The sequence below is a fragment of the Augochlora pura genome, chromosome 2 (genome assembly GCF_028453695.1).
Source record: "Augochlora pura isolate Apur16 chromosome 2, APUR_v2.2.1, whole genome shotgun sequence".
NCBI classification, from domain to species: Eukaryota; Metazoa; Arthropoda; class Insecta; order Hymenoptera; family Halictidae; genus Augochlora; species Augochlora pura.
In genome coordinates, this window is record NC_135773.1 from 18,908,782 (window position 1) to 19,052,960 (window position 144,179).

At 41.8% G+C, this 144,179-nt stretch overlaps 4 protein-coding genes and 1 long non-coding RNA gene across 11 annotated transcripts in view; 4 read left to right on the forward strand and 1 right to left on the reverse strand.

Annotated features, from left to right (window-relative positions):
- Positions 1-22,574: 22,574 nt before the first annotated feature.
- On the forward strand, positions 22,575-57,006 carry LOC144478321 (zwei Ig domain protein zig-8). Of its 2 annotated transcripts, XM_078196101.1 has the most exons (6): positions 22,575-24,674; positions 41,749-41,915; positions 48,935-49,145; positions 51,627-51,754; positions 53,993-54,161; positions 56,554-57,006. In XM_078196101.1, exons 1-6 carry the CDS (start codon positions 24,629-24,631, stop codon positions 56,658-56,660), a joined length of 828 nt encoding a protein of 275 aa, XP_078052227.1. In that variant the 5' UTR covers positions 22,575-24,628; the 3' UTR covers positions 56,661-57,006. The 2 variants fall into 2 exon arrangements, with proteins under 2 accessions (XP_078052227.1, XP_078052228.1); XM_078196102.1 differs by lacking the exons at positions 22,575-24,674; positions 41,749-41,915 and adding an exon at positions 43,356-43,468.
- A 1,367-nt stretch (positions 57,007-58,373) lies between these two features.
- On the reverse strand, positions 58,374-64,851 carry LOC144478324 (tubulin glycylase 3A). The gene is made up of 9 exons (XM_078196105.1): positions 64,456-64,851; positions 64,234-64,345; positions 63,816-64,027; positions 62,165-62,575; positions 61,339-61,546; positions 61,175-61,265; positions 60,123-60,320; positions 59,348-59,607; positions 58,374-58,696 (listed from the first exon to the last, which is right to left on the reverse strand). Exons 1-9 carry the CDS (start codon positions 64,849-64,851, stop codon positions 58,374-58,376), a joined length of 2,211 nt encoding a protein of 736 aa, XP_078052231.1.
- A 13,878-nt stretch (positions 64,852-78,729) lies between these two features.
- On the forward strand, positions 78,730-142,038 carry LOC144477002 (putative glucosylceramidase 3). Of its 6 annotated transcripts, none has more exons than XM_078194403.1 (8): positions 78,730-79,042; positions 139,735-139,805; positions 139,917-140,259; positions 140,412-140,674; positions 140,743-141,174; positions 141,251-141,327; positions 141,441-141,715; positions 141,802-142,037. In XM_078194403.1, exons 2-8 carry the CDS (start codon positions 139,760-139,762, stop codon positions 141,902-141,904), a joined length of 1,539 nt encoding a protein of 512 aa, XP_078050529.1. In that variant the 5' UTR covers positions 78,730-79,042; positions 139,735-139,759; the 3' UTR covers positions 141,905-142,037. The 6 variants fall into 6 exon arrangements, with proteins under 6 accessions (XP_078050529.1, XP_078050512.1, XP_078050556.1 ...); XM_078194386.1 differs by lacking the exons at positions 139,735-139,805; positions 139,917-140,259; positions 140,412-140,674; ... (2 more) ...; positions 141,441-141,715; positions 141,802-142,037 and adding exons at positions 127,458-127,528; positions 127,640-127,982; positions 128,135-128,397; ... (2 more) ...; positions 129,174-129,448; positions 129,535-129,686 and having other exon boundaries at positions 78,790-79,042; XM_078194430.1 differs by lacking the exon at positions 78,730-79,042 and adding an exon at positions 82,016-82,172 and having other exon boundaries at positions 141,802-142,038.
- LOC144476337 (uncharacterized) lies at positions 121,302-122,691 on the forward strand. The gene is made up of 3 exons (XR_013495002.1): positions 121,302-121,438; positions 122,171-122,251; positions 122,370-122,691. It is a non-coding gene; the product is annotated as an uncharacterized LOC144476337 (long non-coding RNA).
- Positions 142,039-143,651: 1,613 nt separating the features above from the next.
- The window catches only part of Pink (WD40 repeat domain-containing protein pink), a 4,367-nt gene continuing 3,839 nt past the window's right edge, over positions 143,652-144,179 (forward strand). The window contains exons 1-2 of the mRNA XM_078194967.1: positions 143,652-143,772; positions 143,855-144,109. Of these exons, the coding sequence (XP_078051093.1) occupies positions 144,023-144,109 (87 nt within the window). The 5' untranslated portion in view covers positions 143,652-143,772; positions 143,855-144,022. The remainder of the gene's footprint in view (positions 143,773-143,854; positions 144,110-144,179) is intronic.

Consider the following 144,179-nt stretch of genomic DNA (forward strand, 5'->3'; position numbering starts at 1 on the left):
ATTACCTACATTAAATACCGTTCGCAAAATGGCAAAAACACCATGGAAAAAATACCTTAAATGAAGCAATCGAAAACGCGAAAAAAATCCAAGATGAACAAAAAGAATTTCCGTTCCGATTATGCGAGATATTGGATCTGAATCGCTGCAAAATCACGCATTTTGTATTCTCTCGCCGAAGGTTAAAGTTTATTAAAAACAAAAAAATTGGGGGAAGTGATTGTTCCATTTATTATTTTATATAGAAACACTGTATTGGTATTTGACCTCTTGCATTCAATAGAAAATTGTTTTATTTCAGTTAAGATGAAAGTACAGGTTGCCCAGAAATTATGGTACTTCAAGAAAATGAGGGATTCTCGAGCTTGTTTCAAGTACTTTTCTCTGAGCGAAAATTCAGTCTGCGATTTCGTTTATGAGTTATCAAGGAAAAACAGTGTCCAATGAGAAGTGAGATCAGCTGGCGCGAGGCGACTGAGCCATAATGACCATAACTGGGCTACGTCCGTCTATTAGCTTCCGCCGTCTTGCACCAGCGAAGCTCGTCTCTCATTGGTGAGCATTTTTCGTTAATAATTCGTAAACGAAACAGCATATTGCATTTATGCTGAAGGAAAAGTTACTTCAAATAACCTTGTCATCTCCTCATTTCCCGGAACCGTAATTTTGGTACATTCTATGATTATTGCTGTACAAATTCAGCTACCTATTTATGAACACATTTCTACTCTATCGTCAGAAATAAATCTATCAGGATTTCGCAAGAACTGGCTCGGGTATGCAGACCGATTAATCGACGATACATATTTCATTTGGAAGTGGAAAAATTGAACGATACAGACTAAACAATAACTCGCAAAAGCTAGAGAATTTGCGATCGGGTACGGATTAATAGGTGTTTCCGTTTGTTCGAAATACTGTTGAAATGGTTACGGCGTCGTCGTAAAACGGAGGTGTTTGTTTCGCGTTGGTTTATTTTATCTGCAAATTGTATTAGTTTGACGCGCAGGCGTCCGTATAGCTCGTTGAATGGATCGAACGGAAGTTATTGTGTAATCGGTTTCAATCTTACCGTCAACTTTCCGGCCGGTACAATAATTTCACCGGTATTATAGTCTGTGCCGTACAATATCGTTAAAACGTCCGCTGGGATTCGATAATCAATAGCATCACCTAAATTTCCCTCTAAAGCCAGATCTGGATCCTTTTTCTATTACGAGAAGGTGTAAAATGCTGCTGAAAATCAAACTAACTTTGGCAAAACGGGTACTGTTATCCTTTGACCGGATCATTGTGGCCGCGGTGGCTCCACGCAATCTTAACCCTTAACTGTGAGTGTTAATTGCCGGTCCGTGAGATTGCTGTTAATTGTTTATTCATCTGTGATAGTAATGTAATTGTGAGAGGAATTGTATTCCATCGAATTCTCCAAATTGAATCCGTTCTTTATTGATTAAACGAATAATAAACATTATTCAACATTTTTTGTCAATCATAACGTAGTAAACATTAGCGGTCTATGAGAATGCTAATAGTGGCTATGAAAGTTTTAACCCCCGCATGGTGGACCATTTCCACAACCATGCTATTGACGATGTTTATAGCAATTCTGAGGTTTATTCGGCAATTCTTTTTTAATCATATTTTTTAAGGTGTTCCTTGCAGACTTATTCATCCCTTTGTTGTAAAAATTGAGTAATTAAGTAAACGATTTCCGGATTAAAATTCTCTTGGTCAAAATTGTCTCAGCGACCGCGATGCAAGAGTAAATCGAGGCTTCAGGGGTCGAAATAATCACAGGTCAAACAAGTCATTATTAATATACGTTAATGTAATCAATGCAAAATTCATGTAATCTATTAATTTATCAAGTTTACAATGTTTCAATGTAAATTATTAACTTACACTCACTATTTTGGAAACACTGATACAATAAGTAACAGTAATTAGCGGCACGGTTAAGGGTTAAAATGACAAAAATTATAAGCTTCGCATTCAAGTTTTCGGGGTCGATGAAAGGCGATGCGCGTGCAACTCTGTCCGTATACTTGGCGAATTCCCGGCGAATCCAGTGCCCGTCGAGGGCGGAGAGCGGTTTGAACCGCGATAAGGGGCGCTATTATGGTCCGATGTATTTACGAAGGCGAAGGCGGGAAGGTAAGTTTTATTTGCAGCCGCGTCAGCACTCGGTTGGGTTTCCGCAGGGTCCGTTTTCACGTAGCCGGTCGCGCACCCTTGGCTGCCGGATCCCCGGCAAAATTGGCCCGAGAAAAAACTCGAAAAAAGATATTCCTCGCCGCGGCGGTCCGCGTCCGTTGACTTTGTAATTTAGCCGACGCGGAGCCTCTCGCTTCCCCTGTCTCCACGTTCATTCTGACCCTGTCTCGCATAGGGTTTGTTGATGGCGTCGTCGCGGAGCGAACTACGCGTTGGATACCGGCTAGCGCCGGTGTTTTTTATGCTTGTCACGTCGCCCACACCCGAAATTTCATTGCGCCCGCTTTATCGTTCCACGGATTTCTGTCGTTTCATTCGCGTACGACCGTCAACGTTCCGGTGCGCCGTTCTGGGTCACCCTCGACCCGAGCAGAATTTTTCCTACAATTAGATACTAGGTACCTGTTACGAAACATTGCCTCAACCGTGACCTGCTTTTTGAGGCAGTAATAGAAATAACACAATAAAGGGTAGACACAGCACATCAAAGTCGACGTAACACAATGCTATTCGTATTTTCAACATTGTTCTTTATCAATTATATATAATTATACTGCTATAATATTATAATAATTATTATATAATTATATTACACCTGTAAAAAGAAATTATTATTATCATTTACGCATTCAGGAAATGATTTTTAATATTACATGTTTCGTGAACAGCGAGGTCATTAGCGACCTATATAAATTCATTAGATTTGTAGATTTAACGAAGAGGGGGGCGTTCTCTACGTTATAATCGTTTAAGTTCGACTTGAGGTCCCTCTTACTAAAGAATATGGTTTCTTAAACCTGTTTATTTGAATACGGGTGTTATTGAACAAGATCATATCCATACTTTAATACGTTCATTGTCCCAATTTATGTTACGTGGGGACATAGTACTAAAACAAAATTCCATACTATCGTATGGTACAAGAAACATCAACATATCGAACGGTAGTATAAATATTCAACAATGACGTTTTACAGTTGCAATAAAAGCGACGATGATCTTACACCCCCTCGAAGCATTCCAGAATAGGTACTCTTACCTTATTGCAATCCCGTAGACATACTATACCAGAACACAAACGGCTAAACGAGTAAACTGATTTCGTCGAATTAGATAAGCTCTGGGCGAAAGTTAATCCTCGTTCGTAATACTTCCCGTATTAGCCTTCGTTCTCAGATTTCGAGGAGAAAATAAAATTGAAGATGAATCCTCTTTACCGAGACTGTAGCAATCTACAGAACCGGGGCTTCCACGGAAACTCGAACAGCCCTCGAATTACAGTAACCTCGACCACGCTGAATCCAAGGAACTCGATGGACTGTTCGATCGTGCTAACAAGTTCCTTAACTGGATCTCAAGACGATAAGTATTCGATGGAACGGTTAAGGCGGGAACGGCGGTCGTGTGTCGCAAATGGCTGTTTGATAAATGCTCGCTGTCCTAATGCGCGTTCCCGAGGCCAGCGAAACATTATTCATACTCGTGTTTCCTATCGACCCGAGTCCCCCTTTTTCTTCGTCTCGCGGCTTCCGCGACAGTCGCTCGGCTTTATCGCGGGTAAGTTTTCGGTTCCATCGGCAGTCGATTCGAGAGACGCGACCCGTCGTCATCGTTCCGGCGCTAGCTCTAATCGTGTTTCGTTAACTCCGAGGGGAAGCGCCGACGACGGCAATATCCGCCTTTAAGGCTGCCACGAGAATTCCTTGGCGTCCTTCGAAATTCCATCGCCACGGTGACTTAACCCTGTGGCAATTGGTTCGACTGGCTTCATTTCGACGTTTCGAATCATCTGTACACCGAACCGAGCATCGTTTGTTGCGATTGCTTACCGATTATTGCGTTGCCGAGAGACAACGTAGCAACGCCAACTGAGAGCAGAGGTTCTAGTTCTCTTTGTAGCAATTGTAGCGACTATGCCCTACGCGTGCTAGCAAGTCGTCAATTAGTCGTCGTCTTTCCGAAATTATCTGATCCGTGTCATCGATCCATCTATTATTGGGTTCTGTTATAGAGGCCATATGGTTATTGTATACGTGGAAGTTCGATAATTTTGGGATACTATGTATAAGTACATTTTCTTTGTCCTGTGGTAAGTATTGCTACCCTCGCGAACGATTACTATAATTGATCTTATGGTGTCGCTATCGTTATATGATCAAATCAAATAAGATATCTATTATAACCACCGTACAATAAACTTCTATCATCTACGTTAATGAATTTTTACATTTATAAATAACTAAATACAGGTATAAAGCCATAATTCTGTATCAAAAATAAATATTCTTGCTTGCAGTATTTTCATTTTGTACAACTAAAGTGCATTTTATATATATCAAATTAAATTTTGTGAACAATTTCACTGTTAACAGTTTAAAAATATAAACAACTTTTATAATGTCTAAATCATTTTGAGACATTACATAGCAATTTATAGAGGTGAGTCGGTGGCTGAATAAACCCGAGTGGGGAACGCAGAACTAGAAATGTTAAAAATGTGCTTAGATAAGCCGGAGGAAGCAGCGACACCCTTGACACTTCGTTGAATAGCGAATAGTTTGGTAGATAATTGCGTGAAAAGAAGAAGACGGGTGTTTGAGGTTGGTTGTCCGCAGGTGTCGCGGGGCCTCGGATGAATGGTTAAAAGGTAGCCAGTCCGGGGCAAAAGTCAGTGTACAGGGGCTAATACGAAGTTCTCCGGACTCTATTCCGCTCCGCTCTGGTCCGTTCTGGTCCGCGGAGGAAAACGAAGCATCTTATCCCGCGGAAAATGGGCGGCACGGTTAAGTTCGAGGCTTCAAGTTCGCCTATTACCGTATATAATAAAGAGCCGTTATTCCGTGGTGCTCTTATCTCTAAGGTAGCCGTGAAATAAAGAGACGTAGTCTACGCCACGGGGGTGGCGGGGACTGCAAGACAAGGATTCTCCGCTCGGGCAGCCTCCACCATCTCCACCCTCTTCGGCCAACCCGAGTCGACTCGACTCGCTTCGACTCTACTCGACTCGACCCGGTCCTACCCGACCCACCCGACCCGACCCGACGCGATGAGTCTGAGCGCCGCTGCGGGACGACCGAAAGCCCACAGGCTTTTGCAAACATTACACGGAGAGACAGGGGCGGACAGAGCGAAGAGAGAGAGAGCAGAGGAGAGAGAGAGAGAGAGCCCGGTGTTCGCTGATGAGACGCGCTTTCGAGATACGTTTGTCACCGGCCTGATAGGAAAAGTCTCTCTCGCTTTTTATTTCATCGAGACAATGCCTCGTGGTACGTATTATACGCGGCGACGGACGAATTGGCTTGTCCTTTGTTATCGGATTTCGTCGGGATCGGATAAGGACCCTGCGAGAAATATTGATGTAAAGTTAACGGAGAGACATCGACGGTGCCTCGAGCTTTCTTCGCGTTCCCATTACGCCGAGCCGTTTCCCATCCCCGGTTTACATCAGCCGAGATCCCTGACTACAAATTTTCTGCAAATCAGAATTCGACGGCTCGACATCCGGTGGAAATAACTCTTTTACTTCTGTAATGGATTCCAGATACCGTTGAAAACTAAATAGAATTCCATCTCGATCTAACCGATTCGTGACCAATTCTGCAACCAATAAGCAGTGACATTTTCAAGGGAAATAGGAAAATTTTGTCTATTATAGTTTCAATATTTATAATATACTAAAAATATATAATAAAATATATATAATAAATATATAATAATATAATAAAAATATTTCTTCTACAATTTATATCAAAATGCTTATGGTAACATACTCAATCAATTTCGCACGCCTTAGGATAATTTTAGAACAATTGTCAAAAAGATTATACATAGTATGATCGATAACACGCGTAAATATATCGACGCAGCTAAGTGTTTAATAACGAAAGGGCAGAATTTTATTTCGACTTAAAGAAACGGAATAACATTCATACTTATCAGATCATTATTGGAAATCACCATCACGAGTCAGATTCGTTGAAGTACGGCAAGGGGTTAAGTATACAGACTGTATCAAAATTATTGTAACTTCGTGAAATGAGGGGTTTTTGGGGTCATTTGGAGTAACTTTTTCCTTAGCGAAAATGTAATCCGCTATTTATTAACGAAAAACAGTAGTTAATGAGTCGCGAGCGCGCGAATTTTCAAAGCGAGCTCCTGTTTCCTCCACCAGCAGCGCCACTATCGTCCACAGAAACTGCGCCATGCTGCCGTTAGATCGAACGCAACTCGACAGTCAGTGGTCAATTATTTGTTTTCTAAAGTTATTAATTCAAATGTTGCAATTCTACGCTAACTAAATATCAAAGATAACGTGATTGGAAGCGTGATGGTTCAATCTGTGATGAAACTCCGACGCTATCATAAGATACAGGTAAGTTTAAAGTGTTGCTTCGTTACCATTCGGTGGAATTCATATATCGCGTTCTTTTGCGCTGAAACATTTACAGATTGCATCGTATAATTAATATTTCGGAATTAATAGATCATTTTAACGTTACAATAAGTTGCTTCGGATATTGTATTCTATTTTGCCTGAGAGGAATTAGATGTGAGAAATTTTTTAAGCCGGTAACGTGGTGTACCAGTCTTTTCTAAAGGCTTGAAGCACTACCCTCTGAAGTTGCGACAAATCACAGGCCGCCATTTTCTTGCCTCTCATAGTTCTCGCGTTAAATCACAGGAGTAAGATTGCGGGCTTTTTAGGATTTACAAATGTTTAGTTGATTTTTAAAGATTTGTCATTGTTAGACGCAAGGGAATCATAATGTATTATTATGATATAATCATAATATATTATATAACACGAGTTTCCTAATAATTTGAAAGAAAAGTAAGTTTAAAATTTTGCTCATTTCCACGTTAACATTTCTCAATTATTTCGCCCTTTTTGCGCAGTAGAAGCATTTACAAAGCATTATTAACATAAATGACAAGAATAAGCTATCGTTTTTTGCAGTTAATACATTGTGCACGCGTTACTTCTGACAATTTCAGGGAAATAGTTATACAAAGTCATTCGAGTTTCGATATGCTTAATCTCTTAGGCACGACGAGCCACTATAGTGGCTTTCGTGAATGTTTCGTGCTATAGTCAATTATTTCATTAATTATTAAAGTAAACGATTGAAGTGAAAGTGTGTATGTACAATACACTAGGAAAAGAATATATGTATGCAATTAATACTATAATAGCTATACGAAAAAAATATATATTAAAAAAAATGGCAATTTAGTTATGAAAAACTTTATTTGCGCAAAATCCAGTCGTACCTAAGAGATTAATAAACTTTTTCTTCCTTTTCCTTCAAAACTCGTTGATTCATCGTGTACTGATTTATGTAAACGGTCGTGCGTTCTTCAAACGATAATATACGAAGAACGCGCTAATACGTGTTGCGTACACAGCGTCTTAACCCATAATTAGGCGCATTAAGAAAATCACCCAATTAGGCGCATGGGGTCTTAAATAACCCCAAAAAAACATTGGGAAAGGAGTATCAAAAAGGAATAAATCTCAATGGATTTCTATAGTAATTAATAAATTTCTTTAATATACTTAACTTTAAGAAACAAATACTTACTGTGACCCTGTGGCCCTGACCCCATGCGCCTAATTAAGGGTTAAAATCGGCTTCTAATATGTATAGAAAAAAGTGTGAGATTAGCTGGCCTCTTCTACTCATAACTCTTACATGAACAATAGGTTTCAATTTGTCTCAAGGGAAGATTGTTTTTGTCTCGTTACCCTAATTATGCCGGCGCGGTTATAATACGTCACGAGGAAATCGAAACGTAATACTTTCTCCTGGAGAAGAAAGTGTTGACGAGCAGTCGTATCGAAGTAACGGGATTATAGTGATCGCGGACCGCGTCGCAGATAACTTCGCGTACGCGTTATAGACATTTACGTTTTTCTTTTTCCTTTTATTTTATCGTGGAGGAAAATCTGCAAGTTAGACACCCCGCGCCGACAGGGGGGCGTCTGACGCGGGGTAGTGTGGGTTTTGACCAACTAAAAACCTCCACGGCGACCTTGGACGCTCTACCATCTTCGGCGATTCTAAAGGGGTAGCCACGGGAACTCAAACGAACACTACCGCGGCTTCCCCCCGCCTTGGCCGGCCTTCGGTTTACTAGATGGCTGGCCGTATCCCGGGGGGAGTTTACGCCCTCCTCCCCAACCAATTGAAATAGTGGTACGGAGGGCCGCACCCTGCACCGCTCAAATCTCGGCGGCTGCATTTATAATGCCCAGGGAACCCGCCCTGGACATCGCGGCCGCCCAGGGGGTGACCAGTGCCCCCACCCCCCTCCGCCCCCAGCTCCCGATAGAAGGTGACACACCTCGTTGGCGGACGGCGGGAACATTTACGTTACAAGATTTCGGGAATTTAATCATGGGTCATCCTGTGGAAGGAGTAGGGACAAAAGGATCGCGGACCGCGTCGTAACTACTTTCACGTACCGCGGGCCAGAGACCTTTGCGTATCTCGTCGTAGATATTTACGTTTCACAATTTCGGGAAATGTATACCTGGTTCATCCTGTGGAAGGAATAGGGACAAAGGAACCTTGGATCGCGATTGCCATTGCAATACAATTTCCCTCATTTATTCGACACTCTCGAGTCGCGAAAGGTGTGTCGGCATATCTTTCGGTCGGTCGTTCTAATCTGTTGGTGATCGGACAATTTTATTCTTCGAGTGTGTGATCGCTAAGGACATATGATCGGCTAAGGGTAGCTTTATTCGAAGATTCGTCGCATATATCACGTCGCATCTATTAGTGTAATGCGTAGACCGTATTCGAGAGTGATTTTCGTTGGCCATTGCACGCAGACAGTGACGTAAATAAAGATCGCTACGTGATGCAACGTAATTCTTTCATTTTTCATCTTAATTTATTTTGATATTGTCTTGCGATTGAATTTAATCGAATCTCGTGTTATTGGTACTTTGAAAATGATATGCGGAACGGAGATCCATAAGTATTGCGATCGAATGAATGCCAATGTAATCTTTATTAGCCCACAAAGCACCTATATGTATAATACATAACTCGTAATCTGCTTTGACATTTAATAGCGATTGAATTTAATCGAATTCCTTGCTATTGTTACGCAGCGCGGTCGGGCTTCGTCATGGAGCAAGAGATGTAAGTGTAACCAACAATATGCAAATTATGTGCAGTAATTCGCAAAAATTAATAACTTCATGAACAATGTTGAACAAATTTTAATGTCTCTGTTCTTTTTTTTGTTCCAAGACTCTAACCTAGCTCCCTCCTCCCAACAAGTAGCGAGTCAATATTTCAAGATTTTTCTATTACGTAGAAATTGCAAAACTTGTGGTGATTGGATTCTTAAATATTATGTAGACTATAAATGGGCAAAATATTTAAATTTGAAGACTGTTATTACACTCCGGGAGGCAACATGCACATAATGATTTCTTCAATTAATAAAAAATTCAGAAAATTCACTCCTTGCGAATCCTTCGCGCCCCAGAGCGAAGCATAGTTCAACTCGCTGGCCGGACTTCATTGCAGCACGTTGAAAATTGGCACGCCCGCCTCATTGGTTACCGTTTTTCGTTAATAACTCGTGAACAAAGCTGCAGATCGCATTTTCCCTAAGAAAACACTTACTCCAAATAACTTCAGGAACCTCTCATTTCCCAGGTTTACAATAATTTGATAAACCCTGTATGGCCGCTACTGTAATTAGTATATACGATGAAGCACACGTAATTATTTCAGTGCAAATCAATGTCGGAGATGCCTGGGAAGATCGGAAGAACCGACAGGAAAGTTGGCTCTCTGATTTTCGCGATAGAACAAACGTGCATCGCGTCGCGTCGCATGAAAGGCAGCCGCTGTTATGAGCAGTCTCTGTGCTTGAATCGGAATACGTAACGGTAACGGCAATGGAACGTCGCGCCCCGCCTCCATAGAAACTCGAAACGAAGATCGTTTATTACCGCGGCGAAATTTCGTTCCGCCTTTGCGGGGCCGAGCAGTTTTAATTTCAAAGCGAACCTTTGTCTATAAACTGCCAGCCGAACTAGGCCACCGGAACCCTATTATATCTCTGACCAAAATTGGATTCCGAGACAGTAATATGGTTGCGAAGGAGCCCGGCTACCCGCGATGCTCGAAGAAAGATCGTGTACTCTTGGTTACGCGATCGTATCTTATTCTCCCGAAAACGGTGACGCTCGTGCTTCTCGTTCGCCGCGGCGAGTGATACGATACCAGCGAGTTTATTACTTGGTAACAACAACCGCGGACCAATTTTTCATTTTCAATTTAATTAACAGTCACTACGATAGGAATGAAAAAGTCAGAATCGATCAGAGTTTGCGTTGCTTCATTATCGTTAGAAAAGTTCTTTGTTATCGGAGCAGGTATTGAATGTTATTTATTAACACACAGTGCCTTTTTAAAATATTTAACTCTTTTAAATTTCGTTAATGAATATCCTAAAAATTCTCACCCAACTCGAGCATCTAAAATGTTTCGCTTAATTTTAGACATAGGAAACAGCGACTGAGAAAAATATTAGTTAATTTCTTCAATGTTATATTTTCTGATATTTTAAGGTCATTCAAGTTTTTTAAAAAGAAATGACGTATTTCTATTAGCATATTTCTGTTGTCTGAGTCAAACGAATCTAACTATCTGTAAGATTATGGCCTCCACGTGACGTTGAGTATAAACATGCGTCGTTTTATTTAAAAAGAAACCTTGACTTTTCAAGAAATATAATCTTAAACAAATCTTTTTACCTCAACGAGATATTATAGATGTTCGAGTTAGGTGGCACACCCTGCATACTTGTTATCAAAATCTTATTTTTAATTTCTTTAATGTCAAATGTTTTTTCAGTTTTAAATAATTACATTTTTTAAAGAGGTATTAATTACTTTTACCTCTCAGACACATAGTGCGCTAATAGATATGCTTATGTTAAGTAACATTCCAAGATTGTTTTATCACGTTCCAAGAAGTTCTTCAACTATACCTCGTGTTCCTGTCACGATACTATACTGTATATACAATGGACATTCTAAAATATGTCTACCTTCTTCCAGTAAACTTATTCATCATTTTTCATGTACCTCTCGTTAGACCTTTCTCAACAAACGTTCTAAGATAATTGCAACTGGTTCCAAGTTGTTTTTCGATTATTTCTCTTGTTCCCGCTAATTTAGTTTCTAAAAAACATTCTAAGATAGTTCCATCTTGCCCTAAGGTGTCTTTCGATCGTCTCTGGAAACTGGTTCAAGATGAATTTAAATCGCCGGGCTGATTTTGAACGAGTCTAATTCGCAAAGCGGTGAGCTCCATTTGGAGTAAGTCGAACATGATTAACCCCTTGCCGTACTTGAACGATTCAAACTCACGGTAGGAGATTTCTAATAATAAGCTCTCAGGTGTGAATGTTGATGCCCGAATTAGATTCTATTCCCTTGTCCTCAATTTTTAAACGTTAAAGTGGACAAACGTACCCAATAAATATAAAGTTTTTCTTCTTCTAAGAAATTCTTGCAATTGAAAAAGTTTTAACCATTACAATTATAAAGAAAATGGATTGGACTGATGCTTTACCAGTCCCCTAAACACTTTTAAACGTCAATTGTAAAACATTTCTACTAGAACAATCATATAATATTTATAAAAAGGCCAATAAATAATAATAACAACATTGTACACGGCGATGGAAATATCTCGTTAGCTAGATTTTCCTCCAAACAAATTACACGATTTCCGCGGGAGGATTGTATGAACAATTATAAGCAGCGAGGCTTGCAGAAATGGAAATTTAATCCGCCACCGTACCCGCGATTCGAATTTTCCATGGCTCAACGCGATGTTACACATCCATCGAGGTTCGACCGGTTCTCGCGGATGCATCGAGACAAAAGTATTTCCGGCGTTACGCGCTAGCGCGGTCCAAACTCCTTTGAAACACGTCGGTTACGGAGGTCGAATTTATTTTCCGCGTCTAATTTGGAAGCGTGTCGGGGCTCAGTCGCTGATCCTTATCTCGCAATTTCGATTGAATGCCGCGCAAGCGCCTATGTACAAGGACAAAGGCAGTCACGGGCGAGGAACTGCCAGCATACGTATGATCCTGGCAGGATTCAAAGCAGGATTTACGTGGATTACGTTTCCCGTCGAACCGCGGAATCAGTTGCAAAGACGGTGTACGCTCAATCCAGCCACCTGTCACAAGCCAAAGGTATTTCTGTCGACGCGGCTCGCTGGTCCTCGATCGAGTAAATCGCGCTGCGATTCATATTTTATTGCTCTCAAGGCTCAAGAACGCGGAAACCTTCCAAGTATCAGGAATAACGGACGCGTTGTTCGCTCGTTGTACCAACTAACAATAAACGGAGAGGGTTCTCCGGCGACCCATCTGGCTCCGATCGACAGCCAATGAAAAAACCTGGCCTCGAATCGCTTACAAATAAATCTTTCGGCTGTTTTCTCTGCTCTAAAAAGCCTTCCTCACAGCGCCATTATACCAGATCGATAAAATACAATAAAATCTCGAAAATTTAGAACGAAAATGCAATTTTCGCGATCTTTATTACTTTACAGCTCCTGTCAATGTTAACTGATTTCGAGGAAATTTTCAGCATGCATACAGGCTTGGATAAAAACAGTTGAAAGATATAAATTTTTTGTTACTTTAAGTAATAGGAAAATTTTAAAAAACTATTAGAGAAATTGTCTTCTACACTGGTTTCCCTACCATAGAAAAAATATCAAGTCATTTGATCTCATTTCAAGAATGTTATACCGTTTTTCAAATGTTATTTAATATACCGAGTGGTCTAGGCATTTGTACATCTCCTGCAACTTTCAAGATATGGACATCTCAATGCAAAAGTCGCATGGTTTAATGGAGCATGTGGTGGAATAATATATTTTCTATATAAAAAATATGGATGAATATCGAATTCTAAGAAAAAATGTAATGATCCTTATTAGCCCTAAATCTAATAGTTAACTTCTTGGACTATTTTTACGAGTCTGTCTTGTGATGATAATTTTAAGCCGAACTTGAATGTCACGAGTCAGTCATAATCGCAGATAATAATCAGCTATCGTCCGAAGACAATGTCGAATACAACACTATAATCTATTCAGCACCATCGCGTGAAGTAAACGCAGGCGCGATTATCTCGCACTTAATTGTAAGCTGGCGATTATCTCACACTTAATCGTTTATTTATTGAACGTTTTCTTCGCGTAATATCAAGTTGAAGATTCAATCTTATGACATCAAAAATATAGTATTCCATTTAAGGAAAGAAAATTGACCTTCGAATCTTCTTATCGGCTCCGCCTATAAAAAGAGAAATGCATTGCATAGAATAGCCCTTTAAATTACGAAACTTTTGTATTGAAAAATTTGTTACCCAATTCATATTTTGGAAGTTACAGGAGATTCCCAAGTTGAGTGAGTCAACCTGTATATTAAAGACCATTTGGAAAGCGGTATAATTTTTTTAAAACACGACCAAGTTACTTGAATTTTTTTAGATGATAGGAGAACCAGTTTAGAAGACTCTATATTTTATGCACATATTTTCTTCTATATATTTTATCTATATATTTTACTAGACTCTAATGGAGAAGTTGTATGTCCGCCGCTGTACTCGTGAGTGCATAATCTATTGCAGCGGGAATGAGAACGAACGGTTGATCGGACGCGAAGAAAAATCAATTCCAGCATGAGTTTCAATTCGGAATTTGTTTATTAAAATCCCAGCTACGCTTGCATTCTCGATCATTCCTCGGGAACGATTCCGCGGCCTTTATAGCCGCCCCGTTCTTCGATAGTCACTTCCAGACGTCATTGTCCGAGGGCGTCGCGCGTAGTTAATGGAATTCATTAATTCTATCTGACAGAACGGCCATTCCGTTATTCTTATTTAAAGATAGATTGTTCGAATGCCCGGCAGACACGAGATCCATTAACGCCGGCTGAACGCCGCGCGCCAGCCCAGCTTTTTCCGCCGCGACTTAACGCCAAGAATTTCTGCTAACGCTTCCTCCGCCCGTTCTCACGGCCTCGCCCGCGCTTCTTGCGTCCCGGGCTTCCGGGCGATCTGTTTCAAAGTATGCGTCGACGGACGAAAAAATCGCGCCTCCCTCTCCGAACGGACGAGATCGCGAGGATTCCGCCCTGCGAGAACGTTCGGACGTTGATTATAAAATACGTACGATTTCGGGTGCTCGTGGAACGCGCTCGGCGCCGAGCACGAAATTAGTCTATCTCCCGGTTTAATCTCGGCTATCTAATTTTGCGAAGCCCTCGTTGCTTAACAATATCTGTCCTGGTAGTTCGCGGGCTTCTCCGGTCGGGGTTCGTATCAGTTAATTAATTCATTGCAGAAGTCTCGTCCCGTTGTAGGGGGCCGATGAGGTTAATTACCTGACGGAACAGAAGTTTAAGAGGCCTCCGGTGGCTCGGCGCGGGTATCACCCCGAACGTCTTTACGAGTTTGTCATCGCTGTCCGCGTCTCCGGGGAGCATCTCGCAGCTATTCGAATCAAGATGAAGCCATCGACTCGGCGCAGTGAAATTTTCATAGCGCTTACCGTTTCGGTCAGCTTCCGTCTGCCTTCGACGATATTTCCTTGAGAGCTGTATTCTCCGCAGCTACCCGATTGCCGAGAGGACAGCACAGTTTTGTGCACCGTGATGCACCGATTCGGAAATGCCGTGCACCGACGCGGTTATCTATTCGCCAGGAAAAATAGCGCGAATCTTAACCAGGTCGATGCTTGCAAATCTATCGATTCATTAACCAATTCTGAATCGTGATCATCGCGGTCGATCCATTAAGAATCGAAACTTGAAATATCAACTTTAAAAACATTGGTTGAAATACTCTATTTATCTCCATATGCATACTGCATGATTGATAGCACTAATGTGGTACTCGATTTCGTATATCCGATCCGAATTGCAATACTTTAATTCTTATGGCACTTTAGAACTGATTCAGCAAAAAAGGTTCTTTGATCAAAAAGCGAGTCAATTTTAAGAGTGCAACATTTATAACGCTACTTATAAGTAATATAAAAGACGAATAATTTAATTATACATTAATCATCATTTATTAATCAGATATTCAACATTGTGACTGCCAAGCCCATCTTAAAAAATCTGTTCTTCGCACCGACTCTCTTTTAAGTAAAAAAGTAATAGTAAGTAAAAGAAAATAATAACAAGTGAATAATACTAATTGAAACCTTTTTTTGTTAGTAATGACAGTCGTTGCGTTGTCAACGAATTTAAGAAGAACGAATCGAAGTTCAATTCGTAACTGCAAGAACCGATTCGTTTCAAAATCGAATATCCAGGAATCGATGGAAAAAGGTCGCGGATCTTGACCTTCCCTTTCGCGTTCGAACAACCACGGACGTAAAATAGTTCCGCGACAAAGCAAGCGCACTCGGCCAAACTTCACAAGCATTCGCCGCCTATAATTCGGCGAAAGGCGTAAGTGCTCGGGAACTGGAACACGCGAATATAGGTGTCGACCTACCCCTTTCCGGTCCTCGCGGCTCATCTTCGGCTTCGGACGGTGTTGACGTATACTCCCGTTTTACGATCCGCCACGTTGCTAAAAACACTCAGAATTAACACGGCACGTTCGTTTCATCTCGATTCGGACCCGGTAACTTATCGCGGTCGCGGCAAACTTTTAATTACAAAAGTGTCTGGGGATTAGACGCGCGAGTTATGGAAATGGTGTATCGTCGATTAACCCTTTGCGGTCCGATGTCGAGTGTGGTTCGAAGCGTGGCTCGACATCTCTTTGTTTTCTTTCGCGTCCTGTATATAATTTCACGATAAGATAAGAGTTACGGGAGAGAGAATCTAAAATAAGCAATTTTTCTCATTGTTTTTTACGGATGAGCTTATTAGCAAAATAACCGAAGAAACAAATGTATATGCTCAACAAATAATTAGCAGCCGTGAAGTCTCCATGGATTCATTGTGGCATAATTGGTATGAAGTTACTGTTGTTAAAATGAGAGAGCATTCCTTGGTGTCATTATCAATATGGGACTGATGCCTGTTCGTGATATCAAAGATTATTGGAGTAAAAAATTTAACTCATACATTCCGTTTTATAATAAGATTTTTAAACGCCAACGTTTCCTACAAATATTTAGATATCCACAAATATTTACTCCTGAAATCTGCGCGGACCTGCTGAAACGAACTAGTGAAAAGCGTTCGGACCGCAAAGGGTTAAACCCTGAACAGTTCTTTCGTTTCGAAAACATCGGCAATGTTCGACTGCGGTGGAAACGCGTGCTCGCACGCACTCGCCGATAGCGCATTTTTCTTTCGATAGAGAATTGCGTGCGTTCGATGTGTTTGAGCGTGAGGGAATGCGAAAAAGAGAAGTAGATAGCAATAGAGAGACACACAGAGAGAGAGAGAGAGAGAGAGAGAGGGGGTGGAAAGAGAGAGAAAGCGCTGTATCGACGAAATTGCATCGCTAGTTTTGGAAGTGACGTAAGTGCTTCCGTTCACAAATGGACGCGACCGCGTAATAGCAAAGCTGACAAACGCTCGACGCTCTCCGCCAAAGCCGTCAGGTATTCAAATTTCATCGAGATCGGCGCGTTCGTTCGACTAATCGTATTCGATTGCTATAGAACAATTGCGCCGGTAGTCTAAGCGAGTCAACCTGGAAATGGATTCTCGTTTCCGACCGCAAATGGGTGGAAAAGAATCGGTAATACGATTCTAGATGTTCATTTAATATAAAATTATATCGATTAAATATCATGTTATATTTAGTATAAATCTTTGTATAAATCTAGAGCAGCCTTTCTGATCTACAGTATTTCCATCTTACAAGACTCGTTGGATTTCGCAGATTGAGTCTTGTGACTCATACAACAGGTACACTTTTAACCTTTTTCAAATTAAATAAATACGACTCTGTATAAACTATTTTGGAACGCGATATAACAATTTTTAGAGGCTCCTCTGAGTCGTTACTAGAGTGGAAAGGGTTAATAGTAGCGGATTGTTAAGGGATTCTTTGAAATAAAAGATTCGCGTAGAGCAAGACGTGTGTAAATAACTATATTTAAAGAAAAAGGTAGAAGTACAGTGTAAGAAATATACGTGTACGAAAAACGGACAGATGCGTAGTATGAAATGGATGGTACGAAATGCACGATACGAAGTGCGCTGAAGAACTGCGAAACTAAGCGACAGCCCACATCTTTGTACCCGGAATAGTCGCAGATATATGTAAACCCTAATTAGGATTCTGCATTTTTGGATGTGGAGATTTTCAGAAATTATTTCGTCGTTTTGCTTTGACACAGATAAACACAATGGTGCTTGTAATACCTCGATTCTCTCACTATCTCCATTTCTATATTCCCTCTCTGTCACTAGATACTCCGTTTGGATCGCTGCTTTCATGCTCGCCCTCTATCCGGTAATGAAATTCTCTCAACGCATGCCACGCTCGCAACACAAACCATGCACACTCGCGCACGTATTCTCTCATACTCGTGTTGTAAGAAGTGGAGGTGAACCGATTTTGTCCTTACTCCTGTAATCTTAAATGTTTATTTATCTTATCTTCCGCTAGGTGTGCTCTCGAAAAATTTTCATACCATCGATGCGAGTTTCAGCCCTGGTAACCAGCACACTAATGCTATTATAGTAATTCTACGCAAATAAAATTATCATCGATGAACGACCATGCTCCAAATGTGTAGACATTTATTATAGCATCGCAGAAAACTAAGGGGTGGGTAATCTATTCACCTTTCATTACGCCGAGCTCATATGCGACAAACACTTGCAACATTGACGCCATCTTTCCGATCTTCTTCATCCAACATCTCGATAGTTTTTTGAAAACTATGTGTTCAGAATTTAATTTTAATATGATTAATTTGATAAATGGTTGGACACCCATTTTTGTAATGAGAAAACAGAAACATATCATTTAGATTTAAACATATTATTTAGATGACAAAGAATCGGCGAACCAGCATATTAAGTGACGAGTTCATGGAAGCTTGTTTTGCATTTTGCGACATTGGTTGCAAATACAGTGGCCCACATAAGTGTTTGTACACTTTTTAAAACGCAATAACTTTTTTAAAACTGGATTAACCCCTTGCCGTGGCATTTTCTTTAGAAGTTGCCCGATTAGAATTTCTTCGATCGCACTAAATTCTTAGATGAAAAAGGAAATATTATATTTATCGTGTGCTTATGTCTACTTGAATGTTTAAATATTGGTAACGAGAGAATAAAATTTTATTCCCAGTTAAAGGTACGGATGAATATCCATACCTAATAACTTATTACTAGAAATCTCCGTCACGAGTCTGGCTCGTTAAAGTACGGCAAAGGGTTAAACGATTTGAATTCTCTTTTAGATGGTAGAACTATTGCACAATGATCGAAATGCTTTTTTTTAATATTTCTATTGCTTAGAATGCCAGAGAAGAATAAAAAGAACTTTCGTTGAAATTTTTAAACCTGACCAAATTTTAAAAAATGCCTTTCTTAGATCTCAGTGACTTACATATCTAGTAATTTAGCCCAGTTCCGCTATCATCTAAAGAAGTTCAAATATTCTTTAACACTAGATTGCCTAAGCAAGTCATTTTGACTGCTTTTCAATTTCAATTAGAAAAATAATTATGCAAATTGCAACACAGCTTCTTATAATTTTGTGACCTTTTCTACAACATATAAATGCGTTTATTAATCATTGTTTTTCCCCCCCCCCCCCCTCCTTCATTTCCGGTATATATATGTGTGTTATACCTATATTGCCGAAAAGCAGTCATTTTCCCGTCTTCAAGTTCCCGTCTTTCTAGTGTTAAAATTCAATTTTTTTCAATTATTGTGAGTTAAAAGCTGCACGAACACTTTTGTAGGGCCACTGCGTTCCTACTCTATCGTTGTTGCCGTTGACCAGTTGAGATATCCTGTAAAAAGTGTTTCACTCAAAACGGACAGAAGAAGCCGATCTTGTTTAATAGGATTCACGGACTCGCCGAGGAACCGCTGATCTTTCGTTTCGCAGGGAAACAAAGATTGCGTGGAAAATTGATGCCGCAGTTTTACATGGGATGCAAAATTATACCCATAGGTTTCCACGGCCGGTCTGCTCCGCTGGCTGCGGTAAGTACATCTGTGCACCACCGTACTACGACGACGGCAACGGATACAAATGATTCCCTTCTGCCTCGGTAACGGTTATCACGCATCTCGATCCACCGTCTACGAATCGCTACACGATGCGAGCAGGCGAGAGAGAGTAGGCGAGAGAGTAGGCGAGACCGCCGCGCAGCAGAAACAAAACGCGCCCGTACATAATCCCGCAGCTTCCTGCAAATTCCGTGCTCGGAAAATGTATCTCGAATGCGATAGAATTCGCTGGTCGTTGGATCGAGGACGAAATTCGCGAACACCTACGAACTCGTCGCGGTTCTCTCGAAGCGAACTCGAAGATACTTCGGAATAGTATCGGCCGGTGGTATCGGTGGACGGGCGGCGACCTTGGAAAAGAACCCTCGAAGTTTAAAATCGCTGGCCGGAACAAAACGATTTCGGCCTCTCGTGGATTGCAATTGCGCCGGCTGATCGATAGAATATTAATCGGGTCGCGTCGACGACAGAGAGATCGCGCCGAGTCGATTCAGTCTCGTTACGATTCTTGTTTACAGTGTCGAACGCGTAATATTTTAGTTGTCACGGCGCACGCATTTGTCGCTGGTCGCACTACGATAACAAAAATAAATCAAGCTGCCGTCCGCTCTCCCATCGAATTTGCGAAAACGCCATTGTCCGTCCTATTTCCGATCGAGTTCGTTCTACTCTGCATCAGGCCGGCCGGGATACGAATACCGATGGGATCGAGCATTTACTAATTGTAAGTAAAATCGATGCCGTGCGAATAGACCGCGGATTTCTGTGCAAAATAAAATCCAATGTACAGGGTGGTCGGTGAACCGACGATATATTCCTAGCCCGATAACACGCGCCTCTTTAACTCGGAAACCTCGTGAGGCAATCATTTTGTTTGCTCTTATCAACTGCGTTATAAAAGCCTCTATAAATCGGAATAAAATGTCCTTTAACCCTTTACACCACGCTGAAACTCGGAAGAACCGACTGAAGCGGAGCCCGAGTGTCGGAAACTTGACACACGATATCTTACGACTGAGTGCGAGATAACCGCGTCTGTGTTTACTTCGCACGATGAGTCAGGGCTCGCGATACTCGCGTTTAACATGAAATTAAACAACGAGCCTGACTCGTGTTATTCAAATTTAGCTTAAAATTGTCATCGCGAGTCAGACTCGTGAAAATAACGCAAGAGGTTAACTCGAATTATTTTCCACAAGATCAAATGTATGCTTTTATCTCCGTAACTCGAGTTTAAAATAACCAGATCCTCAACAAGTGGAATTTTACCTGTGTTAGTTAAACTTTTATATCCGTTTTCTTCATTGTTAATTTGTCCTTCTGGAACTCTTAATTCTATTCGATTAAGTATTCTTATTTCTTCCAACGTTTATACTTTGAGACTGCTGCTATATTGTTTCTATTGGTTAGACCATATCTACAGTACTGTTCAATAGTATAGTCGCCATGTTATATATATCTAATTACTAACATAGAGCTTGCGCAATGCAAATTTTTGCAACTGTTTGCTACACTATTTGAACACTTAATTTTAGTTCACGATCATGATTACCTGCCTATCCTAAATCGCATATGTCTGACAACTCAAAGACAATTGCAGCGCGACTTGCTATTTGTCTACAAGACATTGAACGATGATGTGAACAGTCCTGAAATCTGTGTCCTTTTTCAAGCACTCGAGTCGCGATCGACTAGTAGAAGAAAGTGTATTACTCTGCAGGAATTCCATCGAATGCTACACGGTCGACACAATTGCATAAATAGGATCATCACGAATGGGAATCCTTGCTGGAACAGAGCGAGCTTCTTCGGTGCCTTCACCTCTTTCCGGTAAAATATAAGATCCTTAAGTTGCGTGTTTTAATACGTACATTCTTTGTTCATTATCTCTCGTGGTTATACTTTTATGTCTGCTAAAGTTCTATGTCCGTTAATAATCCTTATATTCGTTAATGACCCTTATGCAAAGTAAACGTTTTTTAACTCAATTATGAATAACGAGAATGGAATAACGAAGCAGTTCTTCGTTTAATCAACTTAATATACCGAAGTGAGGATATCAATGTTCTTAGATTTTTCTGTTCTGTTTTTATATTGGTATTTTCCCTAGTTATATTTATCTTTAATAATTTTCCTCGAAAACGGAGTCTTGAAAGAAAAAATATTACTCTACATTTTTGTCTTCTTTATGTAAATTCTGCTCCTGCCTGTTATATCACGAGTTACTGACTACCCGGTAAATTACTTCAAAGCTTAAAACCCGGATTACATCTACGATTATCTTTGTCGTCCCGTCGCGCATAACTCGTAATCTACGTGCAATGAAATTTTACATCGGCGAGCTCTCCTCAGATTTAAATTGCATTGGTCGAAATGGAAACGCCGAATCGGAACGCGTATGTCCGTTGCAGCCATTCCTGACGTACACCAATCCGTCGACGGTAGTCACAGAGTAAATAAATTAGCAGAATCGACTATCGTGTTTTTCAATCGAATCTGTGTTACAATTAGTCCCGCGTTTAGGTGCATATTGAATTGATAGCATCGCCAGGTACAAATCGTCATCTCGGCGGTCGTTAGCGTGGCAATCCGGGGAGGTGGATGCACCTCGCGAGTGCGTCTCGGCTGCAACGGACCGGCGGTCTCGAAGAAAACGGGGAAGAAGCCGAAACAGAATAGGGGAGCGAGGCGGAAAGGGAATAAGGAGAAGGTGAAACGCAAGGTTGAATGCACAACGGTAGAAGTCGAGCAGGGAGAGAGGATGAAGGAACGCGGAAAGAGAGAAGATGCCAAGAGGGGAAGAGATAGACGGATAGACAGATAGAGAAAGAGGGAGGAGGGTGATTTGGAAGAAGTAGGAGCCGAAGAAGGAGGGAAAGAAGGCGAAGCGCGGGGGTGGGTGGACCGGCTGATATACATATAAGCAAGGTATAGACACGTGGGTGAGGCGCAGGCGCGCCGCGACCAACACCGCGAGAAAAAGGAGACACGGACACGGCCGAGGGTTGTATAGCACACTATAGCGGTCTCTGGGAGCGGAGTTCGGAGAGGCTGCACGGGGCGGCTGCGTGCTCGAAACCCGAGCGGCGCGAGCGCAATGTAGTCCCTCGGCTATCCTTGACGCGGGAGCATCGTCGTTTCGAAAGAGCCGCGACCTTTTGCCGTCGCGCGCGTTCCCTCGAAACGTCCGACGTCAGACGCGCTCCACAACATCCTTCGGTCCCCTCCGGAACCGCTGGAATTCCTCGGTCGGCCCGCGTAAACGCGTGAGCGCGTGTCCGCCCACGCTTCGTCCTCTCGTTCGCTGTTCTGCTACCTCTATTCGCGCGACGTCCTCTTTCCGCGGGGACAGAGGGAGAGAGTGTGAGAGTGAGCGAGACTAGCAGCTCCGTCGCATAGTAGTGCAAAACGTGTCGCGAACGATGTGTTGCAGTGACGTAACCGGTGAATCGCGCGATCTCGTTGAACAGCGATCGATGGGACGCAACCCCGCTCAAGAGGACAGGCTGGCTTAGGCGTCTTCGATCGGCCTGTGAACCCAATCGACACGAGTCCGCGGCCAACCACCGCCGCTTATCTCGGACAGCGTAATCGCGGTTGCACTCGGTCAGCGCGACGCTTGCTGCCCGCCGCAAGAATCGCGATCGATCTCCAGGATACGCCGGAAATCGTGGGCCGTTGTTGGAATTTGCCTCATCAGACGAAGCTCGGTAGATAGTGGGCTTGCAAGGACGTTTCCAGAAGATGTTCTAGCCCAGTTTCCTGGCCTACGGTGATCACCCGGAAGAATAGCAAATCTTTGCTCGGATTCGTCGCGTGTTCAGGATTTTAACCAAAACTGGAGCCTTAGAATTGGGCTTCCAGAAGATCGAGAGGTCTTCTCCCTTGTCCGTCGAGGCGACGCTTCGAAACTGGGTGACCGATCGAACTTGGCACCGTGAAGCCGAACTTCCTCCGAAAACCCAGACCCACCTTCGCGATACGATCGGCTCTCTGGAACTCGTTCTTCAAAGGCGAGCTAGCCTCCGCGATCGGCGATCAAACTGGAAACGATGTTATCGAGCCTATTGTTGTGTGAAAGGAACGTTACATTTCACGTTGAATTCAGTGTACACGGTGTCAACGGTGGTCGCGTGTCGGGGAAACTAGTAGTGCCGGAACAACGCTAGAGAGTGTTCGAGTGCGTCGCGAGAGGAAACGAGCGGGTTTCATGGGATGTTGCCGACGAGCTGTGCTGTCACTGGATCGCCACGGTCCTGGATTCGCTTTCGAAGTCCGCGTGGTTCCGAGAGACAACGAAGTTTCTCGTAGATCGTTTGGATCTCGATCGCTGGCAACCAGTGCGGAGAAGTTGAAGGAACGGGGCACCTAGGAGAGAGATCCCGAAGAGTGACCAGGCTGGATCGGCGGGTCGATAGGTGGCCGCATTATGCGTTCCGAGGACGATTAGCGGCTAGGGCAGAAGGAGCGAACCGAACGAAGGGAACGAAGGGTAGCGCGGCGGGGATCCGGAAGAATGCAGCGGCCGGGGATGCACAGGCTTTGCGAGAAAATGCGCGGAAGAATGATCGATGAAACGTCTGGAGCGTCGGGGAAATTACTTTAACGAGTCCCGCCTAATGCATCGCGAACGACTTTGCGGTCGTCAGTGCGACCAGAGGCATAAAAGCGTCCACTGCCACCTCTCCTCTGTCACCCGCTGTCTCTGCTGCTCACCTCTCTCTCTCTCTCCCTCTCTCTCTCTCTCTCTCTATCTCTGCCGTTGACGCTCGGACCTACACGAAGTAACACCGTACCATTGCCAACGAAACACTACTGCCGTTAATTGCGTTCATTAGCGTAGCCCGCGTTAGATCTGCCGACGTTGCTGCTTTCTTTCGAGGGCAACCCGAGAATCGTATCGAGTTCGCGCGACACGGTGCGACTGTTGTTGTTGTTGTTGGTTTTTAATGAAACTAGTGGTAACAGTGTTTTGTCGTGTTGCGAAACGAACCAAGAAGAACTCTCTATCGAGAAGAGAATTCGTCGGTCAACGGATCCTGGGAGATGCCACGTTGCTGCGACGCAGCGAGACACTAACGAATCCCCGACAGGACTGGATGCCCGACTCGACGAAACGCCGTGAGATGCGTGCGAGATAGTATATCAATATGTGAAAGAGCCTCGCCGTGGAAAAGCGATGTCTCCTTCTCTTCCCGTACTCGTCTGTTTTATCATTTCTTTTGGTAAGTCGAGGGAGAATTTCCGATCCTGCTAACGTTCTCCTGCCGTCTTCTCAAGTCAGTTATAGATTACAAATATTCTTCAGAATTGGAAATCAGCATCTAGTAAATTTGTACCATTCGAATAATCTCACCTTTTTAAATACCACTCTAAATGAGTTGGGTTGAATGAACTCGAAGAACACGGCAGGATTAAACTCGAATTTAGACTTTGCACTACGGATGAATCATCATCCATGGATGGAAATATAATTCATGAAGAACGGAGCTCGACTCTGCTTCGTTCAGAGAAGGAACTATGGAAGGAAAACAAATGAAAAGAATATTTACAATTTTCACGAATAAATCGTCCGGAGTATCCCAAGTGCAAAATTCAAATTCGTCTTAAGCAACGTTTGAGAATTAAATTGAGGGAACCAATTGAATTCAGTTACAATCGGTTATAAATTGTGGGAGTTATTTAACCCTTTCTTCCTATAATAATTTCTCCAAGGAGAACAAAGATAACATATATTTATTGCACGGCTGCATTTACTAAAATATCTGAATACTTGTGAAAGGAAATCGGAATTTTATTCAGACTAAAACGAACGGAATAGCATTCATACTTAACAGATTATTACTAGAAATCTTCATCGCGTGTCAGACTCGTTAAAGTATGGTAGAGATATAACAATGGTTGAAATGAAGCTGTCGAATCGGACGCATCGATTCGATCGCTATGTACGGTCGCCTCGAACGCAGCTGTAGTTTGACCCGCGACGGATAACAAGAAAACCGAGAAAGCGAGAAGAATCGAATACCTCGAACGATCGTGGCCAAGAAAGGATTCGAGGTTCCGCACGTTCGAACGAACTCCTCGATATCTCGCAGCGGAGCACCTTCGGCTCTTTCAATTTCCGTCGTCCGAGTGACTTAGGTTTTTAATTGCGTGGTAGCTAATTGTCAAGCTGCCCGGGGCCCGAAACGGATAAGTAATTCTTTCGAGGACGGAGATTCTTTTCCTTTGAATTGCAAATCGAGCGTTTAGCTCGCGCCCGTGCCGGAGCTTGTATTATTCATGACATTCCGCTCAATTGTATAATAGCAACACTTTGACGCAACATTTCGCCGCGCCGGTACACACGGCAGGACGAAGCTCGCATATCTTTCGGCTCGATTGGATCCAACCAGCTCCTCGGGTCCCGTGAAAAGGGTGGCGAGAACTACTCCGGGAGACTTGCACCCTCGGGCCAATAAAGCCACTGTGCCGCCGTTTCTATACGAAAATTCGACAGGCTCGCAGCGACGGATCGGGAATGGAACTCGAGCATTCGGGGGTCGTCTTGTCGTTCGGTAACGTGTCGGATATTTCCTGCGTTTAATTCCGACAGAAACGAAGCACTTATTCCGATAAGTTCGGAGTTATCAGCCTGTCCACTAACGTCAGAATGGGCGTTTCTACATCTGCTTGTTAGCTGATAGCGCGTTGGCCAGACGCGAGCAGAGAAGAACACGCGTAGCTCTCATCTCGGAACAATGTGATTCACGGGACACACCGCGGACGTTTCGTGAAGTAGGTGTACGCTGTTTCAATATCGCTTCTCGCGTTTCTCATAATATACTTTTATACGATTGTCTAGAGGATTCTGTAAAGGGGGTGTCAGGGAGAAAAATACAGAGCAGCGGCGGCGGCGGCGGCGGCGACGCCGGAGCCAAAGCCCGAGCGCGACGATTTAACGCACAAATAACTTGCCGTCCGTCTTTAGCCGCGTTCCCTTTTCTTCGTGCACCTGCCGCTGTCGAGATTCTCTCTGGAGAGCTCGCCCCGTGAAAAGTTAGAATAGTTTTTCTCGAGGAGCTATGATTGTTGCGAACGTAAAAGGAAAGCACGCCCTGGGAACCCGATTTTACAGAATTGTCTCGCACCTTCTTTTCTCTACAACGTTTCTCGACACCGCCACCATGTCTCCCTTTCCCTCTCTCTCTTTCACCCCCCCCCCCCCCCTCTCTCTCACCGGTCTCTTTCACTCTGTATACACTCTCCCGCCTCGTTCCCTCGAATTCTTTCTCCTGCTCGCGATAAATCCTTTTGCGCTCGCATTTAAACAATCTCTTATTGTACCCGATCAGTCGCGAATAAAAATGCATTTTTATTCGCGGCTCGACTGAATTCTCAGCACTCTCGGGCGCATCGCGCATTGTTAATTCATCAACGTACAATATCGCAATTAGTAAACGTAACAGCAGCGCCACATAATATTTCAGCGTTAGCGAGCACCGTGGAAACATCTCCTGAAATATTACCTGTTTTTCGACATCGCGTCCGAATATTTTTTTTTGTTTTTTTTTTTTGTTTTATTCGAAACGGCCCGGACAATTAAATAATGTATAATAAATCGTAGTATTCCATTCGAAAGGAGAAAAAACCGTGGAATCGCAGTTTGCACTGGGCTGATAAACAATGCGGAATTGTCCACGGTAATTTGTTTCTATCTGGTATAAAAACAGAGTTACGGCCGGGGTTAATAGATGCTGCCCGTGTATTCCGTTGGAGCATTACAAATAAACTTCAACGTTTCGAAATAATAGGTGATCGACGAAAAATTGCGATTTTCGCGGATCCCGGCTCGCGGCGGTCGCGTGGGAAATACACTTGGTCGGCGGTTTCGAGTAAAAAACGAAATAGCAATTGCTGGCGGTGATTCGTGTCGAATGCTTGTGACGATTCAAAGTGCACGAGACGGCCGCCCGTCTTGTTTAATCCCGTCGGATTACGAGGCCGAGAGGGGGCGTAGGTGCCGGAGTGGAAGGCGCGGGAGGGGTGAATATCAAACTGACGAATTCACTTTGATCGATCATCCATAGACCGAGTCGCAGGCACTGAATTGCCGATACAAGCCAGACTACGAGCCGTTTATACGCCGATCGGGATCGTTCACTGTGGCGTTCGCGTTTATGACGTTGTGCCGTGAAACGGCGCACCTAATTCGGGCACCGCGACTCCGACGCCGAGGCTGGCATCGGCGCCGCCGACGCCCTCGCCGACGCTAGCGCAATGGCTCGCCACCTGTCCGGATCATTCCAAGATTTATCCGGACAAGGTGACGCGTCTGCAAACGTAAACGATTTCTGTTAATACCATAAAAAATCGAAACGTGTACCTTTCTTTCAGACTCTCCGTGCTTCGAATACCTCTATTGTAAAGAACAAGAGAAGCGTATTATCGATTTCAATACAACCTTATTCCATCGATACGCGTACCCAAGAAACGATAATGTCTTTACGCTACTTCATGAGATCAATTCATTCATTGTGAAACCAGGTGTGCAAAAGTGTGGTAACAACGAGTACACGAGCACGACTGTATGCATAATAACGAGAATAAGGATAATAATGATGGTAATCGCAGTAACGTTACTGGGAGGAGAGCAATAATTAAGAACGGTTGCGGACAATAGTGATAGCAAAGCATGCCAATGAAGTAAAAGAATTACAAAAGAGTCGAGAGAATGGCAATAACGATTGGCATTGACGGATAATCGGTTTAAGCAGCTGTAATGGCAGTGTTATATTTATAACCCGCTTACGATCTTCTTACAATGAACGACATGATCTTTTCTTGCATAGAGCAGTTTCAAAGAATAATGTGCGATGCTATCGCGTGATTGATTTATTTATCTATTTGAAAGTTGTATCTGTACAATTACCACCGCCTATCTATGTCTGCTTTTAATCCTTTACGTATGTTTATTCTCAGACACCAAAATTATTTATTTACTTTTTATTTCCTATTTTTCGTATCTTGCATATTATGTGTTTCTGCTCGATCAATGAAAATTAATTCATGACAGCTATGTATACACTTAATATGATCACAAAGGGTTAAAACACTTGTCTTCGTCCATTGTACTTCCAAGCACTTATCAAATATTACTACGCTCTGAACTCTACATCACTATTTAGTCTGCCCTACGCTCAAGTATGGATCCGTTCTCTAATCTCAATACTATAAGTATAATATATGAGCATAATACATAAGCCAATATGCCAATGCTCCATTCACTGTCATAATTTGTTCAGCTTTCTAATTCCGATACATACCTATCTTCTTTGTTTCAACAATCTCATATCGTATTATTCTCTTTTATCTTTCCGTTTCACATTATTTATATATATCTTATTTAAATATCTAACATTTGCTTTATCTTCTACTATATCTTTTCTTTTGTTATCTTTCCTTTTATTATTGTCTTGTTCTGCGCCTTTCTACTTCTTTTCAATATGCTACTTACGCGATATATTGTCATACTATTGTCAAATATATACAGTAAATCCTCCCTCCCCCGCAATTTCTCCTCAATCTATAAACAAAAATGGAGAATTTGGGAAAAAGAGATACAATTATTCGAGCCGTGTGCATACTTTGTTTTCATAATTGTTGACAGTCGTACTTCCTCTTCCCAAATTGCTCATTTTTATAGTATACGAGCGGAAGAACAATTGGGGAGAATTTACTCTGATTAGAATTATATTATTAGAATTAGGGAGAATTTACTGTGATTAGAATTATATTATAACATTATATCTTGACTAGGGTTGATGACCTCGAGGGCCGTGGCGCTGTCACTGATATATTACTTGTCTGTAAAGTTATCCAAAACATTATTTCCTCTCCCGACAAAATCTATCTACATCGCCCACGCTTTTACACACCCGTACGATGTCTTAAAACTCGCATTCTTTTTACTCCTGAATCTTATCGCACTCTTTACGGTCGTTACAATTGTTTAAATTGTTTAATTATATACTGCAACCTCCTTTTGTGACACATTAGATTACTTTAATAGTTCTTTTAATAATTGAATATTCAACCGTTTTTAGTATTTCAACCGTCTTAACCATTTGCGTTGTAATATCATATCGCGTTAGTTAACATAGATATTCAAACATTGAAGTAAGGGTTGTCATATAATAAGTATAAATTTTCTTATCTGGTGTAGAAATGCATTAGTAACAAACAGGGGGCTAATCAATGTAGCTGTATCAAATAAATTATAGTGCAAGGAGTTAAGGCTCGTTCAGATACGGGCAGTAATTTAGTAGACTGATGATTAATATAGCAACTTTATTGTGTGTGAACACTAGAGTTTGGTTGAGTAGATTATTAAAACAATTTAATCGAGCAGATCTATTAGGATGGCTCGACTGTATTAATCCATACACGTGACTACGTACTAAACTGTTCCGTAGCAAGTAGCTACATACATAAATATTCGCAACTATGCCAAATTCCTAATCCTGTCTGAACTAGACTTTAGTTCCAGTCTTTAGTAGTGACTCCCTAATCTAAGTTTACTAACTTTTTCAATAACTTCTATTCCTGTGTCTTACGCAACAACGGATAAATAGATCAAATAAATCAAATAAATCCGAAAAGTCAAAAACTAATTGCAATTAATATGTATGAAAAAGTTCTAATTCTAAATCCTAAATTAATTAGATTATATTCATTGAAATAATTAAATTTAATCAGTATTAATTAAATATTTATTTTTATAAACAATACATTTCGTGCAATGCTCTTCGCGACTATAAATAGTTCCGAGAATGAACTCCTTGTGGTCGTATATTTATTCCGATCCACCAAAGCTATTTATTTATCTTTATTTTTATATAAAATTAGAACATATTATTGCGTTACATATATCTAAACTTAAAAAAAAATTAAAACATTTCATATTTACTGCTTAATCTTGCATATCATGTATTACTGTTCGTTCAACGAAAATGAATTCCAATCAGCATGATACTTATTATATAATCTTAATACGAGTGCAAAGACCGTTAACATTACGTTTACGAAATCCGTCAGAATATTTTAATTATTCATTCAATATATTATATGTGTTGATCGCGGCAATAGTTATAATAAAACTCATTAAAGATCAGAATAAATGTAAAATAGTATAAAATAGCTTCATTTCGTGCTCTAGAAATCTAATGTTATCGATTCGCTGTACCACGTCCAGCCAAATACTATAGATTTCGAATAGCATCCTTCCTGGCGCGCTGTCATCGAATTAACCCACTGACGATCGAACTGTTCGCGACGAACACGGCGAAGTATTGTTATTTCAATTCGACGCGGTTGCATCTTGCAGAAGGCTCGAAGGTTTTGCGTTCTCCCGCAAGTCGATTTCGCAAAACCCTGCGAGGCAGCTAGCGGCAACCTTTTTCTAGAAGCCGCCTCGGATCAATTCAACCGTTCGTTTGCTTTTCATTACTCGTCCGCAGGACTTGCACGCTGCCAGCAGCCCCGATTTAGGCAATCCCTGCTTCTCTGCTCCGGTTTCACGATCGTTTAGGGACGAGACATTCGAGTCTTTTACCTTGCACGCAAACAAATTGCGGGTAATCCGACATATAAGGTCGCGAAAATATGTTTCGATCAACTTTCGCGCGTTTCGCTCGACAATGCCGACGATCGGAGCGTTTAATTGACGCCGCTCGAGCTCCGCGAGATATTTTGGAACCGCAGGAGCTTGCCTGGTAGGTACATCGCCACAGAAAATGTAAAGCTATTCGAGGGAAACGAGAATATGTTGTTAGACGGTATTATTGCTGCGCATAGTAATGCAAAAATATTTCCCGAGTCGCGGCGTAAGGAGATCCGTGGGGCTTTCAAGAAAACGTGGAACGCAGCTTCCCTCTTGCCAGAAGAAATTCGATTTATACGCGTCCCGACTGCCTGTAAAACGAGCCACGCAATATGGATGTAAACTGCACGCGAGGCAAGTGTTTTCGAATACAAGATAAAGCATATCTTTCCAGGGACGAGAGAGGAAAGCGCCGACGCAACGCCAATTATTACACCGGGTCAATCTTTTTTATTTTGTTTTACTTACTCGACAGAAACGAGTCGGAGGCCCTTTTAATATATTTACACGAGCTCAACACACTAATAATAGTAACGGTAATAATAATAGCAAAAAAAAGGAAAAGAAGAACAAAAATAGAAATAGTAATAGAATAATAACGGAAATAAAAACACTGTATTGCAATGTGTGATGAGAATGACAAACTAAAAATCCTGGTTTCTGACAGCGTTACAGTGTTGATTTATTAAGACTTTATTAACACCTTAAGAATTTGTAATTTCGCGTAAAGAACATCGAATGAATTTTGTGAAATTGTTCATGACATTCTTATCATATTTTATAAAAGTGAATGTTGCATTTAATGCGATGAACGCAATAAATATAACTGTGTACGTTCGTTGGCAGCGAACGTGTTAAAATCAGCAATGCGGAAATCAATGACTTGGTCATTGTTAAATTTACTGGTATTGTTACAATTATGATACCTCTTGGAGAAAGTAAGAGATCGGGATTTAAACGGAATGAAACGCAACAGCTTATGCCAGACGCTCTGTAATTACCGAATACGCTTATCCAATTGAGGGGACTATATTATACGTATATAGTATACGTATATCATACGTATTTCAGATCAGAACGAATTAAAGTGTTGTAAAGAAACATTTAGTTTCTTTGTGGGGATCTATAAAATTACCATAATTTCAAATGATGTATCGCATCGTTCTATTCGCTACAGATAGAAATTCGTTTATTTTACCGAATCATAATAACACATTACCGACCGGATGACTAAAAACAGCAGCTATTTCCTGGACTGCTCGCGAAATACCAGAAAACTAAAAATACTCGAAACTCGATAAAAAGCTACATAGTTAAAACTTTTGTATCTTTTTTGAAAATAAGAATCCCTCTTTTCAAGAACCCCAACACACAAAAGTTTTCACAGAAACAGTCCGGACCGTATTGTGTTAATAATACGATCACTGTAGGGAAAAGAAGCTGATAATATCAGACCAAGATCCCACGTGACAGATACCCGGCGAAAAGTTTCTTTAACAAAATGAAGCGGGGAAACGAGGAGCATTTAGTAAGATTTCCTTTGTGCAAAACGAAAGTAGTTTTACGGAAGATGCGGCGTGGTCTGGCTGCTGGCTGCAGACATTTGAATTGCTAAGAAATCGCGGCCCCCGCGATGAAGGATCGTTCACGAGCCACTCGAAAACTATTCGGCTCCCGATGACACTTTAAACGTCGCATCGATCAGCGAACGGATTCGATTGTCGTTTACGTATTGTCTCTATGATGCGGTCCGACGGTCCGACCCGGGAAAGTTTCCCTCTCGCCGCAGAGTTCGGTAGACGCACGCCCGCCACTCGATTCGGAATAGAGAAGACAACCCGCGGGTGTAGCCGACGTTCTTGAAAAGTTTCGCAGCGGGCCGCGATGGGAAACGATTCGGGTGGATAAAGAGGATGAAAGAACCACTTAACCTTTCCGAAAGCACGCGCAACCGAGTCTCTAGTTTCCGTCCTCCGTACGTAACGTCCTCCAATATTATTGCATTCTTCGACGGATTCGCGTCGCCTCTAATTTCCCATAATTCCCGCGAGTGGGTCAAGGCGGCTCTGGCTCTTGCTCGGAACGTCGGGCGCTCTTCCGCGTCGGTCTCTTCCGCGACTGTCACTCGATCGCAATGATTCGGCGTTCGAGTACTACTTTCTCGTGCACGAGCCCGCCGTGTGTCCCTTTGCGAAAGTGCTGTGCGACGAGATTGAAATTCTCGGTGGGATCGAACGTTGAAGGACCTCCTCGGAAGAGAGAAAGAGAGAAGCGGTGGGAAACGACGGAGCAAATAGGGGAGAAAGTCGAGAGAGGAACGGGAATGCTGAAGCGGATGGAAATTATCTTAGCCGCTCGTAAAAGTCGCACTCGGATAGAAGGGATAATGGAAACCAGAGCGGAACGGGATGGAACGAAATAGGATTTTGCGGTGAACAACCAAACCAGCCCGATGGCTTCCATTGTCGCCGAAGGATGGCCGGTGCCGCTGTAGCTGGAGCTGCGACGGACAAGCGTCCGCGACCGATTCGTCGGAATAATTGCGGAGGCTGTTCAAGAAACGTGCAGCGGTTGTCCTGCTTGCCTCGCGGAGCTTCTTCGAAACTTTTCAGACAAGTATGACAGCGACGTGTTCTATGGTTGCGCGGCCAACGGAAAATCCGCGTCACCGTTTCCCAAGGAGCTTCCTCCCTCGGGAACTTCTCTGGCTCGCTACCAGTTATTACTTATTCAACCATATTGCGGCGACTTTTTTCGGTTCACGTAACTTCCAGCCTGAAAGTCAACGGCACGCTTCGTTGCGTAACTTCGGCGAGAAATTTCACTGTATAGCGTCTGAACGTCGCGGGATAGAACCGCCGAGGGAACTCTAGGGTAAAAGTGCCCGTTATGGTACATGGCACAAGCAATATATTAAAAGATAGACGCGACGCATGAAAGCCGGTGTAAAAATTTTACCAATATTTATCAACGTGGTTCTTTATATAGCGATCCACATAAATACCGTTGTTCAACAATCTGCTGTAAGAAAATGTTTATTGAAATACGCGTGTTTCTAAGCAAGAAGATACTGTTCCACAAAAACTTATAAATGTCCATTGCATAATGTTGTTGCAGTAATACTATCAGTGCAATCACATAATGTGGATAATGTCCTGCTCGTATGTATAAACTGTTATGTATAGAAAGGGCTTCCAACTCGTTTATCTATATCAATTATAATTATAATAATATTGTATATGTATGTTCAATTTGTCCATTCTTGTGTACAGTTTTTCATTGTTCCCATTTATGGAACAATTAGCATTCGTGTACTGTATTCAATATGCCTATTTAGGAATAGGACATTGAATATGAAACAGTGCTCCACAATAGGTACATGCTTGTACTTTACTAATTCCCTCCTATTATTTTTTATTCGTATCAAATGCACATTTCAAAGTCCATTGCGTTATCTAGAAACATCGCTCTATGGAATAATAGCAGCAATATTCAGCAATGACACTTTTCAGTTGAAATTAAATCATTCCTTAATAGATACTATCCTAATACTATCCTAATACCGAATTTACTCTTCATTGTTAGAACGTTGAACGTTAGATCATTGTTAACACTATACCTACGATTGAGAACAAAGTTGTAGAAACTAGAAAGATCCGTTCAAGAGAGGTAGAAACAGCTATGAATCTCGCAGAGGTTTGAGCAATAAATTAATTTGCTGAGCTATCGCCAGCTCACAGATAATTTCCCGACGCTCTCTGCGAACTTGCTTGACCTGTCTTCAGCGGAAAAACCTGCACAGTGTAATCAAGATTGGTCGAACTTTCGAACTTTGCCGAAAACGAAGAGAAAACGGAGCTAAAGGTGTTTTAGTGAAATTGTGCTCCTGTTTAGTCAAATTGTGTAGTCGGTGTCGAATCATTGTTACAACAGATTCACAGAACAACCTGGCCGCAAAAATGTTGTGTTTCGCGTTTTCGAGTCAAATTTATTCGTGCGCGTGTTATGTTACATCTCAAATCGATGGCATTTTGCAGGGCTCCGGACTTCGCGATTTTCGCTGGTTTCGACGCAAACAGACGAGGTGAATTTTTTCCACTGAAAAATACAGGCTTCGATATCGAGCTCTAAAAAAACGAGTTGACACGGTAACATGTGAAATTCGACGAGGGTACGCCAGAGAATTATTACGGGGGAGATCGATGAAATTAAGTTAACGTGACTCACTAGAATTTTCACCGACGCGGCGAAGAATTCGGTGCAGCGTTCCGTATTCCGTTCCGTTTCCACGTCAGGAAAAAAAGGTTTTTAGAGTGAGCTCGTCCCTCGTGGGAAAATTGAAGGATCTCTGGTGCCGCGGGCCCTTAAACTTTCGAGCGGGCACACGAGAGTTAAGACGAGCCGGCCAAGAGAGCCGCGAGTAACCGCTGTGCAACCGCGCCACCGTCTTGCCATGCCTTCGCATGCCTCGGTATGTCCTGGCCATGCCCGTGTTGCACTTCGACGAAAATTAATTCTGTCCGGAGACACGCGACGCTCGAATTTTCCTCGCCACGACTTTTCCCGAAATTCGTTGCGACTCGAGCGTGGAACTAAATAGCGCGGTCGTTGTCGAGAAACTACGGCGATCTCAAAAAGCATTCCAATGCTGAATTTCCGATTTTCGAATTCAACTTCGAATTACTTAAAGCGGGCTCGACTTGAGGGAGGACAACCTTAACACTTTACCGACCGATCATACCGACCGGTCATAAAAATTTAGTTCAATTTTAAATTTTCGATTCTATTCTCAATAATAGAGACAAAATTGATGGTTACTATGACAACCAATTCACAGGTTACCGATTGGGAGGAAAAGCCGATTTATAGGCTACCGGTCGGCAAAGTGTTAAAACACCAGCTAAAAGTAATATTGAAGATAACGGCGAAATCGAACAGGTAGAGATCAATATTTTAAATATATTGGGTTGTTCGGAAAGTAATTTCGTTTCTCCCAAGAAAAGACTTAATTTTTTCACAGCCAACTTCACGCTTAAGCTGCATAATCATTATATATTTGGACAACTGATGTAGTAAGTCTTGTTTGCTAAATATTTTGTTCGATTCTTTGCAATAGTTTTTGTTTAGTAATCTATTGTGTTTCATTTCCACCAAGAAAAAAACGAAACGACTTTCCGAACGCTATAAAATAATTTCAGCACAGAAACCTTATTTTCGTGGAAGTTATAACTTTTTCAATGTTGCTATATTTTTTCAAAATTGCCTCAAAAATATCGCCATAGAAAGAAGCAGACAACCTTTGGAAACGATGCCGAATTTTTAAAAGGTTTTGCAGATAATATAACGATATTGAAAGGTTACAATTTCTATAAAAATACAGTCTTTGAACTAACATTTGTTTATCGTATATTTTCATGATGCTGCAAAATAAAGGTGTGGATTTCACACTCTGATGACGTAGTCAGAAAAAAATTAATTTCTAAAATAATTTTTAAATTAAAAAAGTTAAAAATTAAAAAGTTTTTTCAAAATTAATCTCTGCACATTTTCACAAATTATTTTCAAAATTATATCTCAAAAATTACCGGTAGCTGATGTTCACAGGGTTGCGACCCCATAAGCACAGTGACTGGTTCGATGGTAGGGCGATCTTTAAATTAGAGAAGAATATATTTGCTAAAAAAATCATTTACATCAAGAAAAATTAATTTTCGAACAACGAAAAGTTATTTTCTTCTTTACATGTATAAAATGCAGCTAATACTATAAAATGAAAACACGTTGTGAATTTCGAGTTAAAACCGCTCCGACTACGAAGGGTTAACATCAATCTTACATTTTAAAATCTGTAACGCGTTACTAGCCCTATGGTGTTGAAATTGAGTACAATCTCGCCCACAGTTTAAGGAATAGCAGGGAACGCAACTCAGTCATTGGCGGTCGCCGTTCATAGAAGAGCCAGCATCTGGTTCGCGCGGTCTCCTCTTCGTATCGCTATTGTTCCGATAGCTTCCGATTGTCGCATAAAACCCATTCTTCACCGCAGCCGAACCATTTGTTTCAAAAGTGGATTACGTTTGTTTCCTGAAAAGTAACGAAGCTATTCTCATTCGATTAAAGTTTTAAACGTTTCCCGACTTGTTGGAAAACATCCGTGCATTCATTGTTCCCTCGATCGTTGACGAGCACGGCCAGTGGTCGTTCCCGGCTTATTTCCCGCAAACTTCGAAGTGGATTTCGTCTTCGATTCAGGGATAGAACATTTGTTCCCATTTAAATCGCTAGGACGGACGGATAGGTTCGTTCGTTTTCATTTCAATAGATTTACTCGGCCAAGACTAATGATAAAACGGTGCCGGGATCGGCCGGTTGTTCTCGCATGACCGGCGAAAACTCGAAACACGAGATCCATAAGGATCCGCGGTTCACGGGAAAATAAAAGGGTAGAAACGGTGATATCGGTGTACCGATGGTCGTGGAAGTCGTCGACGAGACCGCGAGCATCAACGAAAAAACATTTCCGGCGAGTTTTGTTGGCAACGAAACACGAGCACACGGCGCGGCCCGCGTCGCCGACGCCTCGGTCGGATGTTGGGAGTCAAGAGGAGAGAGTTGGGGCAGCGTCCGCGAGGGTAACAGCGTGTAACCGGACCGGCAGTTTCGGGACCATCGAGCTATTTTCCTCCTATTCTAGCGGAATAACATCCATAGAGTGCCATTGTTCACGAATGATCGACTCCTCTTGGTCCGCGCGAGCGCGCGCGCGCGCGCGCCATTTGCCGGCCCCAAATTGCTCTCCCCTTAAATTATACAACGGAAAACGCAAGCAATCGTTTTCAGCGCATTTTACAATTTCGCCACCGGACCGCGACAGTATTTTACTCGCGCGTGTGTGTTTCGCGTTCGCAATTTTACTCGGATAAAACGCAGCGCGGCGCGCTCGCCCCGATTCAATTGTAAATTCGCAATTATCGTATCGAAAATAGAATAAAACGGTGACGAGGAACGAAATCCTCTCTCATTCCGGCGCAAAAAAAAGCCGACAAATCGAATCTCTTCAATAATTAAATGCTTCTAACTGTATTCCGAAACTGTACCGATCTTCTGCAAATGAAAGTCGGTTATTTTCTTTTCCAGACATTCCAGACAGAAATTAATTGCTTTCGGTCTGTACTTCAACGATTGTTTCGATTATGATAATGTCATCGCGCTTTTCACAAGGCGCTTTTTCACAATCAACTTCTTCTGGACTGCAGATTCTACTACAGATCGACACGGAATTTGTGTAAATACGATTCAATCGTTATTACGTGTGGAAATGAGTTCTTTCCGACGAGGTTCACGCCGTTGGTACAGTCATTTTCTCCCACGCGATACGTATGAAGTGTTGTACAGTGACTAGTGATCGTCGTCAGTAGACAGCGAATTTTTTTTCAAAAAGATACATTTCCGTGATTAATTACTTCATCAAGTTTCACATAATGCATTATTTTTATGAAATTGCTCGTAGAAGATCGTTATCTGGTTAAGGTATAATATATATAGGTCTATATATAGGTCTTTTGCATTAAATAATTCGACTTCCACAAATTTCTTTCACAAGCAGCGAACATGCTTTAGAGATACAAATTGTATGTACTTTACGGAACCGACTGTACGTCCGTCGCGTTTTCTTCGCAGCAGTTCCAGCGTTTATTTCGGCAATCGTTATTTGCTTAAACTGGCTTGCTCGATGTTCGATCGAAGATCGCAGTGCCGATATCTCTGTCAGGTTCTTGTACAAAGCATCTCTTATTGTAGCTGACAACGAGAGTGCTCGTCGAACGCGGGCTTAATCGGTGAAAACGAGGGAAGAAAAATTTAAATAAACCGGAAACGAGACGTGGGATTTGGATAGGCGGCGCTAGCGATCGTGCCGCCGATCTCGGGATCGGGATCCATTTGTTTTTCGATGGTGGGAACAGGCGGATACCGAAGCGAGCACGGTGCCGCGCGTACGGCGCTGCCACGGCGCGGCATCGCCGCGGTGTAATCATGGATTCGATCTGGGGAATCCGATCAAGGGTTCAAAGCGGAAATCGAGAGGCGCGTCGAAAACCCCGGGATCAGGGGCAGAGCGAAGTTGAAACGCGGACAAGAATGCCTGCGAGCTTTTCTTTGCGCGACTGCTCTTCTGAATCAGCCGCGTGCACCGGAGCACTTTCGCAATGGAAAATTCTCTTTCGTTAGTTTACTAGACCATGCGCCCTCGTATACTACGCTTCGGAGCTTTTCAGTTCAAGAGTGGTTAAGACGAGTTCAGCTCAAGTAACCACCGCCAAGATACATGCTTGCTTTTCTACCGCGGACACGTCCATTCCCTGCAACCTGCCTCCTTCCTCCCTCCTTCCGTCCTTCCTGTCTGCCTTCCTTCCTTCCTTCCTTCCTTCCTTCCTGTCTTCCTTCCTTCCTCCTTTCCTTCTTTCCTTCCTCCCTGCCTTCTGTCCTATCCTTCTGCGAGATGTTGTCGATGGTCGGAAGCGTAAATAGCTCGTTCAATATTTAAATCGTCGAGGAAGCGCGATACTCTCAAAGCCATTATTTCGCGCCAGTTTGGAACGATGTCGAGTCCTGCCTTTCGCGGTGCAGCAGTCGGGAATAAATAAATTCCGGATCCTTGTACAGTCGAGAATGTGAAATAAAACGTAAAAGCTTCCATCGGATCGAACATTTCAAAAAGGGGAATACGTTACGAAGATGGGAAGCCGCGTCCCGCCGTTGAAAATCGAGTATTCGTTTTACCACGGAAATCCGACGCGGAACGATCGATTGTTTAGATGTTCGTTCCCTATCGAGTGTCCAGGAATGTAGGGCCGATTATGCATTTTATCGCGAACAAATAGGCCGCGGCGCTTTGAAACGCGCCATGCGAAAACGCTTGATAGTCGTTTCGAGTGCATTCAATATTCCGTACGCACGATAATCCTGCCAGTTTGACGCAGTTACGTTATGGCCGAGTGGAAAATTGCTGCCGATGAAAGAACGCTCTATCGCCGAGGGGAAAGCCGGAGAGAAAGAACGGTGAGCCGGCGAAATCCAAAGTAAACGAGAAACAACAAACACCGGTTTTTGTTGAATCACTGAAAGCGCCGCGTGCCGAGGCCGATGAGACCCAGATAGGGGATCCCGTAAATCTTTCAGTATTTAATCGTCTTAATAGCTGCGTGTCTGCCGAGATTGGAGGAACGGTAATTCAAACAGCGAGACGCTCCTCTTATAATGAACCGAAAGCAACGCGCGCAAAACGGCGGAAAACGAAGACGTCGACGGGGGAACTTCTGTTTCTTGCGCTGCTCCAACGTCGAGTCGAAGAGTCCGCGTACCAACGTATTTTAATTCTTTTGAAAGTTTGTAGCTTTCCGAAGCGTCTCGCCTCCCACAGCGCGTCCACTTTACCTAAGCTCTCGAGAGATCGCTTCACCGAGTGGCAGTCAGTTAGCTGCGGATTATTTAATTCTCTGTCCCCTCCCTGCCCTTCTCTCGATTTTCTCTATTTTTTGCTTCGACAGGGTTAACGAGATTAGATCTGGAGGGCGAAAATCTGCGTACTTTAATGCTTTCGCTTTACAATTTTTACTATTGCTTTACGTACGGTTGCTTTTCAATTTTTGTACTAGATTGTTATATGCTACTTGACATTTGACAAGTGAACAGAGATGAAGAGACGACGCCTGTTTGTTGTAAAAAACGATTACTTTGGCGAGAGTTACGAAGAAGAAAATTTCGTGTAAATCGAAGGATATGTAATTAGAAAATATGAAGAAAGTGGTTTACTTGCGGACAAAAATAGATCTATGAAATAGTGAAATAGTAAATAGTATATTCTCATATAATACAAAATGGCAAATAAATTTTTTTGAAATAGTAATTACGTACATAAATAATACATAAATTATATTTGAAAATGCTACTTTCATATATGTATAACTACTATTTCAAAGAAAGTTTATTGGACAAATTCTGTATTACACGAGAAGATAGAAACTATTTTAAGAATCCATTTCCCCTGCCAGTAGATGAAGTTAATGAACGATGTTTCGGCGCGAGCGAAAATAGAAGTTGCTCTGAGGCAACTTAATTGAAAGATGCTTTCGGTTATCGCTCGACTTCACGTTGAGAAATTAATCGCAAGTGAATGTTTAAATAAATCAGTCAAGTTACAATAAATCACTTTAATATTAATGTTGGACTAGCGAGGTAATGTTCCGAGCGACAGCGGTTCTGCGTTGTATAGTTGTAGTTGATTGAATGTGTCTTTTTTTTTTGTCGGACCTTTTATGCCAATTTGGTGGCCCCAGAGCGCACCAATCAGTGCTTAGCATTATTTTAGAATTTTTACTATGTCCAACCGACAAAGGGTCGCATGGTCGCGCCTACGTTCTGGGGTTTTCTCGGAGTTTGCATGAGCGTCAGCGTACCGCGTCGTTCGTCAGATACATTTTACCTGTCATACGAATTCTTTGTTACGCCGTAACACGTGATACTTATTACCTGACATACGAATTCTTTGTTACGCCGTAACCATCGACATCATTGTAGCGTTTTCTACAGAACGAAATTTTGACAAACGTTTATACGTATCGTGAGGAAGAATAACGGTTACGTCGTCTGATTTTCAGGTGGCATAGCATCATGTTTAAGAAATTTTCGAACCGACTTTCTGGAGGAGTGGCCAACCCCTGGAACGGGTCCCCATTTCGACACCTCTATGCAGTCGAACTTCACCGGACTAGTGGGCAAAGCGGTGAATCTAGTCTGCAAAGTGAAGAACCTTGGAAATCGAACGGTGAGTTCGAAAGAGAGTTTCTCAGTTTCACTGTAAAGAGGATACACGTTCCTCGTCCACGCGGCTTGCAGCGTTACCAAATTCGCAATTTCAAAATTCACTTTTACACGCACGAAAATCCATGGTCGTAATTACGGTCTTCGGACGCGCGACGCGGTTCGGCAATTTTCGTGATGGGAGGCAGTCTGCGTCCGGTACATACTCCCGAAGCCGTTTAATTATAGATATCCGATCGATCAGGCAATCGGTCGATCCCTCGTTTGGCAGGTCGTCGTATCGGAAACGCGGATACAAAGGTGAATATCCGTTTCGACGGTTGGCGTCGTGCTCCTAAGCGGCCGCTGGATCGGCCTGTGGGAGGCGAAACACTCGGAGAGCTTTCGAAGGCGCCGGGATACAGAGCAGCCAGGTTCCGTCGGAGCAGAACAGCTAACAACGCGTTGTTAATACACCGCCGACGATAATAGCGGTGTTCATTAGTAGGCGTATAAATACCGTGAACTAATAAGCGGTAGTTTGACTTCGAGTCGGAGCTCACCGAACAGAAGCAAGTAGAATCGCTTCGAGACTCTTCGTGGGGTCAATAGCGCAAGGGCTGAGGTTTCCATTGTCACGCGTGGAGAGACCGATGAAACAGGGTTCCATGTTATACTTATTAACTCAGAGCTCGAGACTTGGCTTGACCGTTTGGAACTTAATACCATCTGCCGTTTAAAAAAGGTATGGTAAGATCATCGTAATAATTATAGTAATCTCAATTATAGTAATTTGTATAATAAAGTAATAATAATAATAATAATAATAAGGATCCAATCATGGAGCTTTGTCCGTATTCTCACGGTTCTAAATTTTCCATAATCCTCGAACGCAACGGCGATTCCTCCGTTTTTCTTTCTCTCTAATGCAGTTTCCTTTCTCCTCCGTTTCGCGTATTCGCGTGCTCGGTAAAAACCTGGAAGGACTCTCATTTTTCAAGCTGCAGCCGGGCTGCAATAGCCGCGAACAAAGCGTTCGACATCATTACACTGTTCCGCGCTTATCTCCGTAGGGCAGGGAAACGCGTGCGCGCTTATCCTACCGACGGCCTCGCGTGGACTCGCACGCAGTCAAGACACGCACACGAATGCACGACATGCATTTTATCCGGACAAAGATCGCCGGGTCCTTATTTTCCCGACATCTGCTCTCCTTCGTCTCCGTCTTCTTCCTCGATCCCATTTTCTCCGTTCTACTTGGTTCACGGTGAGAGCCTGTAATCCCGGCGAGCATCAATGGCGACGGAAGACGACGAACGAGCCAACAGTCGCTGAACGACCGGTGCTCTCCATGCAAACAATCTCGAAGCAGACTATGGGAAATGCATCTTCGTCACGTCCCATAGCGCATCGTCCAATGGACAAGATTTGGAAAATCAACTTTCTGTTACTTAACCCTTTTGCACTCGAAGCTTCCTTTCGCTCATATTACCAGCAACTCGAAGCAATTTCGATATCGACACCGTTTACATGTACAGGGTGGTTTGCGCAAATTGTTCAACACCTACTACTTCCAAGGTATGCATTAGGCAGTCAATTTTTTAATACAATAGTTGAATGATTTGAAGGGGTATAGTATGTAGTCAATTTATTTTTTATAGGTGTAACTTTTCAAAAGATTTGAAGATCAAATTTTTTATCTCAAATGAATTAGTACAATATTTGTATAAAGATATGGAAGCATATCGAATTGTAACTAAAACAATATGTACCTTCATTAGATATTAATAGCTAACGAGTAATTTTGCTTTTAATTTTGAACTTTTTTTTACGTAATATTAAATTGGAGATTCATCCTCATCACGGATTTCTGTAGAACAGTGGAAAATGAAGAAAGTTTTCAAAAAATGATGCGAAATTACCACCACGTAAAAAGATAAATTGTTGCTAATAATGGTTATGTTGTGGGTGACGCAATGGGGTTAACGAAATCGAGTTCTTGTCTCTTGTTCAATTAAAAGTAACATATTTATTAAAATAACTGTATTATTGGAAAATGTAGTATTCCTTGATTAATATTTTATTAACAACTAAATATCTTATAATGGACAATTAAGAATAATAGCCCGTGAAAATTTGTCCAATTATACCGAACCTTAACAGCTCCAATTAACACGAAAATTTTCAGTTATTTCAGCGAAATCCATAAAAAATATTTCCCGCGGAATTTACTCAGTATTCGGCTAACAACGAACGATATTAATGAAAATCTGCATGGAAAGTTTTTATCAAATACAATATAAAAATATAAAAATTCCAATGAAATATAAAAATGATATAAAAATAATATATAAAAATGTGAAAAAGTAAAAGTGACTAGAACATTTTTTTATGAAACCGATACATGTTTGCATTTTATCAGCGGATAAATCTTAAAGTTTCATTTTCCCAATAATATTATGATCTTCAAAAGTAATGAAATACTATTTTCACTAAAGTTTGTGCTAGTGTATCTTCACAAAAGTAAAATAAAATACAAATATATATAAACATAATAAAAAGAAATATATACGAGTATAAACATTTAACATAGAGACACACAAAGGACGTAACAAATGGAACAATAATTATACGTTTTGCCTTATACGTTTAAAGACATATCAGCATTGCATTATCCAGACAATACTATTCAGTATGAAATAGATTATCAGCTTCTCCGATTCTCAGATCATCAGACTCTGTTCTCGAAAGTTTCTACAGATCTCGTTCGACTATCTTTTGATCGTCGCATATTCCGCCATCGTATTTTCGAATATGTTCCATTGCATCTTACCGGACCGGAGAAGAATTTTGCCAAAATTTTGACCATAGAAATTGTCTGCAAGAAAACGTCGGACCAATTCGAGAAACGGTAGATGATGCAACTCGAACTGCCCGCAGCAGGAATTAACCCTTAGCACTGCGTTGGCTCCGCTACGGAGCCAACCGTCATTTGTTCCGTAACTCCGTAGGCTCCGCTGCGGAGCCCAGCGTTGGCAATTGTCATCTATAGTTAACCCTTTGCACTCGAAGCCGTTTTAACTGTAAATCTGAAATAATTTTTCCGCTCTAAAGTATCTCCATTTTAAGCGACCAAGTGTATTTTATATATACCAAATTAACTCTTGTTATTCATACCAACAATTTCGTGTTCAACAATTTTTCTAAAATTAAACTTTTTTGCTATAAATATTATTTTAGAAGGTGACGGATTAATTGAAGTGGTGCCTCAGAGTCATCAATCGAGTGCAAAGGGTTAAAACGTGCCCCAACTATTCTTTTGGGAAATGGAGATGTCAATAATTCATTCATGCATCTTGTATAAAACTGTACAGCACAATAAAATTGAGAAAGCACAGACGCATTTAAAGTACAGGAAAATTTTAGTCGATCAACTCGTAGGAGATTTTCGTCAGGAGAGAACAAGAGTTTCTACATCAATTTCTGAAATCAGGCTAAACGGAAAACTGCACATAATGGGAAAAGGTCCAAAGGGGGACTGTGTTGTGTGCTCTACAAGGAAACAAAGGGATGGCAAGACGTCAAACAAGTGAATACTGTGACACTTGCTCAAGTAAACCCAGTATGCACATGAGAGGATTGTTCAGAAAGATATCACAGCATGGTGAATTGCAAAATTTAAAATTTACATTTCATTTACAAGAAGAAGATGCATATGTATAAAATAAATAAAATCAAAAACATTCAGAAGCACGTGCAATTTTTCTCACTTAAAATAAGACTCCTTCTTCACAACTCGTTCCGCTACGAAAATGTGCCGGAGTTGCTGGTAGGCAGTGATACAAAAAAAACATGCGGAGCGCTAAGGGTTAAAGCGTCCGTATAACAGATACAAACGTATCGCCGTTAGCTCGTGGAGCGCGACACAGTTCCATCGGTAGAACGGACTTCCATCAGGACGAATTTGTTCGTTGGACACACAACAGTTGCGGGGCTCTCCTCGATCCGAGATCGACGCGCGAGCCTCCGCGCGATTCCGAAAACGCTCGTAAATCAATCCGAGGTGCAGGAGACGTTTAACGCGGCCACGGCAATTCCAGCGAAATGAAAGGACAGTAAAGGGGTATCGCACCGGCGCGGACAGGTGGCTGCAATTCGGAGAACGAGGGAACCCCGAAACTCGCAGTTCTGAACGGCGCAGTTCGTGGACACTTGGAACGCTCGGTGCAGCGTGGTGCAGCCTCGGATAAGAATAAATGCGACGGCGTCGCGTTAACCCTTTCGCTACGGGCGGGTTCTCCGCCGCGGTACTTCTGCTGAACGGAGCGCCGCGACATCACTGCACGCTACGCAACGCCGATCGCCAGCGAGAATGACGCGGCGGAGAACCCATGCTGCTTGAATGTTTTCGGACGAACAAATTTTTCTCCAAAGGGTATTTATAAATAAAGAGTATTCCAGAGTATTTCTAACGTCTTAGTATGCGCTCTTGCGGAGAGCCACTAAAGTGGCCCGTAGTACCTCAGTAACATCTTGCGGAGAGCCACTATAGTGGCCCGTAGTTCCTCTGTGACATCTTATGAAAGGCCACTATAGTGGCCCGTAGTAGCGAAAGGGTTAAGCGCCGCGATCATCGCCAACCCCTGTGCTCCCGATCACGCGAACCGCATAGATTTCGGTCGCATTCCGGCGAACAATGGCCGAGACTAATGTAGGCGATACGACGGCAATATCTACGCGACGCGCGTCATCTCGGGATACTCGCTCGCTGTCGCAGACGGCGGATTCGTCACCGGACCGTCGCATCTTCCCGGTGACGTCGCACCTACCCCGCATCGAGTACAATCAACGTTGCGGGAAATTGGTTTACGCACCGCCACGAGTTCTATGTACTCAGAATTGGCCGTCATTCGGATTGTTTCGAAGAAATATTTGTTGAAAAGAATTGCCCCGATGAATTCCTTTTGGTTGAACATTTTGTTGGAATAATTCACTACTCTATCTACAATATTTAGTCGAATAATTCTATCATAAATTATTCCTTCTATTTATTCTAGTGATTCTTTATTTTATTAATTCTCTATTCGAGTAACTTTTCATTCAAATAAGTCTTTGTTTCAAAACTTCCCTATCCTAATCATTTTTACTTGAAAAATTCGTAAAAATAATATACAAGATATAAATCGATAAACAATGAAAAATGCTTTATATCCTATTCTTTATATTCAAATAAATTATTTTCCGTACAGATGTCTGTACGAATAAATGCTTATTCGAATAAAATTTGATCCGAATGAATTTGTGTTCGATTGAAGATTCATTCGATAGCGTTGAACGAAAATTCGATTCGTTAGGCTCCATCTTTTATCCGTCATGCGAAAAAGATATTACCCAGCTCTGGCCTCCCCCGATTTATTTTAATTCGGAGCAACTTGGAACGTTGGTTTTAAGAGATAATCGTCTTTAATTTCCGACAGCTGTATCACTTGTTCGATTCGTCGGCAATTAGTATCGACCGGGGGTAAACGTTGCTATGCGCGCGATTACGGCGTCGCGTTTCCGGTTCATCGACACTGTCGATGTGTCGGCAGATTATTGCGATTTAAATAGGCGGGCATGTCACGCGTGTGCACGTCCCGGTCCGCGTATCAAGTTTTTGATCGATTCCTATCGAGAGGCGTTTGCCCAATCGAGTAACCGCAAAAGTTGCCGAGATCGACGAGTCCAACCTACTTTCGGCCCGCGCCCTCGAAATTCGCGAATAAAAGCGAGTTGAAATAACACGGTTCCGCGGTGATTTCGCGGCTCGATTGCTCATCGTTCGCCGAACATCGACGCGGCAACGCGGCAATCGGCCGCGTAGCTTTTCGAACGGCTACATAGCTGTTCATGGGTCCGAAAATCAAACTCCTCGTATCGATGCTTAACGAATGTATGTATAATGCTTTATAAATGACCATTACATTCGGGAGCGATGAAATTAATAACAGTTATTGAACAATCTCGTCGAAGTAAGTGTTCAACGATCTCGCACTTCTCCGAATACCATTTTTCACACGTTTCATACTCGGTGCAGTTGTTTAAAAAATGTGTCATACTTAGGTTATTAACAAAATTTATTCTATTTATATTGTTAATAAATATTGAAATTCAACGTTTTTCAAATAGGCCCGCTATAAATCGATTATGTTGTGTTTTGTTTCTATGTGTTCTACTTGTTGCTTGTTCTTTGAAGATCTTCATCACGTTGTATAAACTATTTTGTAGCAATTGTATTCATTTATCAGATGCTCGCGATAAATTTATACCTAAAAAAAGATAAGCTTCATTTATTCTCTATAAGAAAGCAATTCGAAAACTGTATCATAATTAAGCTATTGACACTGCGACCGCTGCGTCACCAATACGTCTGTGGCAAATTACTTAAAATTTCATATTTAGGCTGGTCAATTATAATTTCATATTCTCGTTGAGATTCGCAACAGACGAGATCTTTAACCCTTTCGCGCCGAGCGCCGCATATACACGGCATCCACTCGACGGATATATCCGCCGTTCGGCTCTGCGAGTTTCTACGTGGATGACGGATATATCCGTCGTTCGGAGCGAAAGGGTTAAAAAAATAACGAACGTCGTATAACTTTCTAAATAAAACGCAACAATTTTATGACGTTCTCGAGGTTACGTCAGTGTTAAAAAGTAAGGTCTATTTGCGTCACACCAATCTAACACAAGTTGTCGAGATTCGACTGCAACGTATGAGCGTATCTTCGCGAGTATTCCCGAGCCGTTCGCATACATAAGAGGCGCGGCGATATGATTTGGGTAAAAATTCGTTCCCGTATCGACTGTAACGCGAAGCGTCGTAGTTTTTCGCTGGCCCCGATAAGGAAGAAAACTCGCGTGCAAAAGCTGACAGGTACCGGCGTGATGGACGTACAAAGTGTAGGAAAAAGGTGGCTCGGAGGGTGGAAAGGGGCCGGAAGGCGGGAGGGAAACTTTGAGAAAAAAAGCTTGAAGAGCGATATTCGTATTTTGTTGCAGGTTTCCTGGGTAAGACACCGAGACATACACCTGCTGACGGTCGGCCGTTACACGTACACGAGCGACCAACGCTTCGAAGCCCTGCACTATCCGCACACCGAGGAATGGACGCTGAGGATAGGATACCCCCAGCGCAAGGACTCCGGGATTTATGAGTGCCAAATATCAACGACACCGCCTATCGGCCATCCTATTTATCTGACGATAGTCGGTGAGTAGCAAAAGGCCGTCGCGGCGAAGCAGCCTGTAACGTTGTTGGCAAATTATTCGACGAATTCGTTCGGTCGCGTTTAAATCAAAATCAACCGAAACGTTCGACGGCATCGACGCAGTTGCCGCTCGATTTCATCGCAATCGCGTTACTCGTTTCCAGTTTCGACGATCGATGATCCCTCTCGATCGCTCGAAAACCTGCGCGATGTATCGGAGGAGAGAGATGGGTTCGCTTTGGATAGGATCGGGATCATTATTCACTCGTAAAGCTGACGAGCGCCTCCGAGGCATTATAAATATCAAGGCGGTACGATGCACGTACACGTCTACCCATTTAACGCCAATATCTGCGCAGATTTAATGAAGTGTGCATTATGTGGGTCAATTATTTCACTGATTCCGGGGCGCGTTCTCGCGTCGCTACAACGATAATGATGACTCGATAAAGGCTCGGGAACCGACGCGAAAGGCAGCCAACTGTTTTTCTTTCTTTTTTTTTTTTACGTGCAGCGGAATTTCTGAACGCGTTTCTCATTTATCCTGTCGCGTTTCCGACGCTGAAAGGGAATATCGATTTCTATTTTCAGATTCGATAGAAATGAATTTTTTTGTGCATTTATTGTATCTGTACGGGAGGTTGGCCATTTAATTATCAAATCGAAAAATACAATGGTTTCGAATGGATTTGAGGGAAACTATGGAGGTGGAAAAATGTCAACGAAGCGCGACGCAGCATTCGCAGGAGCGCGGATCCGAGTAATAGGTTCACATTGCGGAAGGTTTTTTCTGAAAAGGATGGTTCTAAAAACGGATAATTTACGTGGTATTGTAAGTGTTGCAGGGAAGTGAGCGTACGAACGCAGCGATTGGCTGTTGGCAATTAATAATGTGCATTATTTCATTAACACATTTCGCACGGGTCGAGCTTCACTCGCGCACCTAACGAGCGATGAATCAATGAATTTTGAAAAAATCCGCTTTTTGAAAAACATTTTGCAAAACTGACAATAAGATTTTGGTATTTACAATTATAATTTTGATCTTTAAAATTTTGCAGCGCGTTTCTTCTAAATATATAACGAATTTAAGCAAAACTAAATTTCGTAAAGAGATATTAATATCTCATGCACAGATAATATGTTAACACTTTAGCGATCGCAGATTTGGCCGTAAATCTTTGGCTCAATGTTACGTTTCGTTTCTATTTTGATTTTATTAATTTTATTGATTTTATTAATTTTATTAATTTTATTAAACGCAAAAGATGTTTGATATTTTAGAAATTATATAATAGTATTGGAGCTTACGGTAGAACAATCTAACATATTTATCTCAATAATAGATATTAAATTATTAGTTACCATGACAACCAATTCATAGGTTATCGTTCGAGGTAAAAAGCCGATGTATCGGCTACCGGTCGGTAAAATGTTAAGTATAAATATATTTTAGATAGCATAAATTTTATAATATAATTATATTGCAGCACATAACATTGTAACTTCTACAAATCTTGTTCGTCACGCCGCCCGTTTCATCTTGCATTTCGACCTCAACGGATTCAAAGTCACGGCATCGAAACTAAAAATACAATGTGTATCGATGCCGCGCGCGACATTGACGCGCGTTTAAAGAGGTCAAACGTGAATTCCGCGCGTTCGAGAAGCTTTTTCGGAAGAAAAAGTAGCCGCGTCGCGGCGCGATCAATGTGTTCGAGACAGCCGACATTCAGGGCGAGAGTCGCGCGCGTGTACACCGCGATGTCTCATGAAAAGGATCAATCGAGGGTACATACGAAATTGATAGAAATAGTTGACGCCGGGTGTACACAAGCGGATGAAATCAGGCCGTGGGCTCGTACACGTATGCGGGCAGGTGTACCGTTAATGACTGCTGTGATACTTTAACCGGGCCGTACTATTAAATGAGAGGATCTTATCGCGCTGACTTGACCTGAAAAACGTTGGCCAACGCTTGCTTCCCCATTTGTTGCTGCGCGATAAAAATATCGGCCATTTATAGAATATTTTGTACGCGGCCATATCTTTCTGGCCCCTATTATACTCTATCAAGCTTTATCGTGCTACACGAGCTATCGTCGAAGCATTTATAACGCGAGCCTGCAATACGCTCGCGGGATAAACCAGAAGGAAATCCAAAATTATTCGAAAACCGTGGCGCTTTTTCGTTCGATTTAATTGCTGCGAACTGACGAATCCGAAGCTCGCGCAAAACGCACGGCACTCTGTCTATATCTTTGACGAACGATTTGTGATATTTAATCCGCGAACGCGTTCGAAATACTCTGCTTTCGAAATTGTTTGACTGTCGACGATTCGGCAAAGTCATAGCGCGATTCGTTTCGATCGTAAGCGGCACCTGGACCGAGTCGGTTCGGTTCCGCGATTGCTTGAAATATCGTCGGCCAACGCCAGCTTCTGCTGAAATTCCGATAAACAGTCGAAATTCGATTTTTCAGAGCCGGTGACCATTATCGTCGGAGCGCCCGACCTATTCGTCAACAAAGGCAGCACCATTAACCTGACCTGCGTGGTGAAGTATGCTCCGGAACCGCCGCCCATGATGTCCTGGAGCCACAACACAGAGGTGAATACATCCCAGAGACGAGAATAACATTATTGTCTGACAGATTTCGGTGTGAAGCCTTTATCCTAAACCTGTGGACAGATTTTAGGCAAAAAGTGATCCGACTAACGATTATCGATTACGACACGTTGGTTATTATAACTGCAGATCTTAGTGCAGGATACACATTTCCAGTCACTGTTGCAATAAATGGACGTAATATAGAAGTTCCATTGTTCGTTTGATAATTTTTAATAGCTCGCAAAAATAATCTAACGACGTTATTAACACATTCCGTGCCACGTGTACATGCTTGCATATTTATTTAATGGGCTAAAAATACTTTATAACAAATCTAGAATTAAAGAATTAATTTCCACCACAAGAATGGGTCGTAATGAATTCGTTTTGTTATTATATACGATTATTAATAATTACAGATAATATAGCAAGTTTTAATAGAATAACAAATGACTACAGTGAGGAGTCGAGTAAAAATAGCTCGGCATAGAACGCGTTAAATCTTTTTTATTTTTCTACTGTTTCACTTTAAAATCTGCAGTCTAATGATAACTAATTTATAATAATTGAGCACGAAGTAATCTGATTAATGATCAATAATAACAACATTTTAATTATTATATTTTTAATAATTTATAATAACTAGGCTGCTTATGCATTTATGAAGAAAAAAGAAGTAGAAAAACAGCAAATGTGTATAATAATTAAAACCGTTACAGATGGAAATAAATTTTGATATATTTGCCGTATGTTGCAATCGAAGCAGAGGATTTCGATTTTCCATAAAGATCCGCAGTCTAATAATAACCAACGAGTTATAATCATTAATCGTTAGCCAAACTAACCAGTATTCGGTTTATTGGTTTATTTACGTAATTTTTATGATTGTCTGCCAATGATCGCGTTCACGGTGTTTCTACCGAACGTTTTCTCTCGAAAGCTTTCATTCTCTTGGCCTTTGACGAAGAATCGGGGGAAGATCGCGGAAAACAGGCTCGGATCATTGTATCAATTAAAAAAAAAAGAAATGTACCGATACCGTATCAAAGGAAAAATCCACGGAACTTGGTTAACGACCTAATGTTACGCCCGTCGCATAGAGTCGGAGGTATTCGTCGTTCATTTCGCGTTCAGACCGGGTCTTTTGTGCGGGCTCAAAGGGAATACGTCGAGGAAAACGTGACACGCACGCGGCACACCTATCTCTTTACCATTCTTCTCGCGAGTCATGAAGCAAAACACCGTTTGTCTTCGCACGAAGCAACGATATTACATGGCGCGGTGTTCCGCTCTGCACTGCGCTGCGCTGCACTGCACTGCGACGCAGTTTCCACGGAAATATGAGAATGCAGAATGCAGAATGCAGCCGCGAACGGTACCTTTGAAGATATGATTGCGATCCGAAGACTGCGTTGTACCCGAGGATCCAATATTGCTTCTTTTTAACCGTGCCGATGCCATCGGCGAGTCGCTACGGCGAATCCTCATTCGTGTCTCCTCGGCTACGCAAACGCTCGCCGCCGATCGAAAACATGTTTGCGTTGCATGATTCGAGAAAACTCCTCCGTCGCTGGAATTTTTCCTTTCCGCTTTATTGTCTAGGGGCAACAAGAACTGCGCGGTCAGTGGAGACGGTATTCCAGACTAACCAGTCGGAAAGGAATCATTCGCTTTTGTGTCTTGGAAGTGCGGTTCGAACAATTGGATCCGGGTCCTTAACTCGCGCGCAAGAAAAGTTGCAATTAAAAGGAGAGGTGCGCCGGAAACTCGCTTCCAGCGATTCCGAGACCTCTTTGGTTGTCCGGGCGAACGCGCATGAAATATCGATTGCGCGACTTCGACGAATGGCCGGTCGCAATTAAGAAACCGGATAGTCCAATTCCGTCTCGGTTTAGAAGGTTCTCTTGCCCTGGGTACGTCCGGCACAATTTGCGACCGACGAGCGAATGCATTTCTTTCGGGTGGTGTGAAAGCAATTCGGACGTAATCCAGGAAATAAATTGTACCCATCTCGAGTCTGTTTCCCGTAATGTCTTTGGCTCCTGCTTTTTGGAAGTGGTCGTCGATTACGTGCCCTGTTCAGCGCTGGAGTAGCTGCTACAACGATAGACGATCCGAGGATAATATATCCTCCGCTTCGAAAACTTTTCTTTACGTCGGTCGGTCGCTTTCGAGCAATCTCTGAAACGGTCTGTCCGACGGAGGCGGATCTAACAGTCGTTTTATCTGTCCGTCCAGATAATTAATTTCGACTCGCCGCGCGGTGGCATCAGCCTGGTGACGGAGAAAGGACCCGAAACGACCAGCCGGTTAATGATCCAGAAAGCCGTGCCGAGCGACTCCGGGATCTACACCTGCCAGCCAAGCAACGCGAATCCCAACAGCATCAAAGTGCACGTTGTCAACGGTCAGTGCTAATTAATATTACAAAGGACCTTCTTCGGCCCGTTTTTTCAACACTCTTAGCTCCCTTACCGTATATTCGAATAAATTCTAATGTCAGGTGTGCAAGTACTTTTTTATTTAGTAGCTTTTTCCAAGTCGAAGTTGTAATAAAATTTCTATACAAAAAGAATAGTCGATGAAACAAACTCCCTCATTTTCTATAATTTTAACATTGCCCATCTTTCGACGGATGCCTGATTTCAAGAAACTACGCTGTTTCATTGTGACGAATTCGTCGATGTAGTTTTGTACACATTCAATTTATTTAAAGTACCTATTTTTGGTTATGTTGACCTATTTGCACAGTATCGTAGTGCTTTGGAAAGTTAAAAGCGAGCATCGCGAGCCATCAGAGTTCTCGTTACGATATTTCAATTCTAAATAACTCTTATGACTGTCGAAATATGCAGCAGTAAAATTAACTGTACACCAAATATATTGCATGTCACTGAAGTAGATATTTAGTTGGCTGCTATGTATAGTTTCTTATTTCACAATTTCTCAGAACATTTAAATGACATATAGAGTAGTGGAGCCGGTTTCTGTCGAAGGACTATTTACTGTGTAAAAATATTGCATACATAATTTGTTAAATACAAAGTCAATCCTTATTTATAAAAAAAATATTAAATCTTGCTATCCAAAAATAAACGAAATAGAAGAATAAAAACATTGGACACGTTTCATTTGAAAACACATAAAGGTAATTATTTGTCTGTTTCCAAAAATAATTAACTTTATATTCATTGAATAAAACATTTAATCGTTTTATTCTTTTAATCTGTTTTTCTTTTAATAAAAAGATTTAATATTTCTTATTCGATAAATATAAACAGTAACTGTCTTCGCTATTCTAAAACGTTCCATGGCCATATTTTTTAGGCGTGTCCAACGGATAGCTTTCCTCAAGATCTTTGCTTCGGTGACAGGGTCCTGAGGGCAAAACCGGGGCTCGGGGCGGCCATGACACGAAATATCGTTGATCGATTCCCGCCGATCCGTCCGTGCTACGGGCCAGTTTTTCAAACGCGTCGCTCTGGTTCTGGTTCCGATTCCGGTTCCGGTTGAAAATGTCGGTCGCCGCGCGTGTGCCACGAGGTTGTCGCGAGTTACGATCGTGTGCCGTGACCGCAGCGATCCGACAATTAAGTGAAAGAACGCGCAAACAGACGCTAGCCTGCTCGGCCTGCTGCTCGACTAGGCTCGGACCTCGGTATGGCGGTGCGGATCAGTCAGCGCGATGACGGTGATAAATCACCGGGTACAGGTACGGGACGTGTCGCATCGATCTGAATTCGCGTCGACTAAGGCCGGGCGCGGGCCATTCTACCAAGCAATTAACGCTTGAAGTTGATGAATAACAGACCGGAAACTTGGCTTAACTTATTTCGAATTATCGTCGAATCCGCGCGTCGGCGTTCGCGTCCGTTTCCGGGGCCGCGATAACAACGCTCTTTCGCCGAGGCCGCGATAATTCACCGCGAAACAATTAGTCGGTCGTCGAGATAGCCTCCACTCGACGCTCCTCGATTTTTGATACGGGACAAACGGCGAGCAGGAGCGAGTGTGCAGGAGTGTACGCGAGTAACGCGGCCGGAAGCTCTTCATTTACCGATGTCGAATGAATTCTAAAGGGTCGAGTGCTCGCGTTTACGTCGTGACTGGCGCGATCGTTAAGTTACGCGCGGGTTTTACCGTTTGCTCGACCGATGTCGCCCGAGCTATTGAAAGTGGTAAACCGTGTCAAACTCGTGGCTTTCAGGGAATTGATACGCGCGGGACGAGGCCAGATCGATCCCGGGCCGCGTCGATTTTCGACCTAGCGAACTAGCAACCGACGCTTTTCAAGAGCCAGCGCTCGAAGTACGGACTAATTTTTTAAAATCCGCGAACGTTTCTAGCGGGCGGATCTCCTTGCTCTCGTTGTGTGAACTGGGCGTGACCCGTGAAGTGGGCATGGTCTTGTTGCTCTTCGGGTATCCAAGACAGTGCTCCATAAGGCAATGGTACCTACAGCGAGTCTAGAGCAATTTAAGGAGCAACCGGAACCTCCTTAAATTTTATACAACTCCTGACACAAGATCAAGCTATCTTATCTCCTTCGCATGAAGTGTAGGCGTGATCCCCACGGAACGGGTCACGGTTCCGCGGAGCATTCTCTGTCCTTAATCCAGAGCGACGCAGAAGAATCGGGAGCTCTTTAAATCTTACCAAAATCCTGATAGAAGGCTATCCGTTTTATCGTGTTCGCTTAAAGTAGGCGTGGCCCTCCACGGAGTGGGCGTGTCCACGTTGCTCTCGAGACAGCCGGGAATGGGTAACGTACAATTCGAGATGAGAAATTTCTGTTGCAGAGGAGCATCCGGCCGCGATGCATCACGGGGATGGAAGCTCGTCGCACGTCAGGGCGTGGCCGATCGGTTTTATAATTTTAGCGATAGTTAACGTAATATTTCTATAAGAAGAACAAGGGAGCAGCCCTCGAGCGGAAGAAGAGACGAATATAAAAGGGAGAAAACGGAAGGGACACGTACTTACCCGACACGACGTTGCAGCGCGGTTTCGAACGGTCGCGTTCATTTCTGGGTAAATATTTGTGCAGGGTAAAACCGAATATTACCTACATTTACATTGAATTTCCGTGACCAAAACAGTTTTCGAATATCAGCACGGCACAATAATCGGTAAGAGCGTAGTATTTTGTTAAGATATATCATCAAGAACGAATAACTTACGACGTCTAAATTTATTGTATTATTTGTAAATAAATTTATTGTATGTACATATCAATAAAACGATTGTCTTTATCTTTCAGACTTTGTTTCTGATCCGTGTCACAAGAGAGCATCACGGCGCGTTACTCTTTCTCCCCCTATCCCTCCTTTGATCGTACTGTTCCGTGGCCGCGGTCTCTAAACTCCCCCCGTTCAACAAAGCTCCCACGCCTATCAGCGCGAGCTGCGCGAGTCGTGTCAACTGCCCGCGCGAAAGAGTTTCGCGCGCGAGCGGCAAGAGCGAGTGGTTCCCTTGATCGACTCTCTCTCTCTCGCGAACGCATTCAGCCGGCGCGGCGTTTCTGCCTGGAACTTGCCGAAAGAAACGTCGACGCAGCGACACCGACCGCCTAATGACAACGTTAATTACTTCGTCTATCTCGCGGCCATTAATTACACACCGCGGTGCAACTGACTTTCCCCGGGAAAGGTAAAGCACGCGCGCCGGTGCCGGCCGACAAAAACCGGTAAAATACGAGCGCAACCAACATTCTCGAACCCTGACAAACTCGGGAACAAAATTCGCCGTTGCTTCGTTACCGCTGTTGAAAGTAACGCGATCTACGCCGGTCAGCTTGTAACCGCACGGGGGGGAAAAAGCAAGTCAGCCGTGCTTCTAATTGCTTGGGTGTAACAAACAGGAGGATAAGCGCCCTCCTATTATTTCTTTCGTTTTCACATATGTTGTGGTAATCGAGAAACTAAGCGGTACATGTTCTTTTTAATACCAGCAGTAATTCCATTTCAAGGGGGCGAAACTCACCCCCGAAAGTTTAGCGTGCGACGAGAATAATTGAAACGCTTCGTGGAAACACGGATTCCCCTTGAATTTTAATGTTTCATGCTAAACTTTCGGTGGTGGTTCTTAACTCTGTTGTGTGCACCGAATTATCGCCGATGTGAACAACGTATCGTTTAATTTTTTGAGTGCTGCACCGATATGAAAACGATGAAAATTATAAGCGGACACTTGCCTACTGTCCCGTGCAAGTCCCAGCGCAATGAATTGTCCACAAAATTTGATTCCCTTCCCGCGTTTCTTGCAATCCCCATCGAGAAGAAAGCGCGTCATCGTCTCTGTCAGATTTTGGCAGCTCGATGGAAACGTTAAGAGCACGAAATAGATTTACGAGCTACTGGGACGATAACTTTTATAGCGTCTCGGAGCGTTATCCGCAGCCGGTCGCGTCTTCGCGCGGAACAGACCTGTACCACGCACGAAAACGATGATAAGTATTCTCTCGAATGCCAATTAACAGAGTCCCATCCCGTAGATCGGTCGAGTTTTACCGAATCCACGCGTTTTAGTTTACCAACTATCGACCAGAAACGGTCGGCCGAGTGCAGCGATGCACGCGCGCGCGCGCGCGACTGCACAAGTGCGAACGCGAGTGCTCGTATCAGTTGGCCGCGGTGCAACGGGCGGTATTCAAGTAGTCGATGAAGTCAACTATTTGCGGTTCTCTCATGCGTGGTATCATAGGTGGAGCGGTCCATGCACGGTGATGCTGCTGCTGTTGCTGTTGCGGCGGTTTCGGCCAGCCGCTGCTTGGCTTCCCCTTCTTTTTATCCCGTTTCCGCGGGTGCTCTTGCAGCGTTATCGACTTGCCGAAGACGAACAGACAGGGGCCGAGGTAAGGTCGAAAGTCGGGTATGCTCTGCTTGTACACCAGGCTGAAGCCGCCTGTGTCGGCCGTCGCGTTCACAGGCACATCCATTATCACTGGAATAAATTAAACATCAGCCACCCGACCGCATATTTGTTTACCCACTTGTCCCAGTTTCTCGTCGGGTTCCAAATAAAATATGTAATTCCGTCTGGAACGAGCCGCGCGCGCAGCCGAAGGTGGATAAAGCGGGGTAATCCGGTGAACGAGACGACAAACGGTGGATGAAAAAAAAGGGGATTGGTTGTCGGTCAGGAACCCGAGGTCGTCCGAGGCCAGGAAAGAAGCCTCGAAGGCTTCTCGCCCGACCTAGATTCGATCAGGGAAAATTAAAGCTATTTCGGTGGGAGTGTCTCGGCCGAAAGAGAGTCGAAGGTTGCCCGCTCGATTCGTATTCCTATCCTGGACCGGGCAAAGTTGTTTAATCAGAGGACCCGGGGACGCGACGGCAGTCGATACTATATAGTAGATTCTCAAAAGCTTGTTCGAATATTCCGAAGGAGAAACATCGGAGACAGGGACAGGGGGGCAGGGAAAGAGAGAGAGAGAGAGAGAGAGAGAGAGAGAGATAGGGTCAGCCGTATGCTATTCGTTGTCTTGCCCCCCGACTTCCATTCCCCCCGGAAACTTTCTCTCCCGCAGTCGCGGTTCCTGATAACTTCCTTCTGTTTGTGATTCGGAGTCCCTACGGCCCGTAGTTTGCTAACCTTTAACCAAGCTATGGAGGACACTGGAATAGAGGCGCTTGGTAATTCTCGAGCTGGGCGGGTGCATCCTGGGATTCGTGTTGATCTCGATCAGCCAGACGGAAAGGTCCTCCATCACCACGAAATCTGCCCCGTACAGCTCGAAGCTGCATCGCCTTCTGTCCATGTGCTCCTGGGATGCCAGCATCGTTAGAACTATGGCCTCGGCCATCTTCGGGTAGATCCTGTCGTAATACGGCTCGCCGTCCAGACCTATTTGCCTGACAAACGCGAAGCCTTCTTATCCTTCCGAACAATAAACGCTGCAATCGCGGAGATCGTTGGACAAGGTTTAACGAAAACTCTTCCGGTTATCTGTAAGGTTTGCGACTTTCGCGTGCAATGATACGATACGAATTGAATAATTCTCTTTTGCGAGAGCTTGTTTGCTTGTTTGGGAAACATTTGTCGAGACGACTCCGCGCAGATATCCGGAACCGCGTAATTTTCCAGGCGGTCCAACGGTCACGCCTGTCCGTTCTCGCGACAAGAAATCCACCCCTAAATCAGCGAGAAGGCGTGATCTACGCCGAGAGTGCAGAAGCGGGGGTGGTGGCGAACGCGGACGCGGACGCGGACCGACAAGGAAGTACACGGGTCCTGAGCATATTTGCGTACCGGACCTATCAATCTCGAGATTCATCCCCACGGGCTATCGAGTGTAACGAACGGATAACCGAAACTTCTCCATAGAACCCTGGTCGGGGATAGACCGGGGTGCAGAGAGAGAGATTACTTTAAATATTCGTTCAGCTTCTCGCAGTCCCATCCTTGATCGCGGACCGATTTTACGACTTCCTCCGAGTATCCGCGTTTCCTCCGTCGCCGCCTCTCCTCGTCATACTTCTCTTGAATGGCGGTATTGCAGATATGAATCGCTTCGTGATAAGTCGAGAAAGTGTAGGGCTTCGAGCTGAACCGAAGCAGCCCCTCCCTGATGGAAAAGGATGAAATAGGATCAAGAGAAATTCTTTGATGGAATCTCCCCGGCCGAATCTCCGTCGCGCTGCGGAAATAGTTTTCCGAAAAATTCGGAACCGTTTTCTCTCCGCCGATCGATTCTCGAAGAATCACTTTGCGGAGATCGTCTGCGCGCGCGCGCTCCTTCGTCTCCGTCACGTTCGTAGCTCGTGGGCAATTTGCCAAAATATTACAGGTGTAGGGTAGTAGAGCGGGTTACTGCGGGATAACCAATTCCTCCGCTTTGGCTTGTTATCGAACATAATCAAGTTAATATTCATCTATTAAGAGATATTCAAGCTTCTTATTCCTTTATTTTCTTTATATTTTAATTAAAAAATGTCACGTTTCTCATTAGACGAATACAAAGTTTGGTCGTCTATTTTCGAGCATGACTAACTTCGTATTCATTCAATAAGAAATATTAAATTCTGTTATTGAAAGACAGAAAAAAATGAAAGAATAGAAAGATTGGATATGTCTTATTCGATAAATATTAAGTTAATTATTTGTTTGTTTTCGGACACAATTAATTTAATATTTATGGGAAGAGACGTATTCAATTCTTGTAACACTTTATTTTGCTTGTTCACGAGCATGACTAATTTTATATTTATATTGTTGAGACATATCCGACTATTCTTATTCTCTTATTTTCTTTGTTCTGGAATCGAAAGAATTTAATACTTCCCGTTCGATAAATATACGCACATCAATTGATCACCTCGCAGTAACCTGCTTCACTACCATAAATAACGACCGGAGTACGGATCTGATCGTAAAACGAACTCCGTGATTCTTTCGATAATTCCGCTCTAAGAAACTCACTTGAACAGCCATATGGTGAGAGGAAAAGTGCTGGTGACCAAGTACCACTGTCTTATGTCGAACTTCGTGTCGTGAATCAACAGCGGCCGTTCTAAAGTGAAAATAAGTCGAATGAAAAAGATCGGATTCCGCAAAGACAGCTGTTCAAACGAGGAACTACCTACCAATGTACTTCTGCACGATGAAGTAATCCTTCGGTCTGGATTTCACCTTGCGGAATATATCTTTGAAATTATGGGATATGCTTATCCCGGTGCCGCAACAAAGCTCGCTCGGTTTCAGGATCCACATGTTCCTCATTCCGTTCAGTTCGTACTGCGGATCCACTTCCTTCAGTTTAGATAGAGTCGACTTTGCCACATCGTAGTATCTCTGGGGAAGATCGTCGATTCGTGTAGATGGCGAACGCGATTTCTTGGTTACTCGTTTAAAACTATCGAGCACTAATGTGACATGATTGGATTTATTTAACCTCTCGGGCACGGCTGGATTTAACGCGAATGAAATTTTTCATAACTAAATTACCATTTTTCTTAATATACAATTTTTTTGTTATAGTTATATATTAATTTATGTATTAAGAGGTTAATTTCGTACTATTTGAACTATAATATACTTGTGCACCTTCTGCATCTAGAAAATGTTCAAAAAATAAAGATCAGTAGTTTTTTTAAATAGAATTCGATATTTTTCAAATTTCCGTTACACTTCCACCTATAAAAAATAAATGCACTATGTGCTATGCATATTTCAACTACGCAAATTCTATATTGAAAAATTTGTTGGCTGATGCATATTTTAATAGCCACAAATGATGCACAAGATGCATGGACTTCTATAAGGAAGTGTACCTAAAAATTTCTTCTAGAAATATCTTTGAAATGTCACATATTGTAAGAGAAAACAATCTTGGCTATGTAGGTATTTGAGGGATATAAAAGGACGCATTGTTTAGCGAAGAGAGAAGAAACGAGTGCAAGGGAGATCTACTTGTAAATGTTGTCGACTCTTCTCGGACGCGTACTCGATCCCGCCGCCGTCGTGAACGACAGTCGTGTAATCGTCCAAAAAGGAATTCCAGTCATCCTCGGAAAGCTCCGTGACAAAGTCTTCATCTATGTTTTGGTGGTTCGCGCAAGCGATAAATTCCTCGCAGCGTTTTATGGCGCATTCCAGCCGACTCATTGGAATCGTACGTTGCCCGAGCTCGGCCCCGAGCTCCCGTTCATCTTGCATTCTTTGGACGAACCACTTCAACAGGCCGGCAGTCGCGGTCAGTCGAAAGTCCTCGAGGAAAGCTTTTGGTTCTCTGCTCAGGTTGTAGCTCCGAGGGAACAGCACGCTCGACACGTCTTTCTCGTACAGCCAGTGCGCCTCTTCCAGCACGCGAGCCATTCCTAACTATGGTCGTATTATCGCACTTTTACCGATCGCGCGCCCTTCAACGACTCGCCGTACACATCGGCTCGAAAAGTCTCCCATCCTCCGTTGGAAAAGTTTTCAAGTCGCGTGTCAATAATTGACAATCGCGAACGGCAACGTGTTGCCGAGCGGAGACTTTCTGAAGTCACTGTATGTACAACTTCCACCGGTCGGCGTCGTCGCGAGGACTTCCAACAGAATCGGATATACCTCCGGCAAGGAAAGGTTCTCTGGTCTAACTCTGACTTTTTAACCCCTTAACGCGCAGAAACGTATTAACACGGGCGTGCAAAACCGGCCAAAATGTGCAGACCCGTATATATACGGTCGGCGTCGCAACTTATGTCGCTAAAATGTTCAGATTCGAATATATCCGGGCATTAAAAATAACTTAATAAAAACCAAAGAAAACATTCAATTTATTGATATTCATCATGATTAAATATTTTTCAGTTTTTTTTTCGTCTCCTCCTTCCCCTTCAAAATAGTAACTGGTAATTGAGAAACAGCACTATGGGTACAAAATTCGATCTGCAATGCGATTCAATATTCACTATAATTATTTATCCACTATTTTTATTGAATTTTTAGTAATGTTTGCATTTTTTTTAAATATTTATTGAAATTAAGGTCTAAATATGTATTTTCTTAGATACAAAAAATTGATTTTTTTTGGTCGGTTTTTTTTTTAAATTGGGCATTAAGGGGTTAACCTGCACAATGATGCACAACTTGATATACCGACACTTATGGTACCTCCTTTGAGGACAGGTGATTAATAAAGTTTTTGAAATATACGTGTAGCTCTGATTATTCCAAAATTTCCACGATTGAAAGTAACGAAATTAGTAATAAATTAGTAATAAATAAGTAAATTTCTGAATTTTTTAAAGTACACGAAGTATTATAATCGTAGCAGTCTGGTTGAGAAGCATACCGCATGTGTACAATAAAACTTAATGGGCTAACTCAAATAAATGCACAGACATTGGCAGAAAAAAGGAAAAACTTTGACGCTGAATATTCGAAAAGTTACGAATCGTCTGCGCTCAAAGAGGGTGCAAGCTTTGACATTGCGCAAAGGCTGATCGAAAAGTCGGAGTTCACCTGACCACCTCTCCTTGCAAGTCGCTCGAGAAATGCACGGCAAAGGGTTGAAGAACACGACTTCGCGTCGCAATTTTAACGATTCTGAAGACAGAGCTTGAACAGCGTTAACCTTGGATGTGTAAACGGATGGTTTCTGATATCTGTTGAGCAGGGTGTTACTGCCGAGGCTACGATGCCAGTCAACGAAGTCGTTTCGGCAGTCCCATATAAAGTCCGGCGATTTGTGACGTAATAAAGCGAAGATCACCGCTTTCTCGTTTAACGTTCCGTCCGCCGTGGTCAGATCTCCCAATGATCTCGCTTCCAGGCTGGCCACGCTACCTAAGCGTCGAGCAGATTTTTTTGCAATATCGCGATTGTTCGCGACCGAGAGAGAGAGAGAGAGAGAGACGCCTCGAATGCTTCGTTTTATTCGGCGGCTACGCCGTTCCGGCGTTTACGCGGTTAATGTTTAATTAAAGAAACAGGCAGCGGGGAACGCGAGGCTGCGAAAAAGTTTAATCAAGAGAGTCGACGGGCAAACTAACCGTAAGGCAGGTTTCTTGTTTTTGTGGCTTCGTATTTCTGCACCCAACCTCGCCTCTCCAGAGCTTCTTTCAGTTTCGGCAGCTCGCCCCGAATCAGAAATATTTTGTGTCTCTGGGGGACAGGTGATCAAATCAAATAGAAAGAAAATTACGAGGACAGACGGGAAGAAAACGGTAGCGGTTCCACTGGGAAATGCTAGAGCGTCCGAAGGATGAAGTTACCTTGACAGCCTTGTTGACGGTCGCCTTAATTTTCTCGTAACCCTCTCGTCTCATCCAGTGTGCTTTGCAGCAATCGCCGTCTTTGACGACCACGCTCCTGTAACTGGTGTTTGTGCAGTGGTAGTTGTTGTCAAAGTCCATCTCCCGGGGGCAGCAGGAACACGTGTCCATGTACGATTTCGGGAACGCGCCGCAGTCGAGTTGCGGCAGGCTGTTAACAGCGCTGATCTCATTGTCATCCGACCCCGCAACCGAACATTTCGCGTTCATTCTCCCCGGGACCGGCTGCTCGTACGGATTGTACGGATTCACGGAGCTCTCCTTCTTTTCCAGGTTAATCAAAGGGGCCGGTTTGCAGGTGGATTGGTTCGCTTTGTCCTCCCTTGTCGTATCCATCGTAATCTTTAACGTTCCTTGATCGGCGAAAGTGAAATTGCAACGTTGAACGCTATGTTGCTCGAGAGAATTCGTCGAACGATCCCGAACGTCGTCGAAAGGAACATTCTTATACGCGTGCAGGCGAAAGAACAGTTTGTATAAAATATTGATCGACGTCCGGGGACTTTAAACGGCTGACGAACGAAGCGGGGAAGGCTAAATGGATCGGCTCGTTTAACCTACTCGCCTTATTGTCCGCGGCGAGCTTCCTAATCTTCCAAGTCCATGTAATTAACCTTTTATGGAGCAAACTTTGGGGGAACTATCGGCTAGCCGATAAAAAGCATTAATTTAGCGCGGCGTTTATACTACCCTTTAATCGTATAACGTAGTAACGCGATCGGGGCTAACCTAACAGGGGTTCATCGACACCAGGGTTAACAGCATTATTCAACGTCGTCCGCGCGAAGGGAAGCGCCGTTAAAACACCGAAGCGATTTGCGAAGATTTGCTCGGGGAATACTTGCCATTGTCATCGCGACGAACAATTTCGAAAATATCAGCTTCGATTTCATGGTAGGCGAAACACCGACAGGTCCGAGCCGTTCACCAGCGTGCGCGGGAATGTTTCCGTGGGAACTTGCTGGAAATCGACCGGACATGCACTTTTCCAAGTTTCTCGTGGGAGAGAGCGGCTCTGTGAAAGTTTCGTCGGTCCGCGGGTTTGATTAGAAGCTTCTTCATCGAGTGTCGCGGTGCCGCGACGACTCCCCGAGTTCGGTGAAAGCCTTCCCCCGAATGCCCGAGACACACGTTTCAACCCCGAAATTTATTTCATGGTTCTTTTAATCCGAACGGTCGAGTTTGCCGAAATTCTCCGGTAGTTCCTGACGTTTCATTAGACGGACATGTTGCTTTTCCCGCGACCGTCGATTTTTTCGCACCTTTATTCGCGCAATTCTCGGCGTACGTCCGCGAATCCCATATATTTCATGCGATCGAATATATAGACGCGAGTCGAATTCTTTCGATAACGCAGCAACGTTCAAATTCCGTCGTTCCACTATTCCGATCGAAAATTATTTCAAGTACAATCGTAATAAGAAAGGACTGACCAACCAAATATTAGATTTACTTCGTGATTAACCCTTTGCACTCGAAGCCATTTCAACTGGAAATCTAAAATAATTTTTCTGGCTTCCAGCGTTTCCATTTTATATAACAATATTTATTTGACGCATATGAAATCGGGTATTGCGACTCGTACAACTGTTACACCTTTAACAATTTTTAAATCTAGATTTTGGCGATATCTATCAAAAATAATTTTGGAACGTGCTACACCAATTTCAATGGCGTCGCAGAGTCGTCACTCGAGCGCAAAGGGTTAATTAATTTCGAATTGCATTTACGATCATTTTTCAGATATAACATGATTAGGTGAGGTAATATTTATTCTGCACAAAATCTACAGTCTTTAGTCACAATGATATAACCATCATATTAAACAAAATTATAAATGAATACAAGCATCGCTAAATGCATTGTAACAAATCACCTACTAATAACGAAAGCCTGAAATGTTACGTAAAGCACGTTGTTACGTCACAACAACGAGACGAATCCGTCATTATCTCTGTTATCGTAAATCTCTTTAGCTATTTGCTGTTATATTAAATTTATATTTGGTGTCATACTGGTCGGAATTAATTTTATCGACAAAGAGGACACGTAATGTGCAAGATATGAAGGAAAAACAAAATCTATTAAGTAATATGAAATTAAAGATACGAAATAAATAAACAGTCATGCTTGCCGTTTCTTAGAACTTTCTGCAGCACCCTATACTAATGGTTTATTATTTTACATATATTATGTTCAATAAATACAACATCTTCAATTTGACAGCAATCAATGTTAAACCCATACCATAAACGGCTAACGAACCTCGTTAATAATGAATAATAATAACAACAACAAAAAAGGAACATAGAATCGCAAAGAATCAATGGATTATCTCATGGAAGTCTCGTGATATAGGTTTTTCTTTTCACGTGTTCGCGATTGAACGACGGTATCGACAGCAGTACAAACATTACAGGAAATCTGTTGTATTTAACGAGAAGCAGCAGACCGGCAGAAAGGGGTGGAAATCATGTCTGCGAATCGTACCTTCGATCCAGCCTGCTGCAGCAGCTACGAGCGAGTTAACTAGCTAAGTAACCGCGCCCACTGCGCTCTCTAATCACCAAAGGCACCGAGAATGCTTTTAAACTTTCCATCCACAATTACGTCCTCCTTCGTATGGAGGCTCTCCTATTAGGCCTTTCATCAGTTTAATTATCGCGGAACTGTTTGAAATGTACGCATCGATTAAACTCAGCGAGAACATTAAACTCTGGTGGTTTAAACGACGGAAAATTGCATAATCGTCTGTTCTTCTCATCGCTTCATTCTTTTCACATCTGGTCGCGGTTGCGATACACGGGGTGTCCCAAAAGTCATTTGCAGTCAGGAAATAAGGACTTTCTGGCGTTATGCGAGGTATTAGGTTGGAAACTGTGAAACGGGCGTCGCACCTGAACACGGATTAAACAAAAGCGCCCGTTTCATGATATCCGACTTAATAAATTTTTCCTTAACGCAAATGAAAACCGCGGCTTTGTTTACGTGTTATCAATGAAAAACGGTGACCAATGAGAGATGAGATCAGTAGGCGCTTAGGGATCGACCAATGAGCAGAACTGAGCTTCGTCCACCGGGCCACCTCGCGCCAATTAAACTTGCCTGTCATTGGTCAGTGGTTTCGGTTAGTAGCTTGTAAACGAAGCCGCGGATTGCACTTGCGCTAAGAAAAAAAGTTACTGCAAACCCCTTATTTCCCAACGGTAAGTGTCTGTTGGAACATCCTGCCGTCTCACAACGGGACGGGCAATCAATGAAAATGTTTCTTTCATACGCCTACCAATGCCAGTTGGAACACAGCGGACGGAACATTTTGCGAAGGAAAAGGAATCAGCAGAGAGCAGGGAAGAGCGTAGAAGAGCCGAGAGTTCTCGAAGCGAAATGCGGAGAAACGAGGGTGCAGCACCTTTCGCAGCACCATGAACTTAACCGGGAAACTTCGTAACTTGTTTCTTCGTTGAAAATGCATCGTATAAGATCTACAATCCTTCGGATACAAGCACGAAAGTACTCCAACGCTTTCAAACGAGATTACCTTGTAATAAGATTTATACAACTGCGAGTCCATTTTGGTTATGGCGCAGTGCGCCACGGTTACCTTCGAGCTTCGGGCTTCCGGCTTCGAGGTTCGGGTAGGAGTTACGTCGCGATACAACCGAATCTCCATAACGTGGAACTTTCGGCGACTTTTTCTTTCGCTCCTGATTACGTTCGTCCGATGAATTCAGCCAAATTACGTCGTGTCGTCGTGTCCACCGTTTACGCTATTTAACCCTTTGCACCCGAAGCCATTTTAACCTTAGATTCAAAATTGCTATTTTGACCAGCTGTAGTATAGTACTTAGTATTAGGACCTTGAATAAGTTCTCGCTGTATTCTTCCCAAAATAAAAGCTTTATTTAAAATATAACGTTCAAAATCAGTTAACTCAAAGTATTGCCCATTTCTAGAGACCACTTTCTCCCATCTTTCCGGCAGTAAAAGAATTCCGCGTCAGAAAAACAATTCGTCTTTCGAGGCAATCCATGAATCGATCCATTTTTTAGTTTTTTCGGAAGAATAGAAGCACTGCTCAGCCAGGCCATGTACCATCGATCGGTATAGGTGATAATCGGAAGGAGCTATGTCTGATAAATACAGCGGGTGAGGTAAAACTACCCATTTAAACGTTTCCAGGTAGGTCTTTGCTGGTTTTGCAACACGTGGCCGAGCGTTGTCGTGTAACAATCGTTGTGTATCATGCACACCAGAAAGTTAAAACAGCTGTGACGATTGAACTGCTTATTATTTCGGGTCCGAAAAACTAAATATTTTTCAGTCATTCTAAAATTAGGATAAACAGCATTTTTCTTAAAATTAACACTGTTACGTAGTAAAAGAAAATTCATAAACTTTACGCTCCGGAACTTGTTCATTTCTTTGAACGTGACTCGGAGTTTCCGCGTTCTTCTCTCACTGGTCACTGTATTTTTTATTAATAACTCCTAAACAAAGCCGCAGTTTCCATTTACGCCAAGGAAAAAATTACTTCAAGTTACCTCCGGAACTCATTTTCCGGAGTTATTATAATCTTGATCTCAATGACCCTCGGAAACACAAACACATCGTACCACCACGTTATCAGTTACCAATATTTTTAAATTTATTAAAACGCAAGATCCTTAAATATTTGGATTATAAAATAAACGTATTATGCTTACACGTGTAACGTGGATGAATATATTACAATAACACTTGCTGAAAATTAGAATAAATATCTTATCGTTACCTCTATAAACTGATGTAAAATAGCTGACAAAATGACGTTGTCGTGTCTCTGCTCGTATAGGGGTCGTTTTTCTTTTAGGGCTCAACTCAAACGCAACAATTGAAGTCGATAGCGATCTCCCGTAATAGTTTCATTCGGTTTGAGCAGCTCATAATAAATTACACCCTTCTGATCCCACCAAATGCAGTGATGAAGCTTCGAACCATGGATATTTGGTTTTGCAGACGATGTTGATTCATGGTCGGGCTTACCCCACGATTTTTTACGCTTTTGGATTATCGTAATGAATCCACTTTTCATCGCCAGGGACGATACGGTGCAAAAAGCCTTTTCCTTTCTGCCGTTTTGCAGACATCAGAAAACGCCGTTCACCGTCTCTCGGCTTCAATTCATACGGCACCCAATGTCCCTGCTTCTGCATCATTCCTAACCCTTTTAAACGTTTTGAAACTGTTGACGCATCTACTTGCAATATTTTTCCTAACTCTGCTAGCGTCTTACACGGGTCTTCATCAAGCAATTTCTCTAATTATTCATCTTTAAACTTTGTCGATGCGCCAAAACGTTCCTTATCCTCAAGTTCGAAATCATTATTTTTTAAGCGTCGAAAACAGTCTCTGCATGTCGTGCCCAATTGATCATTGTCGCCGTAAGTCTCAACAAGAATTCTGTGTGCTTCAGATGGTGATATCTTTTGAATAAAGTAGTGCAATAAAAGTCCCCGCGAAACCACTTTATTCGGCACAAACGTAGACATCTTCAGAACCAATAAACAGACACGTGGTTGAGACTATAGTGAACAATCGTACACTGAAATTTAAGGTAACATACAGTACTTTCTTGCCGATGTGTCACCATTAGAAATTCCATGCACGGAGTACATACTACTAATGTTATCTTTTGAGAAACAGCGAGAACTTATTCAAGGACCTAATATAATTTATGCATGTGAGATTGAGTCTTGTGACTCGTAAAACTGTTAACGCTTTTAACAGAAAGGTCTTTAATAATGTCAACATTATTTTGTTAATTATATAACAATTTTCATTGACACTTAAGAGGCGCCACTCGAGTGCAAAGGGTTAATCCTATCACTGGATTTCAAAACTGACCTGTCCGATCCAGGCGCTTCGGTCTTCCGATGAATAACGAAACGAGTCTCGTTGCAATTAGAATTGATATTGGTCCTATTACAGACTTTACAGACATTCCGATACCTTTTTGACAAACGCTATATAAAATAAGCGTTGATAAGTGTTAAATGTTTAAAAAACGGTCGCTGAAGTCGCTATGCGGCGAGACTTTGTCAGATCGGAAAAATGTTCTCAGTGCACCCGCATCGCGCAACGCTCTCGATCCGGGGCACTTCCATCAGTATCATAGCGGTATTTTTGAAGTTCTCTGGCGCCGATATCTATTTCGAAAAATTGTTACCATTTGCCCGTATGCCGTGACGCATTGCGATGAAAAGCAATTCCTCTAAAAAACTTCAGAGATCACCGGCGCTGCAGAGGGAAATTGATATTTATTTATGTATTTATTTATTTATTTATTTATGAACGGGTTTAACTCTTTGGTAGAAATTTTTCTGTCGAGTGTATCTATTTAATGCTCCGGAAATGTGTACTTTATAATAATTTTGAGACTGATGAATATATTTCCATGGATGAGACATTAGAAAAATGCAGTGTAGAACAAAGCGTGTAAGCTTGTTTAATACAATATTTAATAATTACATAGAATGTATCAATCTTTAGTCAGAAACATGTTAAATGGTGTGTCTGCTAGGTCGGAGATGCATTTAAGTAGAACGCGGATAAAATATCAAGACACCTGCAGAAACCATTTAAAGCTTCGAAAGCGAAAGGTAAGTGAAGAAGTAATGAACGGATTAAAATCATAGCGACGTAAGTCACACTTTCCGCATTGTGTGCTATCGTTTACGGGAACGTGTGTATTATTTACTGATAAAATTTATTATTAAGATAATTTTGTGTTATGTTAATTTGTAGTAACTGTATAGTTTATTTCACTTGTTTTTTTTTCTTTTTGTCACGTATAGGTTACACTTTCGGACGCACGGTGAACATTTTCGAAAATCTAACTTTCGCCGATCTGTACTTAATTAAGCAGCTCATGGAATTGCGAATTAATTCGCGTTCCGAGGCGAATCCTGTCGACATGTCGCGCTGCGTTCGCGACTGTTCGACAGCGTTCGAACCGCCCAAGGCAGCCGCGATTGTCGCGTGCAGCGTCGGAGCGTAAAATTGGAGGGTCTCGGACGTTGGCGTAAAAGAAGTTCTATGTGCACGGCATTTGCATTTTTCTTATGCAGCTGCACGCGTAATCAGCGGCGCAGAAGCGGCACGTATTGTCGTACGCGCGACCAAAAATTTTATTCAGGCGCGTCCCCTTTGTAGCCATTTCTCAAAGAGAAAACGTACCGTGTTACAGATTGCAGCGTCGAAGAGAACTCGCACCCGCGCCAAATGTTATATCGCTAAAGGGACCTTTGTGCAATTTAAAGCAAAGTCATGTATTGCGTAGATTCTTCTTTGAGAACTATTTTTCCGGGGGAGCTGCTCTACTTCGCGTTCTGTTGCCCCACTTCCAACCTAACAACGTACACGAATTCAAACCCGGCCGGCAAACTTTCCATCTGGCTGCTGTCCGTATGTATTGTCGCAGCTACGCGGACCTTTCACAGCTTTTCGCGCGTACGACGACCACGACTTTTCTGTCTCCCTTTTCACGTCTGCCCGCCAAAATTGTTGGATTAACTTCCCGCCGTCGAGCGAAACCTTTCGCGGATTTTAACTCCTTTTAACTCGAGAGTTTTCCATCGATATTTTCGTTACTTTTCCACTAGAGAACGATAATACTCGGCTGGGGGTAGCCATGCGTCGATTTTCAAAGCTGTGCTACGATTTCGAAAATCGGGACGTATGTGTTCCATTAAATGCAAAACTACAAAGCTGTTGGGGGAATTTAAAAGTGTTGCTCGATTGCAATTATTAAAAAATAAAAGGCATTTTCGTCGAACTTGCAATGAACTTGGAAAGTTTTATTTGGCACGTACACTCGCTGTCTAGTCATTATTGCAGATCGAAAATAGTCGTATACAGACAGACGCAGTAGATTAGTAACAAATATCGCATATGTAAGCAATGATGGGGAAAATTTGAAATAATTAGATATAAAAAGAATTCAAATATTTGCGGAAGTAAGTACTATTTGGAAAGATTATTTCATTTAATGCTTAAATGAAACGCTATTCCATTTAATACTTAATTGAAACGCTATTCCATTTAATGCTTAAATGAAACACTATTTCATTTACTGCTGAAATGAAATACTATTAAATTTCATTTAATGCTTAAATAAAGTACTATCTGGAAATACTATAGCATTTAAATGTTTCAATCATGAGAAAATACTATTTACCACTTACACTCGGATTCAAATAGAGAAAATAATGAACTAAAAATGAGGCACACAAATTTGAAAAACGTATTTTGCAATCGTCCCTGTTCATCTTCTACTCGAATAATTTATTATAAATAATATTAACACTTCTATGAACTCTATTAAAAGGTAATATGTTCTAAAAGTATGTTTTGTTTAAAACAAACAACGTAAATCATTAACTTATATAACTTATTTTTCTGTAATGTTTTCATTTATTTACACAGAAAATAAACGTCTGATATTATCGATAATTTCAGTCAGTTACCAACAGTATAAATGTCATATGATATCTATAAAAGTATATATGGCACTGTAAAAAGTTAAATGACGATATCGTCTTATTTGCAATACTATTAGTTTCAATACCATTACTCTGAATACTATTTTGTGAAATATTACTATTCGATGAAATATAATTTTCTTATATTTTAATGAAATACTTATTTCACAGTAGTATTTCCATCTGTTACTCCACAGATGAGAGAATAAAAATATTTATATTCTATTTACTATTTTACATTTACCACTTTTCCTCAACTCCGTTTGTAAGACACGTATTGTCCTTCCGGCAATCGGAAAAGGTCGCTGGGACACATGTGTCCAGCTAAGCTTGAAATAATATTACAGTGGGCCGCATTAATATTCAGACACCATCGTATTTGAGAAATTTTTCCTCCATATCTTTACTGTTTGTTGAATTAATGAATTTATAGGTTTTTAATAAGTCATAACACTTACTGTAGATTCTAAAAACACAAGTTTTATTTACATAAATTGTATAGTTTTATTCTTTATTGATATTAAATGAACTAGTGCTTAATTTTGATGTCGCAAAAATATTCGGACACTGTATAAATATTACGTTTATCGTGATCGTTAAGTAACTTTGGGCGACCTTTTTGAGGGATAGATTCAATTCTATCCTCACGATTATATCTTTGTACAATGTCCGCAACAATGCTCTTGCTCAAATTTAATAATATCTAATTTAATAATATCGATTTCTCTACACGAATTTCCATTTTCGTGAAGATAAATAACAAGTTGGCGTATATTAAACGCCACTTCTTTACGTGAAATATTCACAGCTAATATGTGCAACATGAACAAGATTTGAAGTGAAACTAATTATAGTACTTACATCATATGTTTACAAACATTGCCATCAAGCAAAGTATTCACCTTAACAGGGCACTTAAACTACAAAGCGTATGGAATGTCCGAATATTTTTGCATCGTCAAAATTAAGCACTAGTTCGTTTAATATCAATAAACAATAAAACTATACAAATTATGTAAATAAAATTTATGTTTTTAGAATTTGAAGTAAGTGTTATGATTTATTAAAAATCTATAAATTCATTAATTCAACAAACAGTAAAGATACGGAGGAAAAATTTCTCAAATACGATGGTGTCCGAATATTAATGCGGCCCACTGTACATAGAACCGATATTATGGTCGTTCGAGATGGATCCACGCGTCCATACTTCTTCCAAAGGCTTCGAAAAGCTGGAAAATTAATTGCTCTCTATTCCCGAAACTTCGAGTTGTCGCCGGGACCTGTCCCGCATCTAATAGCACAGTCTCAAAATTCGGCGAGCGCCGCGCGCCCCGAAAGTTTTGACAGCGAGAAATCAACGTTCAGCCATGAAATTCCGGTATCGATGGATCCGGCTGCTAGGAATACGAATAGCTAATCAAGGTCCAAGCCCGTAATCCCGTCTCCTTTCGCAGTTATAGAACAGCAACGGAGTTCTTGAGTAAATTCCTGAGATTTGTCCGATTCGACGAAGTTTCGGCGTTACGGAGTTTACATTGTGGTCACGTATCTGAAACACGTGATCGGTTCATCGTTGCCGCCGTAATGAGAGCACCCGGAAGCAACGCTCATCGCCGGAAAACTGAAAAACACCTGGACGATTCCGCTTCTGCTCGTGTATCATGTTACGTCGTTCGTTATTTTTATGCTTTCGTAGCGTGCGCGAATTTGCGAAACGAAGGGAGCACCGTATTCTCTTGAATCCACTTCTTTCACATCCGCGGTGTGACAGAAGTAAATATGTACATCCAAGCACATTAACAAAAAATATATAACTAATTAAATTTTACATGCGAATGATATCATCAAAGAAAATCCAGGCAGGTTTTCCATAACCTGATTTCGTTAAGTTTGCAGAAGTGGCACAGGGTTAATTAAACAAATTCACGAAAAATTTTAAGAACCAACAGAAGCGTACGCGAATGTCCTGGTATTCATTTTCATTGTAATTCAAAAATGTCTTTATTGAAGAAGATACTCAAACACTTCATGACTATGTTGTATGTTCACTTTGTTGTTTTTATTTCCAACTACTGGTTTTGGGACTGCTCTTTCGGGTTTGGTAAATGCACCATAGTGTTCCAAACTGTTATTCAATTTGAAAAACAGTTGTTGCGATGGTTGTTGACGGTTTGGATATGTTCTTTAATAAAGACATGTAAATATCTCGACATCTAATTATTTTTTTTCCATAGTGCCCTAATTATTTTTTACGTAGATTTAACAAAAGAATCGATCTGTATAAAAAATATGCATTTCTATATAAGAAATGATGCAATTGTTAATTGGACATGCACTGCTGCATTTAAAAAAAAAATTAAAGGCCTTCAGATGTAGTGCTCTTCGAACCATTTAGCTTTCTCCTTTGACATTTTTCATAAATGCAATAATAACGAAGTTATGACTTGAAACAATTGTATGGACGACCTTGTATAGCGTTTATTTTCTTATGCATTTTTACTTGATCTGTTTCTACATGGACGCTATAGTAGGCATTATACATATGTATATAACTATTGAAATGTGATATTTTGAGCAAAGAATAAAGATGAGAGCAAACTTTGGGTATCACAATTTGTTTAATGCTCGCTTTACAAAACTCGTAGACATCACGGGTCTCTATTTTTTCAAATTTACGGTTATTCAAATTATAAAGCTAACATTTCCATTTCTATACAGAGTGTTTCAAAATTATTATAACTCCGGAAAATGGGGGGTTTCTGAGAAAGCGTTCAGCAGGCTAATGGCACATAATGTAATAGACATAAATATTTTTATATTGTCATAATATTAACATTAAACGATATTCATTTGATCTACATCATTTATTTTATTTTATTTATGTTATTCATCGCTAAAGGGATCCAATATTTGAAAAATTACATAGTAAAACCTCAATATATATCAAATTATTGGTCGTCATGACAAACCGATGGGACAAGAAGCCGATTTATGGGCTTCCAGTCGGTAAAATGCTAAGAATCTTTATTGTTGTTGTTTCGTCACTGTAAGTTTCTCTCGTTATTGTTGTTATCATTTTCTTAATGCTGTTATCGTCGAAAATTCGCGCACTGTTCGAGCATTAACTCGAGCTTTGTGAATTATTCGCTGAATTCTGCTCGGACACGGAATTATTTAAATTACGATATCATTTACGGACTTCGATGAGGATACTTAATGTTAATCTTCTTTGTACACATTGCATAAAAATTTGATATAACACACACGAGGTATCATGCACACCAGAAAGTTAAAACAGCTGTCACGATTGAACTGGTTATTATTTCGGATCCGAAAAACTAAATATTTTTCAGTCATTCTAAAATTAGGATAAACAGCATTTTTCTTAAAATTAACACTGTTACGTAGTAAAAGAAAATTCATAAACTTTACGCTCCGGAACTTGTTCATTCCTTCGAACGTGACTCGGAGTTCCCGCGTTCTTCTCTCACTGGTCACTGTATTTTTTATTAATAACTCGTAAACAAAGCCGCAGATTCCATTTACACCAAGGAAAAAATTACTTCAAATTACTTCCGGAACTCATTTTCCGGAGTTATTATAATTTTAATCTCAATGACCTTCGGAAACACAAACACATCGTACCACCACGTTATCAATTACCAATATTTTTAATTAAAACGCAAGGTCCTTAAATATTTGGATTATAAAATAAACGTATTATGCAATACACGTGTAACGTGGATGAATATATTACAATAACACTTGCTGAAAATTAGAATAAATATCTTATCGTTACCTCTATAAACCGATGTGAAATAGCTGTTCCAATGCATCGTAAATCTAGTGTTAGAAATGAATTATCTGCCTATTCCTGTAGCTCGTTAAAATATTTTACTGTCCGCGAACGCGGTTGAAAGTTTCGCTACGAAATGCCAGCAGTGTTGTCGAGCTGCCGCAAAATAGTTTTGTTCACCGGTGGTCTTTAAATCAGGGATAGGATTTCAGAAAATAAAAGGTTACCGACAGAAAGGCAAAAAGGAACGTAAGGTTAATTATTTTGGCTTTTTCCAGGAAAATCGTCTTTTTCGTGATCCCCGGCAGAACCATTTCCTTTCTTATCCAGAGTTGTTTCTTGCCCGAAGTGGCTAATTACGTGAGAAAAACATACTCACCTCTTCCCATCCTGCTCCATCCCCCCCTCCCCCCCTGCAGCCCCCGTTCCCTTCGTCGCGGGCTCGTTCTAGCCGGCTCTCTTTCCCCGCCGCGAAAGTAAGCTCTACTTTGTAATGATCCCATTTTAAGAACCGAGAAAACAAACGAGACGGCAATTACTCTTGTAACTGTACCTTTCGCGTTCCGCTTTGGATCCCCCGTTCCCGTCCTCATCCCCCCGTTTTCATCCCCCGTTTCCATCCCCGTCCTCGTACCGCGGCCGCCGTCCTCGTGTCACGTGTTCCCGGCACAAATAAGTTTCTTCAGAGCGTCGGGACTTGAGGCTTTTCGCGAGATATCCCTATGTTGCTTTCGCATAGCGAAACGGGAGGACAGATATAAGCGCGCAAGGCTATTCCGCTGGTTTCGTGCCGATGAATAATAATAATAAGAAGAAGAATAATAATAACCGAGGAATAAAATCATTTCTCTCATTAGTAGTCTTTGCGGAAAGTATTTCTCTGAGTAAGAGTACTTCTCGAGCCTCTTCGACGATTATGTATTTAGCGCCAGCTCGGCCGCTGTTCAAACGAACGCGTGGCATGGTAATATTGTTCGCGATTCGACGAATCCGAAGATTTTGACAGCAATACGCAGAGTCATCAATGCGATCGGTTCCCCACGTTTTATCGCCTCCAGTTGCCGATGGAACGTGAACAATCTAATAACCGATTTGCGATCTGGAAATTCGTCGTCGGGATAAGTCATAAAACGTATCCTTGAGATTTGAACTATTGTAATTCCGTGAAAACGAGTCGGACGGCGATAAACCTGGTCTCGTTTCGAAGCGTCATGACTTCGTCTTCACGATTCTGCGCTCATTTTCTCCTGACATGCTTCCACATGATACAGCAGACGAAAATCTGAAGACACAGGATAATATATAATGAGTACAGGTTGATGCTTGGTTACAGTATGAATTCAAATATCTTCAAAAACATTACAAAATTTGTTCCGCCTATGTATCTATCATAGGTTCAAAAATTGAAGTTTCCCTTTCGCAACTAAAAATTTAGTGTACGATTTTTTCGGTCGCTTTATAAAGGCTTTAAATAACGAGGAAACACTTGGTTCCACGAACCTATTTCTGCGTGTTATTTAACCAGTCAGTTGTTTTTAACGAGTATTCAACATAACACGAAGTTTTGCCACTTCGCGACGAATATACTAACGGCTAACCGGTTATTGAAATATATATGTTTTATGCATATTATATAATCAGTCAGTTGTTTTTAACGAGTATTCATCATAACACGAAGTTTTGCCACTTCGCGACGAATATACTAACGGCTAACCGGTTATTGAAATATATGTATATGTTTTATGAAAGTGTAAAACAACATGTGAAGAAAATCGAGCGTGTACATTATAGTTATACAGTATAATAACTTACTCATTTTTCAAAAAGGCTGTAGTTGCTAACTTATGTAAACATTATATAAATATTGCATTATTCTATTGTGAACTTATCTCGATTATGAGTCAGCGTGGACTGGCACGGGCCGAAGCGGACCGCGGCTGGGACTTGTTCTGCGCAGGAGCAGATTACCGGACATTCGGTCGAATTCCGATGCATGCATGAGACGAGTCATCGAACGTTGTGCGCCAATATAACTGGTTTTTTATCCCGACAACGAGTTCAGTATCGCGAGCACTTCAACGCCAGTGTTATCTCAACTGCGAAATATCGAATCTACGATTAAATCCTTATCAACACGGAAACCGAATCAAGAGTTCGTTACTGTCTTCCAACGACGCCCCATCTGAAAATAATTTCTACAAAATCGAAGGTAACTAATCTTTATTATCGTTGATCCAACATTTCCTTAACCCCTTACCGTACTTTGACGAGTCCGACTCGCGATAGAAATGAATAGTAATAAATTATTAAGTATAGATGTTATTCTGTTCTTTGAAATTGAAATAAAATTCTAATCCCTTGTTATTAATATTCAAGTATTCGAGCAAATTCCGGCACGGAATAAATGTTAATGTTCTGTCCCTTCTAAGAAATTATGTCAATTAAAAAGTTCCTAATCGTAGTAACTGTGAAGAAAATGGTACGGCAAGGGGTTAATTTTGTTTTCATATTGCACGTATAAGTTAATGCTCTTAATTTAGCCGCTAAGAGTCACGACGATGTGCATAAAAATTTGATTCAGATATTAACTTGTCAAGATACCTCTCTCAGTAAGACATCTGAAATACTCACGAAGTCATAAGAGTCGTCTGCCACGTGACTGCTTCGCATGCCTGAGAGAACAGTGATGGGATGGACAGCTATTACGACTGCGAGTGCATATCAGATGTAGCACAGTCATTAAAGTGTCTACTAATAGTACTAATAGCCGCACAACAGCTGAAGTGTTCGTACACAAAGAGATATACGCAACCATGCGATCATTGAACGTTGAACGAATATATTGCCGGTTGAATGGACGCACATATACTGAGTGTCTCATAGTTTTCCAACTAACACTGTTTGTTTGTCCTGCACGCCCCAACACTCTGCAATTATCTAAAGAAGTAAGGAAGAAATGATACAAAGTTAAGCAATCTTTTGTAGGAAATTCTCTCGAATTGTCTTTCAGCTTGTAAACCAAAACAGACAATTTGGAAAAAGGAGATATGGTAATTCGAGACTCGCTGTACGTTTATCATAATCGCTAATTGTCAACGACTATAAAAACGAGCCGCTCGAATCTTCTCGTTCCAAATTATCCATTTTCGTTTACAAGCTAAAAATAGTTTAGAAAGTCCTATCTCGTTTATCTCGTAATTCTAATCACTCTATACACAATGATCTTTATTTAATACTCATTCCATGCCATCACCCTTGCCATTATCACCCTCTCAACAAGATTGCGTTGGTAATTACTAGTTGAAGGTTCATATTGCCCTATAAGGTGTAATAATGGACAGTTAAGTTGCTTGATATTGAAACTTCTTGTTATTTTATTCCTTTTACAATTTAGCTGTCGAAAATTCAATTTGATTCGATGCAATGTCATCTGGTGTAGAAGAAGCTGCGATCAATTGGCCGTGAAAAGCGGCGATGTTTGTTTTCGCGAGAGCTAATTGCAGTAGTATCGGGCAGCCGGGGATATATTCTGTGGGAGAGGAAATGGACCGCGGCGATGCAACGCGATGCGACGCAACGCGACACGACACGACAAATCAATGTAGATTGTAGCACAGTGGGGCGATAAGGTTGCAGTCAGGTGAGAGCTCGCCTGAAAACCGTCGCGTCGACGGTCCCTGTGCTTCTGGCACACCCATACAGAAAGAGAGAAAGAGAGAGAGAGAGAGAGAGATTGTGACGTACCCGTGTGTACGTAGTTGTTATGCCTGCTGGCTATGGCGTCCGACTTGATAAATGTATCCTGTACGAAAAAACCCGGGTGCAGTTTGCCGCATAATAACCAACGAACGGGAGAAAGAGACATTTAGTGCACTTAGATGCGTGATCTATCGACCGTGAGCAGCCCCCTCCGGGCATCGACGCTGGATACCACCACTCCATTCTTTTTCGCCGGCTTCAACCCATTTCCCTTGATCTATTAGCTTCCTTCGAATACACTTTCCGCGTAATGGCCTCCGTGACACCGAACGCAGCATCGTTTTTCCGTCGGTGCACCGGGTATCCCTCGGTTAAGTACTGGATTAGGACGCGAGACCGATGAATTTCTTTCCCGAGTCCGAACTCTCCACGATCGACGAGATCGCTTCACCGATTATCGCGAGAGTTCGTGATCTTTAACGGCGCAATCTACGGAAGTACCTAACGTATTCGCGATCGAAATGTGTTCCAAACGATCAGAATGCAGTTCGCGCATTGATTTAGACGATGCGAATAACGCTCCTATTTAGACGATCACGTACAAGATGTGTCGCCACGTGCTTGACTCGTTGTGTTGTACACGGTGCACGTGGTTGAGATGACACGATGTTCCGCGCGGCGAAGAACGTTTCCATTTAGATCCATTTGGGAGAACGTTCGTCCGTTTAGTTATCGTTATCGACAAGTCGATTTAGCCTATATATAATAAACGTGGCCGAGTATGCAACGAAGTTTTCCCTATAACGTCAAACTATGCCAGAGTAATTACATTTCAACAAGCTTCGTAGCTCCGTACGATCCGGTTTTCCTGTAATTAATTCCAAAATATGGAAAGTAAATATCTCGTGTAACCAGGAGCTGTCTATCCCCGAAAAAACTGCATTCAGAAGGGAGGCGCATCATTGCTCCTTTAATCCGAGACGAGACGCATAGGTAAAGGCTAGCTTGAGCTGCTCCGAAGAGATGTTACGTTGAACCGTAAAAACAAGAGACAGGGACAGAGAGAAAGAAAGAGAGGGAACAGAGAGTCCAAGAGAGGGAGAGAGAAAGGGGGAGAGGGGAGAGAGAGAGAGAGAGAGAGAGAGAGGGAGAGGGACGGAAGAGGGAGTTATATTGTACTTAGGCGTCGTATACATATGTATAGCGACCTGGGGGAACGAGAGGGGACTAGTGACGCCGAGAGGAGACTAGAGGAGGCGAGAGAGGTGGCGAGGAGAAGCATACACGCCTAGGACGTTGTTACGCCCTCGGCAACCTATTCAAACTTCTCACCCCTTTCGGCGAACGGTGGGAGCTCACTTGCGCACCAATCATTAGTGGTAGCTCTTCTCCTTTACTCCACACCTATGTCTCACCTTCTCCGCTGTGGCTTTGGCTTTGACTTCGCCAGTCTTATTAAGCGTGTTCGGACGTCTTGCGACCCGCCCACGCTCTACCGTAAAAGTTACATCGTGCCTCGACACTCTACGCTCCAAGGCTTGCTGTCTTGCCCCCTTCGACGAGCTCCCCAGCTACAAGGCAGCTCTCTCTCGATAGTCACAGAACAGATTTATTAGGAAGCTCCGATAAAATAGCTCAAGGTAAAAGTATCTCTCCTTGGAACCCCCACGTGTTCTCGGTTAATTTACTCACACAAATACCGTTATGCAACGATTAGCTACGAGAGAGAATCTTTATTCGAATACGGGCATTTTTGTAAGCGTAAACATATTATTCCATTATCGCAATGTTTGCATTTTTTCATTTATATTCCATCAGTTTCCGATTTATTGGACACTGGGACATGGTAGCGAAACGGATAACACAATAAATACGTGCCCGTAAATTGCTAGTTTGTACGTATTATTTTATCATTTATATTAAATCAATATTTCAGGGTGTATCGCGTTATTTGGAAACATCGATTTATCGAACAGTAATATAAACGTTAAATATTAACAATTTTCGGTTGTAACAAAATCGATGATAATCTTATACCGTCTGAGTAGCGTTCTATTATACTCGGTACTTTTATCTCAATTATTAATTCGTATTATATATCTATATTAATTATCGCATCGTAAAAACGTCGGCTAATGGATGATTAACTTTATATTTAAACAATGAGACGCGTTTCCCCGGGCATCCATAAAATGCCCCGGGGTTGAGATATATTACATTTTGTTATTTTCCACTATTTATTCTTCCATTATTTTCTAGCTGAAACCCGGTCGATACAGCCACAGCTTTTCGTACGTTTAACGCGAGAGTACCATGTTATCATCGGTGTACGCTTGATTGAAGATAACTGAAACACAGCTACATAACAATGTAGCCGATAACTGCATTAGACTCGACAAATGCAACCGAAGCTAATAATTCGTGCTCACGCAACCAAACTGTTCGACCCTGTCTCAGGTATCGCTTGAAAATCCTTCGGCATCGCATTATCTACCTCGAATATGGAACTCGAGCAAACAGTACAAGAGCAACCTCAAATATCAGAGGATGTGCTCGTATCGTAACGTTGCTCCGTTACCCGGAACATACTCGGATAAAAGATCGTTCCGTAATATACGTATAGCGGCCGCCGGTAAAACCATTTATGCCATGCAGATGACAGTGAGCCAGCGCATTACAAGCTGCTCATAAATCGTAGATTAGACCGAGTTCACAGAAAATGGCTGTTGCCATTTTGATTGGGTAAGAAGAGCAATTTCCTCGCCGCAGTTAGGTCCCGGTTTGAAATCGATAGATAGCCGAACCCGCTCGGTCGTAACTTCGTTTCGAGGGGAATATCTGGATAAAACTGTTCGGAGAGAAAGTTCGTAGTGCTTTTGCATGCTTCGGGAGCCTCTTAATGGTCGCTAAGAAGAGCTTATTGAAAGAAAGTTACCCCGTTTAAGTCGAATCCGTTTAGTTCGCCGCATTCATCGGCATGCATGAGCCCCGGCTCCGACCAAATTCGTCGCCGACTTCGACTTCGCTATTAGCGGAGAACAGGTTTTGCGGATTCCGTTTGTTTTCCAGTTGCAGAAATGGTTAACGGGTTAGCTCGAACGAGAAACTGACGGTCGTTGGTCCGAAAAAAAAAGGCGACGACCAATCGATGCGATTCATTACCATTCTAGACAGCCTATACAGATTGTGTCGCTATCAGTATGCGACGGAACGTCGGAGAAAGGTACAGTCCGTGTACAAAGTTCGTTAATCGAGTTGGGCAGATAAATACTTGAAAAATAGAGTTCAAAGACCCGACGACTGTTGGTAAAGGGATCAAAGCGTTCGTCAGGTTATTTCTGAGGGAATTCGGAAAAATCTCCGAGATCTCTTCAAATATTGACCCCGTTTGCGACACGTATCTGGAGCGTTAAGAATGTACGACTAATAATGCCGCCAGAAACGAAAGAGCTGCCTAATCTAGGTAATTTATTGAGCAAACTCGTTCGCGCTATACACACACACACACACACGCTACTCGAAATCTCGCAAGTGCATGACTGGCAAATCCTGCTTTCGTTTATGTACGTGTCTTCCATAGGATTGAACAAGTTATCCCCGATTTATCTACATTGATTCCATAAATTTCCTCGCGAAGCCTTCTGCTCTTTCGAATTGATTTATCAACGTCACCGCTCATTGAAATATTCGCTTCGGTAGTTAATGAGAGAAGCGAACGATCCGAAAAGGAAAGAGCGAGAATGCGCGCTGGAGAGAGAGAGAGGGAAATAGAGAAAGAGAGAGAGAGAAATAGAGAAAGAGATTAAGTTTAATTCAGAGAACTGGTCCAAATGTAGTCATGAATTGATGATATTTTCGATGAATACGAATTCGAACAAAGCGACGGCACCGATATTATTCGAATATATCATTTTTCGGGCACTTTGCTGCCATGAAATCGTTCCATGATTCATGTAAATCGCATACTTTAGTCCTCGTATTTCAGCAACGCGTTCCATCGAAGTCGACAAATTTCGAAACGATCGTTTCCATTCGAGGAGCCGATCAATTTCGTTCTTGCAGTGCACTTTGCCAAAATTAATTATATCAGTTATTCGATGATGATTGTACCAACGAAATTCTATTGATAATAAATTACCGAGAGCGAGAAATTGAAGGTGCCGGTATACTGTGACGAATCCTGTGCGAACCTCGTGGCCGGCAGAAAGCACAGACGACAAATCTTTTTTTACGCGCGCGTAAATAGGAGGCGTACTTTATTTAAAAGACGACTCTTTCGCTTTCTTACGAAATCCATGTCAAGCGGTTGCTTTTCAGGGAGAAAGATCGTCCGGCAGCTTGTTTTTGAACTACAACCGTAATCCGGGTTTTATGGCTACGTATCTTGCTGCGTTCATAAATTCCTTGATTTTCAATTACTCGCCGTCCGGGTCATTTCCTCCGCTGTTTTATAGGTTTGCGCTGTAAGCTCGCGATTAATCGAACTTTAATCCCGGATCCGTGAAGGAGCTCTGGAAGGATGACAACCAGGGCAATGAAAACTTACCGAATTTACAAGCGGTTCATAAAACCGCCATCTTTACCTCCAGCGGAAGAGGTGAACCGTCTCTGCGGTGTCTGCTGCGTCGAAAAAATGAGGCGAGCAAAGGTTTACCGAAGAATTCGAAGCAGAACGGATCTCGGTATTCTCTCGCGCCGATGCAAACTTGTTCCCTAATCAGATTTCGTCCGTCCACAATTCGAAATTTGTAATTGCTGCTGTAGCCGGTATATCGAGCCAAACATCGAGCAGTTCGACGCATAGTTAGCTGGACATTGTATCCCGGAAGTTTGCTCGCATAGTTGCGTCCGACCGTGCTACCCTTACACCCGCGTCTTCCTTCCAGTTTGCGGCCCTAATCTCCACAAAGACAGCTGCACAGTATTGTTATGTGCGTCGTACAAGATACACCCTGCATAAGCATATGGGGAGATCGATCTCGGAGCGAGTCGATTATCCATTCTCGGCCTATGTGTGAACTCCGCCGTTGCTCTATGTGGTTTGTTATAGATCTCGGGAAAGCTTTTTTTTATAGAAAATGTTATATATAACTAACTAGCAAACCGGGCGAACTTCGTTTCGCCACCAGATGGCTTCGTTTTTTGTAATATTTCGTTTGGGGATTAAAAGATGAAGAAAAGTTATTTTTTTTGTTTTATAAACCATGTTGGTTTGTAGTACATGCTATGTATCAGAGATGGCGCTGTATGTGAAAAATGATTTTCCCTGTTTTCCTGCTTTTCTGTTGAAATTTTTCCAGAATTTTGGTTGCTATAAACCTCACGGAGCCCGAGACCTTTCCAACAAATGCAAAACCGTGGAAATTGGTTCGTGCGTTCTGGAGTTATAGCGTCAGGAAGGAAAACTCGACTTATTTTTATATAATAGATAACAGTGGTCTCCGGACTCAAACAAATGCAAAGCCAATAGCTGTAATTTATGATCGTCGATAACTGATCTAATTTTTTTTTATAAAATCATTAATAACCAGCTCACAATACCTTCCGTGCCTTCATACGTTCGCATCGATGTAATATCTAGAACGCTACGTAAATTTCCCATTTTTTGAACTATCCTTTTTAGAACGTTCCTTGCACAGTATCAGCTTATTATTGACTGCTGATCTTTATGCAAGATAAAAATGATCTTTATCTATTTTGATAAAGTTTTAACTTTTCCGTGTAAAAATTTCCTTCCTTCTTAGCTAATTCCATTATGACCAATTTAATACATCAACATCCTTAAATTCTTCTAGTCTTTCAATTGTTCTAAATTATAGTAGTTAACCTCAAACGCTCCTCTACTTTAACTATTGAGGATAGTTAAGATCTTAACTCCGTCTTGAGATGCACAGGTTGGGGAATAAATTAGTTCCCACGAATTTTCAGCCCCTCCCAATGGTTTAACAAAAAAATGTTTATCACAGTTAACCACTTAGCTGCGCCATCACATTAGATGCAATTTCTCTTGACAAGTTGTTACAGAATTATTCTAAAATGTGCGAAATTTAAGAATATGTTGCACAAGCATTTTAACCTAAAATATAGAAGTATTTTTGTTGTGAAATGTAACATGTCCTTATGACGTGTATACACATCGTCTGCAACTAAGAGGTTAATTACTATTTAACCGATAAGGAATTATAATTGTTTAAATTTAAAAACAAATCGATTTTCTATTTTAAAAAACGAGGTTAGCGTTATATTTTGAAACGAAACTAGGTAATTTTAAGTTGATGTGACGATTTCAACAAGCTGCTGCATGATGGCCTCCAGATGACAATTTTGTTGTTACTCACCCTGTATTTGGAAGCCATTGTTTTGGCTTCATCTTTTCCATTTCCGTCGTATATAATACTAATAATCATACTAGTAATGGAAAAATCTTTTTCCGCCGATTAAATAAACTAAATTCGATTACACATATTCTAGTTGAAGATCGTGGAAAAGTTACCAACCTGCGAATAGATGACATAGACGAAACTGATGAAATTAAAGACGGTATATGCAGGTGTTTTCACTGCCCTGTTATAAATCCTCCATTCCAGGGTTTGTTTATCAAAGCAGCTAGTTTATCGATAACAAGTTCACTTGCAAGTTCCCGAACAACTCAACCCAGAAAATGATGTAAACTCGTTCTCTGAGGGCTGCCTCTCCATTACAGTTTTTCCCTGTTTACCGCTGACTGAAAGGAAGATCAAGTTCAAATTACCCTCTGATATTCTCGTTACTCTGCGTTTAACGTCGCACAGGATCTTTCACCGCTTCTCCCGCACGGTACGATGTCCAAAAGCATCTTAATCGAAACGTAATGGATTTTGCATGGAATGTTAAAGCTGCTATTTTGCGCTTATTAACACGTTTTAGCAAGAATTAATAGTTATTAACAATCGTAGTGGTACTTCGCTGGTAGACTTCGGCGCCCCACCCCGTTTTGCTAGGTCAGCCCCGCCCATTGAAGAGCCCTCACAGTGCTCATCGAGATTAAATTCAACTGACCCATTTTACAGAATACATACAGGGTGTCCCAAAAATGTCTGACAATCCGGAAATGGGAGGTTTCTGAGCAAATTTGTAGCAACCTTTTCTGCTACGAAAATTTTCGTCAAAGCATCGTTAACGAGTTATTAGCGAAAAACAGTGACCAATGCGAGACGAGATTGGCCGTCTCACGCCAACGTCACAGTTGCTCACGCCTCTTATTGGCCAGCGTTTTTCATTAATAACTCGTTAACGCGGCCGCGGATTGCATTTTCGCTAAGGAAAAAATTGCTTTAAATGATCTCAGAAAACCTTCAATTCACGATTACCAGTGACTTTGGAACACCCTGTATACATTTATGATTAAATTAGAGATAATGGTGAGTCTTTGTGGTATACTGTAAGCAAATTGAAAATATCCTACAAGGCAGTTCAAAGTTCCTCAAAACTCGTGGCGATTTGAAATGTTCGGTCGATAATGTATCGGTTAAATGAAGTCGATGAAATTTATCTGTCCGAATAGCACTCCGATCCCGTTTAATATCTTCGACGTCTTCGATGATAAAATGCTGACGAGCATCGGGCGTCGATGAGTCGCGATTAATTCGCGATTCTCCGTCGTATCTCCATTGTAGATTACGCCCGGGATACGGAATTCTTAAGAGATTCTAGAGATTGGAATTTTTCCCGGCGAACGGGGGTCATCTGTCGCCTCTTTCGAATCTTCAACTGCCGATCTTTCCATAAATAATGAAGCCAACGCTATGCGGTACGCAGCCACGAAGTTTACAGCGACGCCGTTCGGTTTCCACACATTTGCGAACAACCCGACAGTTCTTTCTCCCAAAACTCGTTGCTAAATTACCTTTGACACTTTTCTCGAGCCGTTTTCCGCTTCGAAGCTCCGTTCCGATAATTTCAAGTGCACGGATGTGCACGCGAGATAACGTCAGGAGGTCGCCGGCATTGATCACAATTTCTAGACTCACCGGACGACGGCAATTACGGTCGCAATCATCATTAACAACGTCCATGAACTAATTAGCGGCTCGTTTACGGTACGTAAAGCCAATAAGAATTGCTGGTTTTTCAAGATCGTTGTCAGCGCTCCGAAGCCCGGAACAATTTCTTCATTCGTCGGCTTTCTATCGAAACCGTTCTGGATTCTTTTTTTTATACATTGATACCGAGTACTGTGTCTCATCGATTGAAGTAGGTGAGTTTGTAATTTGTTTGTAGTTCGCCATGCTTTCTGCAGCGAACTTTCAGCGGCCATCGTTAATACATGAAGGATGGAAAAGTGGAATTTATTATTATTCTTTATTATACAACGTGCTAGTAAGACCCGTTTGTGTTACATAGAGGTGATGTACATATACATAGTCCGGAATACATTTAAATAATATAAATTAAAAATTATTGTACAATATGAGAGTGTGTCATGAAGAAGTTACAGAATGTGTGTTTTAATGGCTAGAGTTCCTGCATTTGTATATGTGTTGGCTCAATGTATTACCAAAGAAGTCGATTTTTGTATTATGTTTATTTGCTGTACTTATTACTCTGGTTATGAAATTCTGAAATCTCAAATTGGTTTTAAAGTGATCTACATGAAATAAATCTTCTGACCGCATTGCTTTAGCAGGAACTTTTAGTTTCATTAGTTCTAGAATGAGTGGACAATCCATTTCATCACTACAGAGAGCTCATCTACACTAATGCTTTCGAATAATTTCGCCATAATGTTTAGCCGGCAGATAGGTCTGCAGTTGGAAACGCAGCATTTATCTCTATTCTAATATGTGGGAGTGATAATTCTCCATTATTATTTATTATTTTATCCATTATATATATTATTTGCCATTATCCAATTTTTAATAGTAATAATAATAATGTTTAGTCGTTTAATTGTTTGAACCTTTTGTTATACTATACAAAAATACAATATCAATGAAATCTAATGTAAACAAAGAAATCTTGATGAAATTAGAAAATGCGCGCATCGATTATACTTAACAGGAAATCGATAGCAATATATTCCTGTCTTGACTAACTATAATGAATCATAAGTAATATAGGGTTTTCCATTGGGGATGGGTCGATGTCGACAGTCTGTAGCGACCATGTTGTTTTGAATGCGTCGATTAAATCTGTTGTTGACAATTCAGTTAGTTATGCCAAATCACCATGACAAGTTACACGATTGAGAAGCACGCCCAAATGATAAAATTGTATTATCAAAATGAGTGTTTGTTAGTGGAAACGTTGCGCGCGTTGCGCCCATTTTATGGTAGATGCGGTGGCCCTTCAAAGTCGACCCTCCAACGTTTGGTGGCCAAATTCTAGACGATCGATTCGGTAAATGATCAGCCAACACTCGTACGTCAACGGAAAGCCAGATCGGCCGAGAACATCGCCGCTGTCCGTGAAAGTGTGCAGGAGAACCCGAGGCAGTCAATTCCTCGCCGTGCACTTTCGCAGTCTTTAACTTGGCGAATTTTTCGTCTGGACTTGGGCCTACACCTGGACAAGATCCAACTGACCCAGGAGCTCAAAATTAATGACCACAGACAACGTCGTTTGTTCGCTAACTGGAATTGACCACCGAGATCGTGCGATTTGACCCCTCTAGACTTCTTCTTGTAGGGTTTTCTGAAGTCGCAGGTCTATACCAGGTAAGCCACAATCGGCCGACGCTCTCAAAGTCAACATAGCCCAGGCCGTCGCTCAAATTCAGCCGGAGCTATGCGGTAAAGTCATTGATAATTGGACCTCTCGGATACACGCCACCGTGCAAAGCCGCTCGGGGTATTTGAACGATGTCATATTCCATATATACATATACGTGGCATACACGGGCCTTTCAAATAAAAGAAAAATTTCGTTAATACCTCGTACACAGCCCATTTTTTTCATTTCAAAATCGACCCGCCCTTACTGAAAAACCCTATATAATCGAATGGTTGAATTCTTCTAACAGTGTCACTGTTTTATACATTTCAATTACTCACACAATTACAACTCACTGGTTGTAACAACTGGACGCGAATATGATATGAAATAATAAAGATAAGTAACAGTAACCTAATCTCGAGGTACCGCGAGGTACTGTTGAGTTGTTAAAGGTATAAAGTGAGCCCACAAAAATGTCTACAGAATCGTAAAAGCGATTAGCAGTAGCGAGTAATTTATTCATGCAGTTATTACTGCCGTAAAGTGTAACGGCGGAATTCCTCAGCTAGTAGAGAGGGTTTTCCAAGAGGCTGCGTTGGGACACATAAGCAGAATTGTTGAAGAAGGCCGGACGAATTTTTAAACGAGTCGTCGGGACAAGAGTCGTCGGGACATCTTCCAACCCGGAATGTCGTTTTAATATGCAACGTGGTCCTCAGACGTCGACGTAGCGTCAAGTGGTCGATCGGGAGCAGAAAGCAATCACGGTAGATAATCTTGGTGATCGTCCGCCGGTCGTGTCTCTCGATACATCGCTTACACGCCGCTGTCGCCGGCTAGAAACAAAGGTTTCCAAACGAGGCTTCATTAAGCCGTCGCTCTGCCGACAAAGCAGCGATAGTTTCGGTTAAATGAAATACAGGTCAGCTATAAATACCAATCTATCGATGGAAACTTTAACATCGACCGTTTACGTTCGACCGCCCGGCTTCCTCGGATAAAGCCTCGGACAATGCATGCTCCGGTGGCTAACTTTCATGGTTAAAATCGCCTCGAATATCCGGAACGCGGGCGGACACAGAGAAGCGCGCAGGAGAGCGCGGAGAGAGAACCGCATGGAAGGCACACGGAAACGCGCGGGCACACGGATAGCCGAAGACATTGATTAATTGGTAGCGGTTTGCGGCGATGATTAAGCCGGGGCGACGACTGGGGTGTACACGGTTAACGGGACCGCGATGGCGTTGCGAAAATACGACAAACTTCTCGATAATCGTCCACCGCCGACGAGAATGGGAACGGCAACAACGGGGACAACAACGCAAACGATATTTTCGCGGGAGCCGTTTGGAGAGCGCGTTCTCGGCTCAAGTGAGAATCAAGTTAAACGCGCGGCGACAACTTGAAAAAGGAACTTGATGCCGGGCTGTTAACAACGGACGTGCTGAATTCGCGCTAACAAATTTGATTTTCCGCTCCGCGTCGCTGACACGCAGACAATGGCCAGCGTGGGCCTCGAAAGTGGTGCACTCCCTCGGGCGTTGCCAGTCTAATAGCTTCCTCGTAATAATCGGCATAAAGCTCCGAGCTTCCCTTTTCGCCGTTTCTCAACGTGCCTGTGCGTCGCGTGGTTCTATTAAAGTATTTCGTCTAACTTGGTCCTCTGAAGGCCGGGGCAAGAGAAACGAGATGGCTCTTCCTCCTCCACTTCTCCTTCTACTCTCCTTTTTCTTCTTCTTCCTCTCTCTCTCTCTCTCTCTTCGCTCTTTTCTACCCCTTCTCCCTCTCACCCCCTCTTCTTGTCCGTCGCTGCCGCCTTTCTCTGCTGGTATACGCTGCCGGCAGAAGCTTTTCGTCGAAAGGTACACCCGCGTCCATAAGTCGTCTGCAAAACTTGCCAGTTCCAGCGACGCTGGAAGCCGAAGTTACGCCGTCGAACGGCCGCAATTTTGAATCAAAAGTTTATCCGCCGATTAAATACAGTTTTTGGAAGTTTTTAGCGCGTCGAAGCTACGAGTACAACGACTCCATCCAGAAGTTGAAGACGGCGGTTCTCGTCGGCAGATTATAATTTGCCACGTAGACAGTCCGAGATTTGCTCTAAACCGATAATGGATCCCATGACTTCTGGACGGGGATGTACGTCGTTGGTCGACGAGCAGCTTTCACTCGGATCTGAAGGCGCGCGATCGTCTCTTGTCCGTCCTCGAATGGAGGAAGTCTTCGCAAGCAACCCAGCTGCCTCCACAGAATGCTGGATGCCGGATGGTGTTTCGAACTGAGCGCTGGCGAACGTCTCGAAATCCATTTAACTGTAAATCAGCTGCTCGACGCGTCGACTCGCGCGACAGGAGCTCGACACTGCTCCAACCAAGATGCAAAGGGTTGCCGGGGATTTTTTGCCCGCCTCCTGTCTCGAGATCATCTCTCGCGTTGCTATAAAATGCACGCGGCACTTCTCCCTCCCAACTTGTCGGATCCAAAACTTTTGATCTTGCTTTGCGACACCCTGAAAGCCGTAGCCCCCGCCATAGTCGTATTTTCAAGCTTGCAAGGAAGTCTCTCGGGCAGCAACCGGGAAGAACTCGGCGATTTCGATCAGCTGCATATCGACCGATCTTGTAAATCGATTCCGACCGAATCGAAACGCAACGAGTGCCTGAAAGGCGAACAAACTCGGATGTAAATACCTGTTCACGAAGAAATTAGCGACCGCGAATCGACGTTTTACGTGCGCGTTTTCGATCCGCAGTTCTTTCAACGGGAACTGGCTGCGGCGGACCACAAATCCCGAATTTTCTGTCTAACTTGCAGCTCTTCGTTTATAATTGGTCTTTGCGATACCGTCTCTCTTCTGATTCAACCGAATCAGTTGCAATATCAGCTCTCGATTGGTATTTCTTCGCCTTGCTGCTATGCACAACGGTTGTCTCACGCCTTTCGATTCACCCGACTATGAAGAATCACTTAAAAATGCAAATCTTCAAACACTGCATGATAGAAGAAAAAATATCGACATTTCGTATGATATTCGCCATTAAAATATTTGAAAAAACACGCACTAGGGTAGATGATGCAATTATCACGGCCCGGATAAACCCCTTGCCGTACTTTAACGAGTCAGACTCCTGATAAAGATTTCTAATAATAAGGTATAAATGTTCGTTCGTTCTTTTAATTAAGTAGCAATCAAATTTTATTCTTTTGTCACCAATATTTAAACATTCAAGTAGGTGTAAGCACGCGCTAAATATAAAATTCCGCTTTCCTGTAAAAAATATTGTATTTCTCCTGTAAAGAAAGAAAAGATTTATACATAAATTGATGCCTCTAAATCTAAATCTAATATGTTGATAGGTAAACATACTTTAAAAATATAGATTATCAATTTATATGTTGCAATTTTCTTTTTCTGTATGTTGCTATTCGAGGTTCGAAATTGTATAAATAGAATGATTAATCATGATAACTACGTATACACAAAAGCAAGCTTAACCCTCTTAGTGCCGGGCGATAAAGCCAAATTTCACGATTTTACTAGGGTTTGGAAAAAATCTCATAAAAACCGAACGAAAAGCAATATTTACATAATTCGAAAAGCAGTGTATTAAGCACGAAATTGAGAATGAAACAGTGACGTCAATTTTTCTATATTCATTGGAAATTACATAAATAACAAAGGTATAAGTATAAGGCAATTTTCGCCAGTGCAGCGAGGACCGATATATCGGCCTCTGGCACTAAGAGGGTTAATTGAACAATCCTTACAAAGTGTGAAAGTATCGCTGCAGCATGTCGTGTAATAATCATTGTATTTACCCTTAGAAACGTTAATATTTTCTTTTGTTTACCCGGCGTATTATCTTTCCCAGCGCTAAAGCGTTATTACCGTGAATAAATGAATAGATGAATGAATGCATTTCGAGCCACGGTGCAAGTGTATAATAACGGTAGCAGTTCTGGCAACAGTACGCGTTGCAATGTACCAGAATCTTTTTATGTATTTCGTTGCAACATATATATATGCACATTCTTCGCGTTCATTTAATTTTTTGGACGAAAAATTGCAACATTCGTTCGCGCGTCTATCGCGTCCATCGTCCGCACGCTGCCAGGCAAATATCTTGCCGTTGGACTCTCATAAAAATAGCCAGGAAAAAATAGTGAAAGAGGGTCGATCGAGGGAGAAAGCGAAAGAGAGAAAGAGATGGCGAGAGAGAGAGAGAGAGAGAGAGAGAGAGAGAAAGAGATGGCGAAACAGAGAGAGAGGGAGGGAGCGAGAGAGAGGGAAAATAGGTGCGTTGCTAGGAAAGCTGCAGCATCGAGTGGTCGGAAGGATCGGCCTTGACAAATATCGAAGGCTCGCGTGTACGAAGATGGTCAATGTTCCGTGTCTGTTCCTCCATGCGCCGGTGTGCGTTCAAAGACCGATCGTTGCGGGCTGTTCGGCCAACCGTGGTTAACGGGACACGGCCAGAGTTTACGTCAGATCAGCTATCGCATCCACTAACTGACGCGAATAAATGCCGCGGGTCTTACTCTCGCTGGACCGAGTTTCTTCCGAGCCTCCGCCCTGTTCATTGTTCGTCACGTCGTCGGTTCGATCGAAGTTCAGCCGTCCTAATTGTCACCGGAGGGAAAGGAAAGTCCTTCAAGGTTCTTCGTCGTTGTGGGCGAAAAACGCTGTTCCAAACCGAGAACGTTTATCGGTCCGATGGGCTACAATGTGAAATGCAGTTGGGATGAAAAGTCGCTGCACCCTGGAGAGGAAGTGACCAAAAAGTTGCCAGGAATCTTCGAGCTCGACGATTGTTCCGGCCACAGGATAAATGACAGCGTATGCGATGCACGTAACGCGTAGGAGAAGGAAAGTTATCCGTGACTCGAGACAGGTGACAGGAGACTCCGGGTCTCGAGCCCCGAGGGCAAGTGTAGCGTAGCTAGCGTGCCGAAACGTTTCGCGAGAATTAGCGAGTTGCACGCGGACGGGGCTTGTAGCAGCCCCGAGACTGTTCGAGGACACGTAGGTGTTGGTACAGCCTTCCTGCGAGTGCCCGAGTGCACTTCGTTCGTTTCTCGAGTGTGCGGTGCCTGCGCGTAATCCTTAATTGGAGACGCATGCCGATGCAAAAATTCTACCGAGTGCTGTTCTAGCTGCGAGCGATGGCTGCGACAACGGCGACGTCGGTGACGTCGCGGTGACACGACCTTCCCTTGAGCGATCTTGTGTCTGTCTTCCTTGTGATTTCATTAAAAAACAAAAATAAGTGATACTCGAAACGGACCGACATCGTTAGACCGACGCAGAGTGTGCTTACGACGCTACGAGATCGCGCGAACTCGTTGCAGAAACATCGGCAGCTCGATCGATTTCGCTAAGCACAACGCAAACGTTAATTAGAAATAATAATAATTTATTTAAAAAAGATTTCTTCTATTAATAATGTGACAATGTGTTACATATGTAGGATATTAAAAAGAAAAACAAAGGGCAGTGATAGAATACCACGACGCGATAGAAGTGGAAATATATAATCGGGGTAATCAACTAAAGTGGTAAGTAATCAAACAAATTGTGGAAATAATAGAGAATGATACAATATAAATTAGCTAAAGCAACAAAAAATAAGATTAGAGTAAGTACAAATAACATGGGTAAAAAAGAAACGTGAAAGTAAGGGTGAAAATGTGTTAATTAACGCATTCATGAAAAGAACATTATGCAGTTTGTTAAGAAATAGCTGTGGAAACTCGAGCAACAGAAATGTTATTCTAAATTGCGTGCACGAGTAACGAGGTTTCGCGGTAAAGCAAAAAGTGTTTTAATAGAAATGAAAAATATAACACGTACATTTATAATATGGCAAATGCTAGTCCAAATCAATGTCCATACCATATATTCGATATGCATACATACGTTACACACGGTGATCCAATTATTTTCTACAATATCCATCAACGTACTTGATAGAATGTACTTAAGCTAGGCGTGTCTAACATTATGTTTCGAGCGTAACATCCTGCAATCGAAGATATTAACGTCGTTTAAATAATTTTGCGTGTCGGCTCGTAGGCGATCCGGACAATTTAATGCCGCGTAACGATCGGGTTCACGTGCGAGAAAAGAAACGCGACGGAATTCGGTCTATCGGCGAAACGTCACGCCTATTACGGGCTAGTTGCAGTGGAGTGGCAATCGCAGTCCAGGTCGCAGTCGCGTAATTAACCGCGGGAAACGAGGTCGCCGGCTTCGCACCGAATGTTTTTTCCCTTTCGGCGAAGTGCTAAAACTTTTGGACGTTTTTGCGCGGTCTATGCCGAAATCGGGACGAAAATGGCCGGGCCATTTAGGCGGGCCATCGCTTAAAATCCGAGCGGCGGCCGGCCCAAATATATATGAGACGAACCGAACCGTGAGCACGTGGCCGAGCGCGCGGGAGCCGGGCAAACCCTCGCCACGTAACACCCTTGGCACGAAATAAATGGACACGCTTCGAGTCCCTTCGAAGCAGAGTTTTTTGCGCGGCCAAAGTTTTTTCATTAGCCGCGAGTAGTCTGAGATACACGGATAAGGCTAAATACGCGCGCATACGTGCATCGCGTGGCGAACGGATGCGACCAGCCTGTTCTGTCGAAGCGCAACTACTTTATTACACCGTGCTCTCTCCTCTGCTTTTCTATTTCCTTTTTCTCTCGTCGGCCAACACACACGGGATACCCGTGGCACCAACGAAAACGATTCCCCGAGAACATTAGCCTAACCCCGACAATTCTTCTTGCAAGGCGAAGCTTTCGAGAGAATCGAATACACGAGAAATTTGACCGCGGAGCTACGCTGCGGAGAGCGCGGGAATCAATCGATAAGTCAAATTGAACGAGTTCGAGGGCACATCTGGTCTGGAAAATTGCAACGAACGCGACGTTTCTGCGCACTTAAAAGTTCTTTCGGCGCTCGTTACCGTGGCGTATTACATCGATACACGGCGAAGCAAGAGCAACCAATGAAAAGTTGCAGGGCGCAGGAGAAACGTTACAGGTATCCGCACCCCCCGCCGGTAAGATCTCGCGACCCATTGTCAGTCGATTCAGTTCCCCGATCTCGTTTGTCCGCAGCTGGAAAAACTCTTTCAATTTCGATCGTGAATTACGGCCGGCCGCATTCGGTACGTGCCCGCGACTCCGTAATGCGAGACCGTCGGAGAATGTAACTAAAGAACCGATCGAACAGGGAACTTTACCCTTCACCGACGCTGAAATTGAATTATACGGGTAATCGGAAAGTTAGAACCGCGGTCCGCTTTTTGGCACAAGAACCGAGTCACCGCACCGCTCTGGATTATTTTCGCCGCTTAGGAACCTTTCGGTGGCCTTTCACCGGCTCTCCGCGGAATATATCTTTATATTTAGACTAAGCTCCTTTTCGAACCATTATTGAGTCCAGAATTTTATGAATTCACGAGAGAACCGAGTAGAGGAAATACGTAACAAGGAAAACACCCTGGAACTATTGAACAATTATTTCGATTTCCTTTTCATTCCTTAACCCTCTTAGTACCGGCGAAATAAGTCTGTATCTGAGCCAAATGTTTAAATCTCGTTTGACGAAGTTTGATAAAGTTTCGGAAAGAAATTGCAAGAATTTTGAAAAGCTTGATAAATAACAAGTTCAAGAAGGGAGAAGAAATAAGAAATGAAATTGTTGTTTAATAAAAATATTAAGAAAACTATCTTGTCAATAATAGCCAACAACGATATATCGTTGTTCAGTACTAAGAGGGTTAAACGCGGAAAGCGCAAGGCAGATGCTTATTTGTATTTATTTATTTCCTTTCTTTAGATATTCTACTTACTTGTCATTCATTTTTCTCTCGTATGCTTTAACAAAACATAGTTATTGATGTGCATGTTAACAATTTTGTGAACAAACAAGAATTGAACGAGAACGTTATTAAATACAGCGGAGAAAAGCTAGTATAAGATGAACAAAGAAAGACGAAGAAATGTACACGCAGAAACGAAAGTTATCCTAGGTAGATAATATTAACAACACAATTAAGTACGCTTTAAATAAGGCTGTGCCGTCAATAAAATATTCAACCTACGTAAAATAAATTATATAAACTATATAAATTAAGCTAGTATAAGATGAACAAAGAAAGACGAAGAAATGTACACGCAGAAACGAAAGTTATCCTAGGTAGATAATATTAACAACATAATTAAGTACGCTTTAAATAAGGCTGTGTCGTCAATAAAATATTCAACCTACGTAAAATAAATTATATAAACTATATAAATTAAGCACTCCGTTAATTGGATTTAATGGAATATATCTACAGACTGGGATCTTCAAATTTATTCATGCTGCAGATCTGGAACGGGAAAACTCGCGTGTATAACTTTAATGTAGAATATATAAATTGATTGAGGCTGAAAATCTAGAACGAAAAAAATTCTCTTTCTGTGATTTTATGCAGAAAGTTAAGATCAGGAATAGCGCGTCTATTCTCGAGAGTGAACAGCTCGAATGTTCGCAAAGGTACAAGATAACATGTTGAATTTGTTAAATTCGGTATTTGCATTTGACTATACGGAAGGCCATATTATAGACGCGTATCTCAAGATAAGATGAACAAGCGTAGTGTAAAAATATAAGATATTTCGTGAAAATCTGAAATACGACGACGAGCGTAGTTAGCCCCAGGTGCGGGCTGGGGGTGGCAGCCGCTAGGCTCTCTGCGTGTACGTCGGCTGACACGTAAGGGTGGTTGCGGCAAATTCCGAGGGGAGTCGAATGCATAGCGGGATCACGAGCCCGCCACGGTCCTTAAAATCCTGACACGAGACCTGTATGCATAATAACGACGAGCTCACGAGCTCCCCTGAATTACGCTTCCCCCAACGCTCTGTCTTTCCGTTGCTTAGATCGTGCTCGGATCGAGCACAGCAACTTTTAAACCCACTCGAACGAGGAAAGCAAACGCTCCACTGACCTAGAAAATTCCGTCACCCAAAATGTAACTGTCATTATGCATATATATATATGTGCATCGAAAATTCAATTATTATCGCGCATCGGAGACTCGAATAATCGGAAAAATTAACGATGTATTTAACAACGCGAACAATATAAATTGGATGACCAGTTGCGCAACTCGATGTTAAAGCTGTAAAGGAAAAAAAGTTCGGTTTACGTTTGACAAACCGGCGTAATTAAAAAACATCGTCCGCTAATTAAAGATGAGGATAAAAGGTAAAGGGCTGCAGATAGAAAGTTGAAACGGTCGCAACTTTACCCGTCTGTGGCTTATTCGCTGCGAAACCGACCGCGACGTCTGGCTTCGTCGTAAAGGCTTCTAGTTCCTAGTCGGTTTTAACGGTCTCTCCATTATCGAGATTGTGTGTCTTTCGCTTCTTCCGGCTGTTCTTCTTCCATCTCCTTCGACCCGGCTCCTCGATGCGTATAACAAACCGTCGCGCCTCGGCTCGCCTCTCCCAGCAGCAGATGTTTGATCGCTTAAATGTCGTCTGCGTTACGCGCGAGCGAAATCCGGGCGCTCTTTCGCTCCAGCTTTACGGAGAATTAAAAGGTCGCTATCGGGACGACATTCGACTCTCTGGAGAGCACCGAGGAGCTGCACCTTCGTACCATCGTAACGATTACTCATCAATACCGATCGTTGTTGCCTCTCTCGACTTTATTGCAATTCTCTATCCTTATTCAAACGTTCTGTCATGGTTATTGTACGCAATCATCCTTAAGTCTCGTTTTGCTATCATTAATGTTACTGCTATTGTTATTCTTATTATTGTTACTATACGCTCATACTCGTGTACCTGTCCTTGTTACACTTTCTTTAACAAAGTGTTACCTCGATTATACAACGAATATATTAAATACGATTAAATTGAATTGAATTAAATTAAATTATATTAAATTAATTAAAATCTCCAACCTTCTTATTTTTCTAAAAGTTTCCTCCACGATTTTTCAATAAGCGTCTCCGGCAAAATGTTACGAAGAAAAACAGTTCGAGTACGCAAGCTCGAAAGAACGATTGTGCTCCGTTATCGAGTTCATTTTTCGTGTTAATGAGACTTTTTTCCTGAATAGAAGGGATTGCGTCAGAGAATAGTCATCGACTGCGTCGCTGATTTACTGCTTTCAATGGCCCATTTATTTTCAAGTTCGAGCTTCAGTATTCGAGCTGCATAAATATTAATCGGTTCGGTATTTCTGCTGCCCTTGGTGGCTTAAAATAAAGGAATGTTACTTGCCAGGGTACTACGGATCGGCCCCGATTCAACGAACATTTAAAGTATCGGTTTCGATCGCGCGGCCACTAGGAAAATCCTCCGCAACAATGAAATCTCATCCGGGGGCAGCCAATCTTGCGCTATAAAAGGTTCCTCCGCCGTTCTAACAAAGTACGACCATTTCTCTCAACGAGCATAAAATATATGAAGTCACGCTCAGTTTTTGCCCGCGGAAGAAGTCTTTATTCTATAAAACTTTCAGAATTATCGGTCCATTCGGCGTTATTTATACGATTCCCCATAGTTTTTCCCTATAGATCCCTTGAGGAATGTTAAATAGTGTTCGTATCCTGGCCCTGTAACACGTTCACGTGCGGATGTTTGTTACAGGTTTACTGCACGAATTGTCGATAAACTTCTCGCGTTATCTTATGCTTCATAATGAAAGATCGTGTTGAACAATTCCCGCCGAATGTTTATTCAAAAATCCTAATTAACGATGTCGCGGGTAGTCTAGGTTGAACGATAAAGTCGACGTTAACGTTGCTATGATAATTGACCAAATAATGGCATTAATTAACACTAAATTTACAGAACTCGTTAAACGACCAATTAGGTCTTCACTTTATGATTATTCAGAGTGTAATGATACATTAATGAGCTGTATGTATATTCAACTTACGTGTTATTTACGACAAATATTACTGTAACTGACAGTGGACCTTCTATTCAGCTGACGATTTTGCAATCAGTTAGAAAAAGGACATGCAAGTATAAAGATTTGTTTGAGTAGAGAGAATTTAGATCATCATAGAATTGTTTAATTCTATTGCACATTTTATTTCATAATAAAGTTTGTTAATTTTCTTTAAGAAGAGGACATTTTTCTATAGGAATTACATTTATTTTTCAAACTCAATATTCTCAATCCTACACACGGATTTCGATTCATGAAAACAAGTAAAGTAAATATAATATAAATAAATATAATATAAATATAAATATATAAGTCAAGTAAAATTAGTTTCGCACTTAACGTATTAAAGATTAGAATAAATGACTTACTTTTGTAAACTAATATGTAATAGCTGCCTTTACTTCTCCGTCAATCTAGCGTCAATCTACACCGATTATAGCTAATTGCTTCAAATCTTTTAAAACCGCAATCGCGCTATTAGAAGTACGAGATAATTTTCATCTGTCTTCCAAATGGAAAGTTTAATCAAATCCATAGACAAAAAGCTTGATGTATCCTTGCATCGCTTTGAAACTCTACGAGCGACTACTGTAAGACTTCAGAACTCTCGTTACGATGTTAGAAAAAAGATGAAAGAGTAAATACACCTAATAACACGTTCGGTTCCGATCAGATCACGCGTTATAGCGCAGCTGCCCTGAAGCGATCCTACTTGAATAGGTCGCCTGGAATGATTTCACGGGGATCGATCTGTCCGAGAACGAGCCGCGACAACGACTGATCCGGCTTTGTTATCGGTAACAAGTGTCGCTCGTATGAGCGAGCCGCGTCGACGATAATATAGCGTAACGAACACGATGAAAATGTTATTCCGTCTAACGAGCAGAACGGGATCGTAATTGCAACGCGTTTGATCATCGACGATCGCGACGCACGGGATTCACGTTAAATAAAGATTCGCGGAACAGTATAAGTGCGTGACGCGATCGTAGGCCGTAGGATATTTTTGTGGTACTGCTCGCGCCACCCGACACGGCTCAACACAACGCGATAGAGAGCGGCTCGGCTCGGCTCGGCGCGACGCGGCGGAGCGTAGAGCGCGTTAAATATGCTAATGAGTTTCGACGCATAGGCTACCAATAGTAATCAATTATTCTGAATAATGGGATGCAAATAGGACGACGCGTCGGCAATTAATGTCACTATTTGCACAGGCTTATCCCCGGTGTAGGGAGCGCGGCGCGACGGTACCGAGAGCGGTTCTACGTGTATATTTGTCGATCATAGGTAACTATAAGCGGGCGACAAACGCGCGATACCGATCGTCTGTTTATAATGTAGTTTGTATGGTTGCATTATACTCAGTGTATCGTTCCGAGCGTCGTCGCATGCGGTTCAATGGAATTTCAATATTCACTGGTAATTGGCGCGCTCATCGTAATCGATGATTGCGCTCTTCCCGTCAAGCAAAATAACTTCCCATTGTTCGCCGCGCAGCGTGCCGGTATTTTGTACAATATTTCCCGTGGCCCGCGGTATCGCGGACGCATCGAATTTGCATCTTTTTCGACAGATTTTCGAGCCTTCGGTTCGTTTTCAGTTAATCGACAAAATCGCGGGCATCGATATTGCGAAATTTATATACCTTAAACCACGCGCGCGCGCGCGCGCCGGCGAGCTCGCGTAATCACGCGGAGCGTGGATCGTGCACGCGCTTGTCATTTTATCAGTTTATCACGTAATTTTAATTCACTTGGATCGCTACTCAGAATCTATTAAATTTTCGCTAACGATTTCAATATCGGGTCTCGTCGCACGCTCGTCATCGCTCGCGTGTTTCTTCGACAGCTTCAACGATTATGCGGAGAATATTTTTGTCTCGTAATTAATATCGCGCCGCGCTGCTTTCATCGGAAAAGCTGCGGACGCGTTGTACCGATTTGATTTTTCGATGCGGAGGTAGGAATCGAGTTTGCCTGTTTAAGGGGGTGTTGTAGCGTAAACTGCGATTTCCTTTCTTCCGAAGAATCTGTAATACGTTTTCCAGTCACGTTTGCCCGGTTCATTCGTGCATGTTTCAGGGAAATTTACACATTTTTTGAGGCGGAAGAAATTAAACGTGTTGGCATTGGTTACTTTGAAACATAGATGGATTTCGAAACGATACTTGCACGGTCATTTTGTTTGTCTGAAATGATAGAACGTGTACGAGTCATGATTAGCACGAGTTTAGCTATTAAAAGAACTAGAGCAGGAACAAAACCTTGATAGTTATAGAAATTGCGGCACTTTGAAATTTGATCGTCGAATTTTCAATATTAGGAACTTAAAGAAATTTAAATAATTTCAAAGGCGAGTGCTTAAGTAGATTTTGTAACATTGGGATCTCCGATGCGAAGAGCATACTTTCGAGCAATATTTATATAATTTTTTATATATAAAAATTATTTTTTTAATTATTTTTTATATATAATTTTTATATAATTTTATATGTATAATTTCGTAGATTTATATATTAGGTCCGCCGGAACATTCTATCCGTTCTAAAAAAGAAAGAAAACAATAAATTTTGTATGCACCTAATATTTATTGTATTGTTATAATAATTTAATATAATCGTAATTTATGCCCTGTTTCCAGCGTGATGGTGATTTATAAATATCATCTTTGAGAAGTATATGTCGCAAATGAAATTACATTGGCGGACAGAAGTTTTCGGTAGACCTAATATCAATGATTATTTACATACAAGACCTTCTTCAACAAACTGTAGCCTTCTTAATGTAACCAGTTAAGTGTGTTTGACGACTATATCCGTCATGGAGATGTGGCAGAATTTTGTGTCAGGACGATTATATCCGTCATACGTAAAATTTTGTTACAATTTGATATTTAAATTGTAATTCTAGCGGAAACTAAATTATATTTGTAAATTTTAATACATGTAAAATGTTGACAGGTGAAGACGAAATAAAAATTATAAATAATTTAAGCTGGAGTCATAACTTTGTCATCGCTTGATTATCGCGACACACACTGGTGGGCGCTTAGCAAAGAGATCGCCACAGTTAACTGGTTAAAGAATCCAGACACGAGGGTTTAGACGTATTTTTCAACCTGTAATGTAAAAAATGTAAAAAATGAATCCATATATTCAAAGATTCGCATTAGAATAAGTCCTTGAAAACTGTTCGCGGCTTTTCCGAGGAAATTCGTCACCGTGTGTCGTCACCGCGTGTCGTCACCGCGAGTCATTGATATCCGCGCAATCGCGTCCGCGGAACAACTACTTAATACTTTTCTAGCCGAAGGTCCCGATTTCTGCGTCGGTTAACGGTCGTTATCGAATCCCCGTTCATTCTAGGTAATTTGGTACGCTTCTTCACCTGGTCGCGTCGGACCTCCTTGGCAGCGAAACTCCTTCATTCGCCGGAATTCTCCCCCTCGCCTAACGAAAAAGTATGCATTAACGTAATTTATGCGCCGATAAATCAGCCGAACCTTGGCGGGAATAATTTCGCGGAAAAAAACTGGGGGATCGTAGCTTTCTCCGCGCAGAATTTTATATGTTCTCGAGGTTTCGCGGTGCCGCGGTTACCGCGGTTTTCGCTCGCCGATCCTCGCATTGCGCCAGCAGCTGCACATTCCTGAGAATAGGATACACCACCATCCGCGACGTCGAATGAACTCGACGCGTTATCGTCGTCCCCGTAACACCCCGTCGATCCTTTGTAATCGCTCGCCCAGAATTTCTCCACCGTAGATTAGCAATTTTTTCGCTCTTTTCTTTCACACTTTTCGAAACACCTGTCGCTCTCAGAATTTGCTACCGTGCGACATGCTGCGATGCGACCGGCGCTCTTCGATTAACTAAATTAAAAAAACTGCGGAAACTCATTGGAAACATCTCCATGAATTTCGAACAAGCGGCTCGGAAGAAACGGCCGGAGAATCGTGGAGCGTGGACAAGAGAACCGATTGAGACGTAATTATAAAATGAAACGGTGGAAAAATGCGACAATGGCGATTCGAGCGGGGCAAGAGGGGCACACCCCGCGTGACCCAATTTTGATCAGATTGCGATCAGGTGACCGTAAAAGCTACGCCGGGAGAATGCCAAAGAGAATTGCTTGGGATTCGAACGGTTGTCCAAGCTGGTATCGTATTTACGATATTGCTGTGTCGTGCGGTAACTGCATCGCCATACGACGTCGTTTGCCACGGACACAGGAAATAACTGTACCCGGTCGGCGAGCCCAAAACTTCCAGATGTCCAGACAAAACCCGATTTCCATTTAATCTTCCGACGCTGTCTACGCGGATCCCGCGATCGTTGAAACGATCGCGTGTCAAAAAACGAAGTTCGATCGATTGAAAATTCGATCGACGAGGCGTCTCGAAAAAAACGCAATAAATTTCGGGAAATATTTGACGAGTGTCATAGAGCCGCGGAAGAATATTACTGCGCCGGGCTCGACAAAGGGTCCAAATAAAAATGTCGGCCCGAAACGTCCCTTTTGAAGAGTATCGCGGACAAGCCACCGCATCGGCGCGACGCGGCGCATGTGGCGTGAAAAATTCTTCGGTGACCGATGTTTCGCCGAACGGATCGAAAGTGTCAATCGGAAATCCTATTGGCGGACAGGGTGGGGGGGAGGAGCAGGAAAACGTTTCGGTGTTCGGTTTGACTATTTGACGACGGCGCTGCCTATTTTCTATCGGGTTTCTGCATTCTGTGCAGTTTGCGTTGCGGAGATCACGTAGGTTCGAGTAAATAGAGAAAGGGAACCATCCTAGGAGCGGAGAAAGACCGACAACGAGACCAGGCTGAGCACAAACCATCAGGCTTCGGTCAATTGCCCTCGCCATCTCATTTGATGGCCATTGTTCCGCGCGTGATAGATTCTGCCCGCCGAACTTTCGGCAATCGCTTCTTGATTATCTTCTCCCTCCCTATCGACCTGTACCAACCTCTAAACCAGCCCCTTCTGCCACCCGACGCCACGCCAACTCCAACGAAACACTCGATTTTCCTATCGATGGCGCTCCGTTGTCTACGTCGTTTCAAACAAAGGGGTTTTCGATAGAGACGCTACATTTTTTAACTGTGCCTGTACACATATATTTGACATTCTTTTTCACTCGGAATAATCGTAAATGTTCGTACTTGTTCACTTGACACTCCATAGTACTCAGGGATTGAATCACCTGATTGCATCGTACAGTGTTCACTGGACAACTCCATAGTTTTCGAGAAGTCAGTCACTTTATTCCCCGCACGGAACGATTAAGTAGACAATCGCGCTACAAGGGAAAACAAAAGCTATCGAATGACGTATGAGACGTAACTGTTAGAAAATTATTATGCGGAAAATACCAATAGAATGTCGCTCGATTTTGCTGCTCGGACATTACGAGATATTCTCGAACGAACCTCGAGACACAAGGTCGTGAAACAGTTCCGTCTCGAAAAGGGGGAGAATTTGTGAAGTAAGCTTCCTCGGATGCGACAGGAACGTCCAGAACGGCCGGCATCGAGCACAGTTTATTGTTTTCCATCGTTCTACACAGCCACGCTGCGAAGACCACCGAATACCCGCAAGAGTCGGTCTCAAAGCGTTCTCTTTCCAGACATGTCCATCGGAAATTAGTAGTGGGACGCGCGACGTTACTTTTGAAAATGAATTCCCATTTTATCCCGATGGAAGTCGATACGTGGATGCGTTTCCGATATATCTTAAAAACCAATATACCACAGGGACTAGGCGGTGGATTAATATTTGAAATAGAGTTCGAAAACTGGAACGGCACTCAGTTTTATTGCGAAATCAAATTTCGCAATGTAAGCGCGCGGGTCTTTGCGTAATCTCGTGCACCGAATAATTTCACCTACGGATGGACCACCGTTCCGACCAGAATTTTCACTGCTTCACCTAATACTATTACCACGACAAATATTGTTATTGCGTGTCCCCCTGCCCGTTCCACGATAATAAAGGAACTCGCGTGAATCGTATTTCCGAGACATTTTGCGGGGTTTCTATATTTGTGACAAAAATTAGCGCGCGAATGTGTTGGAGACGCAATTTTCAAGGAACCCCGGTAGAAATTAGAGCCAGGTAGCAGAGCCTCGATTATGCGAATGCTCTATCGTTACGCTTTACAGAATACGGATTTATTGTACAAATCAATAGGAATTTATCCGTGTAACAACGCAGCGTAATCGATCATAATACTGGTATCAGGCGTGCTTCGAATAATGAATTCGAACACGGACATAACCTAACATAACCTGACATAATGGCGAAGCTGACGTTCACCGACGTTTCCAAGTGTTTTACATAGAGTCATGGACCTCGGTATGATTTCTCAGCTTAAAAGATTTCACAACATTGCAAACGCAAAGAAAGATCGAAGATGAAATTGGGTCCGCACGTCTCCGAATTAGTCCTTAGAACCTCGATTGCGCTGTAATAACACGATAACAAATACGTATTTGTATAATTCCCGTAGATTTGCGGGACTCTCCTGTTCTGCATTCCCTTGGTAAACGTAAAGGATTTTATGACAGGGTCTGTGTCGAACGAGGATGCTCGAGACTAAAACACACGTATAAACGTAACTGTTGCTGGATAGCGGTGGACGAGACGACCAGCTATCGGTTGCCGCAGGATGTTTACGGGCGAATGATGAGTGGAACTTGGGAATAGCAAGCGTGGACGTTGCCTTCGAAATAAGGACATGGGCTCTGGTTGACGTAGCGCAGTATATGGCCGACAAGAATACGACGATGTCTAATCTTCTCTGATCTGTACCCTTTCCACCTACGTCACCAAAATTATTCGCAGGAGAACCAAAACTCTTGCTTTTGTTTTAAGACTTTTTTTGAAAGTATCAATGCTCTCAACTATTGGTTTCTGGTTAGACCACATATCGAGTATAGTTAAATAGGTAGCGATGTCGTCGATATCAAATTACAACACAAATTTTCACAGATCACTAATTTATTACAGTGCTAAATTAAAAATCGAAATCAATTGTTACTTTGCGCATCAATAATGAAAGGATCCAACTTGGACAATTCGATTGAACAAAAACCAGTGCGTTAGAAACGTTCCCATTTTTGGATTTTTCTTTTTACGATTACATTATCATCGCAGATGAGCAAGTAGTTAGTAGAAGCTTAGCTTGAGTCAAATGTAGCCGACCATTTTGAACCGTTAACCCTTAGTAGCCTGATTTACGAAAGTGATTTTTTTTTAATATTACTGTGTTTGCTTGAGGGTCTAGATGAAGGGAAAAATAGCTAAAAAAATCACAATATTTATTTTACATATTTATTTAGAAAAAAAAACAGGTATCAATTTTGATACTTCAGGCATTAAGTATCAAAAATAGCACTAGTTTCTTCAAGTAAAACATGCACTCGCAAAAAATAATTATATCATAGCGAAAATAATATATTCACTTACCTCAAAAGTATTACTTGTTCACTTTGCCGCGCAAGTAATATGTCATAGATAAAATAAAACAATAATGACATTAGATTTTTTTTTAATTTCGTTGGAAAGAATATTATACAACAGTAAAATACGTACAGCCAACCTATAAAAAAAACTAATAGTAATGTGAACATTCGGTTTAAAAGATTCATATCAAAATTGAAACTCTAGGTTATTAAGGGTTAATAAATCGAACGGAATCAAAAACTGCAACGCATTGAACGTTATACGTGATTCTCTCGTCAAAATCGATTTCGATGGTTGGCTTTTGGAACAGATCGTTGGGAAATGTTCGTTTCCTCGTTAAGTTGTGCCTCGGACATCTCGCAGCTCGCTACAGATACGATTCCGAAGTTGTTCGGCCCCGTTCCCCTTTCGCCGGCGCGGTTCCATCGAGCCAGCTCGCGGCGTCGTCAAATAGACCATCCGACGACGGTTTTTACAGTCTCCGGACTAGTTACAGGAGCGACGAAGTGCTGCCAGGGAAAATTTATGTCACGGCTAGCGTACCGCCCCGGGTCCCCGCTTCCAAGTCGGCGCTCGTGAAATATTCATGTACCGAGGCGAGAATGTTTAACACTTCACTGCCGAAAAAACTGTCCCGGTGTTTCCTGATGGACACGAATTTAGCCGCCGTAAGCGCGCGTCGCTCTTCATGCGTCACCTAGCGCGATAATAACGCGGAGCCCCTCGCTTTATACTCGCGCGAGAAACATTTCGCAACAAGTTCAACTTTTCTCGGGTGCATCGGAAGCGGTAACGGCGGCAAAAAGCCCGAGTTGGGAGAATGTCCGACCGGGCAAGCACGATTGAGACGACCACCCGAAACGATCGGCCTTTGATAAATAAAATCGTGGCTTTCTCCGAGCCGGGGGATATATCGTTCGTGCAACTAAAATCTTGTCGCGTCTAGCGAGAAAGATTGAGTCTAAAGGATGGCCTCGCGAGGGTTCGAGGACACGACGACAGAATTAGGGAGCTTCTGCGAGCGATAAAAAAATCTGGCCGCCGAATCAGCTGGTACGCCGAGCACGTCTCTCACCTTCTGCCGGCGAGAGTGAGTTTCGTGGATCCCAAGTGCTCCGATTCATAAAAATTTATGAGAAAAATGAATTGCCCGACAGTCCCATTCCGGAATTCCGTAACGGATATTTATAAGAGGCTCTTCTCTCGACCCCGACCCCCAGCCTCCGCTAATAATAATCTTTCTTATCGTGGCTCTTGCCGGCGGTAAATATGCCAGAAACCCGAATATACGTGAGACGCTTAAATCTATCCGCGGGACGAAAGTGAAAATAAATCTTGCCCGCGGATCTCGTATCTTCGATGTCGTATCCGACTCGGAAATACGGCTCGACCCGTTTCTCTTCGATCGAGCAACAATCGAGCAGCGGTAAGAAGCGTCGGACGGATTCTTTTGTCGAGTCCGTTCGTTAAATCGCGCATCCGACGGCGTACGCGTTTCGCGCACGCAAGAAATTCTAGGCTCTCGAGAACACTTCGACGTAAATCTTGCGGAATTATACGCCGCCTCGGATACAGTTTTTGCGTTTCCCGTGATGCCAACTTCTATTCCCCGTTCGTGTTTTATGCTCCGGGAATCGTTGTCGACGAATCCCGTTCCAATTTGATTTATCCTCCGATAGTCGACGCGATTAACAAGCGAACGATATTTTTCGTCGTTCGTTCTTCGATATTTTCTATTTAATTGTTTTTTTATCGACATGGGATGTAACTTACATGGTTGCATCGCGTCGTTGGAAATTACAGTATAATAACTTGTGGATGATCGTCGTTATATTTGCGACGCATTAAATTCACTTTGCGCATTTGTTTGTTAAGTTTTTAGGGGTAACACTTATTTAATCTAAAATTGCTAATATCGGTAGGAATTAAATCAATGGGATTTTAATTTATTTAATTGAAAGAGAACAATGTTTCCATAATATTGTATTTGATGAGATCCTTACTGCGATGGTAATGTCTAATGCCAAAAATGACAGATCAGAATAACAGATTCATATTATATTATACAAGTTTTAATCTATAAACTTCCTCTCTAAGAGAAGATACCCACCACACTCTTTATGGCCATTAGAAATATCTTAACACATTAGGAACGGAAAATGAGAATTCTCATTTCATTCTACGCATTGCAAAATATATTTATTAGTGATTTCTTTCTGTCAACTTAATACGTGTAACTCCTAAAAATTTGAATAAAATCTATTAATTGCTAAAATACTTTAGAGATATGTAAACTCCTACAGTAATCGTGTACATGATCTCGGTGACTCTGAAACCTTTCGACGCAATTTACACTGCATATGGATCTGAACGGCATCTTACCCCTTCAATAATTAAATAACAATATTAAAACAAATGCGTTAGATATATAAAATTTTGAAGGCGTTGGTGTCATGAAAATTAGTGGAGCCTCACGAAGACAATACGATGCTCTTTAGTTACTTGATCTACATTTTGAGGCTCTAGGTTCGGAAAGAAATCCATAGAACCTGCTCGCACTCTCGATAACTGAGGCATTAATTGAAAATGTGAAGTTCGAAAAGTAAAACAGCAGAGAAAGATCTCGAATAGAGAAAGTTTGCGTGCGAGAGATGGATCGGCGGAAAATAGCTTGCGAGACAACGAGTAACACCCCGATGCGCGACGCGATGCAAGCTACAGAGAGAGAGAGAGAGAGAGAGAGAGAGAGAGAGAGAGACGAGTTGTAGTTCCCGAGGAAATAGAAACGTCCGAAACGAACCAAAGACGAATGTCCCGATCTGCGGAATGGCGACAGCAGACATTTCGACTCGGCTCAGTTCGCCGAACGTCTTCCACCGTTCGACACCACCGATACTTGCCTGGTCCGACACAATTCTTTTTCCCTTCCCCAACCGCCGATTTCAATTCCCAGATCGCGATTCTACTTTCTGCGCCGACACAGAGATGCCCGACATTAGTATCAAATCTATTTCCTGTCAAGAAGACGCACACCTGCCGGCGACCTTTTGACCCGAGGGCGTTCCATCGAAATCCATCCCCGGTTTTTAACCCTTTCGGCTCGAATCTTATTCTTTAAGTTCCCAACTGGCTTAATCCTTCCTCGTCGATCTTGAAGAAAGAGAACAACTTTGTCGAGTACGGTAATCGAGAACACTCGTCTCAAAGGCACAACCGCATACATAAGGGTGCGCTGCATACATAAAGGCATAGCTGCATAGGACAAAGACACGGCAGCGTAACAAAGACATAGCCGCATAACAAAGACACAGTAGCATACACAAAGGCACAGCACAACAGACATGCGCGTGTACATATATGCGCAGCATTGTAACAGGCGGTAACGGATTCGTTAGTAAGCTCGCGTAGAAACCACACACACACACACATACTGACCAAATTAAATTACGCTGCGAAGCATTTATCCACACGAATATTTCTAGCTGTTTTATTGCCTCTTGGATCCAACAGACCCAAATCGGAAACGCCTTCCTATTCGTCCAGAGGACAGCTGCGCATGCACGAAAAATCGAATAAATTTACCTTTGATCTTTCGTATCTTTCCAGTATTAACACTTTAACAACCGCTCACACAGCATGTGTGTGATAGCCGGAACAACCGTCACCGACCACTCACACAACATGTGTGTGATGCTGACGCCGAAGGTTGGTGACCAGTACCACACTCTTTGTGTGATCATTTATGAATGTAAACAAGTGTGGATATTGCTATTGGCTTCATATTTCATTGTCGCGTCTTTGATTATAGGTAATTATCGCCTATTTTTAATTTTTGATTAAACTTTGTTGTTTTTTGTTTTATGTTAACTTTTTCGTGAATTTAATAAAGTTCTTTAAAATTAATTCTTCAAAAATACTGCCGGCCCCTAGCGACGTTTGATCGCGTAGACGTGCGGTCGTTAAAGTGTTAAGAATTTTCATGCGCGATCGTTATCCGCGGAACGATATCTCGATGAAACATCGTCCGCAGAAAAGTGAGCAAATTCGTAGGATTTCCGGGGGTTTCGTAGATGCGAGAGTCAAAGGGGTACCGCAGTCGCACGGATTTCAAATGTTCTATTAATATGGGCACGGTGGTAAAATGGATTTAAATCTGGTAGACCACGAATCGACTGACACAGATGTTCCGACTGTCCCGGTGAAAGACGAAACGCGGCCATTGATTACGACGACGTTCGTTCTCGCGTGTCCGAGCCCGTAAGCCGTTACGTTACTATGACCATTCCCGTTGTGGCGCGGCGCAGCGCGCAGTAAATTTCCCATCGAAATTGAATTTTCGTTTTCAATCGATAATTCGATTTCGCCCGACAGATTTTCATTTTCTTCGTTAAAAAAGCACAAGGTAATTCCAGGGAACGAGCGATTGGTTGTGCCGGTTGTTTCGTCTCGCTTTCGATCCGATAGAATTTTAATCTCTTCTCCACCCCCTTCCCCATGTACACTGCCGCGAAAGAAACCATACGTGCGACGTCCTCGACGAATTTTCTTGTTATTTTCTTCTTTTTTTTTCTAAATTCCTTGAGTATTTTGAATCGTCCCTGAGACCGATAAGCTCTCGTAGCAGTTATCGGGAAGTTTTAAATGAAGAATCTAGTTTGAATAGTGAATTGTCATGAGTCTAGAAGAGAGATAGAATTTTCAATGAAATTCGGTCAGAAGGAATTGCGGTCGATAAGAATGCAGAAAGATTCTCATGCGAAAAGAGAACAAGATGGAACATTAAATTTGGGGATGAAAAGCGAAAGCATAAGTAACGCATGATCCCAGTTGAAATTATAATTATCACATGTGTACTGCCTTTAATTTGTTAGAGATAGCTTAGGGTTTCTTATTTTCAAAGAAATAATATAGAAATATGATGCAACAGAAAGGAATTCGATCTAGGATCGTTTCATCCCCTTTGACTTCCACTGTGTGCGACGCGCAAACAGGAGGACGAAAAATAAATCAGAATTGATACTAACAATTAATGTGAAAAAGAAACTTACATGTTGTATCTTAATATTAACAATGCGTACATTCATCTTTGTTCTCAATCACCTTGATAATCAATCACTTTGGACAGGATTTATGCAAGCGTTGGATTCTATTTTGAGAGAAATTCTCTCATTCCGCAATAATGGAATTTTTAATTCTTCTATGCCGTGGAATTGTTTTCTCTATTAAATTCTCTATAACATTGAATTCACGACAGCATCCAGGCAATGATAAAAAAGATATATTTTCTTGCATGTACTATTAGTTTGTCCGGAACTGTAGCTGTGTCAAGCAGATTGGTTTAGTAGAGAAACTTTGACTTTCCATGAATTCTTAATGATGTCATAAAGACCGGTCATCCTACATAATGCGATTATGAACAGAGTATCTGCTAACAAGATTTCTAATGCAAGGACCTATGAATTCAGGTTGATATTCGTCGTCAAAGTGAACTATCATCGTCGAACTCTAAATATCTCTGACTTCTTATTTCTAACACCTTTCTAAGCTCAGTTTTCAGTAGAAACTTCGACCGCTGGCACCGGTTTAAGATGCACCTGCACGCTGCTGCTTAAATCCAGGTAGCTGCGTGCGGAGTATTTTATTTTTCCGACACAGCCGCCAGGTTAACGTAAAGTCATTCGTATTCTGGTATTCTCGCCACGTGGCATAGTTTTATTGTTTTTACGATACGGACTTTACGATCGAGATTCATTTCATTTGCGTTGCGCTCAACTTCAAAGCCGACCTCGGATCGCAGGGAATTACGAGGCCGCCATATAAAATGCCTACGTATCGTCGATTCATCCGCGTCGCCAGATTATTACGTTCACCCGAAAGGTGTTTGCGAGCCGCCTCGATAGAATCGCGGCTCGTTGGAACGGTGGAATGCCGAGACACGGGCTTGAGAATTCCGTTGAATTCGTCTCGAACGATCGATTTTAATCGGAACTTGCACCCTGCGCCGATGCGACTCCTCCAGACGTGTCACTTCTTTCCTATTATTTCTCTTTCTTCGCGTTCCTCGTACCATGGCTATTCCCAGTATTTAAATATTTGTTGATTTCTAGTTCTTATCTGGAATATTTGAGTAATGCTTATCGCAAGCAACCGGTCGAGAAAAAAGTACCGATAGTCGTTGACGTACTCTGCAAGAGTGATAATGACAAGTGGTTATCGCGCGAAGGCAAATATTCAGGACTGCGAACTGCGAAAAGGCGTGTACACATGTAGATTGAATGGCGCGTTCAGTCAGTTGCGCAAATCCCTTCGCACAAAGTATGCCACAAATATCAGACCCATTGGTAATTGAAGTAATCAGCTTGGCATTTTGTAAAAGCGTCGCTTTAATTACGCCATTGATTTGTCATTGCAGCGAATGCAATCGACGCGACGCGGCGCACGGACAAAGCGAAGAGCGTGAGAGGGCGACAGAGAGAGAGAGAGAGACAGATAGAGAGAGAGAGAGAGAGAGAGAGAGAGAGAGAGGGGTGACGCATTGCTTAGGGGAGATTTGCGTTTTTCTCTTGATTCCATTGATCGTTAAAAGTCGTTGAATAGCTATTCAGTTAACCGAATCGGTAACGCGGTTCGGGTACTGGTAAAAAAGCGCCTGCTCGCCGCATGTTATTTTATTATGCCCGTTGAATGGAGCTTGATTGATCACCGCGACTTCACCCTGCTTCTCTCTGCTCCGTTCCGCTCAGTTTTGCTCGTATTGTGTTTTCCAAGCGAACTCTTTCCAAAGTATCAAAAGCACGCGTGCCGCGACTTGTCCCCAGCGACCAATCGAATGTGCCCGACTCTCGGCGCTTCCACAGCTCGGAACTTGCAGTTGATCGTTCAACAAGCTGTTTTATACGACCCCCAACTAACGTCACAGAGAAATGTAGACGCGGCGTAAGATGTTTCTACGGAAGCACCGCGAAGCTCTCTAAATCAGACAGGAGAGCTCCGTAGATCGCTCTGTGGGGCACTGACCTAGCCCCCAGCGACTGTCGGAGCTACCATGCCACGCCCAATCAAGGCAGACGACGCCTACTTTACACGAAGAAACCGGAATTCCCGTTGGAGCTCCGACAAGATTTAAAGTGAGCAATTCGAGCAGTTGGGAGAATTGAATTCCTTGTTCGTAAATCGTCGAAACCGTACGTCGAAGATATATCCATGTAGCTTCGCGATCGATTTTACGGCTGCGCTTCACCGACAAATTGGGGAACGAAACAGCGACAAGTGTAGCGAGACTATTGTATTTAAAATAGAATTCATTTCTCACGTTAGACCCTAGATGCGGACGTTCCTTAGGACGTTCCTAGAGTTTGGAAAGGCGAACGGTGGCGTCATCCCGCAGCAATAGGACGAGGCTCCTCGATCAAGGATTTCGGGCTAAAGCCTTGAAATATCGAAAATTTTGAAGAGAACTAGGTTCCCAATGAGCCGAATATTTAAAAGTCTCTTTGAGAAATCTTTCGTTTCGAAAAAGAATGTTTCCAAGAATCGAGTGTTACAGCATTTTTAAACACTGTTTCACCAAATTTCACCCCGTGAATGTTTCGAATAGAGGCCAATAAAAGCTGTCGGTCGTTAGAATTAATGTAAACATAGATTTAAATTAAATGCAAATACATTTGCTCCTGCAGGAATTTATTAACGATAAAACTCGTTTCGATATCGCCTAGAAGTGGTACAATATTATGTGAAAATCTCCGACGAAAATATCCCGCGGCATCGAACGCGTTTTCAGTAAATGGAACTGTTTGAATAAACTCGAATAAACCGGAGAATATTATACGAAACAGAAGCGTGCACTCTGTTATCGATGAGGAACGAAATGATAGTAAATAACTCAAAACACAGCGCAACGAAAAGAAGATCGGTAGCGTTAATGGTTTCGGGTTTCCTGGTTGCGAACAACGTTTTTCAATATTCAAACACATTTCTCGGTAAAATATGCGTCGCGAACGAAAGTTATTTATTAGTGGAGAAACTAAAACGCGACGTGTTATCATTTTTTTCAAAAAAATTCATGGTCTAGTTTGAAAGAAAGTAATGCAAATTTTACTTTACCCAGCTGTAATAGTTGTAAAATGCAACGAATGAAAATATTGTCGCAGAAAAGTCATCCGCACGCGAAATTTTATTCCATAACGAACATTTGATGTTTCCCTTATACAATCTATGAATCATCAACGATATGACAATTAACACTTTGCAATTGTATTGAGTTTATACATACGTGTCACGCTGGTAATTCATTTTCGTTGAACGATTAGTAATATTAATTCTTTTTTAATGTTTAGATCATGCAACACAATAATAATGTTTTAATTTTACGTAAAAATGAAAATAATAAATAAATAGATTTGATGGCTGAGAATAAACATTAAAAGTGAAACATGCGACTAGAAAATGCTTGTTTTATTAAACTAATCGCATTCCGCGGGCATTGTTCGAGCCTTCCTCAAGGATTAAAGTCGCCTAAGAAATTCTTCTAACGGTGCGGAAACTCGATTTCGATAAGTTATAGTTATACGACCGAGAGTTTCCATGTAACCAGGCCGGCGAGACGGGAACAAAGCGATATCACGGCCAGCACTATAATCACGAGACATTATTCTTATTATCTCTACCCGCGGCAGCGGAGGCAAATTAAGCCGTAAAACTTTGCGGCAAACTACAAGTTTCCTGGCAAAATATGTTCGTCTCGCGAGTTCCTATTACGTTTATTAATTATTTGCGCTTCGATCGTTCTCTCGCGCGAGCGTAAACTTCAGCCCAATGTGGCTCGTACTTTTCCACTGACATTGCACTAGCCGGGAATATTCGATGACCATGTGTTTCAACACGCCATACGTGTAGCACAACCATTTCACAAATGAGCCGTTCAGTGCACACATCGACTAACTCTATAAGACAAAAAGTCGAGAAACGCGATGAAATGATGTACGTTGATTTTTAAAATTCCTGTTATAACATAGATTCACATATATAATGTAGAATGAATAAATACAGATATAGCTTTCATTTAACGTATAATTTAATGTATAAAATTAATATTATTTAATGTATAAAATTAACAAGAAAGAATAGCCAAAAAAAAAAAAAAATTTTGCCGTTTAATGGTGTTAATCTTTATTATTCAGGAAAGTTATTATAAATATAAAAAGTTATGACTATACCAAGTGCTTTGACACTTAAATTTAAGATTTTTCAAAAAGTGGAGTTAATCGATGTGTGCACTGGGCGGCTCAAATACTACGGTGTTCGAATATATAATACAGGGTGCGGAGGAGATTCTATCCTCGTATGTGAATATACAGGGTGCGTCGAAGGAACCTGACGATTTTTTTTACATGAAATCATAAATATTCGTGTCAAGATATTTATTTTCAAATGCGAGTAATCGAAAGTACGTTACGATCTTACCGCTTGTGACTATCCGCTATGGTGTTATCTTAACCCCTTGCAGTATAATAGCGAGTCAGACTCGTGACGAACATTTCGAACATAATTTAATAAATGACTGTTATTTTTTCTAAATCGAAACAAAACATAAATCTTCTGTCGTCAGAATCCGAGAATGAAAATAACGAAAATAATCAGGAAACAAAAATCCTCTCGTTTTATTAAAGAAATTATTGAAGACGAAGAGGTACTAATTAACGCAGTTCTGAAAGAAATCATAGTGCAAGGGGTTAAATGTGAGGTGTATCTTACGAGAGCAAAAATAATTCAGGAATTAAAAGAAAATATTCGTTATGAAATTGAGGTAATTCCGATGGATATACTAACAACGTGTATTGAGAAATATACGAAATCGCTTGGAACAGTGTGTACACAGTGAAGGACACCATTTGAACGAAATTATTTTGCTTAATTAAAATGGCATTTCGGTTACAGGTATTTAAAAATAAATATCTTGTCACATACAAATTCCTTTATCCAAAGGAGCAGCAGAAAAGTTACAAGTATATTTTGTTTTTTTCCTTTTCTAAAAGAACAGATAAAAAAGAGAGATCTCGTTCCGGACTTCTACGATTGGAACACGAGAAATCTCGTAAACGGTTGTTTAAGTGTTAAGAAACATATTAATCTCAAAACTAAACAATAAAATTTACATCCAGTGTATTATCAAGCGTTCACTGCGGCAGTGCTGAGTCTGTTTTCGAGGAAACTGAAAGCCCTCGGGAGTTAATCAAACAGTTGATGAATTCATCGCTGAATTTTTCTGGGCAAATGTGTCTTTTTTTCGGCGCGCAGGCGCCTTTATCTATGTATTTATAGATTAAAACACAGCGCGCGGCGCGAAGTGATTCCGCGGCGCGGTGGCCCCAGAAGCGACATTGCATCGAGAAACACCATAAATAGGAAATGCATGCAAACTGCAAGGGAAACGCGACGGAGTCGGATGACACCGGCAAGTAAAACTTTGCACTTTAAGAGACGGCCGCCGTATTGAAATTCCTAACGTATTGCATCCACCTTATCGTGCCGGAGCCGGCTCGGCTCAGTCCTGCTCTTCCATATTAGGTGCATACGTTGCATCTACTCATCGATGCGCATCACCCTCGCTACACAACATACGTATAATAGAAACGCGCGCTTTCCTTTCCGACACGGGACCGCTACTATTGCATCTGGGGCCGTTGCGCAGCTGACTTTTTTGCCAAAACTTTACTGCACCCATCGACATTTTTCGTAAGAGCACTGACTCGGGTATTTTCACTTCGCAACTATAAACACTAGTGCAGTCGAGTTGGGTCTGAAAAGCGATGTAAAACGATTGATCGCGAGCACACAACGAAGATAAAGGCGCGTGACCGGATGGTAAACGAGGAAGATGCATCCCTGTAGTCGGCCGGTTGTTATTACCGCAGGGTAATTGGATTACCTTGGCTTTGGATAGGTTGACGCGACGAGGGTGCGGCTTGATAGAAATTGAGAGAGGTTTGAGATAGTTGAGAGAGAGAAAACGTATTGGCATAAGTGGCGTAGCGATTCGCGCTGAATCCGTAATGAGAACGAACTGAAATCTCGAAACTCTGATAATAAGGAATGCCGGAGTAGAACGGTCGGCATGCGCGAAAACAAACCACTGGTAATGATCGAAGTTTGTCGCGAGGCCACTCGAGGTAATGGCGGCTGGTTAGACGTGGTCAAACGCAACCCTCCGCAGCTCTCTGCAACCATCGGGATCACAGGATTACGTAGGGATCCAGAATGGCACGGGACGCGAACGATTCGTTCAACGAAGTTGCTCGCGCGAAAACGGAATATCGTTCGGGTTTCTCCCGTGACCCCACGATCGTCTCCTTTGTCGACTGATCTAACCGATCGTTCTATAATTCACCCTTGACACACATTCAGATTTTCAACTTCGAATCAACGTTTAACTACGAAGTTAACAGGAGCAACGGAGGCGGTTACTGTTAGGTGACCGACTGCTGTGTCTTTGATTTATTTTTTGTTTAAAATCATGACGACGCGAGTCACATTTTCCTCGTTTTACTCGCACGAGTATGGTTTATTGTATAATATTGTATAATTCATTTGTCGTTTTAATATTACAGCAGTTACAGATTACATTTTATCACTTTACCGACCGACTATTCGGCCGTGAACATTTTCATATCTTCATAAGATTAGCAAATTATTGGTTGTCATGACAATAGATTCGCAAACTACCAATCCGGGGAAAGAACCAATTTATAGGCTATCGGTAAAGCGTTAAGATATAATTCAACGTTACATTTATCGACCAAGATGTAGTAAATCTTTTAATTTTGTTTATTGTTGGGTAGAAACATTTCATATATCTTATTCGATGCATATTCTATCCCATGAAACATATTTCACTTTGAAGAGATTCGGGACAAATGCGAGGAAGTTACTGGTCCAATGAAATGTTGAAATACGAGCAGCAGCGTTTCTATAGAGCCCGAATACCGTGCACACGGTCTGATAAAAAATTTTAACAATTTTCAGAAAATTCAATATATGTATACCGAAATGTTCGTCCGCGCAAAACTCTCTCTGCTGCGGGTAGTTGCGCAGCGTAGAATTTCGTTCGTGATGATTAAAATAAATCCGGCTACAATTACATCTGCAATTTTAGCGGGATTCAAGAACGAGATATAACGAACAGGTACGTCTGAAAATTATTCGCGGAGTACTCCATCGGGCAGGATACGGAAATTAGACGACCTTTGCTTCGATGGAACCGAAGAGGTTGACAAGTATATTAGCATTGTCCTTAACTTGGCCAGCTAAGTAAGCTAACTAGTAATTTCATATGATAAGTAGCTCGACAATTTTGCAAAAAGCGACCAAATACTTCGAAATAAAGTTTCGACCTCGAAATAATAAAAAAATATCAATTCTGTTACGCGTCTGACGCGTTATCCGACAGCATATCGGCATAGATAACACATAACGAATTTTTAAAATATTATGGTCGAACAATTTTTTTTGTCACTTTCTTTTTTTGGTCACTTTCTTTTTTTGTCGAGGAATAGAATTTTCGTTCGTATCGGCCATGGATATGCAAAAATAAATGCCCGCGATAATACCGCGAATATATTAGCCGAATGATCTTTAAAAGAGACGTGCCTGCTGGTGATGAGCATTCTCTAGAACGCGATTCAGTCGAACGTCTCTCATTGTCCCGATCGTTAGTTACCAAATAGAGGTGTGCAAAATGGCTTACCGTGGCAACGCAATCTTCGTCCTCTTCGCTGGCGCTTTTCTGACAACGGTAATTCGTCTTCTTCCAAATTTTTCTGTTTATTCAAGCATTTGCGAAAACGATCAATTTTATTTCGTTAACTTGTCTTTTTCGTTTCCGTTGTCAAATTCTTCGGACATTTTTAATGCGTTGTGCTTCGCCTGCGCATTGTTCTCATAAGTACATAAAATCTGCAGTCTAACGATCGTAGTACCTTAATCGAATAGTATGCTAAGCTCGAATAGTAAGTTAAGGTTATATAGAATTTCGGGCACAATTATCAATCCGTTCGTAATTTTACGAACAAAAATGGAATCAAAAAGTTTTACCACCTCTGCAATAGGATAGCGGAACCAGTTACCGTAAGGTGACCAATTGCTGTGTATAATTGCGGGCATAATTAGCTTTATATTGAATGAGACATATTACATTTTTTAATCATAAACTAAATAAAGAGATTAACAAAATGTAACATGTCTTATCTGACAAGTATAAAGTTAATTATGCTCGAAAATGAACCAAAGGCATAGCAATTAGTCGCCCCACAATAACCGGCTCCACTACCCTATCAGAGAGAAAAAAAACCGAATAACGTCAGTTTTCTTTTGACAACCCAGTAAAAACACGGTAAAAGATTGATTTACAATCCTGCGACGACACATTTTAGAGATTAAGGAAAAGATCTTGTTCCAAATGCATTTTTACTATATTAATCTTTGCATCCTGCTAACACGAATCTTATTGTTGACTCAATGGGGGCAGCTGATCGGCACGACCGTGGCCGCGTCTACCACTCAGAGCTCAGCTTTATCAGGGCTGAATTTAGGCGGAACCGTCACCGCCGTACGTATATACAAGAAACTCGCTTAGACCTGGAAATCCGCTCATTAAGCAAGATTCGATTAATTGTTTAACCCAGAATGAATGGGTGTCTATAGTATTCACTTGAACGTATTTACAGATTCTCGAAGAACTGGCCCCGCTGATTGCGACTTTGCTGAATGGAACTGTTAGTAACGTCAGCGATATTCTTGAAACCGTGATCAGTCTGCTTCAAGTTATTGTGAACAGCCTCCTGGTTCATAATCTGTAAACCGAATTGAAATAATACGAGTAGTATTATGTGGTGCCAGTTTATCTTACCCCTTTTTTGAACTGGTCAACATGATCCGTCCCGTAATATATATTCATATTATATATGTATTCTGTATTTGAGAATTATTAAGTCATGTTCAAATTATAAAGGGCGCCGATACGATTAAATAAATTCTTTACTGCAATCATATTATCCACCGTGTCAAATTCAGTCCTGTCATTTCTGTAAATAGACTTCGGATTCCATGCATTTATGGCAACACATCTTACACCGTTTTCAACTTGCTATAATTAAAAAAGCAAACAATTTATGTGTATCTTCTATCTACTTCGTATACTATTTTTCACATAATATACGCTGCCTACGTGCAAAGCAACACATTTATTCAATTATTTATTTATTCAGCACTTGACTAGTCATAGCCTTTTGTACATATGTGTATACAAAAGTACACGTAGGAAACGAAAGAGGACGATATTAAACAAAATAGTAGTAAACCAGTATAAGATAGAAAGAAGGAAACTATACCACCCAAACGGAACCAATCCTACTTGGACGTTAACAACTGTACTCTGTTCTTTTTTTCAACGAGTATGTGTTGTCAGTGAAAATTCCCATTTGCTTCCCAACATAATGATTAGCTAAACTCTCCACTCGGTTTGTTGGATTTAATCGAGCACTCTGTAAAATGTCTCTAACGGTTGACAGTTTTAACATCGTCTCGTTGCTCGCGCATATCCGAGCGAATTCTTTCACGCTGCTGTTTTCGCGGAACGTGCAGGTTTCCGGAAAGCAAGGAGCGTCAATAAATACCCCGCACTGGTTTTTATTCGATTTTTCTGGCGGCCCGGCACGCGGTGAACGCGTTAAACGTGCCCCGATGAAAGAATTCGAAACACAGGACCGGCCGACGCCGATTTCGAATTTCGATTTCGAGCACCGCGCCCGGGGCTGGTCGCAATCGAGTTTCGCGAAAATTCGTTGCTCGACGCTTCGAATCGGCAATGCGCGCTTCGCGCTATTATGCGACACGTTTCAATGCGCGTGCGAAATGGAAGAAAGGAGCGCGTCGTCGGCCGGCAACGAGCGAATTGTTCTCGGGAAATCGACTAAATCGTCGCACGTGGCCGCAATACGCGTTACCGGTCGCCGCCGAAACACTTGGAAAATCGAGAAAAAATTCGGCATATTCGAAGTGTGCCCCGCTCGTAACGCCGGTCGAAATCAATCACGAACCCCCTCTCTTAACCGGGTTGCGGTATCCTGGTCGTATCCTCGGCTCTACCACCCCCCCCCCCCCCTCCCGAGACCTCGAACCCGTGTAAATACACGGTGGCGCGCAACCTATTGCGAAACCGAGGCGCTTAGGTGCTTAGGTAAAAGTGCGTCGATCGCTAATGAACATAGATCCCCGTGGGAAATGAAAATTGACGCACTCCGGTTATAGGGATCCGGGTCTACGCGGGATCCGCTGTTCGTTCGATGCGCTCTTTTGTATTCGGTAGCCGGCATTCAACGCGCGAGCCCACAGCTGCTCTCTGTTTGGCCGGAATTCTGTATTCTGACGTTGATGACGAGACATGATAGATGCGTCCCCGCATCCATTACGGAAAGTTGGACCGCAGAGATCGCGGGACGGAACGCGACTCTTGATGCCGGGGCTGCTCCGCGGAACCGTATACCGTGTGCGCGCCATATGTACACCGAGACTGCGAGTATGCTCTTCGCCTTGGTGATCGTACTTGTGGATAGAAAATTCTCGCATTACGCCCCCCACCCCCTTTCCCGGGTCTCTCCTCGTGTGTCGCATCAGAACGATCTCTTCTCTGCCTTGATTCGCGTACGTCCGCACGAAATATCTGATAACCGTTACAACGAAGGAAATACCATTAGCGTCGACTGAAAGCAACGCTGAAATTTTCAGAAAGTGACGGAAGCGAATATACTCTTCAACGCGTGCCGTTGATGTTCCTCTCGTGTCGGCAATATCTTGTACGGTGCCACATGAACTGTGTTCCTGTTAATCGCTGTCGCTTAAAATCGCAACGCTACTATTATTTTCGTATCGCCGGATCGGGGATTTAGCGGACGCTTTACTTTCGGCGGGGTTTGCTTGCCGCTTAATGAAATTACTTTATTCTGTTATTACCTGTCGTCCGGTCGTCGATACGGAAAATTATGGAGACAGAGGAGCGCTTTTTGCTCCGGTTCATTTAAAGCTGCGCGAAAACCATGCACGACTTCATAAATCATTCGCCGAGCGGAGCGCAGGAAAAATAGATACGCAACCCGTAACGTAAATTTCCAGAAAACAAACGCCATTTTTCTCGATCGCGGACCGTCGAAGACCCGTGAATAATTTCTCTGTGAAGTTGTTTCCTTTGTTGCCGTTTCCCATGCTCCACGCAATATTTTTCGTCGGATCTCGACTCGTACCCTACCACTATACAGATGCACGTAGTGTTAAGGTGCTCGCGGTGTCGTCCGAAATTGACTCGGCTTCGCGGTTGTAAGGCGCGAAGTTTTCTTTTATAGAATATACGGCACTCGACGCGGCACGGTAGTTTGACGATTTAACGAGGAACTGCCTAGATGTATTTAAGATATTGTTGCGTGTGTTCTCCCGGAGTCTCCTTGTGAGACCTTCGTTCGTATGTTAGCGGTGCGCCGAAGTATTGAGACCGATGTGTCTCCTTGAAGGTTTTGAAGAAGAGTGTTGTTTTCGAATCGTTCGATCGTCGAACTCGGGATTCGTCTGGGGGTGTGGGCGTTTCTGCCTTTTGGGGGTTTCCTCGAGAATTGCATTTCGGTATGATAGAAGGGCACTGATTGGCCTTTGCCGATTGTTGTAGAGTACCAATCAGTGCCTTCTTTAACGCGGCGACATCCTCTTGTCGCACTGGGAGCGTGTTTCGTTGTATAGAATTTACAACGCCAAAAAGTGCTACGGGAATCGTCCAGGTCAGCCTTGGACGGTTACGGTACCGTCGCGTACTCGAGTAGTGTGACCCTTCGGATTACCCGGTTTATAGCACGTCCCAGCTGTGGGCTTCGAAAATGCAATTAGGCAGTTCTCTTAGAAATCTTTAACTTTATGACACGTAATGGTTATTGAGGAAGGCGGTAATGAAATTAACATGATTCTGATTGCCAGATGTAGAAAAAGCCTTCTTCTCAAAAATAACCTTCCTCGCGTCCGTGTCATAAACCCCATCGGCAGAAATTCCAGGTGGTTCCGTCTTCGGGACGGAACACGTAGCAACCCGAGTAATCATATGCGATCGGTAATCCCATGCAAGCTGAAACTTTCACAACCACGTCACAGCCACGCACAACAATTTTTCAAGTTTAGAACCTTCCAGTATTCGATGGGAACTCGAGCCGCTCTCCTCGCACGCATTTTTCCATCGATCGAAGATCGAGCCGTAGGAGGGTGTTCATCTCACGATTCGTTGATATTTATAAAGCCGCGGTGGTCGAGCAAGTTTAATAGAGTCGTAGGCAAGCGAAAGCGCCTCGTACAGGCGAGAGCCGTACGGAAAGGACGTATTCGGATGTAAACTTCCGGGGAAACTCGGGAACTCGGGCCAGGAGGGCACTCAAAGTGTCTAAGGAACTTGAACGCTTCCCAACAAGACCGAGCGAAACGAAGGCGACGCATTTAGTCACGCGCCGAGTATCGATTTTAATATCTAATTCGAACGATCAACATTTTCCGGCATACGTAACTAACAACTTGCATTACTGAATATAAATAGTAACAAGGTAATTTTCATCTCTAATATTAGTCGTGCACAGATAATACGTTTAACAACTCCCTGAACTTGTCAATAGGAGTAATAAAGATGTTGAGCTTATCAGAGATTTTATTAGCCTTGTTGCATAATCTGGCGTTTTTATCGTAATGCAGAAGATAGTATTGATGCACTGAATTAATTAATGAATTGTTGAGAACTTTCTATAGAAATAAATTTCTCGAAACGAGTCATCTCTCCTACAACGTTAGAAAGAATGATAGAAATTCATGTCGTTCAATAGTATTACACGCTTATCTCTGCATGTGTATGCAGAAATTAACCTTGTAAACCTCCCTGAAAAGGATTGTCTGAATGATATATCTACCTGTTTACTACCATTTGTGATATTTCATTCAGTTTAAGTAAAGTCTATATGACTGTAATGTGACATCGTATTATCAAGATTACATATTAATTTATATTTCATTTATTGCATTTTGATCATTAAAAACATATCCTCAATTCATTTCGTACTTTTGTACTCGTTACAACACGTATCGATTCTCGATATGTTTTCTTAATACGTGGAACATATTACGAAATACATGAAACCGAAGAGCATCGAAAATGATGGATAAACTAATAAAACGGTTGGCGAATTACTCCAAAAAATAATTAGAAAGAGTGGTGGATACATCGACGAAAAGTAAATTCAATTTTGTTTTATAAAATTTACGTTATTTTTACTATATCCTAGCGAAAGTTAATCTTAACAGACGAGCTTCTCTTTTACGTAATGCACACTGCCGTTCAAAAGTATCGGGACACTTATAAAAAATTCAATAAATATGAAAAACCGATAAGAAATTATTTTAATTCTTGAAAATCATTTTAACATTAATTACATTAAATTGTAACACGTCCCAATACTTTTGAAGGGCGATGTACATTATGTAAAAGATAAGCTCGATTGTTGGAATCAACTTTTGCTAGATTTTGTAGGACTAATAAAGACGATTTATTATCTAAACAGAGATGAGTCAAGATAAAACAGCGATTAAATAGCTGACAGGGCAAATAAATCTGTGAAATTTAGGAAGACGCTTTCTAAATGGCGGATAGATATTGGAGGCGGAGCCTGTTGTTGAGTTAGAATCTGATATAAATAGGATGCGAGCACATCTTACTGTCTCCATTCACACGACCGTGATTACAGGTGCTATCGAGGAGAGGCGGAAATCATGTGGAAAGCTGTGCTCTTCCTCGGCGTTTTTCTCGTAATCGGAGGTATGTATACATCTGAACGATTCTTTACATAGACGTAGAATTATACGGTCCCTCATCGAATTTACATGGTTAAAAATAAACCCAACTAACATGGTGTGCTGTGAATCGCAGGTAAATCGCAGGAATGCGTGCCTCGTTCGTTCGGAAAGAACAAGATTGTATGCGTTTGCAATGCGACCTACTGCGACGAGACGCCGGAGAGAGTTCCAAAAGTGCCAGACGATGACAGTTTCTACTGGTATGTTTCGACGAAGGATGGTCGACGAATGAGTTTCTCGGAACAAAAGTTCGGCGAATGTAAAAACTCGCCAATCTCGCTACTGAACACCGTCACCTTCAACTTGGACAGCACGAAAAAGTACCAACAAATTCTAGGATTTGGCGGCGCGTTTACCGATGCTAGTGGTATACATATAGCGTCAATGTCGAATGATACTCAGAAGCAGATACTAAAGTAAGTTGTACAGCCAAACGATTATGATCGGGAATTTTTTTCTTTGTTATACGCGGAAAATCCTAGAAAAGCTCGGGGAAACTTATGTTTGCATAAGGATCCGCAGTTCGATAAAGTTGCCGGATTAATTGGAGGAACGCGATCGTTTGCAGAACATATTTTGGGAAAGAAGGAAGCAGGTACTCGATAGGTCGCTTGCCGATCGGTGGTACTGATTTTTCGGTGAGACCTTACACGTACGACGATTCGAATAACGACGTCACTCTGGCGAACTTCTCACTGGCTGAAGAAGATTACGATTACAAAATACCGTACCTGCAGAAAGCGTTTGAACTGCAACCTGACTTGAAACTGTTCGCCACTGCCTGGTCTGCTCCACCATGGATGAAGACCAACGACGAGATCAACGGCTTCGGTAAGGATCTCGTTATTCTTTCTATTACAATGAAACGTGAAAATAACGCCTTTCTAATTGTTCAACAGGTTTCTTGAAACCCGAGTATTATTCGCTGTACGTCGATTATCTCTTGAAATTCTTAGAGAGTTATAAAGCAGAAGACATCGATATATGGGGCATATCGACCGGCAACGAACCAATAAATGCATACATACCTTTCGATCGTTTGAACACCATGGGATGGACATCCGAAACCTTGGCCGACTGGGTCGGCAATCATTTGGGACCAAAACTGGCCGCGTCCGAGTTTAACAAAACCTTAATTTTAGCTCTCGACGACCAAAGGATCTTCCTCCCATGGTTCATACAGAGTGTCTTCAAGGACGCAAAGGCGAAACAGTATATCAACGGTGTTGCTGTACACTTTTACTTTGATTCTTTTACCTCGCCGTCTCTGTTGACCGATACGCACAACGATTTCCCAGATAAATTAATTCTGATGACCGAGGCATGCACAGGTACGAGCCGTGACAGTAGTTGTTCTAATAGTTTCTTAACATTGAGCAACACACAGTGAACTAGTAATTGGTTTGACTAGGAACCGGACCGTTCGTTAAACACGTGGACCTCGGACAATGGAGTCGGGGAGAAACATACTTTTTGAGCATACTGCAGGTGCGCAACAATTATATTGTTCGAACCGACATAGCTACTGTCGCTTATATTATACAATATTGCATTACAAATGTTTTCGCGTTGCAAACGGTGATTATTCGTGCTATCGACGTTTTCAGTATCTGAACAACTGGTCGGTCGGATGGATAGACTGGAATCTTGTGCTGGATGAAACCGGTGGACCAAACTGGATCAAAAACAATGTTGACTCACCCATTATCGTAAACGCAACATCCGACGAATTTTACAAGCAGCCAATGTACTACGCTCTGAAGCATTTCAGTAGATTCATCGAGAGAGGATCCACCAGGATATCCATCGATGACAGTCTCCTAGTTAAATCGTCGGCGTTTGTAACACCGTCGAACGAAACCGTCGTCGTGCTTTACAATCGGTAATATCTAATAACGTCTAATGTTTAACGATTTTCCTGTAAAATTGACTCGATTGTATTTTCATCGATGTTTTACTGTGTTACAGATTGGACTTCGCAAAGAACGTTATCATCAAAGACGCAAAGAAAAAGGACCTCTGCCTGGAACTACCGCCAAAGTCTATGAATACTATCATCTATAAGCAATAGTATTACCAATGACAATAAAAAACAGCTTCAAATTGGCCTGAAACAAAAAGGACTGTATTCTTCCTCCTTACTATCTCCTCTTCGCGTTTATCACCTACTCGACACAATTATTAATTATTAGGCTGTGCATGTTATGCCAAATACTGCTGCTGTTGCGACGACGGCAACACCGAAGGTCGAAAGTGCCTAGCCATCCCATTAATTAGTCATTAAGTCATAAACATGCGAATAGACCGGCAATAGGTAAAAAATCATACGAACGAAATCACTTTACGACTACCGTACTTAACGAAACTCGACTCGACGAACGGACAACACGTGCAACCGACCCACAGTACCGTTGCACGGACAACCGTTCATAATTTTTACAGCAACAAAGAAGACGACACAAACCAGAACTTTCTACCATATTTTCCACTCCTCATTCCAAGTTTCTTGCGACACACCCGCCTCCAATCAAAAACGCTTCATTTCCTCCACCAAAAACTACCCTCCGCCAATCAACGGAAAACCGAGGTGACAACAGGCAGAACACGACGAACGAAAGACAGCTCAAAGGAAACAATTCATACATAACGCATTCATAACTAAGATCAAACGTAACATTCATACATAACGCATTCATAACTAAGATCAAACGTAACATTCATACATAACGCATTCATAACTAAGATCAAAGGAAACATTCATACATGACGCAATCATAACTAAGATCAAACGTAACATTCATACATAACGCATTCATAGCTAAGAATGAACGTAATATTCATACATAACGCATTCATATTAAGAACGAAAGTAACATTCATACAGAAATTTTTATCAGAAATTTTTATGGATAGAAAAAAATTGATAATAAAGATTATTAGAGCAATAATTATAAAAAATCTTATAATTAGTAAAAAATTAATTATGTATATTTAAATTAAAATTTATTAATTGGAAATTAATTGTAATATTTATACTATATACATAAAATTAATATATTCATCAATAAATTATAATATAAAGGATGAGTCAAATAACATCAACAAAATGTCAGTATCAAGAGGCTGCTTCGAAATGAAGATGATGCATTTTTGAGAAATGATTATTAATTCATAACTAAGAGCGAAATTATAACTCGAACATAACGCATTCAAACACATTCAGAAATCGCGAACATTATACTTGTGCAGTGTGTAAATAAAGTGTAAATAGAAGCAAGCAAGCGTCTGTATCACTACGGCATGGTACCAACCGCGTATACAGCTGCCGTGGTCAATGTTTAATGCCACCTTCTCCTCTACATGATAGCAGGGGAGCCGCGACAGCGGGTCGGAATATCGAAAGTCGCGGAATAACAGCATCTTGCTTTGAATACAAGAAACGAATGGCAGGGCTGGGATAATTTTGGAGCGAGAAGGAAAAGGAAGGGAAAGGCAGGGAAAAAGGGGGGAAAAAAAGGAGGATCGTGCGTTATTACGTGCACACGGTATCTAGTCACCGAGTAAATATGAATGGGTTTAATATTCCGTAAGCACGAGAGAGCCACTTTTTAAAGTTCATGGATATCCTGCGCGTGACCAGAAAATATTACAAAGCCCCATGGAACACCACCGTTGAGACGCTTCGCTAAGGAGGAGTCTGAAATTCGATGGTACATGTAGAAAAGACCGCGTTTCCTGCTTCGAAAATCCGCCCTTTCGAGATCATTTCTCGTGTTTTTCCTCGAGTTTTTCTGCGTTACTTCTATACATTGACCGTAATTTATATATTTCGAGAAAGTGGATGTCGATCCTTAATTTAAAGGCAACGTCTTTTAAAAGAGCAGACGTCTGACAATGCTGTATTTTGTGAGTAGTCTTCGCGCGTGCTTGCGTTGGCGAAATAGCACAAGATCGCGCAGACGTTTGTTATCGGCATTACAAAACTGAAAGCGGTACATCCGTGTGGGCTCTCGTTGCGATTATCCGCGAAATTAACGACCCTCGGCCGCGGAAACGCGTCGCGTCGACTGGCGAGTGGTTCTTCGATAAATCACGGAAGAAAAGTCCGCGAGCACCTGACGACGTGGCGAGAGGGTGCTTTCTTTCGAAAGCAGTGACGCGAACGGACGTCGAAATCCCTTCGAAATTACTTGCGGCGAGGGTTTTATGCGGACGTTGAACAGATTGTTTTGGGACACGGACGGTTCGATAAGTGGATAGGATACGAAACGATACGGGGAGAGACCGCGGGCTTTAATAAATCAAAGAGTCACCCCTCCGTGGAACGGAACGTTACGAGTTAGGCTGGAACCGGTGATATGATCCGTAAAAGGCCGAATTTCCGGGAGTGCTCGTCGAAGGAAGTCTACCCCGTAACTCGACGGCTTCACCAACCGGTGGTTACTTAGCGCTAGATTCACGGAGCAATAAAAGTCGCTATCACCTTATCAAAATAACAAGAACGTAAATCAATTTCTCGTAAATGAAATATATGCTGGTTATCCCAGCTTTCGTCGACCAAACGGTGTCAGCGCCTCTACGTGCGAAAGTGAGATATCAAAGTAGATTCAAAGATAAGAAAGTAACAATATCATAGACTGAGAAATATTTTGTTAGAAATTTATAAGAAAAATAGGAAACAACAATGCATTAATCGGGTATATTTAATAGTATAATTAAATGTATGTGTTAGCTCGATTTCAAAGTGTCACGAGTTTCTGAAAATGCAGCATTGACTATGAAATATTGAACGTCTTAGTTTTATGTCGAATGAAAATCAATACGTTGTTATTTCACGTTTTTCTTATAATTTTTTAATAACGCATTTTTGAGCCTATGTTTATACGATGTTTTTCTTTTGCTATTTTCGACTTATAATCGAACGAAAAGAAACTGGAACACCCTGTACATATATCAATCTAGAGACGTAAATCAACAAAGAATTTATAATTTACACGCAAAATAGAATTCACTTTGACGCGAAAATTCAGAGTTGACGTTCACGTATGTCATGCATAATCGCGTAATTTTCTTATAACTTTAGTCGCGCAGGGTAAGAAAGAATTCACGGTCTAAATTCCGATCGAATCGGGTTACTTGGGGCTGCAACGGAATCAACGTGGAACAAGTGGAATAAAATAGCGTAACTCAGCCGCTCCCATAGTCGCGCCAAACTCGGCAATGAATAGGGCAGATGTCCCAGTTTTGGTGACCCGGATTAAAAACGCATACAAAAAGAAACATGTTATGTATAAATTGATGAGCTACATTTTTTTATTATGTTTACCTATCAACATGTATAAAATATTTCTTTTTCTATACGGTTTTAATCCAGGGACACGAAAATTGCGACATCTGCCCTAATGCACATCTATCTGAAAGCTTGTCGAAGAATCGACAATTATTAACTGATTGTTAACCGGTCTTTACTGACCGGTACCCCATAAAACAGCAATCGGCTTTTATCAGCGATCGTTAGCCTGTTAATCGGTTGTCATAATGACCAATAAATAATTTGTTATCTATTATTGACATAAACGTGTTAGATTGTACTATTCTAAGCGCCAATATCATTGTATAATTTTTGAAATATTAGATACCTTCTGCGATTAATAAAATAAGTAAAATAAAGATAGAAGCTAAAATTTAACATTGTAATACTGTATTCAATATTATCATATAATTTTTAAATATTAAATACTTTTCGCGATTGATAAAATGAATAAAATAAAAGTAAAGCAAGCATTGTTGAATGGTAATGTTATGAAAATAGAAAAATGTTAGTAGATTCAATTACCCTATAATAGTAGAAATGTTTACAACTGAGTAAACGGTCGGTAATGCATTACCGTAAGACCTCGCGTGTCTGAACATGCATACAATTCAGAGTGCATGGCGCGTAATCATCGTGACGTAATGACTCAAGATAGGGCAAATGCTACCGTGAACAAAAAGTAAGGTGAATTTGTTTATAAAATGTAAATTCTTTATTTATGCTTACAAATCAATTTCATCCCCTTCAAAGTAATCCCCGTCCGATAAAACGCACTTTTGCCAACGCTTTTTCCAGTCCTCGAAACAGTCGGAATAGTCTTTTTCCGGTATAGTCTTCAAGACCTTCTTTGATTCGGTTTTTATCTCCTCAATCGTGTGAAAACGGCGTCCCCGCATTGGCCTTTTGAGTTTGCTGAATAGCCAGAAGTCGCACGGAGCCAAATGAGGCGAATAGCGTGGTTGCGGAACGATATGAGTCGAGTTTTTGGCGAAAAAGTCGCGAAGAACCAATACAGTATGACATGGTGCATTATCGTGATGACTTTTGGTTGTTTACAAAAACACGTGTAACTCGGAGATAATTAAACCTTTTGACAAACAGATGCTTGGCAAATGTTATAGACAGTCCTACCAACCTGGGAAAAAAAAATAAAAAAAAATAAATAAAGAATGTACGTTTTATAAACAAATTCACCTTACTTTTTGTTCACGGTGTTATGTCTTTCCTTAGACAAAACGGAGCGAAAACAATTTTCGGCGCACGCATTCTGCTTCATTCTGCGTAGCCTGTTGTCGCGCAACGTGGTAGACAACATCCCGTGGTTATGCAAATCGGCGAGCAAAACTTTTTAATGAAAATTTGTAATCCCGAATTTTCTAAGAACTTGAAACTTTCATGGCGCGATGAAAATGTTAATCAAACGGTGTCCCGGCGGTTCGGCGTAACATCGAGTATTTAATGTGGTTTGTCGTTTGCATTCGAATGCGTCTCCTCCCCCTTCGTCGTCCGCCGTTCATTTGAACGTACCAGGAACGAGATAATAAGGAAACGGTGGACTTTCCTGATGTAACGTCCTCACATTATCGATTTAGGCTGGCGGTCGAAAAATGTTTTACACGTTTTTAGACATGCTATCTAAAAGCGATAACGCTAAACCTATTGATTATTAACATTAACTGATATGTGCTCACCTGAACATAATACCTAAATAATTTAGGTTATGGATTATTCATTTTCACTTCAGCTCTGTTTTTCCAATCCTATCATCGGCATTGAAGACTCTATATTTTTATAACCGGATGGAACCCATGAATTTTTGATATTTTTGCGCCCTCGAGTATTTATCGATGAACAAGTATCCAACAATGGATGAATGCCCGATAAACAGCCTAACGGTTTTAGTCAATATTTGTAAGTTCGCGCAGCAAAGTTGAATTTATTTCGACGACAGTAATGTTCCGCGTTAAATACGCTGTTCGGGTTTCTCGCGAACGATCCGACGTCTCTCGTTGGAAAACTGCTGGCAAGTTTCCGCAATAAAATGTCGAAACGAAATTTTCGTTTACATTCGAAGAACCTAATACAGGCTAGAAACTTAGGTCGCCGGGTTAATATCAAGCTAACCCCGGGTCACCGGGAGGATTTCCCCGAAAGTGCCCGTGTAATCGCCTGCTAGAGTTTAATATAAGAAAAACAGGAGGAAAAAAGAATGTTATCCAGCCCGGGCGGATGCTTGGCGGAATTTTCCCGCGCCATTCCTTTTCGCTGGTCGAAACAGTCCTTTTATTAAGTAAAGTTCGGCAGACTGCAGAACTCATTATCCGTGTAACCCGCGGCGCGCCGATGGAAAATTTCATTTTGAGATCGTTATCCGTCGCAATTTGCGCGGGACCCTGAAAAATCTCGTTGTTGTTGTCCCCGCGCAACCTGCTTGTCTAAAGAACCGGACTTCCGGAAAGTCAAACGGATTTCCATGGTTTTTTTTACCGAGCAAACTTTCGATCTGCGCAACCTCGTCGTTTTCCTCTGATCGTTCGTGCTAAGAAACGAATCGACTCTTTTGCAGCTGAACGCTGTTCTACAAGCGAAATATTTCTTTTATCTTTTCGTTTGAAACAATTTCGATCTCCGTCGAGATTATTTTGCATAAATTGCATTAAATCGCATTAAATCGCACGTGTGCAGCAGACGTACAGACAATTCGGTTGAAGAAAATTATATTAATTTTATGCGAACCGTAATTTAAAATTATAATACCTACAATTTATAACCTTACTATCGTGTATCTCGCGTATTAATCAAACATTTGCAAACGTATTTAGCGTATGAACAAACGCAAAGACGGTTATTTATTGATTATGTTTTTAGCTAATGTGTACTATAGTTATAATTGTACTTACTCTAGCGAGACAGAGCACAGCGCTCGTGGTCCTTTATTTCGCAAATCATTGTTAATAATACAAACACTTTCGAAAAAATCCGCTATTTGCGTCGAGATAGGTCGTTCACCTCAGATAATATGTTCGGCCCACTAATTACGGTATCAAAATCAAATCTGGTAGATTTATACCAGAAAACATGTCTTAATTGCAGTAGATACGGGGAGAAGATAAACCGAGGTAAACGTCCTCCGCTGGAAACAGGGAAGGATTGTTTAGAACAACGTGAAAAGACTTTCGTAAAGTCAAACAATTTTTATCACCGAATCGGATTTAAATATCGAAAAGAAGCAAACGCGTGAACACTCTCTGCCGAACGAACGAAATCTGTAGAATTCTGTGGAACGGAGATGAACGGATCGAACATAGCAGACGGTAAATCAGGGATAAAGAATTGGGGTAACCGGGCCGCGGACTCGAGCTGCCGACAAATGCAAAACTCGGCTATGATTCGCTGCTCGGTTTTATTCCGGATAATTTTCTCGACGGTGTTGCGAGCAAATGTAAATTTGATGTCGCCGTCGAAATCGATCGGAATCGTTGAACGCAGCTGCTCGAACCGCGCGTGCGGATCGTTCGTTTCATGTGCCAGGGCCGAACATCTCCGGCGCGACCGTAATCCCGGCCTTTAAACGGTTCAAGAAAATGCATCGCCGTCGCTGCATTTACGCGCGCGGTTACAATAATATATTCCCGCGTTTCTCTCTTCTAAACCATATAATTTTTCACGGGGAAGACGTATAATTTCACAATGGAGATTCAACGATAATATTTTTCGAACAAAGGAGCGGCGCGGCGCATTGTCCTCGGACGAGATTTAATGAAAATCGTTAAAACGGTTCCCGAAATGAAAGAAAACTGCCCTCTCCGCCGAGCCATCGGTTCTTAAAAATATTCGAAACAATTGACTTCGTCAGAGGTGCGACACGAGATCGGCGTGGAATCTGTAACTGTGATTACTCGTATAGGATTCTGCGCTCGTATCGTTCCTTCTTTTCATCGACGACTGCGAATAACAAAGCCCAAACTGTCCACGTTCTGTGGATTCAAAATCACGCTGTGATTCTGAAAATCACGCCTGAATTTCGTGATCTAATCAAGCGGAGTGATAGTTAAGCAAAGGCGAGATGTATTGCGATAACTTTCATATTTTTTAGGTAAACGTATCCCTCGATGCGAAACAAAGTAACAAACATCTGGACGCGTTGACTCGTGGACATACGGTCAGTCCCATAAGTATTCGTACTCTCATTGTTTATAAAAGAAATCTGTTGAAATCAAAGGATGCATGTAAGATTTTGCAATAAACTTTTTATTATCAATGAACACGTGTATAAAGTTTATTTATTCCAAATTATAACCAAATTGATTAACTAATAACAAAAATGTATTGAGTTTACTCCTTGTAGTACGTAATTAGAGTTCACAAAAGTATTCGTACCAGTGTAGATTTTGTCAAAAAATCGCATATTGGAGTAGCTTTTTTACTTGATATTAATTTTTTAATATTTAGTGGGTCCACCTTTATGCCTTACTATATCGTTTAATCGATTTGTCATACTTTCTACCAGTTTTAATATAATATTCGGTTCAATACTATTCCAACCTTCCAAAATTTCGTTTTTTATCATTTGTTTATTGAAAATTTCATGCTCGTGTAGTCTTTTATCTATTTCCGCCCATAAATTTTCTATAGGATTTGTATCTGGATTCTGAAGAGGCGTATGTAAAAAACGGGGAACGTGGTAACGTATCCACTCACTAACAATCTGAGCAGTATTCTTCGGGTCGTTATCGTGTTGGAATATATTGGTCAGATTTTTCCAATTAAAATGATACCAAACACAGCATACTATATACCGTATTTATTCATTATACGAGTCAAGTATCTTATTTTATTTACGAAAAAAGCATTAAAAAACCGATTCATAATTATAAAGGAAGTACTAAAGGCAACGCTACATATGGTATTATGTAATTCGAGAGACAGTAAGTGTAGAGATGGCCTCGCGTTTGAGACGCTAGGCGCAGAGGTAGTCTCGAATTCGAGACATTCAGAATTCTACGCATTTGACGGAGACTGTGGCGGAACATTTTACTGTACTTTTTCCATCAACCCTGGAATTTGAAGAGACCTTGGAGTAAGGATGGTCGAATATTAACACGTTCTATGCCGAGCTATTTTTACTCGACTCTTCCCTATAGTCATTTGTTATTCTACTAAAAGGGCATGGCCGATTAAGATGGTCAAAATTGCCCTTGGAGGTTTCTCAATGAGAAAGTTTATTTTGTGCGTAAGAGAGCTTCCCAGCAGCGACAGGTAACAGAAACCCATTCAACTTCTACATCCATGGACCAGTCCGACGCATTTCAAACCTCTTTGAGTCAGGCACCTTCAGCCTCAACACCCACCAAACCCATCGGCCGTTTCCAGGAAAGAAAACTTTCTCATAAAAGGAAGTCATAAAAAAGAATTGGTTTCCATGACGAAGAGTCATTTCTATCCGTATTTGCTGAAGATGGAAAGCATAAAAGCTAAATTAATGAACTGTAATCTAAAGAATTTTAAACAAAGCCGTAATGACAAACATGCCAAAATTATGTCATGTTTAGTCTCATTTTAATCAGAAAATTATCAGCAATATGTTAAAAAATTCAGTTTTAAGTGGTTATAATTTGGAATAAATAAAACTTTATATATGTGTTCATTGATAATAAAAAGTTTATTGCAAAATCTTACATGCATCCCTTGATTTCAACAGATTTCTCTTATAAGCAATGAGAGTACGAATACTTATGGGACTGACTGTATGTACTGTATAACGTAAGAATACCTTGAGGATTATAATTTGCGAACAACAAAGTTACGCGCTCGCTGCGTTTTACATGTTTCCACTCGTAATCAGTTTGTGTCAACCTGTCGGAGCTGAACTGGCTGCGAACAGGATCACAGGACTCGTAAACAATTCGCGTTTCTACCAAACATCGAGCGATACATAAATACATAGTAAATTCGGATCACTTTACTTTACGAGCAAGGTTACATCGATTAGTGACATGATCTTATCAATGTATATTTCCATACTGAATCAGTCCTGCAAACGCATAGTAAGTAGTATCGCCTTATACTGCACAGCAGTAATCGAGCTGCACGCTTCGACGACGATAACGTGTCACCAAGTGAGTAGCCTTGCACCACTAAAAAATTTCAGTTTTATATTATAATATATTGTTACGGCGGTTGATCATGTGGAGTCGCCGTAATGAAGAAATACTTCATAGTGAATAACCCCTAAGGAGGAACCCCTAAGAAGAAGTTCGGGGTTGTCACGGAATCGTTGAGTCGACAGTCAGTCGAGAGACTCTCTCGAGCTATCGAAGCGAGAGGACGTATATAAATAATAATAGATCCAAATATAGTTAATGTGTTATTAGTTATTGTTACTTTCAAATAAATAAAGATTACACGGGATGCCGCGACGGACGTCGAGAACGCGCAATAATATGTTAGATATATTAAGCTAATTAGTCGAGACGACTGCTCTTTTCCAAGGTTCTGGCAATTGTGCTTTCCCCACTCCGTGGCCAGATCCTCCAAGAACAGAGTTTCATTTTTTGGCAATGCAACAGTCTCGCTTACTCTCCGGGCCACGCGCATAAAAAACAAACAGGTTCCTATTATGAAACATCGTTTTTATACCGTGTCCTCTAATTTATATAATAGTATATGAGCGTATTGATAAGTAAAAACGTTCAAACATTTAGATAATGTTTCCACATCCACTTTCAAATTCTCTAACTATTTTTTATTACATTGTTTGTGCTACTGTTTTAAAGGGGTCACAATTCAGCGGTGTTTTAGAATATTTTTACCTTAGCCAACAGTCTGAATAAGACAGTCAATCGTGATTACAGGTGCCATCGAGGAGAGGCGGAAATCATGTGGAAAGCTGTGCTCTTCCTCGGCGTTTTTCTCGTAATCGGAGGTATGTATACATCTGAACGATTCTTTACATAGACGTAGAATTATACGGTCCCTCATCGAATTTACATGGTTAAAAATAAACCCAACTAACATGGTGTGCTGTGAATCGCAGGTAAATCGCAGGAATGCGTGCCTCGTTCGTTCGGAAGGAACAAGATTGTATGCGTTTGCAATGCGACCTACTGCGACGAGACGCCGGAGAGAGTTCCAAAAGTGCCAGAGGATGGCAGTTTCTACTGGTACGTTTCGACGAAGGATGGTCGACGAATGAGTTTCTCGGAACAAAAGTTCGGTCAATGTAAACACTCGCCACTAGAATTTCTGAACACTGCCACCTTCAACTTGGACAGAACGAAAAAGTACCAACAAATTCTAGGATTTGGCGGCGCGTTTACCGATGCTAGTGGCATACATATAGCGTCAATGTCGAATGCTACTCAGCAGCAGATACTAAAGTAAGTTGCACAGCGAAACGATTATGATCGGGAATTTTTTGCTTTGTTATACGCGGAAAATCCTAGAAAAGATCGGGAAAACTTATATTTGCATAAGGATCCGCAGTTCGATAAAGTTGCCGGATTAATTCGGGGAACGCGATCGTTTGCAGAGCATATTTTGGCAAAGGAGGAAACAGATACTCGATTGGTCGCTTGCCGATCGGGGGTTCTGATTTTTCGGTGAGACCTTACACGTACGACGATTCGAATAACGACGTTACTCTGGAGAAGTTCTCACTGGCTGAAGAAGATTACGATTACAAAATACCGTACCTGCAGAAAGCACTTGAACTGCAACCTGACTTGAAACTGTTCGCCTCTGCCTGGACTGCTCCACCATGGATGAAGACCAACGACAAGGTGAACGGCTTCGGTAAGGATCTCGTTATTCTTTCTATTACAATAAAACGTGAAAATAACGCCTTTCTAATTGTTCAACAGGTTTCTTGAAATCCGAGTATTATTCGCTGTACGTCGATTATCTCTTGAAATTCCTAGAGAGTTATAAAGCAGAAGACATCGATATATGGGGCATATCGACCGGCAACGAACCATTGAATGCATACATACCTTTCGACCCTCTGAACTCCATGGGATGGTCGTCCGGATCGGTGGCCCATTGGGTCGGCAATTATTTGGGACCAAAACTTGCTTCATCCAAGTTTAACAATACTTTGATTTTTATTCTCGACGACCAAAGAACCTTTCTGCCCTGGTACGTAGAGGGTGTCTTCGAGGACCCAAAGGCGAAACAGTATACCGCCGGTGTAGCTGTCCATTATTACTTCGACTTCATTAGTTCGCCGTTTGTGTTAACCGATACGCACAACAAATTCCCAGATAAATTAATTCTGATGACAGAGGCATGCACAGGTACAAACCTTAACAATATTCCTACTAATACTTTCATAACATTTAGCAACAGTAAACTAGCAATTGATTTGAATAGGAGCCGGACTGTTCGAAAAACACGTAGATCTAGGAGAATGGAGTCGTGGAGAAAAGTATTTCTTGAGCATATTACAGGTGCGCAATCATTATATAGTTCGAACCGGAAAAGCTGCTGTCGTTTATACAATATTGCATTAAAATGTTTTCACGTTGCGAACATTGATTGTTTGTACTATCGACGTTTACAGTATTTGAATAACTGGTCAATTGGATGGATGGACTGGAATCTTGTACTGGATGAAACCGGTGGACCAAACTGGATCAGCAACCGTGTTGACGCATCCATTATCGTAAATGTAAAAACCGACGAATTTTACAAGCAGCCAATGTACTACGCTCTGAAGCATTTCAGTAGATTCCTCGAGAGAGGTTCGTCTAGGATATTCATCGACGACGATATCCTAGTTAAATCCTCGGCGTTTGTTACACCGTCGAACGAAACCGTCGTCCTGCTTTACAATCAGTAATATCTAATAACGTCTAATGCTTAATAACTTCCCTATAAAATTGACTTAATTGTATTTTCATCGATATTTTAATGTGTTGCAGGATGGACTTCTCCAGGAACGTTATCATCAAAGATGGAAACAAAGAGGACCTTTGCCTGGAAATACCCCCAAAGTCTATGAATACTATCATCTATGGGTATTAAGCATTACGACTACTAAGCATTACTAGTAGTAATATTAAAAAGCAATTTTAAATTAGCCTTGCACAAAAATGTTTTATTTTCTGCCATGCCTACTTTCTCTTGTACACCTACGTTTTACTTGATGTAATCAAGAATTATTAAACTGTGCATATTTATGAAAATTCCTGCTAATGGGAACCATTCTTAATGCTGATATTCCAGCTATCTTGTTTCGAGTTGCAAACAGGCAAAACAGTTAAATCTATTTCACATAATTATTTAAGCACCGTCCATTAGATTCTGATTTTAATTATATTCACTTAGAGAAACAGTGCGAATGAAATTGAGGAATGCAAAGATCAGCGGCAAGTTTACAAATGAATTCCGTAAAGACCGTAGAATGGACCGGAAATCAATGGGATCGAAACTTGTTTTTTGATAGTTTCAAGTTGAAAATAATTTTCTATTAACATGTGAAATACTTTTTTTCTACTTTCCACCGCAGCACGCGCATGGAGAATCGTCTATACATACAAAGGCCACTAAAGCGAACTTCTTCCATGTGTTTTTGGGGGATCTAAATGGATAAAAATGTGGAGCCAAGAATTATTTTAATATTTCTCCGCACTCTTCACTGGCATGATCATATCGTTCGGCGAAACTTCGTCCCTCGCAATTACGAACTGCCGTTTTCAGGAGCATTCTGCGGCTCTCTTTGTCCGAATTCGAAACGGGCCACAGGAGCTTCCAACCTCTGAGACTTCCGGTCGAACTGTCCGATAAACCATAGGCGTCGCAATAGGTCGAGTTTCAACCGCGTACATTTGGATCACTTCGCAACTGTGCGGCACACATACGTTTTTCATTAAAAAAGTACTAGAATTACGAAGCTCCATTACATTGAACGTTGAGCTTAACCCATCCACCGCGGAATCGCAACCGAAAAAATCCCAGAAAAGCAAAGCAATTTGATTAATGAGACCGAAAATGAAAACCTGAGATTCATCGCAATAATTTTTCTTTGAACTCTGATGCTTATTGTAATAGCAGTAATAATAAATATACACAATAATAAATATGTGAAAATCGAAGAAGACAATGATATTGAATGACACAATAGAGTGTCCATTATCCTATAACTACATCTCTTCTTTATAAGAAAAGATAACAGATGAAGACTATTTCGAGGGCACATTCAGGGGACTCTCCTGTATTTATCTCATGCAAAAACAGTTCATTTATACATAGTTGCAAATATTTAGAATAGTTAAATTTTGTTGCTATTGCTAAAAAATGCAAAATAAAGAATTAATTGATGTTAGGCGATATTAACGCCTCTTGTGACGATATCTGGATACTCCATTAAAAGGTACACACAGCGCCAGTTAGTATATAACAAATCGTTGAAACTGCTAGCCAAATTTAATTTAGAATTTCGACACAGATGGCGCCATCATATAAATAAACTATTTCATTAAAATATTTACACTCAAGACTTATAATTTAATTGAACTTTTTATATGAGATTATCAAACTAATAAATAAAGTTTTACAGTTTGACAAACATGTGTTTTCTCTAATAAGATTTATTATAAATTGAATAACTCGTTGATATGAAAACAATAACGATTGAATAAATATTTACAAGGCAAAAATCTCATTAACATAATTGTTGAAAAAGTAGTAAACGTGTCTTATCTACATCCGCCACATCTGGGTTAAAACTTTGAATTATATTTATTTAGTAATTTCAGTGTTTTGCCACGTACTAATTAGCGCTGTAAAGACGTCTGATCAGAGTTTTCAAATTTCACCACTAGATGCGCTACTATTATCCAAGAAAGAAATAATCTTTGCCAATTTTTATGTTGTATCTTGGGACGAAAACGGTAAAAATAATTTGCTTTGCGTACATATTTGCAATAATAAATTGACTGCTTCGTCCAGCTATCTCACGTTATATTTTCACAGTGACATTTCTCTACGTGTGAACTTTCGATGGTTCAACGAATAAGTGCATGCAACATAGTGTGGAAATAAATACCAGCTACATGTCAAAATCCATTAGGATTTATCACAGTTAATCTTCGTTCAAACATATTAGAGTGTTGTGTGATACAGACCAGATTTCGACAAATTATGCAGGACTTTCCGTACGTGTTGTCAGAATACGAAGACATAAATTCTGTTCTTTACAAGCCTATCAATTTCACCCAACGAATCAAGGTATCCTATTATACTATCAAACTCTTTTTATATAATAAACATAAATATTTACACCGTCTAACTGTCAAAA

Bases quoted from the DNA above. Each gene is read 5' to 3' on its own strand.
- LOC144478321 (XM_078196101.1), top strand. From the start codon at position 24,629: ATGTCTCCTTCTCTTCCCGTACTCGTCTGTTTTATCATTTCTTTTG. The intron at 41,916-48,934 runs GTGAGTTCGAAA...ATTTTGTTGCAG, and splicing joins AGAACCTTGGAAATCGAACG to GTTTCCTGGGTAAGACACCG. The intron at 54,162-56,553 runs GTCAGTGCTAAT...TTTCTGTTGCAG, and splicing joins CAAAGTGCACGTTGTCAACG to AGGAGCATCCGGCCGCGATG.
- LOC144478324 (XM_078196105.1), bottom strand. From the start codon at position 64,851: ATGGATACGACAAGGGAGGACAAAGCGAACCAATCCACCTGCAAACCG. The intron at 61,266-61,338 runs GTAGGTAGTTCC...TTTTCACTTTAG, and splicing joins CATCGTGCAGAAGTACATTG to AACGGCCGCTGTTGATTCAC. The intron at 58,697-59,347 runs GTTAGCAAACTA...AATTTATTCCAG, and splicing joins CCTCCATAGCTTGGTTAAAG to TGATAATGGATGTGCCTGTG.
- LOC144477002 (XM_078194403.1), top strand. From the start codon at position 139,760: ATGTGGAAAGCTGTGCTCTTCCTCGGCGTTTTTCTCGTAATCGGAG. The intron at 141,328-141,440 runs GTGCGCAATCAT...CGACGTTTACAG, and splicing joins ATTTCTTGAGCATATTACAG to TATTTGAATAACTGGTCAAT. The intron at 141,716-141,801 runs GTAATATCTAAT...AATGTGTTGCAG, and splicing joins GTCGTCCTGCTTTACAATCA to GATGGACTTCTCCAGGAACG.